Source organism: Aquarana catesbeiana, linkage group LG11 (genome assembly GCF_042186555.1).
Source record: "Aquarana catesbeiana isolate 2022-GZ linkage group LG11, ASM4218655v1, whole genome shotgun sequence".
Taxonomy (NCBI): domain Eukaryota; kingdom Metazoa; phylum Chordata; class Amphibia; order Anura; family Ranidae; genus Aquarana; species Aquarana catesbeiana.
Genome location: NC_133334.1, coordinates 70,577,898 through 70,722,076, shown reverse-complemented (window position 1 = coordinate 70,722,076; position 144,179 = coordinate 70,577,898). Strand labels below are relative to the sequence as shown.

The window sequence follows — 144,179 nt, the reverse complement described above, 5'->3', positions numbered from 1 at the left end:
AGAAGAGTTAAAAACATACATTAGATTTACCTCTTTATTACTAGGTCCTTACATGTTTAAACTCTGAGAAAGAAATTAGGTAAAGTTTTGCCAGCAAACATTTCCTAGCAGGCCTGAAATAGCTTTGCTATTTACAGACAAATTGTTCTTTTCTTCATTTTGCACTTTCTTTTCCTGATTATGTGCTATAGAATCCTTTAACTGTACAGTATGAAGTGTGAAAAGAAAGTTTGGTTCCATACAAAATGTTAGTTAGGACTGTACTTAATGTAGCTCTTTCCAGCTTCATCATCAAGGCCACCTCTGCATCCAAAAGGCTTAGAATTGAGATGCCCAATGTTTCAGCTGATTTAAAAATAAAATCCTATAATAACGCAAAACTGTAAGAAGGCAATGCCTTCCTTTAATGTGCTTTAATGTGCCATAGCAGACTTGCACATTGTGATGGGAATATCTCCTAGTTTGTTTTCCTCCTGTGCTGTCAGGTCCACCCTCCCTGACACCAGTCCACCAGCTTCTCCAATTCCTCTGTTTGAATTCCTTTTATTTATATTAGAAAAAATGTACAAATGGGTACAACACACTGAAAAACAAGACAACACTCATGAGAGAAAGAACATATAAATCTTATACACAATACAACAAAAAAACTATAACAAATATATAAAAAAGGTGTATATCCTGGGACCTTTTTCAAATAGCATAGCAATCATATTTATTCCCCAACGAGATGGAAAGAGACAACAGAAGAGGTACATCTGAATGCAGATAATCCAACCGGTCTTCTCCAGATAGATCTGGTTACCAGGCCTCTCTCTACCTAATCCTCTCCTCTCAAATCCTCACTCCCCCGCCCTCTTTCTTCTCCCCCCTCCATCATCTTCCATCCACCCCTTACTTCCTGTGTTGTAATGTGAACAAAAAACAAATGGAAAACAATCCAATTGTGATAGTTAGGGTGGAAAAGGGGAAATTACTCTGATCTTCCTCCATGTTTCTTCCCTTTCCTTCCTCCTTCCTATCTCTTTCCACATAATACACACCTACCTTTCCCCTTTTTCTCTCCCTCCTTGCCTCCCTCATAATCACCCATTCAGGCCCATATAGGGCATTCTATATTCAGTCTCCTCCAATTCTTCTATACCGGCTTCTTCTCTCTTTGGCCATTGGTCAGCCACTGATGCTGCTATGCATACACTGGTGTTACATCAAATTGGCTCCATTATCCACATCTAACAAATGCCAGGAATGGGCCTACACTGCACTGTGTATGCTCCACTGGTAGTGTACATAATAAATATAATTTGTAGCTAGTAAATAAAAGAGCTGCCAGACAAGTAAATGAGTGTTTTTGGCAGAAGAGACATGCAACGCCTGTTCTACCAAAAATTCTACCAGCTCACATTTTTTGTTACCATTCCTGTGCTAGGTACAGCCCTATTGCAGACAAATAGTCCTGGGGAAATCAAGACTTCCAGGTGTATTAGTCTCAAAGATCCCCCACAATTCTGACTGCTTTTTCCCTCTTACCTCACACCATTGTGTATTTTACTGATCATGTGATTAAAGGAATGATGTAGACTCCCACCCAGTTTAAAAGCTTGGACAAGGGTCTTCAACCCCGGAATTTCTTGTGGTGGACCAACAAAGGTTTAATGCGCATTGCAGATTATTGTGACCACAGAGGTGCTTTATCTAAATCAACCCTACAGGAGAAATATGAATTTCCAAATTCAGAACTTTTCCGCTTTACCCAGATAAGCCATTTTTTAGCGACATTGAATCGTACCTCTGATATTACCACATTCACCCCAATGGAAAACCTCTGTAAGAATTTTGATAAGCACACTGGTCATATATCACAGATATATAATATTCTGACTTCATCTACCTCAAAACTGTATTATATGCATAAATGGGAACAAGATATGGAAATGGAATTAGATATGGAAGTATGGAACAAGATAATACTGAATGCATCTAAGTCGCTTGTTAATACCTCCCTGATAGAGGCAAACTATAAAGTAATGATGCGATGGTCTATGGTCCCGGAGAGGATAGCAACTTTCATTCCAGGGGCGTCCCCCCGGTGCTTCAGAGGATGTAACGTAAATGGCACTTTTCTCCACACTTGGTGGACATGCCCCAAAGTGAGGAGATTTTGGATACGCACGTACAACCTAATATACTCCCTCACACAAGCGAACCTAGTTAAATCACCTCTGCACGCGCTGTTGGGACGCCCAGTGGAGGGGGCATCAAAGTCAATGCGCAGACTAATCACATTTATATTTGTGGCGGCCAGGATTTCAATAGCTAAGTCTTGGAAGTCTCCCACAGTTCCCTTTTACTTACTAAAAGCCAAACTATCATGGATAATGGTAAATGAACGCCTTACGGCAATATTGAAGGATAAGATGACCGGATTCAACAAAACTTGGGATCCTTGGATAAAATACCTCACCAACACGTAGGTTGCCGAATGATTGAGGCACTCCTACCATATCCCCCCTCCCTCCCCCCTCCTACTCCCTCTCTTACCTGTTCTTCTTCTTTCTGCTTCTCTTTTCTTTCTCTCTTTCCAGGTTCTCAATAACACTGTTATGTTTAATGGGTTGATGACTCGTTTTGTGTTCATCATATATAGTAGTGTAAAATGTTTATATGTCGGGTAGCACACAGGCTACAATAACACAATAAGTTAACAATTGAGTCCATTACAGTGATAAAAATCCTTACACTGGTGATGTACACGGACACTCTTGTTCCCCCGGTCTGGTTCAGGAGTTTAGCGGATAAAGGAATAAAAGTTAGAAGCCAATAAATAAATATTGTGTTGAGGGGACTGTACCCTCGCCTAGCCACAGCAAGCTCCCAGGGGGGTGGTGGGTGGGGGAATGGAGTGCCATCTGCACAAGGTATGAACTCCATGAGCCAGGCCAGGACGAGGTAACTGTAAGTTAAAATATTAACCTGAAAGCGGTTACTCTCCCCCAGGGGCGGACTGATAACTCATGGGGCCCCCAGGCAATAGGAGATTATGGAGCCCCCAGGCAATCAGAGATTATGGGGCCACACAGTATATACACACACAGTATACAATCACACAGTGTACACATACATGTACACACAGTATACACAGACAGATGTAAAAAAAACACAGATTTATACATACTGTCCCTGGTTTTACTGAGGCTGGCAACCCTGATGGGGCCCCCTAGTGGCCCAGGGCCCTCAGGCAGTGCCCTAATCGCTCAATGGTCAGTCCGCCCCTGCTCTCCCCTATAATTTTGTTCCCCCCCCTCCTTTTTTCTTCCCTTTCTCTTTTTGTTTACGATCCTTATCTCTCACCACAGTCAATGACATCTATAACAGTATGCTAAATAATGTTCCTGGTTGTTTATTTTACTTGCTGTAAACCTAAAAACTGAATAAACACTATTGTTTAGGGATGTTATTAGGGATGAGCCGAACACCCCCCTGTTCGGTTCGCACCAGAACATGCGAACAGGAAAAAAGTTCGTTGGAACATGCGAACACCGTTAAAGTCTATGGGACACGAACATGAATAAACAAAAGTGCTAATTTTAAAGGCTTATATGCAAGTTATTGTCATAAAAAGTGTTTGGGGACCTGGGTCCTGCCCCAGGGGACATGGATCAATGCAAAAAAAAGTTTTAAAAACGGCCGTTTTTTCAGGAGCAGTGATTTTAATAATGCTTAAAGTCAAACAATAAAAGTGTAATATCCCTTTAAATTTCGTAGCTGGGGGGTGTCTATAGTATGCCTGTAAAGGGGCGCATGTTTCCTGTGTTTAGAACAGTCTGACAGCAAAATGACATTTTGAAGGAAAAAACTTATTTAAAACTACCCGCGGCTATTGCATTGCCGACAATACACATAGAAGTTCATTGATAAAAACGGCATGGGAATTCCCCAAAGGGGAACCCCAAACCAAAATTTAAAAAAAAAAATGATGTGGGAGTCCTCCTAAATTCCATACCAGGCCCTTCAGGTCTGGTATGGATATTAAGGGGAACCCCGGCCAAAATTTAAAAAAAAAAATGACGTGGGGTTCCCCCTAAATTCCATACCAGACCCTTCAGGTCTGGTATGGATTCTAAGGGGAACCCCGCGCCAAAAAAAAAAAAAAAACGGCGTGGGGTCCCCCCAAAAATCCATACCAGACCCTTATCCGAGCCCGCAACCTGGCAGGCCGCAGGAAAAGAGGGGGGGACGAGAGTGCGGCCCCCCCTCCCTCCTGAACCGTACCAGGCCACATGCCCTCAACATTGGGAGGGTGCTTTGGGGTAGCCCCCCAAAACACCTTGTCCCCATGTTGATGAGGACAAGGGCCTCATCCCCACAACCCTGGCCGGTGGTTGTGGGGGTCTGCGGGCGGGGGGCTTATCGGAATCTGGAAGCCCCCTTTAACAAGGTGACCCCCAGATCCCGGCCCCCCCCCTGTGTGAAATGGTAAGGGGGTACATAAGTACCCCTACCATTTCACGAAAAAAGTGTCAAAAATGTTAAAAATGACAAGAGACAGTTTTTGACAATTCCTTTATTTAAATGCTTCTTCTTTCTTCTATCTTCCTTCATCTTCTGGTTCTTCTGGTTCTTCTGGCTCTTCTGGTTCTTCCTCCGGCGTTCTCGTCCAGCATCTCCTCCGCGGCGTCTTCTATCTTCTTCTCCTCGGGCCGCTCCGCACCCATGGCATTGGGGGGAGGCTCCCGCTCTTCTCTTCTTCTTTTCTTCTCTTCTTCTCTTCTTCATTTTCTTCTCCGGGCCGCTCCGCAATTCATGCTGGCATGGAGGGAGGCTCCCGCTGTGTGACGGCGTCTCCTCGTCTGACAGTTCTTAAATAACGGGGGCGGGGCCACCCGGTGACCCCGCCCCACTCTGACGCACGGTGACTTGACGGGACTTCCCTGTGACGTCACCGTGCGTCAGAGTGGGGCGGGGTCACCGGGTGGCCCCGCCCCCCGTTATTTAAGAACTGTCAGACGAGAAGCGCCGTCACACAGCGGGAGCCTCCCTCCATGCCAGCATGGATTGCGGAGCGGCCCGGAGAAGAAAATGAAGAAGAGAAGAAGAGAAGAAAAGAAGAAGAGAAGAGCGGGAGCCTCCCCCCCATGCCATGGGTGCGGAGCGGCCCGAGGAGAAGAAGATAGAAGACGCCGCGGAGGAGATGCTGGACGAGAACGCCGGAGGAAGAACCAGAAGAGCCAGAAGAACCAGAAGAACCAGAAGATGAAGGAAGATAGAAGAAAGAAGAAGCATTTAAATAAAGGAATTGTCAAAAACTGTCTCTTGTCATTTTTAACATTTTTGACACTTTTTTCGTGAAATGGTAGGGGTATAAGTACCCCCTTACCATTTCACACAGGGGGGGGGGCGGGATCTGGGGGTCACCTTGTTAAAGGGGGCTTCCAGATTCCGATAAGCCCCCCGCCCGCAGACCCCCACAACCACCGGCCAGGGTTGTGGGGATGAGGCCCTTGTCCTCATCAACATGGGGACAAGGTGTTTTGGGGGGCTACCCCAAAGCACCCTCCCAATGTTGAGGGCATGTGGCCTGGTACGGTTCAGGAGGGAGGAGGGGCCGCACTCTCGTCCCCCCCTCTTTTCCTGCGGCCTGCCAGGTTGCGTGCTCGGATAAGGGTCTGGTATGGATTTTTGGGGGGACCCCACGCCATTTTTTTTTTTGGCGCGGGGTTCCCCTTAAAATCCATACCAGACCTGAAGGGTCTGGTATGGAATTTAGGGGGAACCCCACGTCATTTTTTTTTTTAAATTTTGGCCGGGGTTCCCCTTAATATCCATATCAGACCTGAAGGGCCTGGTATGGAATTTAGGGGGACTCCCACGTCATTTTTTTTTTTTTAATTTTGGTTCGGGGTTCCCCTTTGGGGAATTCCCATGCCGTTTTTATCAATGAACTTCTATGTGTATTGTCGGCAATGCAATAGCCGCGGGTAGTTTTAAATGAGTTTTTTCCTTCGAAATGTCATTTTGCTGTCAGATTGTTCTAAACACGGGAAACATGCGCCCCTTTACAGGCATACTATAGACACCCCCCAGGTACGAAATTTAAAGGGATATTACACTTTTATTGATTGACTTTAAGCATTATTAAAATCACTGCTCCTGAAAAAACGGCCGTTTTTAAAACTTTTTTTTGCATTGATCCATGTCCCCTGGGGCAGGACCCAGGTCCCCAAACACTTTTTATGACAATAACTTGCATATTAGCCTTTAAAATTAGCACTTTTGATTTCTCCCATAGACTCTTAAAGGGTGTTCCGCGGCATTCGAATTTGCCGCGAACACCCCAAATTGTTCGCTGTTCGGCGAACTTGCGAACAGCCAATGTTCGAGTCGAACATGAGTTCGACTCGAACTCGAAGCTCATCCCTACTCATTATATAAGTATACAGTTTTGCTCTGTTCCTATATCTTCTCAAGATGGCGGGTACCCCCTACATCCCACACATCAGAAGAACGCGGAACTGAAGATAAAATCAAGGGCAGCCAAACCTCGTTATGAAGATTCTCCATCTTCTTTTCTATCTTAACCAATGAGATGTACCTATTAGACTAACATAGAAATGGCGTATTTTTGTGTATAAAACATTAGCACCGCCTTGAATAAATCAGAAGTGTAACAGGTAATGCTGCTGTGAGCGTGTCTCAGAGAGTCTTACTTTAATATGCATGCATATCCACACTTTCCAATTAGAGACAGCAGCAGATAACCTTTGAGCTCGATTGAAGCTCTTAATCTTATCCTTAACAGCTGGTGCCAAAACCCGGGAGCTTCAGGCTACAGTGGAAGCCACACCGCGATAATGTTTCGAGCGGCTAAACTGATAAAGATAACAGAGGGGGTCTTTGCGTAGCCCTAACAGTACAGTAAGTTTTTTATATTCTTACCACTGTACGACTTTCTTATCTTTTGGTTGACCGCTGGATTCTGTCGGTATGCTGAGACTGTCTTAGAGGCAGGAATCATTACCTCGCCTGAGGCTGTTTTAACGAACCTGCAGATGGGTTTCTGCTGACTGTATTTTTTGTTCACTGTCTGTCATTCTTTGGGCTACGAAACTTAGCAGTCTGAAAGTGCTACATGTGTGTATGTGTGTTCTCATCCCCAGATGAGCTGTCGGCCTCTGAGATGAGATGTATCCTTGTAGCAGACGGTTATAGACGTGTTACTCAAGGTTTGTCGGACCTCTGAGGGTTCTCAGCTGCTGGCTTTGCAGTCTGAGAGTGTTACAGATGTCTCACCCCCAGACGAGCTGTCAGCCTCTGGGGGTAGAGGTGTAACAGACGACTATAAATGGGGTTAAAGGGGAGTTGTCTGCCCCTTAGGTTATCTTAGCCTACTGAAATTTTGCAGTTCGAAGAGTGGCAGGTGTAATGCCCTGTCCTGAGTGTATTTGTGGTTTACTGTTTGCTATACACGAGAGGGGTTGGGGACTGGTGAAAGTCAGAAAAAGTGGTTACCCAAAGACCCGTTGCTCCCCAATACCCCTGAATTGTTTGTACTGAGATTAACCGTACATTACAGGGTTATAGCAGACAGTAGCAGCTAGGAGCGCAGCCTTATGTTCCCCCACCCAAGGAATTTGTTGATAAGGAGCAGTGAGAAAAAATATTAACCCATTAGTTGTACGTATTCTCCTCTCAAGCTGTTAGCCGAGAAACAGAGAGAGAGAGAGAAAGGAATGTTAAAATGTGATATTGTGAAGAATGTGATATTGTGAAGAGGAGAGAAGATGTTGAAATAGTTAACAAAGTTGAACGAAGTGGCAAAAGTTATGTTGCTAAAGAAACAGGGAGAAAAATCCTGTGTGATAAAGAAAATTGGATAAAGGAAGTTAAGAAAGATGGCACTGCCCTCCGCCTAACAACCACTCCCTTCTCACTGCCCAAGCACAACCCGCTGTGACAACTCAGCCCGGCGGCCATCTTAGTGCACCCAGTAAGCTTAAACACAGCCTGTACCCAGCCCTCCCTGTTTACCACACACCTGTCTTCCCCAATACGGAAGCATCACATTCCCAGGCCGGATATGTTAATGAAGAAGAAGCATCTGAGTGGGAAGACCAACAACAGGCAGCAAGGCCACCTGCTGATTTAACCCCCAATCCGGCCCTGGACTCACAGTTCCAAGAGGATCTCAAACAGATGCTGGCAACCGTAAGGAGTAGTGCCCTTTCCCAGCCCCCGCCCCAACAACAGTGTCGGTTACCAGAAGGGGCACCAGTGATGTATGTCGCTTTTACTCCATCACAAGCAGCGGCCTTAGTGACAAGTCTGCCTTACCCAGAGAAGCAGCCAATTCCCTTCTACCACAGGATAGTGCAGATACAAGAAACTTACTCAGCTGCCTGGAGAGACTTGATCAGCCTATGCCAAATCAAAGCAGGACATGTCTTTCGGCCAGTCATGCAGACGGCCTTCAATGATGCCTGCCTGACAAGTGCCACTTCTTACACCTCAGACATGGAGTTCTGTGCACAACTCCACGACTGGGCAAAGGAGAGATTGACGGATCAGACCACCTCAATCCAAGATATTACCCAAGATAAAGGGGAGTCTGTGAAGAAGTATCATGCCAGACTCATAAAGGCACACACACATGCTATCAACTGCTTTTGTTTCAGGGCTCAGAGAGGCTATCAAAAAAGGCCTGATGGTGGCCCGCCCTGAATACCATTCAATGAAAATGTCTGATTTATTGTTGGTGACCAGAGGTATAGAAAATCAAAAAGGTAAAAAAACAACGCCCCTCATGGTAACCCATGACGAAGATCCTGCCTACACTAGTCCGCCACCACTGCCCAATACCAGGGAAAGGATCACCTGTTACAACTGTGGGAAACGGGGTCACTTTAGAAAAGAATGCAGAGCCCCAAGATGTCCCAGACGAAAAACCTACCACTTTCCTCATTGACAGGGGTGCAGCCAGAAGTGTGTTGAGGGCGGTGAACCTGCCTGATAATTCTTTCCTTTCCACTATTGATGTTTCCTGCGTGGGAATGGATGGGGTGCCCCGCTCCAGTCCACTTACTGAGCCACTCCAAGTGGGGACATTTCCTGATTTGCTTGCCAGATTTGTGGTGTCCTCTACATGTCCCTTGAATTTACTAGGAGCTGATGTGTTGTCCAGACTACAGGCCTCAATCATGTACACGCCTGAAGGGGAATGAAGTTACTTACTCCCCTATCTTTAGAAGACTTATCTGCTTTGTGTTCACTGCTTCTGCGGATGACACTTCATGAAGCAATAACTTCAAGTTCAATACCACAGGAAGTACTTGACAGAATCCCTGCGTGCCTATGGTCCACAGGACCGGAAGACAACGGTCACTTAAAGGTGCCACCAGTTTCAGTCAAGCTAAAAGAGGGCGCATCATTGCCCTGGAAATCACAATACCCCCTAAAGTTAGCCCAACCTGCAGCTATTTCGAAGTATGTCAAGGCCCTCATGTCAAATGGAGCCCTGATAGCCCGTACATCTCCATGCAATACACCTCTGTTCTCTAGGAAGAAGAGAACCCCAAAAGAGAACCAGGTACCTGTGCTGTGGATGCCTTTGACTGCAAAGTACCTCACAGTGGTGAACCTTACAAATGCTTTCTTCAGTGTCCACCCTCACCCCTCCTGCTGGTACCTTTTTGCATTCATCCACGGAAAGAAACGACAACATACCTAAACAGTTGTGCCACAAGGGGCACAGAACTTTCCAAGCCAGTTTGTAAAAGCTATGGCTATCATCCTTGACACATGACAAGAGGAACACCCGGAAGTGATTCTCTTCCAATATGTTGATGATCTTCTCCTTTGTGCAGCTGACTTACCCCCTGTTGAAGTCACCTCAGAAAGCCTGTTGTGCTATCTTGCCAACCAGGGTTGCAAAGCCTCAAAGCCAAAATTGCAGTGGTGCTCAACATCTGTCATTTTCTTTGGACACTGTTTGTCCTATGGGACAAGACACCTCACTGAAGGCAGGGTGAGAGTAATCTCTGACATCCCACTGCCACAAGGCCAGAAATCCCTTTATGCCTCTCTTGGACTAATTTCCTAGTGCGGAGCATGGATTCCAGAAGCCTTCCTACTGATGCACTGCAATCAGACCCCTTCCAGATGTCTCCTGAAGAAATATCTAAGTTTTAGGCCCTCAAGTGCGCCACCTCTGGCGCTAGGGCTCCCAGACTACGACAAAACGCGCAAGCCTTTTGTATCCGAACGTTTGGGACATGCTGCAGGTGTACTCACCCAATCACACGGCATCACCCTATGCCGCATAGGATATTATTCCTGTCGGCTGGATGCGGTAGCAAGAGGCCTATTGTGTCTGCGAGCTGGCTTTGCTGCACAAACTTTGCTTGACAAAACTTTGAACTTGGTCCTCGGACACTGCCTTGTTCTGCTTGCTCCCCATGACGTTGTTGCCATATTCAACCAAGATCCAGCCGAAACACTTGTCCACTACCAGACACTTGAGACTCCTGTGTTCCCTCCTACTGGACAGCATTACTCTATTAAGTTGTCAAACACTGAACCCTACCACCCTTCTTCCACTTCTCGAGGGGGGAAAGGAGGAGGAGGAGTAGAGTATTGACTTTTCACCCCATGACTGCATCGAACTAATACGGCTGGAAACCACGCATCTCCCCCCTGTGAGTGAAATACCCCTGCAGAATTCAGACCTAACAATTTTTGTTTGCTGATGAACGTGGAAAATACCACACAGGACACGCGGTCACCACTGAAAACACAGTTCTGCAAGCTGAAGCCTTACCACCGGTGATGTCTGCACAGGAGGCAGAGCTGCAAGCACTTACTACAGCATGTAAATGGGCAGAGGGAAAAAGAGCCAACATTCATATGGACTCAAGATATGCTTTCAGCATTGCCCATGATTATGGTGTTATCTAAGACAGAGGATTCCTGATGGCTGCAGGAACACCTGTGAAAACTTGATGGATGCCTTGCTTCTCCCAACCCAAGTGACTATTCTGAGTAAAAGCACACGACAAACTGAACTCAAAGGAAGCTCGAGGCAATCTTGTAGCCAATTCAGCAGCCAAACAGACAGCTAGTGGTCCACGGGAAGTGGACAGCAGGGTGGTAGAAGAAGACCACCCCGTGCTTACCTTACAGACTTTCCCAGTGGACAGAGTTTATCTAAAAGAACTACAGGAAACAGCAAGTCCAGATAAGAAGGAAAGCTGGAAATGGAGAGGAGCAACTCTCAGAAATGGACTATTCGAATGCAACAAGAAGCCTTGTCTACCCAGGAGTATGTACCCAGCCGTGGTGCAATGGGCACATGGAGCTGCCCACTTGACAAAGACTTTTATGAACTCTCTTATCAACAAGTGTTGCACCCAGAGTTACTCCACTGACCGACAACTTCTGCAGATCATGCATTATCAGCACCAAATGTAACCCAGGACGCACAGAAAAAAAACACAGAAGAAGCACCTGGCAAAAGCCCTATACCCCATTCCAGAGGATGCAAATTGATCATTCTCAAGTGCCAAGAAGTGGCAGATTCGAATACGCTCTAGTGGAAGTGGTCATGACTGCCAGGACCACAGCTAAGAAACTACTGAGTGAGATAGTATGTAGATTTGGGTTCCCAGAGGTGATATTGAGAGATCAGGGCCCAGCCTTAACAGCAACCCTTACAAAAGAGATTTAGGCAGCACTGGGGGTTCAGTTGGCACTACACACCCCATACCACCCTCAAAGTAGCGGGAAGGTAGAAAGGATGAATGGGACACTAAAAAAACAGGATGTTAAAGATGGCCCAAGAGACTAACATGAGTTGGCCAGACAGTTTGCCCATTGCCCTGTTCAGTGTCAGACACATTCCGGGGGGAAACATGCCCTATCCCCTTATGAAAATTTGTTTGGTTCAGCTCCCAGACTTGGTTGTTACTTTCCACAACAGTTACAGTTGAAGTCTGATGTGTTGACTAATTATGTAACCACATTATCACGAGAATTAACCCAAATGCATGTCCAGGTGTTTTCTTCCATTCCAGATCCTGAATTAGATACAGGAACACACCAACTACTGTCTGGAGATCCTTGAGCCAAGATATGATGGTCCATTCCAAGTTTTGCTGACCACAGCCACCTCAGTCAATTTGGCCAGGAAGAACACCTGAATGCATGCTTACCACTGCAAGAGAGCGTGTTTTCGGGTGCTGCATATCCTTTTTCTGTTTGATCTGGGGGGGAGGGGCCCAGGAGGTGGCCATCACAAAAATGATAACAGATACCCCTGATACATACACTGACCCAGCACACAGTCAGAGGAGGAAGCGAGCAGTTCTCTCCGGAAGCTTTGACCCTCATGTATACATAGATGCCATAGGGGTTCCAAGGGGGGTCCCTGATGAATTTAAAGCCAGGGACCAGGTAAAAGCTGGTTTTGAGTCTTTGATCCCCATAACAACTGTCAACAAGAATGTAGATTGGATTAACTACATATACTATAACCAACAGAGATTCGTAAATTACACTAAAGACGCCCTCCAGGGAATTGCTGACCAGTTAGCCCCCACTTCCTATATGACATTCCAGAACCGGATGGCCTTAGACATGGTGTTAGCTGGGAAAGGAGGTGTTTTTAAAATTATAGAAAAAACGGGAACCTGTTGCACATACATTCCTGATAATACTGGCCCAAATGGTAAAGTTACTCTAGCTATAAAGAAATTAGAAGATCTGTCATTGGAGTTGAAGAAGAACTCAGGTATCACAGACCCATGGGATCAATACTTTAGCTGGATGAGTGGGTGGCAGTAGGTGCTCGCCTAGATAGGGGTAACAGTAGTAATAATCCTGGTTCTTTTAACCCTGATTGTATGCTGTATTCTACCTTTTGTAAAAAAGTCAATGAGCAAGGCAGTAGACAATAGCACACCTACATTTCTCCACCAAGAAGAAGAGGACCCCCTTATGATGGAAGATGACAAACCCTTCACTCCTCTACAGTCACTCCCTATCCATAACCTCACAATCCTATAGGGTTATAGGGATAGACAGCGCCTGACTGCACCTCTCCAGCTGTATTGAGGAGGGTAGTGAACAAGTTTCTGCCTAACTCTATATACAGCCTAAAAGAGTTGCTGAGGAGAATGGGCCAGGCGAAGTAGGACCTTTAGTATTAGGGACAGAAAAGAGAAAATAGCCATTTTAGGGGGGAAGGTGAAGGAATGTGATGTAGATAATAACAATAATCTGAAAATGTCTATTTCCTTATGTGCATACATATTTTTCTCCTTACTCATTATATAAATATACAGGTTTGCTCTGTTCCTATATCTTCTCAAGATGGCGGGTACCCCCTACATCCCACACATCAGAAGAAAGCGGAACTGAAGATAAAACCAAGGACAGCCAAACCTCGTTATGAAGATTCTCCATCTTCTTTTCTATCTTAACCAATGAGATGTACCTATTAGACTAACATAGCAATGACGTATTTTTGTGTATAAAACATTAGCACCGCCTTGAATAAATCAGAAGTGTAACAAGTAATGCTGCTGTGAGCGTGTCTCAGAGAGTCTTACTTTAATATGCATGCATATCCACACTTTCCAATTAGAGACAGCAGCAGATAACCTTTGAGCTTGATTGAAGCTCTTAATCTTATCCCTAACAGTACAGTAACAGTGACCTATCTCAAAATTTAGAACATTTAGAGTACTGAAGGTAAAATCCACAACAAAGTTTGCTAAAAAAAACTCTTTAAATGTATAATGTTTGTAGCCACCCTGCCCTAAGCAGGGGTTAATATCTAAATTTAGTCTTGCTGAGTGGTAGACAGGCCAAGCTGATTTATAGTCTGTTTTCTCATTTGGTTTTCCCCTATGCTCAGTGTTGGATATATGGAAATAACCCGGGCGTGACCACGCAAAATCCTATGCCGTCCGATCATCTATCTACTCAACCCGAGATCAGCTGGGCGGTGAGAGTTTGACATACGATAGTGACGGGAGACATTGAGTTTCTATATGCCTGTTTTGAATTTTAAGTTTGTAAGTGCGCAATTGTAAGGGGGGTATTCTTATCAACAAATACATTTTATTGGAGTACGCTATGTTCACATTTCTTTTGCTTGTCACGAGCAATACCTAGATGGAGAGACACAGTGCCTGCTGACAGAAATTGTTTAAACACAAGCCTAATTACCTTGGTCTATCTGGTAAGTTCATTACCTTAGGGGAGTTCTCACATGCGGTGTGGTGGCGGGATACAGCTGGATTTTAACCCCATATGAACTTTTGTTGATGGACTTATGACGCATGTATCAAAATCTGGATACAATTATTACAGCTGTTTGCTGTGATTGTTTAGCGCTGCTAATGTTATAGTGTTCACTGTAGCATATTTTGAGATGGAAAGAACCCGCACTCTGAAATCCATCCAAATTCTTTATTGGATAATCACCAAGTACAAAGTAACTGCTAACATGTTTCGGTGAAGAGCCTTGTTCACAGCATCTGCAATGCTGTGAACAAGGCTCATCGCCGAAACATGTTAGCAGTTACTTTGTACTAGGTGATTATCGAATAAAGAATTTGGACGGATTCCAGAGTGCGGGTTCTTTCCATGTATCCATATTCCGAGTTTGTGACGAGTGGGAGGTCGTCTGAACCTGGCACCTGGAGAGAAGGTATCAGTAACCAACATGCATATGTGGAGGTTTTCACAGTAGAGCGGTGCTACCCTGTGTGTACTATGCTCAGTGTCACTGTTGTTTATCACTGCTGCCAGTAGATGTCACTGGTGTCGCTGGTATATTTTTGTGTTCCCTCTTTTCAGGAACATGGTACCAGCCGTCAGGCTTAGATGCATTGTCTGGCTGAGCACCCACAGAAATGCATGCCCGTTCACTGCCACCAAGCGACCTATTTAGACTTGATCTCTGCACTAGTTCTTTGCTGTATGGTCTTCAGCCTTGTTCCTGTGATCCAGTTCCTGATATGCATTCTTGATCCTGTTACTGACCTCGCTTCTTCTTTGACCCTACTCTCTGATTACCCTTGTCTGTTCATGTTCGCTGTCTGCCTTCGCTACCCCAACCTGGACTACCGACCACACTTCTGCCTTTGTAAATCTGTAGCCGCTGTCCAATAATTGGTGACTTCTGCCTGTTCCTGATTCTGATTCTGCTTATGTCCTGGTATCCTTCCATTCAGCCTTGTCTGTTCATGTTCGCTGTCTGCCTTCGCTACCCCAACCTGGACTACCGACCACACTTCTGCCTAGTAATTCTGTAGCCACTGTCCAATAATTGGTGACTTCTGCCTATTCCTGATTCTGATTCTGCTTATGTCCTGGTGTCCTTCCATTCAGCTGTCACTTGACCAGGTGTGTGACCTGAATCCACCATCAACTGGATTTGGTATCTTTACGGCGCATCACCACCTGTACACATGTACGTCAGATACCAGTGCTCCCCAGTTAATGCTAACTTGTGCCTTTCTTTCGCCCCTGCAGACCCTGTCTTAACATCCAAGGATGCTTGGATGGGAACTGTGCCACCCTCGTCATCTCAGGCTCTGCATACAGGTACATGACACCTCTGGCCAACCAGTAGGAGATTTAATGCTACTGCTACATAAATATTTGGGGTAGACCTTGTGAGTTCTTTTACTCTGTGCTGCAGCCTGAGGAAGATGTGTGATGTGCAGCTATGTGCTTAGGCCTGGGGCCTAGGAGGACTTTGCATGTGCTCGGTGCAAATGTCTAGGAGCAGAAGAGGCTTGCCTGTCCTGTGTGGTCTTGCTCCTGGAGGTCCTGGGATTAGGTAGCCTAGCAGTGGACAGGAGTCTGGATGGAGGGAATAGAAGAGATGTGATGCCTCAGATGAAGTACCAGAGGTGCCACTGGAAATCCTGAGGACAAGGAACTTGTAGAGAACCTAGGAATGCATGGAGAGGATCACTAGGACTGCTGTTTGTAATAGATGCTGTTTCTTCTAAAAAAAGAAATCAGTATAGGTGTTCTGAATCCCCTACCCCTCTCTCCCATGTGTTGCTGCAAGGAATAAAACCTTTAACACATACATATAATGACTGGCACCCAATTGTAAAACATCCTCCACATTTCAGCCATGGAGTCAGCATTTGGAAAATGCTGACCCACCCTGTCTCTGGGGATACCTCACATGTCTTCAGAGGTTACTATATTTTTATTCCAAATTTTTATCTTCAAAAACCAAAAGCTTTCAAATGTGTCAAAAAATGATATTATACTTTAATTTCTCCTTTTTTCCATAGAGTGTTTCAAACATAATTTTCTGTGAACCGAAGTCTAGACATCAGAATCCGTTTTAACACTGGGTGATCCATTAAATGCCTAAAAGAGATCAATGTGGTGCTGAACAGAGATGTGTAAATGTGCTCACTTAGCAGGTCTGCGGTTAAGCTTACCCTGGGGTTTCAGCCAGTTGGCATTTTTGCAAAAGTTGGTACATTTCCCTACCAATAGGGCTAGTTTTCATCCCAAATGAATACATAATAGAGGAGTTTTACTTATGTGCAGCTTCTGAAAATGTACTATTTCATGAAGTTACATGTGCAGAGTTTGCACAGCTTTAAAATCCAGGTGAAGGATTACAGCAAATCTTTTTTTTTTGTAATGCAATTCTTTTTAAAGCAAAAAGATATAGCCAAGACTTAATTTAATGGAACCTGTTACCTTGTAAGGATTTATACATTCCAGCATATATTTTAGCGGAATAAGGCTATGCAAAGGACAATGATGACAAGTTAAGCACCTTATCTCAAGGAAAGCAGAAATAACTCTCTGGACATCTAGCAGCCAGAGGCAACAGTGCCTTAAAGTTCACCTTCGGGAACATGTTACATGTTCTATCTGTTTTTAGGGTGGAATATATAACATTTTCCCGATCCTGCAGCTGCTCCCCGATCATCACAATCCCTGTGACAGCAGGCTGGGGATCTTCTCCCCATACTTGCTGTCACTATTTGAGAAGAACTCTGTGAATCTGTGAAAGTTCATTGTCAGCTGCCTACTTGTATTTCTCAATGAACTACAATGAGGCTGTTGAGTGCTCAAGTAGTTCATCAAGTCTTCCTGTCTTTGTGAAACTGGCTGCCTGTACACTGACAGTCTGTAGGAGTCCTGCATCGCACCCCTGACATGCTGACCTCGGGTTTAATGTTTTCCAGGCTCCTACAAAAAAATAGCAAATGCATATATTCTTCATATGTCTGGGCTATGGGGTAGAGTGGCAAGAGGGAAGACTTTTCTTACAGAGAAAAATATCCAAGCCCGCATAAATTTTGCAAAACACATCTGAAGTCTCCCAAAAGCATCTGGGAAAATGTGTTATAGTCTGATGAAATAAAGGTTGAACTTTTGGCCATAATTTCAAAAGATATGATTGGTGCAAAAACAACACTGTACATCACCAAAAGAACACCATACCAGTAAAGCATTGTGGTGGCAGCATCACGCTTTGGGGATGTTTTTCTTCAGCTGAAACAGGGGAGTTAGTCAAGGTAGAGGGACTTATAAACAGTTCCAAATACCAGTCAATATTGGCAAAAAACCTTCAGGCTTCTGCTAGAAAGGTGAACATGAAAAGGAACTTCATCTTTCAGCATGACAACGACCCAAAGCATATATCCAAATCAACAAAGGAATGGCTTTACCAAAAGAAGATTAAAGTTTTGGAATGGCCCAGCCATAGCCCAGACCTGAATCCCTTTGAAAATATGTGAGGTGATCTGAAGAGGGCTGTGCACAGGAGATGCCCTCGCAATCTGACAGATTTTCAGTGTTTTTGCAAAGAAGAGTGGGCAAATATTGCCAAGTAAAGATGTGCCATGCTGATAGACTCATACCCAAAAAGACTGAGTGCTCTAATAAAAATCAAAAGGTGCTTCAACAAAGTATTAGTTTAAGGGTGTGCACACTTATGCAACCATATTATTTTTGTTTTTTATTTTTACTTCCCTCCACCTAAAAGAATTCAGTTTGTTGTTCAATTGAGTTGTACAGTTTATAGGTCACATTGAAGGTGGAAAACATTTTGATTATCTTTGTCTTGTTTTTTTACATCACAGAAACCTGACATTTTAACAAGGGTGTGTAGACTTTTTTTTATATCCACTGTAGATATAAAGGGCATCTTTTTAATGTTTTAAAGCAAAGCAGTAGTACCATGGCTGTTTAACCACTTGACAACTGGGCACTTAAACCCCCTTCCTAACCAGACCAATTTTCAGCTTTTGGTGCTCTCACATTTTGAATGACAATTACTCAGCCATGCAACACTGTATCTATATGAAATTTTTGTCCTTTTTTTCACACAAATGGAGCTTTCTTTTGGTGGTATTTAATCACCGCTGGGTTCTTTATTTTTTGCGCCGTAAAAGAAAAAAGACCGAAAAATCTGTAAAAAAATGCATTTTTCTTCATTTCTGTTATAATATTTTGCAAATTAGTAATTTTTCTTCATATATTTTGGCCAAAATTTATACCGCTACATATCTTTGGTAAAATTAACCCAAATCGGTGGATATTATTTGGTCTTTGTGAAAGTTATAGAGTCCAAAAGCTATGGTGCAAATATCTGAAAATTGATCACACCTGAAGTACTGACGGCCTATTTAATTTCTTGAGACCCTAACATTCCAGAAAAGTACAAATACCCCCCAAATGATACCTTTTTGGAAAGAAGACATTCCAAGGTATTTAGAAAGATGCATGGTGAGATTTTTGAAGCTGTCATTTTTTCCCACAATTCTTTGCAAAATCAAGGTTTTTTTTTTACTTTTTTTTTTTCCCACAAAATTGTCATATTAGCAGGTTATTTCTCACACACCACATATGCATACCACAAATTACACCCCAAAACACATTCTACTATTACTCCCGAGTATGGCGATACCACATGTGTGAGACTTTTACACAGCGTGGCCACATACAGAGGCCCAACATGCAGGGGAGCACCTTCAGGCGTTCTGTAGCTCCCAGGCCAATTCTGACATTTCTCTCCTACATGTAAAAATCATCATTTATTTGCTAGAAAATTACATAGAACCCCAAAACATTATATATGTTTTTTTAGCAAAGACCCTAGAGAATACAATGGCGGTCGTTGCAACTTTTTATCTCGCACGGTATTTGCGCAGCAATTTTTTTAACGCGTTTTTTTTGGGAAAAAAACTGTTTTGTGCTTTACAAAAACCAAAACAGTAAAGTTAGCCTAATGTTTTTGCATAATGTGAAAGATGAAGTTATACTGAGTAAATAGATACCCAACATGTCACCTTTCAAAATTGCACGCGCTTGTGGAATGGCGCCAAACTTTGCTACTCAAAAATCCCCATAGGCGACGCTTTAAAATTTTTTACTGGTTACATGTTTTGAGTTACAGAGGAGGTTTAGGGCCAAAATTATTACTCTCGCTCTACCGATCGCAGCGATACCTCACATGTGTGGTTTGAACACGGTTTTCATATGTGGGCGGGACTTACGTATGCGTTCGCTTCTGCATGCGAGCACGCAGGGACAGGGGCGCTTTAAAAATTTTTAATTTTTTTTATTGTTCATTTTACTTTATTTATTTTAGTTTGATGCTTTTTTCCAAAAAAAAAAAATTTTGACCACTTTTATTCCTATTACAAGGAATATAAACATCCTTGTAATAGGAATATGGCATGACAGGTCCTCTTTACAGTGAGATATGGGGTCAATAAGACCCCACATCTCACCTCTAGGCTGGGAAGCCTGAAATAAAAAAAAAAAAAAACGATCCTGGCTTCGATCGTAGCGGTGAGTCGGTAGAAGCGCGGGAGGGGGGGACATCCCCTCTCGCCTCCCGTAAGAACGATCAAGCAGTGGAACAGCTGCTATGATCATTCTCATGGTGTAGGGAATCGCTGGCTGAAAAAGCCGATATCTGAATGATGCCTGTAGCTGCAACCATCATTCAGATATCTCCGCACAAAGTCAAGGACGTTGTATGACGGCCAGTGGGCGGGAAGTGGTTAAAACGCATTTTTTTTTTAACACAAAGTTGTCCATTTATACAATATTTCTACCACATAACATGTACATACCAAAAATGACACCCCAAAATAGATTCCCCTGCTCCTCCTGAGTACGGCGATACCACATGTGTGAGACTTCCACAGCCTGGCCACATACAGAGGCCGAGTACAGCTGAGCATGGCTCGGTATGGCGGGGTATTGCGGGGTATTGCGGAGTATGGCGGGGTATTGCGGAGTATGGCGGGGTATTGCGGAGTATGGCGGGGTATTGCGGAGTATGGCGGGGTATTGCAGGGTATGGCAGAGTATGGCAGAGTATGGCGGAGTATGGCGGGGTATTGCGGGGTATGGCGGGGTATGGCGGGGCATGGCAGAGTATGGCGGGGGCATGGCAGAGTATGGCGGGGGCATGGCAGGGTATGGCGGGGGCATTGCAGAGTATGGCGGGGGCATTGCAGAGTATTGCGGGGGAATTGCAGAGTATTGCACAGCATTGCAGAGTATTGTGGGGGCATTGCAGAGTATGGCGGGGGCATTGCAGAGTATTGTGGGGGTATTGCAGAGTATTGTGGGGGTATTGCAGAGTATTGTGGGGGTATTGCAGAGTACTGCACAGCATTGCAGAGTATTGTGGGGGTATTGCAGAGTATTGCACAGCATTGCAGAGTATTGTGGGGGTGTTGCAGAGTATTGTGGGGGTGTTGCAGAGTATTGCACAGCATTGCAGAGTATTGTGGGGGTATTGCAGAGTATTGTGGGGGTGTTGCAGAGTATTGTGGGGGTGTTGCAGAGTATTGCACAGCATTGCAGAGTATTGTGGGGGTGTTGCAGAGTATTGCTCAGCATTGCAGTGTAGTGGGGATGGCTGAGCATGGATGGATGGATGCCTGGATGTCTCTGTGCAGCGCTGTGGGCACTACACATACAGCCCACAGCGCTGCAGACATCCATCCGTCCCCCTCCCCGCTCACTGTGTACCGATCGGTACACAGGCGGGGAGGAGAGGGGGAGGAGAGGAACCGGCGTCATCAGATGACGCCGGTCTGTTTACATGTGATCGCGCCGTCATTTGACGGCGCGATCACATGGTAAACGGCCGCGATCAGCGGCCATTTACCGGGATCCGTGATGCGCCGGGTCCTCCGGACCCGGCGGTCACGGATGTGTTCGGGTGCGCGCCCCAGGGGGCGCGCAAGAGGGGAATTCTGGGAGGACGTCATAGTACGTCCACCCAGAGTTATCCAACCGCCCTGCAGCCGTCATTCGGCTATGGGCCGGTTGGTAAGTGGTTAAAAAAAAAAAAACTTGCACTAGCACATTATGAAATACTTGCCTTGGAACAAAGCCTTCCAGTGGCATGCTGTCACCGCTGAGGGGGCTGACATCTTCCCCCAGTCTTTCTTCCGGGGTCGCGGGCTCCAGCTATGTGATTGGCATGCGCGCGGGAGCCCTCGGTTGCAGCATGAAGCTCTGAAGGTTTGGCAAGATATGCCGGACCTTCAGAGCACATGCACTGGTGATGTAACTGGCTGCATCCAGGGTAATAATCTCCTAAACGGTGCACGTTTAGGAGATATTCATTCTACCTACAGGCAAGCCTTATTATAAGCTTACTTGTAGGTAAAAATCACCAAGCAGGCTTTACTACCGCTTTAAGCTAATTTTGTCTAGCATTGTCACATGGCAAATTTAAAGGCTAATATTGACTACAATTAAATGTTACTGTTTTTAATGTGAAATCACCCATTCATCCCTAATGACCACATGTGATTCTATAGTGTTAGTTCTACCATGAGAAATAGGAAACTTCACAGATTACACAATTTTGTCTCAAGTTTTTTTCTTTCTTCTAACAATTCTGAGGATCTCGATTGGAGTGTGGGTGAAAGAACTGACACCAAACAAAATCTTCACCCATAAAATACACTCTGCATATTTTTATGGGGAACATAAAAAGACATCTGGAATTTCAAGCAGCAGCACGGTCTTCTGCCAAAAACTGTGAAAAAAAATCAAACATGGCTGAAAATGGAAATAACAATGATGAAAAGTACCACTACCTTACACAATGTAATGTCAACAGAGCCAACAGAGAAGCACTTTATGTTAAAAATGTTGAAATCCACACTTATGAATGAGCTGAAACTGCTCATTTCTTTTCCAGTCTGGTTTATTATAACTGAAGTAAAATCACCAGGGATTTCCTATTGAGATCATTCATGATTAAAAGTAAAAAAAGATTGTGAGAGGAAAACTTTGGATCATTTATGATTTTTTTTTCATGTGTCTTGTACCATATTATACACAGAAACTGACAATTGTATCTCCAGCTTTGCCTTCAGTCTTGTACAGATGTAGAGGATCCTCTCCTGTACTAAAATTACTATTAGTATGATTTCAGTGTACACTGTGAGCTTTCACAGTTCTTATTAGAAGCTACAGAAAGTCAGGTAGAGCCCACTTCATTCATTGGGTAGTCTGCATGCAAACATGAAAAAGATATACAATATTATATACGGTATCTCACAAAAGTGAGTACACCCCTAACATTTTTGTAAATATTTTATTATATCTTTTCATGTGACAACACTGAAGAAATAACACTTTGCTACGATGTAAAGTAGTGAGTGTACAGCTTGTATAACAGTGTAAATTTGCTGTCCCCTCAAAATAACTCAACACACAGCCATTAATGTCTAAAAGGCTGGCAACAAAAGCGAGTACACCCCTAAGTGAAGGTGTCCAAATTGTTCAAAATCAGCCATTTTCCCTCCCCAGTGTCATGTGACTCGTTAGTGTTACAAGGTCTCAGTTGTGAATGGGGAGCAGGTGTGTTAAATTTGGTGTTATCACTCTCACTCTCTCATACTGGTCACTGGAAGTTCAACATGGCCCCTCATGGCAAAGAACTCTTTGAGGATCTGAAAAAAAGAATTGTTGCTCTACATAAAGATGGCCTAGGCTATAAGAAGATTGTCAAGACCCTGAAACTGAGCTGCAGCACAGTGGCCAAGATCATACAGCAGTTTAACAGGACAGGTTCCACTCAGAACAGGCCTCGCCATGGTCGACCAGAGAAGTTGAATGCATGTGCTCAGCATCATATACAGAGGTTGTCTTTGAAATAGACCTATGAGTGCTGCCAGCATTGCTGCAGAGGTTGAAGGGGTGGGGGGTCAGCCTGTCAGTGCTCAGACCATACGCCGCACACTGCATCAAATTGGTCTGTATTGCTGTCATCCCAGAAGGAAGCCTCTTCTATGGCTGATGCACAAGAAAGCCTGCAAACAGTTTGCCAAAGAGAAGCAGACTAAGGACATGGATTACTGGAACCATGTCCTGTGGTCTGATGAGACCAAGATAAACGTATTTGGTTCAGATGGTGTCAAGCGTGTGTGGTGGCAACCAGGTGAGGAGTACAAAGACAAGTGTGTCTTGCCTAAAGTCAAGCATGGTGGTGGGAATGTCATGGTCTGGAGCTGCATGAGTGCTGCCGGCACTGGGGAGCTACAGTTCATTGAGGGAACCACAAATGCCAACATGTACTGTGACTTACTGAAGCAGAGCATGATTACCCTCTCGTCTGAGACTGGGCCGCAGGGCAATATTCCAACATGATAACAACCCCAAACACACCTCCAGGATGACCACTGCCTTGCTAAAGAAGCTGAGGGTAAAGGTGAGGGACTGGCCAAGCATGTCTCCAGACCTAAACCCTATTGAGCATCTGTGGGGCATCCTCAAATGGAAGGTGGAGGAATGCAAGGTCTCTAACCACTTGCCGACCGCCTCACGCCTATATACGTGAGCAGAATGGCACGGGCAGGCAAAATTACATACCTGGTACGTGATTGCCTTCCCGCGGGCGGGGGGTCCGATCGGACCCCCCCCCCCCGGTGCCAGCGGCGGTCGGCTTTTGTCTGGCAGCGATCAGAGATGAGGGGGAGGCCATCCGATCGTGGCCCCCCCTCGCGATCGCTCCCAGCCAATGAGAAACATCCTCTGCCTCTGTATAGTACACAGAGGAAGAGGATGTGATGTCATCTTTCCTCGGCTCGGCAGTTTCCGTTCCGGCGCCGAGGAGAGAAGACATGTGAGTGCACAACACATACACACACACACAGTAGAACATGCCAGGCACACTTTACACCCCCGATCCCCCCCGATCGCCCCCGATCCCCCCCCAATCACCCCTTCCCCCCCCTGTCAAACTGACACCAAGCAGTGTTTTTTTTTTTGTTTTTTTTTTTTCTGATTACTGCATGGTGTCAGTTTGTGACAGTTAGAAGTGGTAGGGCAGTTAGTGTTAGCCCCCTGTAGGTCTAGGATACCCCCCTAATCCCCTCTTATAAGGTTTTAACCCCTTGATCACCACCCGTCGCCAGTGTCACTAAGCGATCATTTTTCTGATCGCTGTATTAGTGTCGCTGGTGACGCTAGTTAGGGACGTAAATATTTAGGTTCGCCATCAGCGTTTTATAGCGACAGGGACCGCCATATACTATCTAATAAATGTTTTAACCCCTTGATTGCCCCCTAGTTAACCCTTTCACCACTGATCACCGTATAACCGTTATGGGTGACGCTGGTTAGTTCGTTTATTTTTTATAGTGTCAGGGCACCCGCCGTTTATTACCGAATAAAGGTTTAGCCCCCTGATCGCCCGGCGGTGATATGCTTCGCCCCAGGCAGCGTCAGATTAGCGCCAGTACCGCTAACACCCACGCACGCAGCATACGCCTCCCTTAGTGGTATAGTATCTGAACGGATCAATATCTGATCCGATCAGATCTATACTAGCGTCCCCAGCAGTTTAGGGTTCCCAAAAACGCAGTGTTAGCGGGATCAGCCCAGATACCTGCTAGCACCTGCGTTTTGCCCCTCCGCCCGGCCCAGCCCAGCCCACCTAAGTGCAGTATCAATCGATCACTGTCACTTACAAAACACTAAACGCATAACTGCAGCTTTCGCAGAGTCAGGCCTGATCCCTGCGATCGCTAACAGTTTTTTTGGTAGCGTTTTGATGAACTGGCAAGCACCAGCCCCAGGCAGCGTCAGATTAGCGCCAGTACCGCTAACACCCATGGCACGCACCGTACACCTCCCTTAGTGGTATAGTATCTGAACGGATCAATATCTGATCCGATCGGATCTATACTAGCGTCCCCAGCAGTTTAGGGTTCCCAAAAACGCAGTGTTAGCGGGATCAGCCCAGATACCTGCTAGCACCTGCGTTTTGCCCCTCCGCCCGGCCCAGCCCAGCCCACTCAAGTGCAGTATCGATCGATCACTGTCACTTACAAAACACTAAACGCATAAATGCAGCGTTCCCAGAGTCAGGCCTGATCCCTGCGATCGCTAACAGTTTTTTTGGTAGCGTTTTGGTGAACTGGCAAGCACCAACCCCAGGCAGCGTCAGGTTAGCGCCAGTATCGCTAACACCCACGCATGCAGCATACGCCTCCCTTAGTGGTATAGTATCTGAACGGATCAATATCTGATCTGATCAGACCTATACTAGTGTCCCCAGCAGTTTAGGGTTCCCAAAAACGCAGTGTTAGCGGGATCAGCCCAGATACCTGCTAGCACTTGCGTTTTGCCCCTCCGCCCGGCCCAGCCCACCCAAGTGCAGTATCGATCAATCACTGTCACTTACAAAACACTAAACGCATAACTGCAGCATTCGCAGAGTCAGGCCTGATCCCTGCGATCGCTAACAGATTTTTTGGTAGCGTTTTGGTGAACTGGCAAGCACCAGCGGCCTAGTACACCCCGGTCGTAGTCAAACCAGCACTGCAGTAACACTTGGTGACGTGGCGAGCTCCATAAGTGCAGTTCAAGCTGGTGAGGTGGCAAGCACAAGTAGTGTCCCGCTGCCACCAAGAAGACAAACATAGGCCCGTCGTGCCCATAGTGCCCTTCCTGCTGCATTCGCCAATCCTAATTGGGAACACACCACTTCTGCAGCGCCCATAATTCCCCCATTCACATCCCCAACCAAATGCAGTCAGCTGCATGAGAGGCATTTTCCTTATGTCCTCCCGAGTACCCCTACCCAACGAACCCCCCCAAAAAAGATGTGTCTGCAGCAAGCGCGGATATAAGCGTGACACCCGCTATTTTTGTCCCTCCTGTCCTGACAATCCTGGTCTTTGCATTGGTGAATGTTTTGAACGCTACCATTCACTAGTTGCGTATTAGCGTAGGGTACAGCATTCCACAGACTAGGCACACATTCACAGGGTCTCCCAAGATGCCATCGCATTTTGAGAGATCCGAACCTGGAACCGGTTACAGTTATAAAAGTTAGTTACAAAACAAAGTGTAAAAAAAAAAAAAAAAAAAACCACAAACAAAAATATAAAATAAAAAAAAATAGTTGTCGTTTTATTGTTCTCTCTCTCTCTATTCTCTCTCTATTGTTCTGCTCTTTTTTACTGTATTCTATTCTGCAATGTTTTATTGTTATTATGTTTTGTCATGTTTGCTTTTCAGGTATGAAATTTTTTATACTTTACCGTTTACTGTGCTTTATTGTTAACCATTTTTTGGTCTTCAGGTACGCCATTCACGACTTTGAGTGGTTATACCAGAATGATGCCTGCAGGTTTAGGTATCATCTTGGTATCATTCTTTTCAGCCAGCGGTCGGCTTTCATGTAAAAGCAATCCTAGCAGCTAATTAGCCTCTAGACTGCTTTTACAAGCAGTGGGAGGGAATGCCCCCCCCCCACCGTCTTCCGTGTTTTTCTCTGGCTCTCCTGTCTCAACAGGGAACCTGAGAATGCAGCCGGTGATTCAGCCAGCTGACCATAGAGCTGATCAGAGATCAGAGTGGCTCCAAACATCTCTATGGCCTAAGAAACCGGAAGCTACGAGCATTTTATGACTTAGATTTCGCCGGATGTAAACAGCGCCATTGGGAAATTGGGAAAGCATTTTATCACACCGATCTTGGTATGGTCAGATATGGTATGGTATGGTATGCTTTGAGGGCAGAGGAGAAATCTAGGGTCTAATAGACCCCAATTTTTTCAAAAAAGAGTACCTGTCACTACCTATTGCTATCATAGGGGATATTTACATTCCCTGAGATAACATTAAAAAAGATTTAAAAAAAAAAATGAAAGGAACAGTTTAAAAATAAGATAAAAAAGCAAAAAAATAATAAAGAAAAAAAAAAAGCACCCCTGTCCCCCCTGCTCTCGCGCTAAGGCGAACGCAAGCGTTGGTCTGGCGTCAAATGTAAACAGCAATTGCACCATGCATGTGAGGTGTCACCGCGAAGGTCAGATCGAGGGCAGTAATTTTAGCAGTAGACCTCCTCTGTAAATCTAAAGTGGTAACCTGTAAAGGCTTTTAAAGGCTTTTAAAAATGTATTTAGTTTGTCGCTACTGCACATTTGTATGCAATTTTAAAGAATGTCATGTTTGGTATCCATGTACTCCGCCTAAGATCATCTTTTTTATTTCATCAAACATTTGGGCAATATAGTGTGTTTTAGTGCATTAAAATTTAAAAAAGTGTGTTTTTTCCTCAAAGAATGCGTTTGAAAAATCGCTGCGCAAATACTGTGTGAAAAAAAAAAAATGAAACACCCACCATTTAAATCTGTAGGGCATTTGCTTTAAAAAAAATATAATGTTTGGGGATTCAAAGTAATTTTCTTGCAAAAAAAAATAATTTTTTCATGTAATCAAAAAGTATCAGAAAGGGCTTTGTCTTCAAGTGGTTAGAAGAGTGGGTGATGTGTGACATAAGCTTCTAAATGTTGTGCATAAAATGCCAGGACAGTTCAAAACCCCCCAAATGACCCCATTTTGGAAAGTAGACACCCCAAGCTATTTGCTGAGAGGCATGTCGAGTCCATGGAATATTTTATATTGTGACACAAGTTGCGGGAAAGAGACAATTTTTTATTTTTTTTTTTTGCACAAAGTTGTCACTAAATGATATATTGCTCAAACATGCCATGGGAATATGTGAAATTACACCCCAAAATACATTTTGTTGCTTCTCCTGAGTATGGGGATACCACATGTGTGGGACTTTTTGGGAGCCTAGCCGCGTACGGGACCCCGAAAACCAAGCACCGCCTTCAGGCTTTCAAGGGCGTAAATTTTTGATTTCACTCTTCACTGCCTATCACAGTTTCGGAGGCCATGGAATGCCCAGGTGGCAAAAAAAACCCCAAATGACCCCATTTTGGAAAGTAGATACCCCAAGCTATTTGCTGAGCGGTATAGTGAGTATTTTGCAGACCTCACTTTTTGCCACAAAGTTTTGAAAATTGAAAAAAGAAAAAAAAAAATGTTTTCTTGTCTTTCTTCATTTTCAAAAACAAATGAGAGCTGCAAAATACTCACCATGCCTCTCAGCAAATAGCTTGGGGTGTCTACTTTCCAAAATGGGGTCATTTGGGGGGGGGTTGTGCCACCTGGGCATTCCATGGCCTCCGAAGAGGACTCCAGTGACAACCTGTGAAGTTCTAGTGAACTCCATGCCCAAGAGGGTTAAGGCAGTGCTTGAAAAAAATGGTGGCCACACAAAATATTGACACTTTGGGCCCAATTTAGACATTTTCACTTAGGGGTGTACTCACTTTTGTTGCCAGCAGTTTAGACATTAATGGCTGTGTGTTGAGTTATTTTGAGGGGACAGCAAATTTACACCGTTATACAAGCTGTACACTCACTTCTTTACATTGTAGCAAAGTGTCATTTGTTTAGTGTTGTCACATGAAAAGATATAATAAAATATTTACAAAAATGTAAGGGGTGTACTCACTTTTGTGAGATACTGTGTATATATATATATATATATATATATATATATATATGGAAAAGCTAAACACACTCCAGTGAATTGGGGTGTGACCAAAGTATCTAACTGTTAGAAGTGTGGTTTGATAGTGACAGTCCTTAAATTGACATTAAAAGTTCCTAAGAAAAAAACAAAACAAAAATATCAGCAGCCCCAATCTCCCACTTTTCGTATCCCCCTCCAGCGATCCTGGCTCCTCCTCTTGAGCCAGTGCCCCCAATAGTAAGCTGCTTGCTCTGGGGGCACTGGTGCATGCTCACTGCTGAGCCCCACTCTATGCGTCCATAAGACACACAGAGCCCCGGCTCCTCCCCATTCCTGCTCACTCCTTATTGGCTCACTGGCTGTAATCGACAGTAGCAGGAGCCAATGGCTCCAGCTGTTATCTCAGCCAATGAGGAATGAGAGACTCGGGAGATGCTCAGCACATCACTGGCCTAAGAGGGAGCTCAGGTGAGTAATAGGGGGGGGTGGGGGGGAGGCACTGCACACAGAAGGTTTTTTATCTTCATGAATAGAATGCATGAAGGTAAAATACCTTAAGCCTTTAAAACCACTTTAAGGCTTTGATAGCAATACAAACAAAATGTGGTACCAAAATTAAAAAAGGTCTGGAATCTTTAAGTGGAAACTACAGACCAGTTTGCCTAACATTAAAACAATGGGAAGGAATAATGATGTCATTTCTATATTGTCAGTGCCACAATATGTTTTTTTTCCTGCTTGGGGTATTTATGGAATAAAAAATCACATTGGGGGAATTTACTAAAGCTGGTGTCCACTAGGGATGAGCTTCGAGTTCGAGTCGGGCCGGGATCTGGGGGTCACCTTGTTAAAGGGGGCTTCCAGATTCCGATAAGCCCCCCGCCCGCAGACCCCCACAACCACCGGCCAGGGTTGTGGGGATGAGGCCCTTGTCCTCATCAACATGGGGACAAGGTGTTTTGGGGGGCTACCCCAAAGCACCCTCCCAATGTTGAGGGCATGTGGCCTGGTACGGTTCAGGAGGGAGGGGGGGCTGCACTCTCGTCCCCCCCTCTTTTCCTGCGGCCTGCCAGGTTGCGTGCTCGGATAAGGGTCTGGTATGGATTTTTGGGGGGACCCCACGCCGTTTTTTTATTTTTTTTGGCGCGGGGTTCCCCTTAAAATCCATACCAGACCTGAAGGGTCTGGTATGGAATTTAGGGGGAACCCCACGTCATTTTTTTTTTAAATTTTGGCCGGGGTTCCCCTTAATATCCATACCAGACCTGAAGGGCCTGATATGGAATTTAAGGTGACCCCCACGTCATTTTTTTTTTTAAATTTTGGTTCGGGGTTTCCCTTTGGGGAATTCCCATGCCGTTTTTATCAATGAACTTCTATGTGTATTGTCGGCAATGCAATAGCCGCGGGTAGTTTTAAATGAGTTTTTTCCTTCAAAATGTCATTTTGCTGTCAGACTGTTCTAAACACAGGAAACATGCGCCCCTTTACAGGCATACTATGGACACCCCCCAGGTACGAAATTTAAAGGGATATTACACTTTTATTGTTTGACTTTAAGCATTATTAAAATCACTGCTCCTGAAAAAACGGCCGTTTTTAAAACTTTTTTTTGCATTGATCCATGTTCCCTGGGGCAGGACCCAGGTCCCCAAACACTTTTTATGATAATAACTTGCATATTAGCCTTTAAAATTAGCACTTTTGATTATTCATGTTCGTGTCCCATAGACTTTAATGGTGTTCGCGTGTACGAACGAACTTTTTTCCTGTTCGCATGTTCTGGTGCGAACCGAACAGGGGGGTGTTCGGCTCATCCCTAGTGTCCACAGACGCTGGTGCAGCAGGGCATCGTAACTAATCAGCTTCTAGGTTTTATTGTCACATATACCCAGTAAAGTGAACAGCCTCATTTGATACACAGAGATTTCCTTGTTTATGTGCAGTCTTCTCTTCCCTACACCCTCTCAAAAGGGTAGAAACATCTTTCTTCATCTGTCAGGAGCACAGAGGAGGGGGCAGAGAGACTTCAGCAACAGTGTGTGAGAGCTGATTGGAGGAAAGGCACACACCCCCTCCACACAGCAGAAGAACTGTGTTCTGAATAGACAAGCTGTCTGCTGAACTCCCCCCAACCAAACAAATTTATCTCATGTGTCCGGAAAACTTCTCAGAAATGACTCATGCTGATAACAGAAGAAAGAAGCATCAGAGAAAAATGACACTTAGCGCTTTGGAGAAAGATAAGTAAACACTACAGATATACTGTACGTGCTTTGCTCAGATTCCATGACTGAGGTTTACAACCACTTTAAGGCCTCGTTCACAAAATGGCGCAGAGGCATCAGCTTTTCTGCGCGCGTTCTGCAAGGGCACAACAAAAAAACAATTGTTCTCTATGTGCCTCGTTCACACCACAACACTGGTATTACGTGCAGATTTTTTCTGCACAGGAAAAAACTGACATCAGTAAGAATAGGGCACATAACTGACGTGCATAAAAACTGATGGAAACTGATGTCAAACTGATGTCGGTTTTCCCATCAGTTTCCATCAGTTTTCATGCACCTATGGTGTATATGAGCCCTAACTGAACAAGCTGAAGTCAGAAACTGATTGGTTAATATGCACAGCTGCACCAGATTCTGTGTGCACCAGTTTTAGTAAATCTCCCCCATTATGCCTACTAGGTGGCAATGATGATGTAGGAACTACATATATTAGATAAAAAATACAGTGATTTTCATTCTAAATGTGCAGATGTTTGTCACATCCTCACAACAAATGTTTTGTACATAGACCACAATATGCGAATAGCCTCTACCCCTTTAAAAACTCAGCCCCTTTGTATTGCTGCTGCTCACCTGCTATTATGTAATTAAAGCAAATATTTAGTGTTCACTGCAAATAACTTCAGATACATACATCATTTTGATGCTTTGACGTATTTGCATTGAACCCAGGGCTTTTTTATTACGCTTATTGGACATATTTTAATAGGGTGCAGAACAGATACTTGCACAAGCTTTTATTGGGTGCGAACATCAAGACTAGGAAACACCAAAGGAAAATAAATAAAAGAAAATAGCTGAAAAGTAGCACAAAATGCTATATTCAAAATGTAATGAATGAGTGTAGTTTTGTTGGCAGTTTGGCAAATGCACTGGCATGTAGTATATTACTGTAGCTACACAAAGCCACTGGTGTGCTTTCTCAGAATGAAAAATGTTATCAATTCAACGAATGTCAGTATCGCTGCAGTAACAACGAGCACAGAACAGCCAAGAGGCCGGCCATCTACTATCTTGGCAGTTTGACAATTGGATTGGAGTTACCAGATCTGCCAAAGGGCAACATGCATTTTTGGCATTGTGGAAAAAAATCAACAATTTCACAAGTGTTTTCTTGGCTATAGCAAGGCAGACTCCAGGTAAACCAAGTGGCTAACACTTAGAAATTTCCCTGTTGGTAATTTGACAAATTAACTGACAATGTGTTGCTTTAATGGCGGGGACAAATGGGCAGAGTGGCAGTGTCCTCGGTCTTTTTTGTATACATAACCCTGAATTATGGAAGCACCACTAAAAGCATATATTTTCAACTAGAGAAGTGCACAACGGAAACGTTTGTTTTGTTTGAGATTTTTTTGTTAAGTTAATAATTTTGTTTTGTCATATTCGTTATGTTAGAATGATTCCTTTTTGGAATTTGTTTTATATATCTGGATTTGTTTTGTATATTCGGATCCGGTTAGTATATTCCTAATTTTACAACCAATTAGAATTTTAAAAGACAGTTATATTTGTTATATTCTGTTCTATTCTATTCTGTTTTATTCTATTCTTGTATTTTCTATTCTTTCCTAATCTATTCTATTTTTGTTTTTTATTCTATTCTATAAAGCAGCCTATATAAGTAGGAATCATCTTCTTATTTCACTTTTATACCTTACTATATTTATTGCAATATTTTTCCATTTTCAAATTCAAATCCATTTTCGAATTCGAATAATTTGTTATTTTGTTGCATATTTCATTTCATTATAATTTATTTCGGATTTGTTGAAATTTGTTACTATTGTGATTTGGAAATTCGAATACATACGAATCACAAAAATTTTGTCCCAAATTTTGATTCAAAATTTGATTCAAAATTAAACGAATAGCATATGTCTATTTTCCTCCAACAGTTCTGTTTTGGCAGGTAAAATAGTTAATTCTGTATTAGTCTTGGTGGAGTTTTGAATTAAAAAGGCTCTCACGTTTTAGTAACGTGAGAGCCTTTTTAATTCAAAACTCCACCAAGACTAATACAGAATTAACTATTTTACCTGCCAAAACAGAACTGTTGGAGAAAAATAGATATATGCTATTCGTTTAATTTTGAATCAAAATTTGGGACAAAATTTTTGTGATTCATATGTATTCGAATTTCCAAATCACAATAGTAACAAAGGCTCTCACGTTACTAAAAAAATTCAGTAACCAGTCTCTGCCCGAATGCTAAGCAGCTCTGATTGGACAAAGCTCCAACACTTCTTGGTAGAGGTAAAGCTTGCCCACTTCCATCTACTGTTCCTATTGACCCATCATTATTAGCCTTGTTGGCGAACATGAATGGGATGGAGGGAGCACAACCAGAAAGCGCCAAAGCTTTGCCTGGTAAGAACAGTCCAGCATTCACGTAGATGGGAGTAGTTGAAAGTTACTGCAGATGTGTACAGGCACCTCTACAGTGCTGGCTGCCATTCTAGATTACTACTTTAGTAGGTTATAATATTCTCTGCAGTCCTCTGGGATGTGCCTATTAATTCCACCTTTCCAATTTTTTTGAGGTCAGTATGATGACATGAACCTAAAAATTTTCACTGACAACAAACAAGACATTAACTACCTATGCAAATATAAACCACTGTCAATAAAAAAAGTATTGGTTGTCTTTTGGTATGAATGGATAAAGAAGCAGCTGATTCTTTCCTCTGTTCATTACCTAAATCCCAAAACAGGCTTCTGTTGGTGAGTCTAAGCCTGGAGTGTTGGGTTTACACACATAACTAATTAGGCCACAGAAGTATGTAGAAGCTATTTAGAAAGATTGCCGAGTGCAGAAAGGTAAATAGAATGACATACACGGTTAGCTGTTTGCTGACCACAATATCAGTTCCAGTCTGGGACCAATATATTTTTATTTTCTTTGTGGTTAGGGTTCTAGAAATGGAAACATAGTTTAAGGTAACTTACGTTGACATTAGGTATGATCAGTCTGGAGCCATTAGGATGAAATAAAGCACACGTCCACGCAGCTGCCAAACTTTAATGCAATATTTATGTTATTTTCTAAAAGGTCATATTTAAAGTACAGCTGTCATATTTCTGAGATAGTAATCTGCAAATGAGTGTAAAGCAGGCACTAGGGATGCTAGTGTTTACCTAAGGTGTATGACAGATCATTCCACAATCCCTAGAGTATGGACCCTCATTTATGTAAATAGTATACAGCTGAAATCAGAGTGATGTCAGTGGGTGATTTAGCCATTTAGCTATTTGAGAATTGTCAGGCGACGGAGCTGGCAGACGGCGGGAGAGCACATTTTTTCTTTTCTTTTTCCCGATTCGGCGGTTGTAGCGGGCATCATGATCGACGATGGATCTACATCAGGAGACATTGTTTTTTGTTTATTAAATAATGGACTTGACAACAACTGCCTACTTTCATATTTTACATTTCACTTTTTTTTTGGTGAATGAATAGGAGTACTATGTAACCCTACTCATTCACAAGGGGGGGGGGCTGGGATCTGGGGGCCCCATGTTAAAGGAGGCTTCCAGATCCCAATAAGTCCCCACCCGCAGACCCCCACAATCACCGGCCAGGGTTGTGGGGAAGTGGCCCCTGTCCCCATCAACATGGACAAGGTGCTTTGGGGGGGCAAAGCCCCTCTGCCCCAAAGCACCCCCTTATATTAAGGCCTGGTATGGTTCAGGGGGGCATCGCTCATCTGCTCCCTTTCCTGACCTGCTGGGTGGCATACTCGGAAAAGAGTCTAGTATGGGCTTTGGGGTAGACTCCACACCATTGTTTTTTTTTTTTATGTTGTCGTGGGATTCCCTTTTAAAATTCAAACCAGACCCGAAGGGCCTGGTATGGATTAGGGGGACCCCCTGCTGACAATTGATGACTCATCGGTTGTTAAGGACGAGGCAGCCAGCTTCCCAGCCCACTTACTAACAACCAACTATTTTCAGCTTGTTATGGAGAAAAAAAACCATGTAAAAATGCATCAAAAGCACAACACTTGCATTTTTGGTGCGGGTCCAGTGTCTGTGAACCATTGACGTCTTTTACACGCAAAACGCAACCTGCTGTAGGCTGAAAATCGATGTGTGTATGACCAGCTTTAATTTCGGGATGAGGAAAATTGTATCAGGTAGATAATGTGATGCTAGTATAATTCCAGTTCTGGGCACCACATTATAAATGCCTGCCTAGATATGGATCTGGTATAAATTAAAAGAGGGACCCCATGCCCTTTTTTCAAAGGACAGCACACATAAAAGTGCTGGTTCACACATATGCGATGACAGGCATCGCATGTGATTAGCACCGCATTGCTGTGCAGATTACATGCGATGTCTGTGCGATGCAAATTTCAGCCATACAAAAATCGCATCGCATTCTCCCCAAAATAGTGCAGAACCCTTTTTTTGGTCTGCACTGGAATCGTATCACATGGATGTTCATGTGGGTTCTCGCATTGCATATGTGTGAACCGAGCCAAAGTAATAAAAAAAATCAAACCAGACCCTTATATTTGCATGTAGGCTGAATGGCCAGGACAGGGGGAACAAATATAACCAGCTTGCATGCTCAATTTGTTTGCCCCTTCACCAAACTGTGAACCGTCTTGGTTCGGATCAAACTCAAAGCTCAACACTAGCTCTAACAAATTTAACGAGCGAGAGGACCAGAGGGTACATTTTGTCTTTTTTGAAGAAGAGGGGTTAGAATCAGAGTAATAAAAATAGGTACCCAAATATGTAGCATTGTCAGTCCACTTAAAGGAAGTAGGGATTGCTAAATCCCTGGCTTCTGGATCAAAGAGAATTAGCAGAGATATTTTCCAATTAATAATGACCCCAGAAAACTAAAAATCTTTGTAAAATCACAGGAATTGAATATGCATCTCATAGCTCATCAGCAGTATTATATACAGTGTAAATGGGAAGACCCTTTGTGCTACATATTGGATCAATGTGAATAATAAAACGTGAAAACCTTGACAATCAATGATTGTAATCAACTGCAAAATCTATAGTGTTCACAATACACATAATAGTAAATAAATAAAAAGTGGTCTCTTTTTCAGTGCCTTGAAAAAGAATTCATACCCTTTGAAATTTTCCACATTTTGTCATGTTACAACCAAAAACATAAATGTATTTTATTGGGATTTTATGTGGTAGACCAACACAAAGTGGCACATAATTATGAACGGGAAGGAAAATGATAAACGGTTTTCGAAATGTTTTACAAATAAATATGTGAAAAGTGTGTTGTTCATTTGTATTTAGCCCCCCTGAGTCAATACTTGATAGAACCACCTTTTACTGCAATTACAGCTACAAGTCTTTTTGGGGATGTCTCTACCAGCTTTGCACATCTAGAGAGTGACATTTTTGCCCATTCTTATTTGCAAAATAGTTCAAGCTCTGTCAGATTGGATGGAGAGCGTCTGTGAACAGCAATTTTCAAGTCTTGCCACAGATTCTCAATTGGATTTAGGTCTGGACTTTGACTGGGCCATTCTAACACATGAACATGCTTTGATCTAAACCATTTCATTTTAGCTTTGGCTGTATGTTTAGGGTCGTTAAACCTCCGCCCCAATCTCAAGTCTTTTGCAGACTCTAATAGGTTTTCTTCTAAGATTGCCCTGTATTTGGCTCCATCCATCTTCCCATCAACTCTGACCACTTTCCCTGTCCCTACTGAAGAAAAGCATCCCCACGACATGATGCCACCACCATGTTTCACGGTGGGGATGGTGTGTTCAGGGTGATGTGCAGTGTTAGTTTTCCGCCATACATATCATTTTGCTTTTAGGCCAAAAAGTTCAAAGTTCTCATCTGACCAGAGCACCTTCTTCCACATGTTTGCTGTGTCCCCCACATGGCTTCTCGCAAACTGTAAACAGAACTTCTTATGGCTTTCTTTTAACAATGGCTTTCTTCTTGCCACTCTTCCATAAGAGCCCTTTCTCACTAACAGCATGGCCGTGTTAGCGGTAAAGAGCCGCTAATTTTAGCGCCGATTTACCGTTGTTTTAGTGGCGCTTTTCGGCCTCCAGCGGGGTGCATTTAACCCCCGCTAGCGGCTGAAGAAAGGGATAATAGCACCCATGTAGCGCCCCTGCCAAGGCGCTTTGCAGGTGCTTCAGCAGCCGTGCCCGTTCATTTAAATGGGCAGGGGTCGTGGAGGAGCAGTGTATACACCAATCCAAAGATGCTGCTTGCAGGACTTTTTTAAGGCTGCTTTCACTCTGAAGCACTTTGCAGGCGCTAAAGTGCTAAAAATAGCGCCTGCAAAGCACCCTGAAAGAGACGCTCAATTCACTCCAATGTGAAAGCCCCGAGGGCTTTCACACCGGAGTGGTGCGCTTGCAGGATGGTCAAAAAAGTCCTGCAAGCCACATCTTTGGAGCGCTGTAGGAGTGGTGTATTCACCGCTCCTAAAGAGCCCCTTCCCATTGAAAACAATGGGGCAGCGCTGCAAACCCGCCGGCAAAGCGCCAGTGCAGCGGCGCTTTGCAGACGGTTTTAACCCTTTTTGGTCGCTAGCAGGAGTTAAAGCCACTCTGCTAGCAGTAGAATAGCGCCGCTAAAATGACAATAAAGGTAAATATAGCACCGCTTTACCGCCAGCGCCCGCCTCAGTGTAAAAGCAGCCTTAACATCCTGCCAGGCACAGCGCCCCAGTGTGAAAGCATTTGGGCTTTCACATTGAGGTGGCAGGGGAGGCGTTTTCCAGGCACTTTACAGGTGTATTTTTAGCTCTTTAGTGCCTGAAAAATGCCTCAGTGTGAAAGGGGTCTGCAGCTCCTCCAGAGTTACCATGGGCCTCTTGGCTGCTTCTCTGATTAAAGCTCTCTTTGCCTGGCCTGTCAGTTTAGGTAGACGGCTATGTCTTTGTAGGTTTGCAGCTGTGCCATACTCTTTTCATTTTCGGATGATGGATTGAACAGTGCTCCGTGAGATGTTAAAAGCAATGGATATTTTTTTTATAACCTAACCCTGCTTTAAACTTCTCGGCAACTTTATTCCTGACCTGTATGGTGTGTTTCCTCGGCCTTCATGATGCTGTTTGTTCACTAAGGTTCTCTAACAAACCTCTGAAGGCTTCACAGAACAGCTGTAGTTATGCTGAGATTAAATTACACACAGGTGAACTCTATTTACTAATAGGTGACTTCTGACGACAATTGGTATCACTAGATTTTATGAGGTAGTGATGCCGCTCCAAGCATGTTGGTGTCTCTAATAACTGCCCTCCCCACTAACAACTTCAGGTGCAGGCTCTGCAATGGTGTAGAAAATTGAAGAAAACAGCTGAACGGCCACATTCTGAATAACACCTTTTATTCATGGCAAAACAGTGTAGAAGATCCATCATGGCGATGAAAGGTATAGACAGGCTAACGGGTTTCACATCAATATAGGTGTTTAATCATCAAGGGTTTAAAGTTCTGGCATTAAAAAAAGCCAACATTATGAGAGTTATTCATGCTAAATACTCCACGTACTCGAGAGGGGTAGCTATTCTGGTTACAAAAAAGTCTGCAGCACATATTATACAGGTCAAATCGGACCCTAATGGTAGATACGCTATACTGGTATGTCAAATGTTTAGTGTATACTTAACATTGGTGTTTATATATATTCCGCCCCCCTTCTCTTTCCATTAGAGGACATTTTAAAGGAAGCTATACTGATTGCACAGGGCCCATTGTTGTTGATGGGTGATTTTAATGCAGTGTCAGATGTGGCTCTAGATGGACATGGATGTGTCTCTGACTCATGCCACCCTCTTTCCTCTTGGCTGGAAAGCTATGCTCTCACTGACATGTGGCGTTGAAACAACCCTGGAGTCAGAGAGTACTCCTGTCACTCGGAGACTCATAGGACACTGTCTAGAATAAACCTGCTGCTATCCTCCATAGATGGTCTTCCGATTATATCCAGGGTCAGATATCTTCCCGGAGCCTTATCAGACCATTCCTCGATGGAGGTCATAATAGATCTGAATGCCCCCCAGGGGAGGAGACATTGGCGTATGAATACACAATGGCTACAGGAGGAATATATAACCCTGAAATGCAAAACGGTTATTGGTCATTATTGGAAAGAGAATGCCGCAGAAACCACAATCCGCAATCAATGGGAGGCCTTTAAGGCCACTATGAGGGAAGTGTTCGCTAAAGAGACAAGAGATTTCTCCAAGGCTTTAAACTCTGACATAAGACACGTAGAAATCAGTGCTACTGATGCTGAACAGAAATATATTCAGGACCCATCCCCTAACACATATCAAACATGGCAAGACCTGAGGAGACAGTATAGACTACTTCTAACTGAACGCAATACAAAAAAACAAGTACATCAAACCAGATCCATTTTTGAATTTGGCGATAAAAGTGGCCGCCTACTAGCTTTTTTGGCAAAACTTTTATAGCCTTTATATGCTCCGATCTCTGTAATACAACTTAGACACCCACAGGGAGATGTGGTGAGAGACTCTCAGGGAATTCTGAACACGCTTCTAGAGTTCTATGAGACCCTCTATCAATCCCAGACCAGACATACAGACCAGGAGCTGTCTTCCTATCTAGAGAACCTGAGTCTCCCTTCTCTGGGCTTGGAAGATAGTGCCGCTTTGGAACATTCCACAACACAAGAAGAAATATGTGGTGCCATTTCCTCCTTTAAATCTGGTAAATTGCCTGGATTAGACGGTTTTCCAGCTGAGTGGTATCAGCTACATAGGGTGAACCTGGCGCCACATTTACAAAAGGTTTTTATTGAAGCAGAGAAGGAGGGTATTTTCCCGGAATCTATGCGCGAAGCCCTGATTGTGGTAATTCCCAAACCAGGGAAAGATCCACAAGAATGTGAGTCCTATAGACCGATATCCTTGATCAACTCTGATGTCAAAATATTGGCCAAAATTTTGGCCAATAGATTGCAATTGGTAATCCTTAAATTAATTAACTCAGACCAGACAGGATTTATACCGGGCCTCTGTACCCAAATGACCCTCAGACTATATGTTAATTTACAGATTCCACATACTAATGCAGGCAGAAGAGTGATACCATCACTAGATACTAAAAAAGCATTTGACTCGGTCGAATGGGATTATCCCTTCTCCCTACTTGTTAAGCTGGGCTTTAGACACAAATTTGTTTCCTGGGTTATTATACAAAGATCCCTGAGCAAGCTTAAGAGTGTATGGGCTCATATCAAACACTTTTAAGATCAGCAGAGGGACGAGACAGGAATGTCCCCTCTCTCCTCTCCTGTTTGCTCTGGCCATAGAGCCACTTGCAGCCGAAATTAGAACTCAGTATACCATCAAAGGGCTGTTGGTTGGGGGTCTGGAGGAGCAAGTGATATTATATGCGGACGACATGCTCCTGTATCTGGGAGATCCTTACCTCCTACGAGACATTATTAAACGTTTCCTTAGGGGAGGTCCCTATGTCAGGAGGAACAGCAATGCTCAGATCGGCTAAACGTGTGCTAGGGATCTGTCTAAAACATATAACAGACGGCCCTCTACATCTCTCACCCAATGCCCCACTATGGTTCATCCCATGTTTAAAAGAATTTTTCCACCTAGAGGATGGATATAGATGGGCCAAATTTGGACTTACATACTTACACACATTATATGACAATGGCGAATTAAAATCATTCATACATCTGAAGAGTGAACTGAATATCCCAGATTCATGGGCTTTTCAGTTCACCAGACTGAAACATGCAGCTCACATTCAGTTTGGGACAGGACCAGTACCCCTTGAAAACACTAACCTAGAAACACTTCTTGCTGCACCCGATCACACTAAACTGATATCTACCTACTACAAAACACCCACAGGAAAAGAAAATTAGAGGTAGGTGGACCGTTATCGTGCCAGAACTTACAGAGGCACAATGGGAGGAAGTCTTGACCTCATATATGCCCACGGTTATCTCTGCCAGGGACAAACTGATACAACTAAGATATTTGCACCAAATGTACTATACCCCACTCCAGCTACTACGACCCCACATGTCATAAGTGTTTAGCAGCAGAAGGATCCTTTATACACATGGTGTGGGACTGCAATAGGATACGGCCCTTATGGTCGCAGGTGACCCAGTTTCTTGCGGATACGTTTGATCTCCTGAATATATGTAGCCCATTATTGGGACTCTTAGGTATTATAGAGGATGAAGTCATGAGTAACAACATGAGAACGCTCCTACGACTACTATTTTATTATGTTAGAAAGCTAATTGTCCTCAACTGGTTTAAAATGGACCATCTCACATTAGCCGCTTGGAAAGGCCTGGTCAATGCCAATGTCACACTGTATAAAATGACTTATGAAACCAGAAGCTGTGCAAAGAATTTTAATAAAGTATAGGGAAAATGGATAAAATCCAGGGAACTGTACCAAATGACATCTAAGAAAGGTTTTTCACACAAGACAGGAGAGTTGTACACAATATACAGTAAGAGGAGAATGGGAGAGCTTAGTTCTGGGGGACTGACAGCACACAGCACAAAAGGTTATGGAGGAGTTTGCCTCTGAGTTTGTTTTATATTACTTTTAATAGTTACTAGATAAAACTCTTATATATCAGAGTTACTGTCAGAGAATGGAAAAGAGCTATTTATACTGATGACTATACTGTGCTCAGTTGTTGGGAAAATAAAAACTTCTAAATGGATATATTATGCTGACATATGCACCTAAAAAAAAGTTGCACCAAAGTTGCACAACTTTGGAGTCACACACATGTAAATAGAGCCTAAGGACACTGAGGATCTGACCACAACCTGGAGTGTTAGAGAGCAGAGTTCACCAGCTGCTGGAAAGAAGGATCCGGTGTGTTCTGGTTCACCATTTCAGGTCCGATTTCAGCCCCAATTTTGGTCTGGATTCGGACCTGAAATGGACCAAAAAAGGCACATATTTTTCCAGCAAAACGCACCGGACCTGCTGCGAAGATATGTGAAACGGCTCCATAGAGAACCAGTCACATTCTCCTGCAATGCGAATTGGATGCGGAGAATAACACATCCAATTCGCATAGGTGTGAACCCAGCCTTAGATAAGAATGGAGCATTTAAGCCGTGCAGTGCAGGGGCAGCTCCACTGCAAGGGTCAAATTTTCTTTTACCTGTAGTTCCCCTTTAAAACTACATCAATCAGAAAGAAAAAACAATAATTACCTGTGTGTTTGTAAATTAGATTTTTTTTTTTTTTTTTTGAACCAGAGAAAGGTATCTGTTTTAATTCTAGGTTTTTCCAGATTTAACCATAAAACCTGATTTCCTTGAAGTGGATGTATTGGGTGCAATAATGACCACTAGATGGTGCTGATTACATTTTTTTTGTATTATAGTGCTTATTTTTCTAACCAGTAGGTGGTACAGTAATGGGATACTTCTATTTGTTTAATACAATCTAAAACATACCTCCCAACTTTTTGAGATGGGAATGAGGGACATCTATCAGCAAAAGTATGCAGGCATAGGACACATCCCTTGCCACGCCCCCTTAAAGGAGAATTGTACAAAAAAACAAGATTGGTTAAACCCAGAAATGCTTTTTTACCACTAATATTCCTTTATATTGGTTTTTGGAATTTACAAATGCAGCAATTTAGAATTCAGATGAAAGGTTAAGCGCTGGAAAACACTTTTTGATAGATAAAAAGTGCATTTAATATAAAACTATATAGATCAGATCAAAATGAGGGACAAATGAGGAGGAATGAGGAACAGAGGGACATTGCTCCAAATCAGGGACAGTCCCTCGAAATCAGGGACAGTTGGGAGCTATGTCTAAAATACCATAGTATTGTTTTACCATTTAGATATTCTTTTATCATTTAAAAAACAGAAGTATTAAGAAGTATAACACAAATATAGATTTTGGACACAAAAGCAAACCGCCAATATGAAGTCCTTAGTAGTGGAACATCTGCTGGTATGACAAGCTTGCATATGATCTCATTTCAGAACAATGCTTACAGCAAATTATTTTGCGTGCCTTGTGGAGCTTCCAGCTTTAGGAACAGTAGCAAGGTTTGATAATAGTTTAATAGTTTACATTTAGGGATGCAAAATATCCATCATTAGATTTTTATTGCATAGAAGTTTTTTTAACCTGTTCTTTAGTTTATATCACTGTAGCGCTGGTAGATTTGCAATCTACCGCATGTTAGGTAAATTTAGTAAATTGTGCGTTTGAAGGTTAAAGTTTGGTTCTGTTCCAGCTTGGCTGACGTTGTGTGTGTTTCCGTGCTGACCGGTGGGTGTCGCTGTTGCCGCTGGTCAGGGTTGGAAAGACAACGTGTTGAAGTGAATGGATGCTCCTCTGTCCCGGAGGCACGCTCGGTGGAGGTGGTCCTCCGAGTTGCATTCTGGGCGAGGGTATTTATGGGACAGGCGCCATATTTTGGGGTTCGTTTTACAGCCACCTGCTGGCCCTCCTGGCCGACAGGTATGCGTTAAGGAGCTACCTCGTGGTCCTCCGTTCGGGAGGCCCACGATACAGCGGCGCAGGGGTGGGTCCATAGGCTTGTCTGGAGCCTATCACCGCGGCTGAGGAATGGTCCTGAGCTGTCGGTCCTGTGTGACGAAGCTGGACAGCCGAGGAGATCCCAGGGGAGGACCCGTCTTGGAGAGATCATGCGGTGTGCTGGTCTATAGAGGGGCCTGGTGACTCGGTTGAAGGACGTATCCAAAAGTAACTATACAGCATAGTGTTGCCGGCCTGGCTTAAAGGTTCAAGTACTGTGACTGACTTTCACTATAGAAAAACCTATACATCCTGTGGCAGAGGATTGTATGGATTTTGTTCCCAAACAAGTCTGTGGCAGAGACTTTGATTCGTGCTGCGTGCTGGCTGCTAGACCGGTGAGAGAGGCCTATCCAGACGAGCAAGGAGTGTGTCCCACGAGGGGAGCGCATTTCAAATAGTATTTGAATTCTACCAGGACATTTTGTCAAGAGAACCCTACCAGAGAACATTTGAGTTTCTTCTGCAAGTTTCCTTTCTATCTCTTCCTGCTACTTCCTAAGTCAACCTAAAGCATATATGCTGATCCATCCTTGATCACATGACCCAACACTGAAGAAATGACACTTTGCTACAATGTAAAATAGTGAGTGTACAGCTTGTATAATACTGCAGTGGCGTTGCTAGGGGGATTTGGGGGGTGTGGTCCACACCCGGGTGACACCCGCTAGAGGGGTGATACCATCCCCAATCTCCCGAGGGTGAGGAAAGCCCTGACATTTTCTTTTTCAGCTGTCCCAGCCGGAACATCTCCAGTGCCGCAGCCGTGCTGCCCTGGTCTGTGTCCTTTTTCCTCCTCCTACTTCCCTGCTGCTGAGCCTGTCACATGTGTGTCACTATCTCCGCCCGGTCGGCGTGGCTGCAAACTGGTCTTTCCTCTCCAGCTGCTGCTCGGGATGGGTGTACTACAGTTTACCTAGCCGCCCGCCCTGCCCTGGCCCTGAGCTGGTGCTGTAATGGGCGGGAGGGTATCAGCTTGCATTGAATGGGTGACCGATGCCAGCCCAAGGTGAGGTGTGAAGGGGGGGTTGCCATGGTGTTGGCACGCCACCCAGTTACACCTGAGAGCTAGTGTGGGACTGGGAGGAGTGTATATGTCTAGCGCCCTGTGCTGGTCTGATAACGGGGGGGGGGTTGGGAGCTGGACACAGTTATATATTATATATATATATATATAGCCTGGGGGTGCTATGGGAGGGGGGGACCACTAGCACAAGTGGAGAGTGGGGTCTGCACTGAGGGGGGTCTATGCTGATGGAGGGGGGTCTGCACTGAGGGAGGTCTATGCTGATGGAGTGGGGGTCTGCACTGAGGGGGGTCTATGCTGAAGGAGGGGGTCTGCACTGGGGGGTCTATGCGGGGGTCTGCACTGAGGGGGTCTATGCTTATGGAGGGGGGTCTGCACTGAGGGGGGTCTATGCTGATGGGGGGTCTGCACTGAGGGAGGTCAATGCTGATGGGGGGTCTATGCTGATGGGGGGGTCTGCACTGAGGGGGGAGGTCTATACTGATGGAGGGGGGTCTGTATTTAATGGGGGGGTTTATACTGAAGAGACGGAGTCTGTATTTAGTGGGGGGGTCTGTACTTAATGGAGGGGGGTCTGTACTGAAGGAGGGTGGTCTGTACTGAAGGGGGACTATAGTTGGCGGAGGGGGGTTAAACCAATTTTTTTTTTACACCAACCCTAGTGACACCACTGTAACAGTGTAAATTTGCTGTCCCCTCAAAATAACTCAACACACAGCCATTAATGTCTAAACCTCTGGCAACAAAAGTGAGTACACTCCTAAGTGAAAATGTCCAAATTGGGCCCAAAGTGTCAATGTTTTGTGTGGCCGCCATTATTTTCAGGCACTGCCTTAACCCTCTTGGGCATGGAGTTCACTAGAGCTTCACAGGTTATCACTGGAGTCCTCTTCCACTCCTCCATGACGACATCATGGAGCTGGTGGATGTTAGAGACCTTGCACTCCTCCACCTTCTTTGAGGATGCCCCATAGATGCTCAATAGGGTTTAAGTCTGGAGACATGCTTGGCCAGTCCATCACCTTTACCCTCAGCTTCTTTAGTAAGGGTAAGTGGTAATCTTGGAGGTGTGTTTGGGGTTGTTATCGTGTTGGAATACTGCCCTGTGGCCCAGTCTCCGAAGGGAGGGGATCATGCTCTGCTTCAGTATGTCACAGTACATGTTGGCATTCATGGTTCCCTTAATGAACTGTAGCTCCCCAGTGCCGACAGCACTCATGTAGCCCCAGACCATGATATTCCTACCACCATGCTTGACTGTGGGCAAGATACACTTGTCTTTGTACTCCTCACCTGGATGCCACCACACACGCTTGACACCATGTGAACCAAATAAGTTTATCTTAGTCTCATCAGACCACAGGACATAGTTCATTAGTAATCCAGTAATCCATGTCCTTAGTCTGCTTATCTTCAGCATACTGTTTGTGGGCTTTCTCGTGCACCATCTTTAGAAGAGGCTTCCTTCTGGGATGACAGCCATGCAGACCAATTTGATGCAGTGCGCGGCGTATGGTCTGAGCACTGACAGGCTGACCCCCTACTCCTTCAACCTCTGCAGCAATGCTGGCAGCACTCATATGTCTATTTCCCAAAGACAACCTCTGGATATGACGCTGAGCATGTGCACTCAACTTCTTTGGTTGACCATGGCAAGGCCTGTTCTGAGTGGAGCCTGTCCTGTTAAAACACTGTATCGTCTTGGCCACCATGCTGCAGCTCAGTTTCAGGGTCTTGGCAATCTTCTTATAGCCTAGGTCATCTTTATGTAGAGCAACTGTCCCTGATTTCAAGGTACTGTCCCTGATTTGAGACAAAGTCCCTCTGTTCCTCTTTCTCCCTTATTTTTACCTCATTTTAGTCTGATCTATATAATTGAATATAAAATGCACTTTTTATCTTTCAGTTAGTGTTTTCCAGTGGTAAACCTTTAATCCAAATTCTAAATTGCTGCATTTGTAAATTACAAAAGCCAATATAAAAGAATAATAGTGGTTAATGATTAGGTATCATTCTCCTTTAAGGGGGCATGGCAGGGGTGTGTCTTATGCCTAAATATATTTGCTAATAGGTGTCCCTCGTTCTCATTTCAAAAAGTTGGGGGGTATGTATATGGGTCTCCAGGGTGATAAGTTATTGCAATATTAGTTTTCTACTGTTTCCCTCTCACACATTTATTTATATGAGAGATCATTGTAGTTTGAAAGTAAACAATATACGTTTCCTGTTTTTGTGTTATTCTCCTTTTTTATTAAGCTGTATATTCAGCCAAAACGCTATTTATAGAGTGGGGAAGGATTAGAACCCCTGCCATCTGGGGCTCCTTTAAAGAGATTTCTCCTCACTTAGGGGTGAACTTATAAAAAAAGATTTACATGGCTGTTTGTCCATGTTCTCAGGCTATATTCTCTGCAATTCCAATGTACAAATGGAGAAATACCACATTATGATCACTAGGTGGCAATGAGGAGCACAAGAAAATGTTTGTGCCTCAATGCCTGTGGGGTCACCCTAGCCAAGTCACAGCTCCCTGTGTCCATTCAGACACAGAGCCCTGACCCGGCCCCGCCCCCCGCTCCCCCCGCTCCCCTGATTGACTAGCTGACTTTGATTGACAGCAGTGGCAGCCAATGGCGCCACTGCTGTGTCTCGGCCAATCAGGAGGGGGAATCTCGGATGGCTGAGACACTCGTGGACATTGCTGGACAGACAGGTACCTCGGGTAAGTATTAGGTGGGCTAAGGGGGCTGCTGCCGACAGAAGGCTTTATATCTTAATGCATAGAATGCATTAAGATAAAAAAGCCTTCTGCCTTTACAACCCCTTTAGTTTTAGTTAGTCTGACCATGTTTAAGGCATGTAGGTGGACAGAGTTAATTTTTGCAGGCTGACATAAAATAATAAATAAATAATAATAAATACTTTAAAGTTCACTTCAGGCTGGCCCTTTTTGCAGGTATAGCTTTGTAACACATTAATAATAAATGCCTATACTGTTTAAAATCCAGTAAGGCCCTGTCTCAGCTTGCTCTGCACAGTCTTGTTCATCTTGTATTCTCTGCAGTTTGCTAGAGGCTGATCAGCTGATAGCCTAAAGATTTACTGCTGCAGATGGTGGGGAGGAAACAGGAATAACACAGACTGCACTAAGGGAATACAGATTAGGGAGGGAGAAAAGAAAAGCAGGAGAGTTGAAAGGACAAACTCTACTGTCAGGAAGACACAAAAGAGTTAAACTTACAAGAATAGTGTCTTATCTCCCTGACATTTTCTCCTTTCTCTCTTGGTGGTGCAGAGCTACAAAGTTCAGCACTGTAAATCTTCTGTCAGCCTTCCTCCCTAGCTGAGCCAAGACATACAATCAATGCTGGAAATGCACACATTTTAATTTCAGAACGTGACATACAGTTTAGTTTTTAAGACAATGGAGACTGCTCTGGGCCGCAACAAAATTGTGGCTTCCAGGAAGAAGGAACAGGAGCAATTCTGGAGGCTATGTACACACATTTTGGTAGCATAATTATTAATGTGGAATGTATGTTCTTTTGTTAAAGAACATTCATTGTTATCAAACTGTTATGGGTAAAGTTCCACTTTAACTCTCTTTAGAAGTTGATGATCCGACATTTGGGACAAAAATGGTTGTATTGTGATCAGAATGGCACTCAGAAAAATATAGGCAAATAGAACACCTAGAGCCAGATCATCCAGAAGGCAATCTAGGCAGGAGTCTAAGGTTCAGTGGATGCCCATGGGGCCCACATACAGCTTTTATGTTTCTGCAGAAAGTCAAGAGATAGCACAGTTAGTCAAAGATGTGCACCTGTCTGTCACTTTGCAAGGGAAGATGGACTTGTGGTCAATTGATGCCTGCTGGAGTCATGTCAGCACAGACAATGCAAATTGGTGAATTATTTATGCCTATTGCAATTCTTATCTGTGCTAATTTAAAGGGATTGGAGGGAAGGGTCCAAAGCTGCTGCTTACCTAGGACACCAGTCTGCCTTTATCCATCTTTGGGAGCACCTCTAATGGAGGAGCATTATAAAACATAGGGTATGAAGATAAACCAAGTGAGATGCAGGATGGATGTTTCCAGTTGATACCACACAAATATTTTATCACAATTATTAGATTTAGCTGCTCAGTATATATGTTGAAATGTTATTCTTTATGTGTATTAAATGTCACACAATTACACCTGAACATCTGAAAATGATATACAATATGATAATAAAGTGTAATGTGGCGTTGTGAAGCCTCACAATAATAAAATATAATCAAAACAGTTAAATATGACTATGCCTAGATAAAGCAATAACAGTAGTATGTAATCATTCCATAAATTCCATATATCACAATCCAATGAATAGTGAAAATAATAATATATTGAGTGAGTTCATGAATGTAAGCTGAACCAAATCCAGTCTTCAAACGTGACAAATCCCAACCACATTCTTCTATTTGAGAAGCATTCACAAGTATTCTTACAGAATTAAACAGTGCACTTCCACCTTTACGCAACCACTCCATGCTCACAGAGCTTTCACCTCATTAAGAACTAATGCAAGCCTTTTGGTAATAGGGTAAATGTGTTTCCAAGGTATTTTAGTGATCTCCACTTTCAGTAGATGGATACTAAGGGTAGTATGGTGCTGGTCCCTTTAGGACACCTACGGTCCCTTTAAACCTCTGCTGCATCTGCTTAGCAACATGTTAGAATAAAGCATAACATGCCTTCCACAGCCATGATCTCAGCACTGTCCTAATGCACACATTTTTTCTGAAGCCCAGGGACCAGGTGGTATGGAGTCTGGTCACAAGCCTTGTTCAGAGGCAGCCAGGCAGACTGGTGGAGGCTCAGGATCAGGTTCCAGGTTGGATACATGCAAAAGTCAGTAGTGTGCTGGTGGTGGGGTACCAAATGCGGAAGCAGAGACGTAGTCAGAAATCCAAGTTGAGGTCAGGTAACATAAGCAAGCAGCAGATATAACAAACAGGGGGGATCCAAGAGAGCTGTCAGATGTAGCTGGCTCAGAAACAAGGTTAGCAGACTTTCTAGAATAAGGAACACATGAACCAGAGCTGAAGATAATAGAGCACTGGAGCCAGGCAGACTTTCAGTTTAAATGGGCTGCTGGGCGCCAGAATCTATGGATGCGTGCACATTCTAGTCCTTGCTTGTCTTGGGCTCTATGCTCGTGACTCTGCATATGCACATAAAAATGAGTATCTGCTGCATCAGATCCCTGACAGGCAGTGAGGAACTCTCCTTCCTACACTACCACATCAGGAAGACCACTACCTATGTCTACTATCTCAGAAGAGGGATATTGTGCAATTGTTATCAATATCAAGCAATTTAATTTGCTAGCATAGTTCATTGGTGACAGGTTCTCTTCAACACTTATCTTTTCTGTATGTAATTGTTGTTAAGGTGTTGCAACCAGGGCCATCTGAAGTAGAGGCAGAAGAGGCACCCATCTTGTGCATTATGATGCAGGAGCACAGCTCAGGTAGGAGCCTCTACTGCCTCTCTATCGCCCGTCTGTGTCCTGCACAGCTAACTGGCAACTCAGCCCTGCAGAGTACACTGGGAGATAGCAGCTCGCCTCGTGTAACTCAGTGTGACAGTCATCCGCTATGTATCAGAAGCTCCTAATAAAAATAGCACATCGCTCAGCTGTCATACAGGTCGTATGAGTAAATAGAGAGAGCCCTGTTCTCTCTGTGTAATCTGTAGGACTGGGCTCTAGTTTGACAGCTCAGGTCCTGCTCTGAGGAGAAAAGGCTAGATGATGTTCGACATCCTCCAGCCAGAAAATAAGGCAGACTCTATCTGACATGCTGCAGCTTATAATGAGTACTGTTATGCCCCGTACACACGGTCGGATTTTCCGATGGAAAATGTGTGATAGGACCTTGTTGTCGGAAATTCCGACCGTGTGTAGGCTCCATCACACATTTTCCATCGGATTTTCTGACACACAAAGTTTGAGAGCAGGATATAAAATTTTCCCACAACAAAATCCGTTGTCGGAAATTCCTATCGTGTGTACACAAATCCGACGGACAAAGTGCCACGCATGCTCAGAATAAATAAAGAGATGAAAGCTATTGGCCACTGCCCCGTTTATAGTCCCGACGTACGTGTTTTACGTCACCGCGCTTAGAACGATCGGATTTTCCGACAACTTTGTGTGACCGTGTGTATGCAAGACAAGTATGAGCCAACATCCGTCGGAAAAAATCCTAGGATTTTGTTGTCGGAATGTCCGCACAAAGTCCGTCCGTGTGTACGGGGCATAAGAGGCTCAGAGTATGCAGTGAAATCAAAATAAACAGTTTTAGTACAGGAGAGGACCTCTACAACTATGCAAGACTGAGGGTTGAGGCAGGAGTTTAGCATCTTTCTCATGTTCCTGGTTTTTAAGCCTGCCCCAGATATTTCATAATCTTAGTCATGCTCACATTTTGACACACTGTTCGACTTTTAACTTTAATCCCAGGCAGATTACCCTTATGACATGTACTGTACAGTATGTCAAGCACAAGGCGCACAGGCCGAACCTGGCCCACCAGGCCTTGTCATGTGGCCCTCGCAGCCAGTTTTGAAGCCGGAACATGGCAGAACTCCATTCCACTGCCTCTGGCTCTCACCCTCAGCTCCTGCTCACTGCTGTCACTTGTAAACACAGAAGCCTTCTGTGTTTACAAGGGACAGCTTGGCTCTCAGCAGCTCCCAGATCCCTGCATGCACTCACAGTGGGACATGGCAGGGACAAATTTCCAGAAACTGAGAGAGAACGATCTCCCTGCAGGATGAGGCAGATAGGAGAAAGAGACATGCACAGAAGCATCTCACCCCTGAACTCTGCACTCTGTACATAACGCACTCCTAAACTCTGAACTCTGTACATAGCGCACCCCAAACACTGCACTCTGTACGTAACGCACTCCTAAACCCTGAACTATGTATATATCGCACCCCAAACTCTGCACTCTGTATATAGAGCACTTCTAAACCCTGCACCCTGTACACAGCACATGCCTGAACTCTGCGCTCTGTACATAGCGCACCCCTAAAACTTGCACTTTATGCACAGCACACCCCTGAGCTCCGCACTCTGTACATACCGTACTCTTGATCCCTGCACTCTGTACGTAGCACACCCTTAACCCTGCACTCTGAACATAGCACACCCCTAAACCCTGCAATCTGTATGCAGCACACCCCTGAACTCTAAACTCTGAACATAGCGCAACCCTGAACCCTGTACTCTGTACATAGCTCACCCAAGATACAACTGGCCCTTAGAGGGCAGCCATAATACAAATGCGGCCTGCAATGAAATTGAGTTTGACACCCCTGCCTTCAATGTTTATAAATTGCTTATACTGTTAAAACATTGATTGATGACTTTATGAGTGTGGTTCATTCTACAGGATTTGGAATATGCTATCAAATGTTACTTATCAGTAAACAATTGGGGTGTGATTTTGTGGTTGTGGTTAAAGTGGGCATGGCCAGTAGAGTCTCCCCGTTTTTTATTTAGAAAATTTGATTATAATCTTATGTACATGGACATCAAATAATAACTTTATTGTTCCTTAACAAACAATTGCCATCTCTATAGCTAGTCATTAAGAGAGTGTTGTTGACACACTGAGATTTGCATTTGGCTTTGAACCTTAAAACATGTTCTGCAAAAAAAGGAGAATATTTGCTGGCAAAAAGAATTGGAACTGAAAACCACAAAAGACAATCCTACAATGAATTTCTCTTATTGTTCCATTCAGTGCCAAAACTTAATGGAGTTCTTGTGAACAATGAGCCAAGAAAAAGCAATCTACATAACATGTGTAAATCCTAACCCATGGTGATGAGCAGAATTAAATACCAGGTCTTTCCTACAACCACAGGTCTACTTCTGTTTATGTGATTATTTCTTATGTGCTTTCCAAGTGACACAGTCATAGTTACCGTACTTTGTTGCGCTGAACTTATATATATATTTATATGCAGCACTAATTAACTAGAAGTTTCTGCATCATGAAGGTGTATATTTCAGGTGTATATTTCAATGTTGGCCATAAAGCAAATTTTTTCAACTAGCGTTCCTCCAGAGGTTGCTTGGAGTTTCTTGAGCAATGGACAATTTCTGTTTCTCAGATAAGCAACCACTGCCAAAAATGATCCTTTTGGCTATCTTTTTTTTTGGCTAGGGATTCTTCCCAATGACCATCAGTGTAAGGAGCAACCTTCCCACTGACCAATACACCAATGCACTGTGATTTGTAGATATAGTAATTATTATCATGTGTTCCCTGGGACCAGTAATGTATTTGAAGGGTTCCTTCATGTTACAAAAAAAAATGAAAAAAGTTGTCATAGAGTGTTCTGGGTTCTTTACAAATGGTGTTCTTCCCAAATTGAGAAGAAAGGTCTATTCTCCATTAAACACGTGTCCATTGTCAGATATCCTTATTAACCAAGTACTCTGGTGAAGAGATATACATGAGGGTTACCCAAGGACAAAAGTAGGTCACCAATATCTCGTATAAATTTTAAAGATAAACTGTCACTTTGCCCATTTAGGGCAAAATGGCAGTGTCTCCTGATAGCACCCCTAGCATTTTATATTAAACTATCCACACCCTATAACCACCTTCATGCTACAGACTATCACCCTGAGTAAGCTCTGGTGTCACAGTGTCAGGTAGTGCCAGAGCTTACCCAGGTGGAGGATGTCACTGCCCCTCCACATGTTGAAGCCCGATGAATGGCTGGCCATGCCTGAGCTTTATTGCATGGGGACTTAACTGACAGCTCCGCTCAATTACAGTAACAATGCACGTGGTTTGACAGAGCTGGGAGGTATACCCCGCAGGAGAGAGTGTACTATCACAAGATACTGTTACTTTGCCCTGAATGGTCAAAATGACAGTGTCTCTTTAACATGTGAATGTCATTTTAAAGGTTGTTTTCAGTTGTTTTAAATTTGAACTTTAATACTAACAATACTACCTGGTAAACCTTCCATAAGAGTACCTGTCTCTGTACTTCCCATTACAGGGTGACATCTGTCTTCTAATTGTGCTCCAGCATTGTCACCCTGTTGCATGCACCCTGGTAGGGACTACAAGCAGTCATGCTGACACATATTGCACATAAGTATAACACAACTTGCGTGATTTTTCATGGAAATTGCTAAGGAGTAAAGTGAGAAAGGAACTCTGCATATGAAGAGTACATGAAACCATATGGCTTAATAATAAAGTGCTGGAAATGGAAAAGGCATGACAATTCCAAATCTGATGTTACATCAGGCCATCAGAAACCATGAGTAGTTTACTGCAGGACTAAATAGTTGTGAGAGTCCTGCTTCTTTAGGCCGGCCATACACAGTTTGAGTCTTGAACCAGCCGAGATTTGAACCGTTAATGGGCAGGCTGAATGTACCAAGTTGATCGATCGATCAACTTGGGTACAATCAGCCTGGAGGGTTCTCTTGCGATTATCACTAGCAGCTACTATAGCCGCTAGTGATAATCACTGTCTTCTTCCAGCGGGGACTGCTTACCCATCCCCCCACCCCGCCGGGAGAAGACAATGGCCCCACAGGAGGCATTCCTGTATCAACACTGTCTGCGTTGATGGGGAAAATCAAAAAATTTCTGTCCCGCAACCAGTGGTTGCAGGAAATAAATTTGCCCCGTGTATGGCCGGCCTTTGACATCTCTCCTCCCATCTCTTCATTGTGATTGGACAATGAATGAACAGCAGTCCATTCATTAGGTCATTCCTAGGATGACAGTGTTGAGTGTCAGTACATTGCAAAACGATAAAGCCCTGATTGGGCATTGAGCATTGTAGGGGGATTATAGAAAGCTATTATCTAGATTTAGTTACAAATCCTAATTGTATTAAAAAATAAATAAATACTTTATTGAGTTTAATAGTGTTTTCCCCATTGCTTTCTTGGATTTCATCTTTAACCACAGGACGAAACATACAAAAAGAGCAATATGATTTATATTGTTTAATTAGGTATTACAGATCTGTTTCAAGGTTTGTGAAAATGTGTCCAAAGAGACATAATGTACTTAGTCAAAAGAAAGAAACCACCCAATTCTGGCACACTTGTGAAAAAAGTCTTATTTATTATACTGGCAATAGAAACAGAAGTACTTATGCCTTGTGTTTCATTGTAAAATGTTTCCCATGATACTACCTTATCCTATTTTATACTGTGCTACACCTACGGTGGTAGTTGTCAGAGTTTTTAAAGGTGAACTCCATGAACATCAAAAAACTGTGAATTTATTATGTATGTATTAAAACATCATTAAAGTAGAATTATATGCAAATCTTTATTTTTTTCATTTTGGATAGAGTAAGGGAGGGTTATAACCTCGGCCAGATTTTTTGACATTTGTGTCCCATAGGGGAGATTTACTTTCACTTTCTGTTTTATAGATAAAACATTTATTTCCTCTTCACAACTCTCTAAATTGGCCAAGTCCCCTCTTAGGGCCGCTTTTATTTCAACATCTATTTCTTCATCCAAAACATATGCCATAAGGGCAAATCAAGAAATAAAAAACAGGAAAAAAAACTACCAGTGAATATGCAAATGTGTCTACCAGCCACATAGATACCTCCTTAGAGCGCAAGCATTACCACCAAACTGAACATACAAAAGTAGGAGATGGGAGGAAAGTTCCTTAATGAAAACACATTCCCAAGATAGAGTCACCAGTACTCTATGGGCTTATAATTGGCAAATCAAAACAAAAAGGGAAAGCTACAAATTAAGAGGTGTCAAAGAAGAAGAGTCCTCTAATTATGCTCCCATTCACTCAATATAAAGTGGGGCTCTATTGCATGTAATGCATATGGAAAAATGGCAGATAGACAGAACTGCCTTAAGGACCATGTATGTAAGCCTCCGGGGTGTGGTAGAAATTAGGTAATAAATTACCAAACTGAATCTATAAAAATGTAACAAATTTTATTATACACAAAAATAATATTATTCCAATAAAAAGAAGAAAATGGTGGTAGGTGTGTCCCTAGTAGATAAGGCACCTCATCTCAGCAATAGAATACAATAAAGAGCCAAGTATAAGGGATTATTGCGGTGCCAAAAATATAACAACACAGAGTCATAAAAACAATTAAGTTTATCACACTTGATTAAAAATACAATTTATAAGAGATACAAAAAATGGAGGAGCATAAAAATATCTGTACAACTAATAATGGATGGAAGTAGTTTAGGGCGTCCCTACTAGTTTCACCAAAGCATTGGCTTCATCAGGGGACAGGGTATGACAGAAAATGGTTGTAGTTCTACAAAAAAAGAAACATATTAATCAAACAAAAAATAAATAAACAACATGGTGCATGTCAGTGGATGACTGTACAAAGGGGCTATACAGGTGCGGGCCCCCGCAATAACTAACCCTCCCCAAGATGGAAAACCATCTGGTGGACACCAAGTCAAGCAACCATCACCACAACATACCCAAGGAGCCCAGCAGGGCAGGATGGACACAATCCAACGTCAAGGAAATGGTCGCCCTTCACTGCCTATAGTATGGCTGCAGGGGGCTTGGTAAAAAAACTGGTATAAAACTGTAAGAAATACATAAATATAAGGCTATGAACAGCTCAACTTATTATATAAGGAAGGATAATACCTAAATACTTACCAAAGAAAACCCAAGTACACTATCAAATGACCGGGACGTTGGAAAGAGCAATAATGTATAATCAAACCGTATGGGACAGTTATGCTGGTGAATTCACCAACAACACTGGAACAAAAGAAACAAAGGAAGAAATAAATTAATGAGAAATAACAAAATTAATTAAAAGGAAAACTGGTGATACAAAAAAGGGAAAATAAAAAAAAATTTGTCAGCAAGCTTAGTCAAAAACCTATCTACATAAGGAAAGTTGGAAACATGCCGATCAATTTGAAATAGGCCAATAGGCCAAAAGCAAATATAAGACTGCTGCAAATTAGGACAAGGGCTGGAGTGAATAGGAGGAATATTCACACCAGCTACGGTGCATAAGCCTGTTGATTAATGTAAACAAAAGTCCCAAAAGGTGAGGGTAACATTTAGTATCCTTGTGAATATAAAAGGGTTATATAACTGTCCAAGATGGCGATGATTCCCAGAAAACAAGGATCAGGTTTACCTGTAACAGACAGGTTCGATACGGCACTGGGCAGACCAATCCAAGACACTGGAGGTGCCAACTAGCCCCAAGGGAGACCAAAGGCAAATAGATAGATAACTAAGAGATGGCTGGGGCGGAAGAAAGTAGGGAAAGGACCGGAAAAGGAAATGCCGAGCGGTGTTCCTAAAGCTAGGCAGTTCAGCCAATTGGTCGGTCACCCAGCGACAAAATGCACAGTGCTATAAATTAACCCACAATAATTTATTAGTGCAAAAAGACAATACATCTAATGCAAAAAGAAAATAAAAAGGGAGGTATAAACTTGAAGATCAAATATATATAAATATATCTGTATATATAAATTGACTAAACTAAATTGACAAAAAAAAACAAGACAGAGAGTATAGAAAACAAAATGGGAAAAAGGAAGAAAAACTAATGAATAAATAAAAAGAACGGGAACAATATAAACAAAACTGATGTCAAAAACAATGATAATGCAAAGTAGAGAAATAGCGGGGGATTGACACGTATGTTGGGTCCCAGGGAGCTAAAGGGGCCAGTAAAACAGTGATTATCCAGATGATGAAATGGGGAGACCAGATGAAAAAATGGGGGATGGCCAAACGTAAAAACTGAATCAAACCCCAAAAGGGACCAAGCTAAACTGGCCAGATGAATATAAATTTTACAAAAAGGATTTAAAGCTTATATATTCATTCAGGCCAGGATATTTTATAGCATCCAAACAATGTATCCATCTGGTTTCCAACTGTAATAGGGTGACATCAATACTGCCTCCTCGGGCATGTGCAGGAACATGTTCAAGCGCTGTAAATCGTACAACATTAGGGTCATAGTCATGTTCAGTGGCAATATGTCTATTAAGAGCAGTGGTAGCAAGTCGTTTATGAAGTGGCATAATGTGGTCCCTAATGCGCTTAATAAATGGACGTTTCGTCTTACTGACATAAAAACATCCACAAACGCAAAGGGCCAAATAAACCACTCCAATGGTATCACAAGTAACTCAATGTTTGACCGAGTGAGTATGACCATTTGGAAGAGTGACAACTCTAGAGTTGATGATGAGGGGGCAGATGTCACAGCGCCCACAAGAAAAGGTGCCAGTGTTGGCAACATTGACTGGGTTTTTCCGTGTGTGATGACTAGTAACCAGATGGTCCCTCATAGAGGGAGCCCGACGGTATGTGATCGCGGGGTAAGCCTTTACATACTTACTGATAGTGGTATCCACGGTCAACAGAGGCCAAAACCTCTTTAGAATGGCTCTAGTTTGCATATGTTGTTTAAAGAACTGGGTTAAGATACGAACTGATCAATCAGATTTGGGAGGTTGTGGGAGGTTATTATTAAAATGGTAAGTATAAAGACAGGAACCACCCACCATCACCAATAAAAAAGACAATGTTGTCTAAAAACCAAAGAAAGTGTGACGCCACACTCACAAGCACACTACTCAAACATCCCTCATTAGCCAAACACATGGGAATAGACTACAGGGGAGTGGTGTGTGCACCAACACCACGCGGAAAACCTCAGCAAGATGGTGCAGCGGGTACATGACAGTAATGGGTAAATCACATGACACAACAATGGAGTCAATGTGTGCCAGGTATACACACCACCGTGTGTGTGCAGTCGCATTGCCGCCATCTTTGCTGCTGAAAGCCTGATCTACTGGCGTTTGTCATATTAGATATATGCATGATTCTTTCTATAAGCGTGTGAGTGCAATTTTATGTAATAAAGTGACATTGGTTTTAACGGTGTCACACTATTGGAGTACTTTTATATTTTATGGCTGGCTCTGACTGCTCGGGAACTGGTCTGTAAGCGTGCCACCGCTGCTGGGTTGCTGGAGCTGTCTGGCTGCCATCCTTAAAGGTAACTCTTCTACCTGCCTGAGAAGTTGAACTGACTTTGTAAAAAGAGCGCATGCTGACCACTCTTATTAGAAGAGTCACACTCCATCTGGTAAGGGGTGCATGAGAGTGAACGGTGTCATCTGGCTTTTCTGATGATTTCTATTTTCATCACGGTTGTTGGATCCCTAAGATTAATACCTTTGGTTTTATCTGGACTTTGTTTGATTATCATTGTTTTTTTCACATAATGGACTAGTAGAGCTTTAACTATATACATTTGATCATTCGAGTGCTGCACTATTATTTATCATGTATTCTAGGGGTACCTCATCCATCTAAATCATTATCTACAAAAACATTTTGAATGTATTGGACTTTACTGGTACCAGAGAGGGACAACCACACAAAATTATAAAAATATAACAATATTTTATTATAAAGTATTTAAAGAGGATCTTTAGGATTATTAAAACCATCAAAGTGCAGTTACAGATATGGTGTAGGCCATACTAATCACCATCATGCAAATGATCCTAGAGGTCGACACGTTTCGCCTATTAGCTTCCTCAAGACCTCCTTATCTTGCTTGCAAAGAAATGGTGCATCACTTTAAAAGTATTGCTTGAGGGTGGTAGTACCATATACTGTATTTGTATTGCTATTGCATGATACTGGTGGCTCTAGCAAATAAAGGACTCCAGTGGAGTAGTAAAATGGCATACGTAGTAGAAAAATGGCATACAGACATGAATATGGGACTTGTTAGGAGAAACCACTTCATACCACAAAAAAAACAAAAACAATGCTGTAGCCTATCCCAGTGTTCTTATTCCAGATTAGGACCAGACCAAAGAAGTCCCCTTACAGCTGCCATCACTGCCACCACATTGCCTGGGGCATGTATATAACCATAGGATATTACAATCCTCTCCACTGGTTCACAACCATCAGAAAACAAATGCTAATCCACCCAGTGTGTAGTCAGTACCTGCATCCCACCATCCCCAAACTGGCTCATCCATGCCTTTATGAACCTTGTTTGTGCACATGTTGGAACAGGAAGGGACCAACCCCAAAATGTTCCCACAAGTTGGGAGCATAAAATTGTCCAAAATGTCTTGGATTGCTGATGCCTTAAGAGTTTCTTTCACTGCAACTGAGAGGCCAAGCCCAAACCCTGAAAAACAACCCCACACCATAATCTCTCCTCCACCAAATGATTTGGACCAGTGCACAAACCCAAGTCCATAAAGACATGGATGAGCAAATTTGGGGTGGAGGAACCCAATAGAACACCTTTGGGATTAATTAGAGCGGAGACTGCGAGTTAGGATCAGTGCCTGACCTCACAAATGCTTCTGGAAGAATGGTCAAACTTTCCCATAGACACACTCCTAAACCTTGTGGACAGTCTTCCCAGAAGAGTTGAAGCTGTTATAGCTGCAAAGGGTGGGCCAACTCAATATTGAACTCTACGGACTAAGACTGGGATGCCATTAAAGTTTATGTGCGTGTAAAGGCAGGTGTCCCAATACTTTTGGTAATATAGTGCATTTGTAGATGTGTAAAAAATCTACTTCTACTTCTCCTATGGAGGCTCTCATAAATTTAGAAGAGTTAGAACTGAAGAAATATTGGGGTGCTTTTTAGCAGCTCTGTAGCTTATGCATGTATTTGCAAATGTGTGCTAACTAAATCCCTGTATTAATGCAAATTGTTAGACAGGAGAATTTGGTTGGTGAGTTGAGCTGGGAATTTTCTTTGGTTTTGCTTTAGATGTATAAAAAATCTCCACCACCAGCAAAGATTATTTGACACGTGAAGCCACCACTAAATGGACAGAGTACACGCTTACCAGCTGTAGTGTGACACCCTAGTTAAAAGTAGTCATATGCGCTTACATTAGGGCACCTTGCCATTGATAGCAGAATAGCAACTCCTCCGGCTCCCCCCAGATAAACAGCACCTGCACTTCCGGGAATTTGCAATGACGTCAGCACGGAATTCTTGTATAATAGCCTCCTCTGGTCTCGATTTAGCAGCATGAACAGGACATCTTAGCAAATGCAATATACAGGGATATAAAAACACCCACACCCACACAGGTTGAACTGGATGGACTGAGGTCTTTATTCAAATTTGCCAACTATGTAACTATGTGACATGTGGCCAAGACTTTCACTCTCTCTCTACTTCCTGCTTCTGGGGTTTTTCAAAGTCACACCCCCAGAGACAGGAAGTGTCACTGGAAATGCAACTTAAGGGGGAGTAGTTGGGGGGGGTGGCTCAACCGCATGTTTTTACTGCCCCCAACGAAAAGTGTAAAAGAATCATTAGGCATTTGTGTATAGACTTTGCTTATAAGTACTGTATTTATCGGCATATAACACGCACAGGCATATAACAGGCGTATAACACGCACATTCATTTTAATAGGGAAGTTTCAGGAAAAAAACTTAAATTTTAAATAAGGAACTTTGAATCAAAATAAGGGTCAGTGCCCATCTGCAGCCTCACCATTGCCATCAATGCAGCCTGATCAATGCCCACCTGCAGCCTCACAAGTGCCATCAATAGAGCCTTAGTAGTCCACATCAATGCAGCCTCACCATTGCCATCAATGCAGCAGCCTCGCCATTGCCATCAATGCAGCAGCCTTGCCATTGCCATCTATTGACTTCCTATTACAGAGGCCGCCAAGTAAACAGGAGATTCGCTCGTCCCGCTCCCCCCCGTTGCCTCCAAGGCAGCTGAAATTGTAGTATTGGCGTATAACACGCACACGCTATTTGCACCCGATTTTCATGGTGAAAAAGTGAGTGTTATACGCCAATAAATACAGTAACTCTATTTTGTCCTCAGATGCAATACAGGAAATTTTGAAGTAATTAAAATGTGAGTTCTCCTTTTCAGAAAAAAATGAAAAGGTGAACTTACACCCTACACCCCCCAGTCCCCACTGCACTTACCTCCGTGGGTAATGAGCTGCCAGTGCTCATGGAGCTGGTGTAGTGGACCTGGGATTTGATTCCTTTCCCCCTTCTTTCTGCAGGGCTTCTGGCACAGATCAGAGTGATTCTGATGGTCAGTGTCAGCACAAAAAATAATTCCGATTCATCCTGGAAGCCCTGCAGAAAGAAGCGGGAGAAGATTGGGGATTTCAAATCTCAGCCATTGAGGTAAGTACAGCAGGAACCGGAGGGGTGGGGAGGGTGTAGGCTGTTAGTTAACCTTTCCATTTGTTCTGAAAAGATGAACTAACACTTTAAGCATTCAGTTTGTGATCTGAATGCCAGTCTCTGAACTCTAGTGGCTACCATATTTATCTTATGTTGATTTTGTTTATTTTTGTTCTTTTTCCTTGTGGATACAACCTGCCATACAAAAGTTCACAAATTTAAACTAATAACAATCTAAATCACAAGCTATGAATGGAAAACAGCTGCTGCTAGTTAGTTGAGCAAATATTTCTATTCAGTTCCCTTCAAATAAAATGGGTTACCAATTTTCAGGGTGGTCTGGTTTTGCCTTTTTATTTAGCACAGCTAAAAAAAAAAAAAAATTAAAAAACACTAATAATTTTTTTTTCTATTAATGTTTACAGGTATAGGATCTTTTGGCTGGGCAGTCGTAGCTGAAAATACTGTCTGGAAATGTTAAAATGAACACATTCTAATAAAACATGTACAGAGTGTCTTTCCCAAGTGCGCGTTACAAATAACATTTCTTTACTAGAGTACTAACAGAGAAATACAGGCTGTTAAAAATATGCTTGGAAAGGTTTTGCAGTTTGAGCTTTATTATAGGCTTTTATATTGTACTACTAATTTTCATTTATATATAGCACATTCACAGCAGTCCTTGCTTTTAGGAACTTTAAAACCTAAAGTCTCTAGCAACATACAGTGCCTTGAAAAAGTATTCATACCCCTTGACATTTTCCAAATTTTGTCAGGTTAGAACCAGAAACTTAAATGTTTTTTTTTTGGATTGTATGTGATTTACCAACACAAAGTAGCACATACTTGTGAGATGGAAGGAAAATGATAAATGGTTTTCAATTTTTTTTTACAAATAAATATGTGAAAAGTGTGGCGTGCATTTGTATTCAGCCCCCCGATTTAATACTTTGTAGAACCACCTTTCGCTGCAATTACAGCTGCAAGTCTTTTTGGGGATGTCTCTACCAGCTTTGCACATCTGGAGAGTGACAATTTTGCCCATTCTTCTTTGAAAAATATCTAAAGTTCTGTCAGATTGGATGGAGAGCGTCTGTGAACAGCAATTTTCAAGTTTTGCCACAAATTCTCAATTGGATTTAGGTCTGGACTTTGACTGGGCCATTCTAACACATGAATATGCTTTGATCTAAACCATTCCATTGTAGCTCTGGCTGCATGTTTAGGTTCGTTGTCCTGCTGGAAGATGAACTTCTGCCCCAGTCTCAAGTTTTATGCAGACTCTAACAGTTTTTTTTCTAAGATTGCCCTGTATTTGGCTCCATCCATCTTCCCATCAACTCTGCCCACCTTCCCTGTCCCTGCTGAAAAAAAGCATCCCCAACACATGATGCTGCCACCACCATATTTCACGGTGGGGATGGTGCATTCAGGGTGATGTGCAGTGTTAGTTTTCTGCCACAAGTAGCGTTTTGCTTTTAGGCCAAAAAGTTCAATTTTGGTCTCATCTGACCAGAGCACCTTCGTCCACATGTTTGTTGTGTCCCCCACATGGCTGCTCGCAAACTGCAAACGGAACTTCTTATGGCTTTCTTTCAACAATGGCTTTTTTCTTTCCAGTCTTCCATAAAGGCCAGATTTGTGGAGTGCACGAATAATAGTTGTCTTGTGGACAGATTCTCCTACCTGATCTGTGGATCTCTGCAGCTCCTCTAGAGTTACCATGGGCCTCTTGGTTGCCGTTTCTGATTAATGTTCTTCTTGCCCGGCCTGTCAGTTTAGGTGGACGGCCATGTCCTGGTGGGTTTACCGTTGTGCCATACTCTTTCCATTTTCAGATGATGGATTGAACAGTGCTCCATGAGAAGTTTAAAGCTTGGGATATTTTTTACATAACCTAACCCTGCTTTAAACTTCTCCACAACTTTATCCCTGACCTGTCTGGTGTGTTCCTTGGCATTCTTAATGCTGTTTTTTTACTAAGGTTCTCTAACAAACCTCTGAGGGCTTCACAGAACAGCTGTATTTATACTGAGATTAAATTACACACAGGTGGACTCTGTTTACTAATTAGGTGACTTCTGAAGGCAGCTGGCTGCATTCGTTTTTAGTTAGGGTTATCAGAGTAAAGGGGACTGACTAGAAATGCACTCCACACTTTTTAGATATTAATTTGTAAAAAAAAATTGAAAACCATTTATAATTTTTCTTCCACTTCACAATTATGTGCCACTTTGTGTTGGTCTATCACATAAAATCCCAATAAAATACATTTACGTTTTTGTTTGTAACATGACAAAATGTGGAGAATTTCAAGGGGTAAGAATACGTTTTGAAGGTACTGTACACATACTAGGGTCAGTTTAGACAATAACACAGTAACATATTACCAGATGCTGTAGAGAAGGACTCTCTGTGTGGAAGCAGTGGTCTCTCTGCAGAGGTCCGACATACAAGGTGAATAAATGTTGGGGGTGGATGCAACCTGAGGCAGACATTTTTACCACCCTTGGAAATTTTTAGGAAGCTTATGGCCAGGCCACACAGCATCTTTGGTTGCTCGGATGTTGATGGCAGGGTCACATAGTGCCTTTCATTGATAGGATGCTGACGGGCACCTGAACCATAAAAACCAATGATGCTATGAAATCTGGAAGCTGAACGTGCAATAAGGATGGAAGGGCTCCATGACTACAACCTGAGCCATCAACCTTCATTGGCCTTATGGGCAGCACAGCCCTACCAATATGACCCTTGCAGAGTTAGACCTATAGTTTCTCAATCAGCATAAGACAGATGTAGCACCCTCTAGTGTGCAAGGAGTGATAGTGTTTTTTTTTTTTTTTAGAGTAGGTAAATTTCAAGGCTTGGCTGCAGCCAAGCCTGGGTGTGTTTTGATCTGAGAACAGAGTGACTCAGAGTAGAGCTGGGTGACTTACAGGTAGCATCACCAGGACCTCCCACTTCTTTCCAGAATGTTCTGGTGTTTATGGAAAGAGAGGTGGAGAGGGGAGGTGGCTGCCTGGGGTGTTCTGAGGAGCCCTGACCAATCCCCAATCTGGATTGGCAGGGGGCAGGTCTCCTTAAATACCCAGGGTCAGCCCAGCTGGGGAGGAGTTGATCGGGTGAAAGATGGAGATGGAGTGTTAGGTTGTCGGGGCCTTTGAGAGAGCTCCCCAGTCTGGGGGGGTTTGACCTTGAGCCTGGGCTCAAGTGCGGACGGGATTCTCTTACAACCCACAGAGGTGTCCTGACCAGGAGGCACAGGAGGAGCAAGAGAGGACAGTGGGAAAACACTGCCGGGCAAGTCTCCAGGATTCCACAGAGGCAGCCAAGAGGGCTGGTGAGGTTACACACCTGAGAGGACTGAGATACAGCAGTCTGGGATGGGTGCAAAGCCAGTCTGGAGGATTGTGGTGGCACTAGCAGTGGAAAGGGGCAGCTGCAGCCAGGAGGGCTGGCAGTGCCTGAAGAGGTGGTACTGGGAGCAGTAGCCACAGGGAAGCTAGCACTGGAACGTTCTATATTTTTGCTACATCATAGGGGTCCATGGTCCCTGCCTGCAAAGGCCATCTGCCAGCTGGTCTGGGAAGTGCAAGCAAGTGATGTGCTGGTGGAGTGAGGAGTGATAGTTTGAGGCAAAGAAATGCAGGAGGAGAAGAGGAGATTGTATATACCGTGGTGTATATAGTTGGTCCCAATTTTGACTGTCTGGGCATCTCATAAGTTTCCTATCCCTATCCAAGTTAAATTCCCCTCAATAATATACAAAAAAAACAAGTGCAAGGACTGCTTTCATGTCTCTGGATGCTTGAAAAGTGTGTGCCTGGCTGAGCAGGGTGACAAACGGACTACTACATTCAGCAGCCTCTATGAGGGTATCGCTACACATGCTTCCTTCTAATTGGATATCTTTAGCTCTGAATCCCAGGGTGGAATACTGAACCTCTGCAGAGAGATCACTGCTTCTTTAAAGAGTAGGGTCTGTCTTTTCAGCTTGCTGGCAGAGGATAGGCTTTGTATCTGCATTCTATAAACCAACTTTATACGCGGGTTTGTTTTGCAGCACCTGGAATGTATTTAGCTAATTCAAACTGAAACTTCAGTTGGACTTTAACCTATCAATTACTTCTATGAAGCACTAGTAAAAGTAGGAAACTATCTTATAATGTACATTGCTTCCTGGTATAGGTATGCAAAAATATCCTTCACAAGGAGCAAAGTAAATGTAAAGTGAAATAACTTCAATGGCACTTCACATGCTGTCTAGAACTATCCGCCATGTACCGATGAGGCCCAGAAAATAAGATTGCCAGCACATTTCCAAATCGAAAAATGTTCTTGTATTTGTGTGTCTGGTTTGCATTTTCAAAAACCGGGTCACTGTAAAGAAGGCTAAAGGAGTGTTCTCCACAGGTGGGTGCTGTGAGTCAGCCAAAGGCCAAAGGCCAAGTGATGCTTTAAAATTCCAGTGCATTCATTCATTTCATTTACAGGCTTGCCACATACAAAATTTAATTTACCCAAAAGCCTTTTTTCTTTTGCAGAGACTCTTTTATTTCACCTAAAACAAACCAAGATTTTCCTTTATTTAGAAGAATGAGTTATTTTAACTATTAATCATTTTATTAATCTTAATAATAATTTTCTATGATAAAAAATTTAAAATAAAAATATCACTTTGGTGTAGAACATTTTTACATAAAAGTGAACAGTGATGAGTTAAACTGCCCTGGGTTTGATTTGAGCAGGGTTCGGTGACCTTCAAAGACGTTGGGAACAAAATAATGAGAGTAGAATCTGTCAAATTCAAAATGGCCAGTTTTTTGGTTTATAGGCAAGGGGGCATACAAAAAAAAGCATAGAGGTGGGAACCTGATCCAGTTGAAAATATATTTTTTAAAAATTCTATGCAGCAGAGAGAACTGATTTTTTCAAAGCACTAACCTATACAAAGTAATGAAAATTTTCAAAGAATAACGCCACTTTCGTGGGGAAAAAAATAGCAAATAAAGAAAAAAGAATATCGCGTATACACAAGTCCTATTGTAATTAAATGTTATTAAAAATTACCTTTGCTTTTCAATCTGCAGCCACTGTAATTTTCTGAAATTAGAACAGAATGTGTACAGAACACCCCCCGGAAGCATATTTTCTTGCTTGTGTGATTGGCTCATCAATTTACCCAGAAGTCTGCACCAAGATAAAAGTCAGATATCAGGCATCCCTGGCATCAAAAATGTACAGTAATTTTAGGTGAGATATTCCAAATAGGGACACATCTAAAGGCATGCAGGCTCAGCAGCTTTCCTCATTAGTGCCCTGCAGGTGCTGCAGATGATTGATTATCTGATGAGGGGAGTTACTCTTTAAATTTATGGCAAATGACAACTCCCTCTTGCTTCTATTTTGTTTAAAAAAAAAAAAATGGCACACAGACCTCAAAGGTTCCGTAAGACTCCTAAGGGTCGGCAATTAAGTTTTATTTTCCATCAATTTAAACTATGTTGTTGTTTTTTCTTCGTAAATATGACATTGGCTGTAGCAAATCCTACAGTGAGATATAAAAACAATGATGTAGAGTCCCCTTATGATCCATACCAGACCCTGGTATGGATTTTAAGAGGGTACCTCAGGCAAAAAAAAAATGTGTGGAGCATCTTTCTTTGTGGCACACCATGAAGAAGAAGAAGAGGAGCAAGGAGTGTCAATGGGGGGCCATGAAGAGCAGATAAGTATAATATGTTTCTATTTTAAAAAGACAAAAAATGACTTTACAAATGCTTTAATCCCCTTTGACAGCATTGCTCAGTTCCCACATGTAGGCGCTTACACAGGGATTCCTGTCAAAGTAGACATCTTTGTTGAAATGTGTGCTTTTGCTAATGCTCAGCAACCCGTATATGCTGAGATGAGGACAACTAGCAACTCATAGATACAAAAGTTTAAAAGAGGTAAACAATTTTTTTAAAATAAATAAATATTCCAGTACTTGTAAGACTTAGATTTGGGATTTAAAGGGAATCTGAGGGCAAAGAAATATCAACATTGTTATTGTTTATATGCCTTATAAAATACAGACTCTGGAACTGCCATCCTGCAGTTTAGATTTTTCAAACTTTATTGGAAGTATATTTGTGATTACTCTCTAGTTGGCAAAGGCAGGATCTGCAAGTCAGTTATGGCTCCTATTTGTCTGTCCGATGAAAAAAAAAAGAAAAAACTAGGAGCAAAGCTGGGCTTACATTATAAGGGTTGACATTTTTTACATTTTCTTTTCATATTGATCTGGCAAATATGAAATATTGCATTTAAATATTTTGCATTCTCCACCTAGCCAGTAAGTTAAGCTCTTAGTTCATTTTCACATGTTTTGCAGGACCTCCTTATCTACCCTATTTAAAAAACATTGTTTACAAAGGTAAAAGCTTGAGCTCCGAAAAAAGCTTCAAAAAGAGAGAGAGAGAACCTAAAGGCAGTTATCTACCTCTATGCTCTGTCTTTAGAAGACTCACAGCGCTATGTGAATTTAGTGTTTAGGTGCACCTTGTAATAAAAAAATATAGATATATACATATAATATTTATAATTCAAATGTTAAAATTGAAAGTAAAATGTATCAATTAATTTAAAATAATCAATCAATTAATACAAAATTGTCAACACTCATATCAGAACTTTTCAGGATCTCTGCTTAACTTATAGCCTCAAACTCAAGGACTTCTACAAATTCCTTAATTAAACATGTGCTATCTCGACTGCACTGGCATGATGGCACTCAAACCTAGGATTTCCTAACTCTTTCTAACAGCTCCACACCTTCCAGCAATCATATCTCTGCCTTTTACCACCTACTCCAGAAACAAAATCAAACATCCAAACTCCCAACAATAGAATTCTGGGAAATGGAACTCAACTCTTCCATCTCAGCTGAGCAATGGTATACCTTTACGGCAATTAGGAAACCCTTTATTCCATCAAAATGCACTTCCCACTGGAAATTAGTGCAAAAAAATAGTGCATAACTGATACTACATGCCTCGGCAGCTCCCAACTATTTTTCCAAATTATTCTCCCGCGTTGTTGGATCCTTGACACGTCTGGTGGCACTGTCTATGTCTCAAAAATTTGGGGGGAAAATGTATATAAGTTTTTTGCCTCTCCCACCCATATTTCCTGTGTGTTTAACACTAAACTAGCTTTACTGGGAATTGGGAATGATCAACGGACTTTATGCTTTAATACTTTCCTAACCCATGCCTTCATAGCAGCAATATTCTCTGTTGCGACATGGCAGAACAGCATAGACCCGCTCTCTCTCGTCACAGTAATTCAAGCACAGAATGTCCAAATCCTGTATGCATTTCTATTTGCTAAAGCCCATCTCACTACACCAAAATTATTTTGACTATGGCATTCATGGCTGCAATACCCTAGATGCATAACTACTGTGCTATTCTCATGAGTCCTGATGAAGCTACTTCTAGCAAAACATGTTGGCTCACAAAGATTTACATTGATATCTGTTACATCTTCAGTGGGGACGGAAAGTATTCATACCCCCTTAAATTTTTCACTCTTTGTTATATTGCAGCCATTTGCTAAAATCATTTAAATTCATTATTTGCCTCATTAATGTACACACATCACTCCATATTGACAGAAAAACACAGAATTGTTGACATTTTTGCAGATTTATTCAAAAAGAAAAACTGAAATATCACATGGTCCTAAGTATTCAGACCCTTTGCTGTGACACTCATAAATTTAACTCAGGTGCTGTCCATTTCTTCTGATCATCATTGAGATGGTTCTACACCTTCATTTCAGTCGAACTGTGTTTGATTATACTGATTGGACTTGATTAGGAAAGCCACACATCTGTCTATATAAGACCTTACAGCTCACAGTGCATGTCAGAGCAAATGAGAATCATGAGGTCAAAGGAACTGCCTGAAGAGCTCAGAGACATAATTGTGGCAAGACACAGATCTGGTCAAGGTTACAAAAAATTTCTGCTGCACTTAAGGTTCCTAAGAGCACAGTGGCCTCCATAATCCTTAAATGGGAGACATTTGGAATGACCAGAACCCTTCCTAGAGCTGGCCGTCCAGCCAAACTGAGCTATCGGGGGAGAAGAGTCTTGGTGAGAGAGGTAAAGAAGAACCCAAAGATCACTGTGGCTGAGCTCCAGAGATGCAGTCGGGAGATGGGAGAAAGTTGTAGAAAGTCAACCATCACTGCAGCCCTCCACCAGTCGGGGCTTTATGGCAGAGTGGCCCGACGGAAGCCTCTCCTCAGTGCAAGACACATGAAAGCCCGCATGGAGTTTGCTAAAAAACACCTGAAGGACTCCAAGATGGTGAGAAATAAAATTCTCTGATCTGATGAGAACAAGATAGAACTTTTTGGCCTTAATTCTAAGCGGTATGTGTGGAGAAAACCAGGCACTGCTCATCACCTGTCCAATACAGTCCCAACAGTAAAGCATGGTGGTGGCAGCATCATGCTGTGGGGGTGTTTTTCAGATGCAGGGACAGGACGACTGGTTGCAATCGAGGGAAAGATGAACGCGGCCAAGTACAGGGATATCCTGGACGAAAACCTTCTCTAGAGTGCTCAGGACCTCAGACTGGGCTGAAGGTTTACCTTCCAACAAGACAATGACCCTAAGTACACAGCTAAAATAACGAAGGAGTGGCTTCACAACAACTCCGCGAGTGTTCTGGAATGGCCCAGCCAGAGCCCTGACTTAAACCCAATTCAGCATCTCTGGAGAGACCTAAAAATGGCTGTCCACCAACATTTACCATCCAACCTGACAGAACTGGAGAGCATCTGCAAGGAGGAATGGCAGAGGATCCCCAAATCCAGGTTTGAAAAACTTGTTGCATCTATCCCAAAAAGACTCATGGCTGTATTAGATCAAAAGGGTGCTTCTAGTAAATGCTGAGCAAAGGGTCTGAATACTTAGGACAATGTGATAGTTCAGTTTTTCTTTTTTAATAAATCTGCAAAAATGTCAAAAACTCTGTGTTTTACTGTCAATATGGGGTGCTGTGTGTACATTAATGAGGAAAAAAATGAACTTAAATGATTTTAGGAAATGGCTGCAATATAACAAAGAGTGAAAAATATAAGGGGGTCTGAATACTTTCCGTCCCCACTGTATATTGTATGTAATGCTATTTACCTATTATCACATGTAGTGAGCTTGGCTTATGAGCAAACCAAAACATATTTGTTTTTAAAGTGTATGTATACACCTTTGTATGATATTTTAAATTAATTGAACAATAAAATTCTTGTCTTTATATATTTGTTGTATTCCTTGTCTGGTCAATATAGTCAGATTTTTTCTTTTTTGTTCCATTGTATACATATCATGGATAATGGCCATGGGAGTCACTTTAAGATTGCAGACTAGGAATTTTATGTCATGAATTAAATTACTTATTTGTAAACCAAAGATTTTAGTAAAAAAAAAACAACATGAAATAAAATAAACTGATGGAATGCCAGTTATATACTTGTTTGGAATAACTGCAATCACACAAAATATTTCTATAATGTATGACCTTCTATAGCCTAAAGTGTATGATTGTCTAAATATGGTAAATACAGTTTTATTATAGTAAACAAAAATTGTATTGATTTTAAACCTTTTTGAGCAGAAGGCATTTCTGCTGCTCCATGGCAGGCATGAAAACATTACTATTGAACATTCGGCCTCTTCAGAGTTGAATTCTGCCAATTATTCATGTGATTAAAGTCTGGTTTGAAGTCTTACAAAGATGAAAAAACAAACAAGCTCTTTTAAACAAAGCAGCTAGTTAATTCCTAGACATTTGTATTCGTCATCATCCAAAGCCCTGCTAATAACACAAAAGTGAAGGTAATTATTTTAGGAAAACATACCCTGCTGTATATTGTATAACTGTAACTGCAATAATCAGACATTTTACAGTAAAAATAGTATTACTTAACAACTAGGGAGGTCCTCATTAGGGATGAGCCGAACACCCCCCTGTTCGGTTCGCACCAGAACATGCGAACAGGAAAAAAGTTCGCTCGAACACGCAAACACCGTTAAAGTCTATGGGACACGAACATGAATAATCAAAAGTGCTAATTTTAAAGGCTTATATGCAAGTTATTGTCATAAAAAGTGTTTGGGGACCCGGGTCCTGCCCCAGGGGACATGGATCAATGCAAAAAAAAGTTTTAAAAACGGACGTTTTTTCAGGAGCAGTGATTTTAATAATGCTTACAGTCAAACAGTAAAAGTGTAATATCCCTTCAAATTTCGTAGCTGGGGGGTGTCTATAGTATGCCTGTAAAGGGGCGCATGTTTCCCGTGTTTAGAACAGTCTGACAGCAAAATGACATTTTGAAGGAAAAATTCCATTTAAAACTACCCGCGGCTATTGCATTGCCGACAATACACATAGAAGTTCATTGATAAAAACGGCATGGGAATTCAACACAGGGAAACCCCCGAACCAAAATAAAAAAAAAAAATGACGTGGGAGCCCCCCTAAATTCCATACCAGGCCCTTCAGGTCTGGTATGAATATTAAGGGGAACCCCGGCCAAAATTTAAAAAAAAAATGATGTGGGGTTCCCCCTAAATTCCATACCAGACATTTTAAGGGGAACCCCGCGCCAAAAAAAAAAAAACGGCGTGGGGTCCCCCCAAAAATCCATACCAGACCCTTATCCAAGCATGCAACCTGGAAGGCCGCAGGAAAAGAGGGGGGGACGAGAGTGCGGCCCCCCCCTCCTGAACCGTACCAGGATACATGCCCTCAACATTGGGAGGGTGCTTTGGGGTAGCCCCCCAAAACACCTTGTCCCCATGTTGATGAGGACAAGGGTCTCATCCCCACAACCCTGGCCGGTGGTTGTGGGGGTCTGCGGGCGGGGGGCTTATCGGAATCTGGAAGCCCCCTTTAACAAGGGGACCCCCAGATCCCGGCCCCCCTGTGTGAAATGGTAAGGGGGTACTTGCCCCTACCATTTCACTAAAAAACTGTCAAAAATGTTAAAAATGACAAGAGACAGTTTTTGACAATTCCTTTATTTAAATGCTTCTTCTTTCTTCTATCTTCCTTCATCTTCTTCTTCTTCTGGTTCTTCTGGCTCTTCTGGTTCTTCCTCCGGCGTTCTCGTCCAGCATCTCCTCCATGGCGTCTTCTATCTTCTTCTCCTTGGGCCGCTCTGCACCCATGGCATGGGGGGAGGCTCCCGCTCTTCTCTTCATCTTCTTCTTCATCCTCTTCTCTTCTTCCTTCTTCTCTTCTTCATTTTCTTCTCCGGGCCGCTCCGCACCCATGCTGGCAGGGAGGGAGGCTCCCGCTGTGTGACGGAGTCTCCTCGTCTGACGGTTCTTAAATAATGGGGGCTGGGGCCACCCGGTGACCCCGCCCCCTCTGACGCACGATGACTTGACGGGACTTCCCTGTGACGTCACGGGGAATGCCACAGGGAAGTCCCGTCATGTCCCGTGCGTCAGAGGGGGCGGGGTCACCGGGTGGCCCTGCCCCCTGTTATTTAAGAACCGTCAGACGAGGAGACTCCGTCACACAGCGGGAGCCTCCCTCCATGCCAGCATGGATGCGGAGCGGCCCGGAGAAGAAAATGAAGAAGAGAAGAAGGAAGAAGAGAAGAGGATGAAGAAGAAGATGAAAAGAAGAGCGGGAGCCTCCCCCCATGCCATGGGTGCGGAGCGGCCCGAGGAGAAGAAGATAGAAGACGCCGCGGAGGAGATGCTGGACGAGAACGCCGGAGGAAGAACCAGAAGAGCCAGAAGAACCAGAAGAAGATGAAGGAAGATAGAAGAAAGAAGAAGCATTTAAATAAAGTAATTGTCAAAAACTGTCTCTTGTCGTTTTTAACATTTTTGACAGTTTTTTAGTGAAATGGTAGGGGTAAGTACCCCCTTACCATTTCACACAGGGGGGGGCCGGGATCTGGGGGTCCCCTTGTTAAAGGGGGCTTCCAGATTCCGATAAGCCTCCCGCCCGCAGACCCCCACAACCACCGGCCAGGGTTGTGGGGATGAGGCCCTTGTCCTCATCAACATGGGGACAAGGTGTTTTGGGGGGCTACCCCAAAGCACCCTCCCAATGTTGAGGGCATGTGGCCTGGTACGGTTCAGGAGGGGGGCCGCACTCTCGTCCCCCCCTCTTTTCCTGCGGCCTGCCAGGTTGCGTGCTCGGATAAGGGTCTGGTGTGGATCTTTGGGGGAATCCCACGTCATTTTTTTTTTCAATTTTGGCCGGGGTTCCCCTTAATATCCATACCAGACCTGAAGGGCCTGGTATGGAATTTAGGGGGACTCCCACGTCATTTTTAACTTGCATATAAGCCTTTAAAATTAGCACTTTTGATTTCTCCCATAGACTTTTAAAGAGTGTTCTGCGGCATTCGAATTTGCCGCGAACACCCCAAATTGTTCGCTGTGCGGCGAACTTGCGAACAGCCAATGTTCGAGTCGAACATGAGTTTGACTCGAACTCGAAGCTCATCCCTAGTCCTCATGAGTAATTACTATAAAGCTACTAATACAACAGAATAGGTATATGGGAGCAAGTCCTCATTAGTTGCCAGTTCTTCTAAAACAAATTATACTGGACAACAAATCCTCCCAGATTCTGCAAATAAAAGAACTAGCTAATCTCAGTACACTTTGGTGGGGGTGTACGGGGGATGATTGAGTTAAAGCAACCCTTTTCTTTGCCAATGTTTACAAACCGCTGGGAAATATGAATTGTTCAAAGTAAAAACAATGTACTTTATTGGTCCATCATCGGTGAACAAAAACTTTTGCTCCAGGGTGTTCTCCTGGACCCAGTTATTCTCCCATTGGGTGCCACCATCTTGCCTCTCTTGTAGCATAGGGAAGGTGAAGCCAGGCTATCTGACAAAGCCTGCCTATCAAGGACTTCACTGACCTTCCTGTGACAGGCTTTACCATCAGTATGAAAGAAGATTGATTAGAGATACAACTTAAGTTAGCTATTGAATTTTGACAATAAGTCAAAGTTTGCATTTCAGTAGCATTGTAAAGTCTGCATTGGCAGAATGGTTAGGGCAAAGGAAGAGTAGGTCCTGAACAGACCATGAAGAAAAGAGGTCTAATGGTATAACTATAACTGAGCTTGATAGCTATTGTTTTATTACCATTTACATATCCTAACCTTCTGGAGACATACCTTAAAGGCAATTGCCAAAAAACGGACAAGAGAGCTCTAATTTCCACCTAGTTTTTTTAAATGTCTGTAATCTTCATCTTTGCTTCTCTACACAGTGAGTCACTGGTGCAGTACAAGCAGACAGTTAGTAAAGTCAGAATGTCTGGCCAACCAGACTGGTGCCAGGCTATCAATTTAAGTTTTTAGTAAAATTTTAAGTAATTTTAGAGAAGCAAGAATGATAATGCCAGCTCTGGAACTAAGCGGTTAAACACTTCCTAGATCAGGAACAGTCCCTGGCATCTTTTCAGAGTGACTATGTGATAGAGCTTTTAGAATTCGCAACGGAACACAACTATTTTTAGTTCAACCAGCGCTACTATCTCCAACAACGTGGTGTAGCCATGGGAGCAAAGTTCGCTCTAAGTCTTGCGAATCTCTTTATGGCTAAGTGGGAGGAGGATGTCGTCTATGCCCACCATACCACGCAGGCATGTACTGGCCATCAGGACAACAGGGAGTTTCCCGGTGGGCTGATGGCTCAGTGGGCCGGTTTCAGTGACAGCCTGTCAAAGTAATGGCTGCACGGTTCGCCCTCAACCTCACACATTGATGTGAGAAAGATGAGAAAAATACAGAGGAGAATAAGTGAAATAATAAAAGAGGTTAGTGAGGACTCCTTATGTTATGCTACTTATGTTTTTTTGCACAATTGCGTATAGTTTATATACTGTTTTTGTGCTTGTTTGCACAATTAAAGTGGGCCGGTCTGGATGAAGTCCAGGGCCAAATTTTTGTCCCAGTCCAGCCCTGATACCACGTCATTGGTGTTGTGGGCAAGGTATATAGACGACATCCTCCTCCTATGGAGTGGCACCTTTGAGACTTTGGGAAAATTCTTTGAGGACCTGAATTCCAACGATAGAGGGATTTCTCTTACTTATGAAGCCAGCGAAACGGGGATTCATTTTCTTGACTTGGAAATTAGGATTGTGGATGGTCAATTCAAGTTTAACACCTACTTTAAATCAACTGACCGAAACAGTTTTATCCCCAGAGATAGCTGTCATCATAGCTCCTGGCTCAATGCAGTCCCCCGTAGCCAATTTCTAAGGCTCCGCAGGAATTGTACTGACTTAGATACATTTATTAACCAAGCAGGGGTCCTGAGACAAAGATTTCTGGATAAAGGATATAACCAGGTAGATCTGGATATTGAATTTCAGAGAGTTATTAATATAGATAGAAATACCCTTCTAGCGACTAAACCTGAGAGAGAACCAGATACTACATACAAATGGGCGTTGTCAACTACATATTCAATACAACACAAACAAATCAAGAATGTCATGAAAAAACACTGGGGGGTCCTTAAACAAGATAATGTCTTGGAAAAGATATTTCCGGAACAAGCTAAAATTATCTTTAGGGGAGCACCATCCCTACAGGGACATGTAGCACCCAATATCATCAACCCTCCAGTACGCCCGTCTTTTTTCCACGATTGGACAGGGTTTTATCCCTGTAAGAAATGTGTTGTTTGTCGACATAATACGCCAATAAGAAGAAAAGTAACTGAATTTACCTCAACTGTCACAGGGAAGAGATACACTATCAAACCCTTCTGTACATGCAATTCCAGATATATAGTGTACTTGATTGTTTGCCCATGTGGCAAACAATATGTCGGCCGAACGACCAGAACCTTTACAATACGAGTGAGTGAACACATTAGCCTTATTAAAAGCAGAGACTCAAAACATAGTGTTCCTAGACACTACAAAGAGTTTCATAACAGCAGTCCTGCAGGTTCATTATTTATGATAATTGACAAGTACACTCCCCCATGGAGGGGTGGGGCCATGACCAGAGGTGTTTCTCGTCTTGAAACATTCTGGATCCATGAATTACGGTCCCTCCACCCATGGGGTATGAACGTGGATCTAGACATTAATGCCTTTATCAATGAATCTTAGGGTCTTATCAGTTGGTGGGATCTGATATTTCTACATATGAAAAGAGAGATTTCATACAGGATTTTTTATTTATTTTTTATTTCATTTTTTTCATTTTTTATTTATTTTTTCTATTTTCTAATTCTTATATTTATATCTATATACAAGCCACTATCTAATTTTTTTATAATTCTCGTATATTGTGTATATATATTTGATTGATTTAGATCACCCATTGAGAATCCGTCTTGGACCTATATATTTTTTCCTTGTCAAAAGAAGTTTATTGAGTATACAATGTTATAAAGATACATAAAGATACATAAAGTAAGTTTACAAGGATCTATAAAGTAAGCTCATTGTTTTACAGTAGGGTTTATATAGGTAAATATCATGAAATTTCAAATATTAAACATTGGGTTCACGTAAACCTAAATTAAAGATATATATCATTTCCTTAGTTACTTTTGTAGGTATTTAAAAGATTTATACCTACTATACATATTGTTAACAAGTAGAGTGTATATAGGTCAAATAAATTCTGATAATGAGCTTTAATCGTAAGGTGGAGAAAAGGAAAGAGAAAGAAGAAAAAGGGTTGAAAGGTAGAGGTATGGTCCACAAGGTTGTCCCGCTCGTCAGTTTATTATTCTTTTTAGTTCTCTTTGAAGCCTTAGAATGGGTGTCTCTGTAAGTCATTTAATCTGTTACCATGGCAACAGGACAGAGTCATTGAAATTTGACAGGAACTGTTGTTTTATCCAAGGATGCCAAAGCTTTTCAAATTTTGGAATTTGATTTTGATCGATGGCTACCATCTTAGCATGGGACATTGTATTATTCATTCTGTGAATTGTTTCTGCTAGTACCAATGTAGGACCTATATATTTTTTAGGACCATAAATTATAGGGGGCTTTTTTATATACTTCTATGTATATTCTTGGTCATGCTTCTTTCAGTCCCCAACTGTGTTACATACAGTATGGACGGCTATACATATTGTGAATTAGGGAAATATATATATATATATATATACATACCTGGAATTTTTGATCCAGTGAAATTTATGCACTTATAAATAGTATTTGATTGATCACCATTTGTCAACACGCACACAGCATAATTGCTCTATTCATATTAATTTTTAATTATTTTTCACAATTTTTATACATGTCATCACATTATAATTAGTCCTTTAATTAGGGATTTTTTATATTTCTATACCTCTCTCTTCTATGGTTGTCTTCTTTATCATATTAGAGATCGGGACATTATTTAGCTATTTTATATACACAGCAGTCTTATTTACACATAATGTAGCACCTTTTCATATAACAGCGCGTCATTTCATGTTGGGGGGCATGCCGCCAGGCCGGGCCGCCAATGATGACATCGCGCCATGTTTATTACTATACCGAGGCGTGGCACGCATACGGCCACCCAGCTTGCGCTTCACCCGGGCAGAAGATGACGATATTTACGTCATCTGAATGGACCATCTCGATCTGCACACTTCCTGTGTGCCATCCGGACGATCCCTTCCTGTTCTATATTATTTTCTACACTATTCTTCATTTCGTTTATCTATTTAAACACCAGTAATCTCTTTAAACTCCAGAACTATGTGGGAAATTAGTTTATTTAAATATAGTGCATTAACAAGGAAGTGCTGGAACGCATAACATACAATAGAAAGAGGATTGGAACACACGCGGGGCCGCCATTTTGACGACACCCGGAAGTGCATGTAAACAATGGGCACAAGCCGGATTCTCATCAAGGGGGGTCTTGGTACCTTTATAAAGGAGTATGGCAGCAGTGGTAGGGTACCCCAGATGAAGTCTGAGTAGACGAAACGCGTTGGGAGACTCCACTGCCTGCCACAATTTTATGATGAGCGCTTTTTAACACAGAGAATGTAAGTGTTTTACTTTTAAATAAATTCATTTTTACAAAACGTTATTACACTATGCGGCCCTTTCTTTATCCTTTATGGGCCACTACGAGATCAAGTTATATGTAGAAGAGCTTTGCCCAGAGTCCTAGACAGAACCTGTATTCCATATCGTTTTGCTGGGAGACCCCATTTTATTGTCTGTTGGCAATACAAGCATTACTGACTCATGGGACATATGTTTTTATGAGTCCAACGGTTCCGGTAAGCCTGCATTGCTTCTACGTGGGGGACCCAATATATTTGTATCACTATTTCAACCAGCTATCCACGTGGTGTACAACACTACCATCTCTATGGGACTTTCATTTGTTTCTGGAATCTTTTTTATATAATAGATGCCTATTAGAGTTTTTCATAATATTATTTGTGATATATACAGTTATGTGCGTTTGTTTGGTCTATACATTACTCGCAATTTAAAATCTTTGTACTTTAACTAGCGCTACACTATTTACACCTGCACTTTTTACAAATCTCCCTGTTTGTTGTGTGAGCTGCTATCTAATTGAGTAAGCGCAGTGTTTTGATTATTTTTTATTTCAGCTCTGGAACTAACACCTTTAGGCCGGGTTCACATATCTGCAGCAAAGGTTCACAGCACAGGGTTCAGTGCGTTCCTGTACACCGGTTCAGGTGCAACACCGGACTCTTTTTCAATCCAAACCGCGGCCACACCAGACATGTGTGAACTGGCTCTATTGAGAGCCGATAGTATAAGCAAATTTAGATTTGAAGTGCCACATTGTGATATCCAAGACCAAATGCAAAATTATTCCAGTGATAGATTGTTCATAAATTTAATGTGTTTTAGGTGATGTAGCTGTGCCCCTTTCATCAGGACCTAAGGAATGAAACAAAGATACAATGTAGATTGGATGACAACAATACTATAAAGCAAACATATAAAGAAACAAGAGGGTCCCACCACATCCTATTCATTTCCTCAGTGAGTACTAGTATGTTATAGGCCTTAGCATGTTTGGGAACTTTATGGTCCAATGAAAAGGTCAAGTTTTTTGCTAGCCCCCCCCATTCAAACAAAATTTGCTACAAAACAAAAACCTTTAAAAATAAAGATTTCACAAATGAAAATAAAAAATAGTCACCTGCGCGATGGGTATGATGCTCCTGAGAGGTGTAGGTGCCTCTTAGGCTAGCTGAGCACTCAATGTTCTGCTAAAATGCATCCTAGCCCATTGCAGGAATGCATTCTTGTGGGATTCCAAGTTCAAAGGAGGCAGCAGTAAAGCATGTTAACATCACCCGCACCTCCCAGAATAATCAGAAGTTATCATCCATGCCTTCTGGATGCATAGTAATGTGGTACCAAAGAGTATTTCTTAAAAAAATTGTGAAATCTCTATTTTTAAAGTTTTGTTTGCAGTTAATCTTGTTTGGACAGCGGAGTGTTTGCCAGAAAGGAGACCTTCCAGTTGCATGGTTGGCCCGTTTTAAAACCCAACTCCAGGCAAACATTAAGTTGAAATAATGCATTGTGCATCATTTACCTTACTCCTCAGTCTTGATTCCAAACAGTCACAATTTCCTCTATGAGCCAGGATCATTTTCTGCTCTGGGGACCAGGCATTTTTCCATTCTTGTTATTTTTTTCTTGAGTCATGATAGGTGCCCCCAGCCACTGCAAGTATTACCCCTCCACCAATAGGAGATGTCCACATCATGCAGACAGTGATGTGGACACCTAAAAAAAGAACCCCTGGGAAATAAATAGAAGAGAGAAGGATCATCACATGACTGTGGCTTCAGGTAAGTTAAATGGGCATTTGTATAGATTAGCCGATAGTTAAAGGAGGAGGGTTGGAGAGGGGATGCTAATATTCTGGAGTTGGGGTTTAACACTTATGCCCCGCACACACGGTCGGACATTGATCGGACATTACGACAACAAAATCCTAGGATTTTTTCCGACGGATGTTGGCTCAAACTTGTCTTGCATACACACGCGGTCACACAAAGTTGTCGGAAAATCCGATCATTCTGAACGCGGTGACGTAAAACACGTACGTCGGGACTATAAACGGGGCAGTAGCCAATAGCTTTCATCTCTTTATTTATTCTGAGCATGCGTGGCACATTGTGCGTCGGATTTGTGTACACACGATCGGAAATTCCGACAACGGATTTTGTTGTGGGAAAATTTTATAGCCTGCTCTCAAACTTTGTGTACCGGAAAATCCGTTGGAAAATGTGTGATGGAGCCTACACATGGTCGGAATTTCCGACAACAAGGTCCTATTACACATTTTCCGTCGGAAAATCTGACCGTGTGTACGGGACATAACAGTTAACGCTATGCAGAGATTGCTGGAGCATGCCCAACAGCATCTGGCAAATAATATAACAAACTGCTTAGAAACATTGACTGAGATAAACATCCAGAATGACTAAAACCTACTGCCTTCTAGACATTACACAAAAGTAAAAAAGGGAATTTAGAAACATACTAGATCTGTACATGTAAGGCAACAGACTAAAATTCTCCTCAGTCTTTCTTATCTGTGATATAATTTATACTCAATCAGTGCTGCAGCTGTGAGTTTGATATAATTTTTTTCAGCCAGTTCCCTGCTTTTCTGTGCCACTGCTGCTCACTGTGGTTCCCAGGGTTTCCTATGAGGAGCCAGGACCATAGAAAACATTGCAAAGATGGAGATCGGAAGGAGCTCAGGGAACATCCATTCCTTAATCTCCTCTGTGACTTATGAACCTGGAAGTAACAAGTTTTTAATAACTTCTGGGTTCAGAACTGTCATTCCCTGGCTGCTGTGGATGATTTATGCATACCCATGCTATCACATAAAGGGCTTGTTTGCCACTTTATAATAGCAATAAAGTTAAATTAAATGAAAAAATAAAATAAAAAAGTGTTAAATATGTTAACAATAATAAAAAAATGATAAGGGAGAAATTTGAATGTGAAGCTAGAGAGCTGGTAATAACAGCTGTGTTAGGTTATGTGGATCATTATGTGTCCAGTGGCACTGGTGACAGCATCACTAGTGGTTGTATCACCCAAATCTGAGAAAAACTGTTGAAGGGTAGTGGGCAGGGACTGTCCATCTTTATTTGCCCATTTAGCCACATTCACACCTGAGCATCTTGTTGCAAGATTCTTGAAGCGCTCAAGTTGAATTTAGACTATTCTCAACCTGTTTACACCTGAGCACTGTGTCATTGGTTGCCTGTTATGCTTGAAAACATACATGCGCTTCTTTTGGGTCAGAGTTGTGCATTTTTGGCCCCAAGTGTCTGAAAAGTGCTTGAAAAGTTAATGTTTATGTATTTTTCAGGCACTCCAATTCAAAAATCTATGGGACCAAAAACATACAATTCTGCTCCTGTACTAAAAGTCACACATAAAAACGCACAAACAAACACACAAAAAACTCTAAAATTGCCTTAATGGTTATCATTTTAAAACTTATTTTAAGACCTTCAATGAAAAAAAGCAGACATTATTATGGAAAAGCCTGCACTGCTCTACATCCAACAATGAATGTTACTGTGTTACTCCTATAAATCTGTTTGCAATTAATTTTTCCATTCTGGTTTTCCTCTCTTTGATTCTTTCAGGATTTATAAGTGTAGTCCCCGAGCTCTCATATATTTATCAGTGATTTATCAAAGCCAAGTAATAATGTTGGCTTGTAACACACTGCTTTTCAGTCTTTTCTTAGCTATTGTCTTTAAACATTTGGTATTTTCTATGTGTATGAGATGAATCATTTATATCAAAATGCAAGGTTTGCAGTTTGGTTTGGAACAGAACAGTTGGAATGGAAGGAACTTGAAGCGATGTCTGGTCTGCTTATGTCCTACAACTTGCCCAACCTCCTCTGTGCCTTCCCAACTGTTTAGCCTTGGCTGAAAATGTTGCAGGTTTGCCATCAGAATAAGGAACAATCTACAATTCAGCACATAGCCTTTGTCCCTTGTCAAAAGGGCCAATTATTTGAAGGAATGGCTAATCCAACACCCTATATATAAAAGGGTGGACTTTTAGTATAACTGCAAAAATGTATTTATTTATATTTTGGCATCGGTTCATGTATCCAAAGCCAGTTCCCAGCTTCATATGCCTTTCTATTGAAAATAATGTGTTTATTAGCCCTACAAATGGCTGGAAATTAAAATAATTGAATGACAAAATTATAGAAAAAACTGCCATGACTAGACAGTGGTGGTATAAAGTTGTGACCCTAATCAAGGAAAGGAGGAGGCCCGGCATGAGAAAAGTAAGTTTGGTCCCTAGATACCCCTTATAGAGCCATGTTATATAACATCTATTTTAAGGTGCTCAGCTTAGTCATGTTTTTATGTAAAGATTTTCTTTAAAAATTAGAAAAACTAAAAATCTTGTTTTGAATTACTGGCCCTCTAGGTACAAAGATGGCAGGGTTCCCCACGTGTCCTAGTAAAGAATAGTGGAACATCTATCCAGCATTTTATGTGGGTCAGAACCTGCAATATGCCTTGCTCTATAAGTAATATTGGTTGCACCTCTATCATGTCAGCTTGTAATATATGTTTATTCTATATTTTTAGATCCATATATTTTCCACCTGCATGCGGTTTTGTTTCAAATGAGTTTTTGACTGGGGGGCTCTCTATCTGTGTGTATGCTCTTGTGGGTTATCCGCGATGAACCATCATATACTGTATTGTGGGCTTATGTGGAGTAGGTGAGTTTAAAAATTTTACATCGTCCATGCATGTCCCTGACTTTGACCCAAGTTTTTAGTGTGTCCCCCCCGTGGATTGTCCTTCTCTGGTTCTTCTTTAATCCCTTTCCCCCCCAGTTTCCCCTTTCTCCTCCATTTCCTTTTCTCCCCCCCCCCTTTTTTTTATTCTCTCCCCCAGGCAATTTGTAATATTTTTTATATTTGTGCATACAGTATGTAAATATTTTTTTCTTAGTTGCTCAGTGTGTTCAGCCATCAATCTCCAAGCGTGGATCCTGAGGAAGCAAATGTCGCAAAATGCGTTGATTCTACACGCTTCTTATACAATGTTGTAATTTATGACAACTGTATGATGCAACCAGAATTTCATATGACATGTTTTTAGTAAAAGATGGCTCTCTTTTTTAATCGGATGAAAAAAAAAAAATGTATTTATCATTGTTGTTTTTCTACTTTTTCCCATTGTTAGGCACATGTAAAGTCACCCCAACCCTTTTCTTCTGGAGTCCCCCACTGGCACTTTCTGTTGCTCCTCTTCTGTGTCTGCACTTGCTATGGGGGCAAATGTGCAGGCTCATTTCTCATTTTGGGTTGTGTGTGTCCATAGACACAGACAGTGTGGCTCGACCCCACCCCCTCCTCACAGGATTTGATTGACAGCAACAGGAGCCAGTAGCTCCCACTGCCTCAGTAAAGCCTGTGAGATCAGGGAATATGGAGAGAACTACTACAGACAGGCACAGAGCTGGATCGAGTGAGGACTAGTAAGTATTTAAGGGGGGTGAGAGGGCGATAGTATTACTGGAACTTTTTTTACTTTAATGCAGGGGAATGCGCTATGGTGAAAATGTCTTGGCTTTGGAACTATTTTAAATAATTTTAATAATAGGATGGAAAGTCTATGATTTCAAGGCAGCTGAGGACCTCAATCCCCACCAATCAATGTTTGTCTAGGACAATGTTTGTCAACTCCAGTCCTCAAGGCGCCCCAACAGGTCATGTTTTCAGGATTTCCCTCAGAGGAAACGACTGTGGTAATTACTAAGGCAGTGAAACTAATCAAATCACCTGTGCAAAATAATGGACACCCTAAAACATGACATGTTGGGGCGCTTTGAGAACTGGAGTTGAAAAACACTGGTTTAGGAGAAATTATGAGAAAACCTACCCTGACCACTGGTCTACTGTTTACAGTTCCCTGATCCTCCTCAGCCCATTGGCACCAAGCTAAATTGTATTCAGTTTAAATTTCAGAATAGCATGTACATAAGGATGCTTTTTTATGTATTAGCTATTTTATTTTATTTTCTGTATTTTTCTTTATTATAACAGGTGTATTTTTTTTTTCTTGTTTACATTTACTTTCCATATCTCTTCTACCCATGAATATTGTCAATTTATCATACATTTTGCCTTTAGGACATTTTCTGCTGTGTTATTGTAGATCTTGCTCCAGGAAACCTCCCCAGCCCAGCAGGTTCTGTTACTCCCTGGCCCAAAACCAGCGGCAAGAATCACAGTAGTAAGAGCCAAGCTGAATCCTACTGGTTTGGAGGCTTTGAGTTATCAGACAGCTGTGGATAGGTCTGCTAATTTAAGTCATATTTCAATCCAGGGAAAATAAAAAGAAAACTGATAATAAATACTGTTGTCTTATGTGGCAGCTGCTTTTAGACAGTGCATCTTTTGTTACCCATGCATAAATTCTATAAATCACTCTAACATAGCATAGAGCCTGAGCACCTTGGAGTAGTACTTCTAAACTCCAGGCCTCATGTACCACATATGGGTAATTTAATTGTGATCACTGGCTAAGGTATTAATAAGATGTTCCTTTTGAAAAAAATCCTGAAAATATGGCCGTTTGGGATACTCGAAGACTGGAGCTGTGAAACACTTTTTGCAGATTAATTGGATAGGCAACCAAAAAAATAAAAAATAAAAACAAAGATGGCTCAAGGATTCCCAAAGACTTTTCCTCTTATATTTTGAAGACCCTATATTGGGCTAATACTGCCCTATAATCCATGTATATACTGAAGATACATATGGGGAAGCAGCATTGCTGTTTTTGCTTACCCATAAACTTGTATGGCGAGAGAGGCAGTACTGACCCAAAGCCCCATGTCCACATTCTTTTGAAATGTTCAGTTGCTAATTAGGTTCAAGTTCTGTTCTTCAAGAGCTGCAGTAGACACTGAATAAAACAAGGTAGTTAGGGATTTGGTTGTGCAATTAAATCACAGTCAAACCTCAGCGCTCACTAAGGCCTCATTCACACGAGGCGGACTCTGTTTCCACAGAGCCCGCCTCGGTCCGCCGGCTCAGCGGGAGATCTCTCCATTGATCTCTGCCGAGCCGGCGGATGACAGGTCCCTCTCTGCTCAATGAGCGGGGAGGGGCTTGTCAGGCGCCGCTGCTGCCAATGGAGGGATCGGATAAAAACGGACAGCTTGTCCGTTTTCATCAGATCTCACCCGATCCGATAGCGATGGATCTGGACATAGAGCCATCCGTCTTCTTTTAGTGGATTGGATGGGGTCAGATGTCAGCGAACATGTCTCCTCTGACATCCATCCCTCCATAGGCTAACATGGAGTGCCCGTTCAGGTCCGCCGTCAAAACTTACAGGCGGACCTGAATGGTCCGATCGTGTGAAAGGGGCCTAAGTCTCACATCCAACAATGTGACAATATTACAGGTGGTGCTGCTCTCTTTGACTCTTTGACTTTGATTCCAAAACACTATAATAAAAAGAAAAGAGGGCGCAAACGCCTAGTGCATTACCTTCAACACTAAAGTAAATTAATTGAGATGCCAAAAACATACTCACAAACAAGAGAAGAGATATAAGCCCATCAATTCACAACTCCAGCATTAGGGATACCCAATATCTGTAGTGTGAAACTGACACATTTCGGGAGACAAACCCTCCTTCCTCAGAGCTGGTCAGAACTGTTATTTGATGGTCTTAAATTTCTTTTGTTTTGGCATTTTAATAATTTGACTTTAGTGTTGAAGGTAATGCACTAGGCGTTTGCACCCTCCTTTCTTTTTTTATAGTTATTCGGTTGTGCAATGTATGACAGCAGAGAGTCACACATGATAATTTGCGTATCCATTGAAAAACCTAAGTATATTTGCAGTTGGCCAAGAAACATTAGAACCAGACTGTTACTGACTGAAAACATTGTGTCCGTGCGATGAATCCTGATTCCATCAGTACTGCCAGGATGCTTTAGTTGTAAACAAGATTCATCAGATCAAGAGTTTTTCCAGTAATTAACAATACATCTGACTTTTTAACAAAAATGATTGCAGTAAACAGACAGAAACATACATTCATCTTAGGAATTTGCGTGATACATTGAAGTATGAATCATCACCCTAAGGTGCTAGGTGAGCTTTGCAGAGTCACTGCCATGACATGTAGAAATTGTTATTTAAAAGCAAAAGTGGACCAATGAGGTACTAAGCTGGGTTTTCTTTCTTTTTATACTAAATGGCATATTTTAAATCAGTGAATATGACTTTCATCAAGCATTCACTGGTGGTAAATTAGGCTCATTTAAAACACATGCACTTGGAAGAGTCACCTGCAGGAAATGTTAGGTAAATATCAGATTCAGTTCTTTATGTGTCATTAAAGTGATACTAAAGTCTCGTTTTTTCCCTATATTAACTAACAAGCATGTTAGACTTACCTACCCTGTGCAGTGGTTTTGCACAGCACAGCCCAAATCCTCCTCTTCTCGGGTCCCTCTTCTGCTCTCCTGGCCCCTCCCTCCTGTTAAGTGCCCCCAAAGCAAACATCTTGCTATGGGGTCACCCAAGCCGAACCACAGCTATGTGTATCGATTCAGACACGGAACTGTGGTTCGACCCAGCTCCCTCTCTTTCCTCATTGGCTAACTGACTTTGACAGCAGCGGGAGGCAATGGCACCACTGCTGGGCCTTAGCCAATCAGGAGGGAGAGCCCCGAATGGCCAAGGCACTTGTGGACATCGCTGGCTCAAGAGGGGGCTCATGTAAGTATTAGGGGGACTGCGGTGGGCTGCTGCACACAGAAGGCTTTTTATCTTATAGCTGGTAACTAATTTAAACAATAGGGAGAAAAAACAATGAATTACATATCTGCGTCTTACCTCACCACTTTAACCACTTGACCTCCGAAAAATCCCCCCCCCCCTTCATGACCAGGCTATTTTTTGCTATATGGCACTGCATTATCTAACTGACAATTGCGCGGTCATGCAACACGATACCCACATTCAATTTATGTCCCTTTTTCCAACAAATAGAGCTTTCTTTTGGTGGTATTTAATCACCTCTGGGTTTTTATTTTTTCTGCTATAAACAAAAAAAGACAAACAATTTTTAATTTTTTTTTTTTTTTTGCTGTAAAACATACCAATAAAAATTTTTAAAAATCTAATTTCTTCATCAATTAAGGCCAATATGTATCCTGCTATATATTTTTGATAAAAAAAATGCTATTAAGCTTATATTGATTGGTTTGCGCAAAATTTATAGTGTCTACAAACTATGGCTGACAGTCTGACACTAATTGTCACTTTTGACACTTTGTGGGAACCGGCTAAAAATTTGCACTGTCACTGTACTAATGACACTGGCTGGAAAGGTGTTAAACATCTAGGGCGTTCAAAGGGTTAAATGTGTGCCTAGCCAGTGTTTTTATGTACTATGTGTACTGTTTTTACTACGGATGTGATGGATATTATTCCTTGCATTGCAGGTAAAGAAAATCCATCACATCCCTGCTGACAGGACAGACCTCTGCCTTGTTTACCTAGGCAGGGCTCTGTTCTGTGTCTTTCCTCACCGATCATCGGCAGACATTCATTGGCCGGAAATCATTGATCGGCTTGTCCTGTGTCTAATAAGAGGTTTACAAACACTTTAATAAGCAATCATAGGACTAGAACAACCATTCTAAATGGCAAGATCTGGAAAACTTGTCCCAACTTTAAATGCATACAGAGGTATGTGATATCTACCCTATGTTCACACCTCTCATCTCACTGAACTCTATCAGTAGAGTTAAAATGTATTTCTGGGCAAAATAAAGAAAAACCTACTTGGTTTATCTTGTTTGGGTCGACAGTGCCTTTTCTGTACAGAAATTCAAGCAAGGGCCATCAGCCCTGCTTGTTGGACTACAGAAGTCCACCTATCCTCACCCCACTCTGTCTCATTGCATACAGTATTCATACATTGATTTTTTTCCCCAGTAAAACAGCATTGCTGCCTTCACTTACAAGAACCAGCTGACATAGTTAGGTTGATTTACTAAAGTGATATTGGCTGATCACTTAGCAAAATTACTTTTGACTTTGCAAAGTAAATTTTAATTGAAGTGATTGAGGCAAAGCTTTGCTTATAGATATCATCCAACCGTGTGCAAGTAAAAATCCTGTTTTTTTTTTCAAATATAATGTTTATTTCGACACAAGAAAGGGTAAAGCCCCAGAGTCACAACATGTATAAGTGCAGAAATTGAGGATGCAGCCTCTCACCACATACATCTGCATTTACTTAATACAAAAACAGTTACATACTGCATACCTATAAATACAGTAAACATAATTGCTACCATCCTTATAATTGTCTGGGTATCCCCTTCCTCCTGCCTGTTTTCCTTTTAAGAGTAAAAATAAGAGAAATAGGTAAGAGAAAGCATAGCTAGGGGGGGATAGAGAAATGGGAAGAGAAGAGAAAGAGGGGGAGGAAAAAGGGCACACATGGAGGCGGCGAAAGCCCCGTATGTGGGGTCGACGTATCAGATTGGCTAGTCAGGTGTCTTCAGTCATCCTTGAGAAGAGTCTGTCCTTCACTTGAGAATATAAAGGTCAACCAGAGGGACCAGGTTTTGGTGTATAACTCATTTTTATGTCGGGCCGTGAGGATGAGATCCTCCGTTTTCCTGATGTCCTCAACTTTCCTAATCCACATGCCTATGGTTGGCGGTTTGATGGACTTCCACAGTAGTGGAATACATGATTTTGCTGCGTCCAATAAATGTCTGAGCAGGGATTTTTTAAATTTTTTGCTTGCCATGTCTGTCGCATGCAGTAGTTAGAAGCCCGGATCCGATGGGATGGGGCGATCTGTGAAATTTTGTATCGTTTGTTGTATAGTCTTCCAGTAGTTATCCAATAAAGGGCAACTCCAAAAGATGTGGAGAATCGTCCCCCGGTCTTTTTGGCATCTCCAACAGAGCCCCGGGGAGGACGGGTAGAATTTTTGCAGTTTTGTGGGTGTATTGTACCATCTAGTAAGTATTTTGAAATTCGTTTCCTGCATCTTTGTGCAGATTGAAGATTTAAACGTAAAGAGGATAATGTTCTGTTTTTGTCGTGATGAGAACGTACATTGTAAGTCCCTTTCCCAAGTTCCCAACGCGGGAATCTGGTGATTCTCTGGTGGTGTGATCAGCAACTGGTAGATGGCCAACAGTGCGTGAGGTAGGACTCCCTCCTCCGAGCAAAAAGCTTCAAAAGTTGTCAGGGTCTGCATAGGACCCTCAGGAGGAGGTAACGTGTTAAGATAGTGTTTAAGTTGAAGGGCTCTCCAAAAATCCAAACGAAATTGCCCCTCTGGATTCATGAGCTCCTCTGCTGTAGGGCACTGCCCATTCGCTGCAAAGTGGGAAGACTGGAAGTATCCCCTGCCATATAAAGATCTGAACACTGGATCTATGTGTCCTGGCTTGAAATCTGGTGTTCCCAGTATCGGGCGTAGTGGGGAGTTGGGAGATGTCAATTTTGCACGTGTGAAAAGGGATGCACATATTCTTGATGTTACACCTATGAGAGGATGATTCTTTACCGTGCGTGGTAGGGAGTTATGGCACCAAGGCAATCTGTTTAAGGGTATCTCACTTTGGGTCTGCTCAATTTGAAACCATAATTTAGTAGGTTGGTGTCGTATCCTGTTTTTTGATATACCTTGCATATGATTGGGTATTATTTGCAAAGTGATTTTTTACTTAGCTTTACTTCATTCATTGAGCTAAGTGATTCTATTTGCAAAGTGAATATGCTCACTCTTTTAGTAAATCAACTTCACTGAATGTAGACAAAGGACTACTGGGCGATGTAGTTCTGAGAGTGTGGTGATGATGTCACAATCATTAGTACAGCTGTTTTTTAACTGCGGGGACATGGCAAAATAACAAAATTGAATGCTGGTAGATGTTATAGCAGGGGAAAGGAAGAACTTGGGTTAAATTTGTATATTGCCTGAACAATTAAACCTTTAAGTCATAGTTATGCATGACTTTTTTTCCAGGAAATAAATATTTGTCTACTAATGAGCTGTAACATATCTACTATAGGGAGAGGAATACAGCTGGGTCTAAGGGATCTGGTGGGACCTCTGCTGCCGCACCTGCTTATATGTTAGGGAATTCAGACAGCAGCATTTTATTCCTATCCTTCTTGATGCTTGTAATTAGAGACATGCATGGAATTTCCCAGTTTACGTGAATAAAAGAATCTTCAGACGTGACACTCAAACCAGACCCAGTAGAGCACTATTATCGGCTAGAAAATGAGTCTGTTGTATCTATATTTTAGAGCATATTTGTGCTAGAACTCTTTCTCAACACTGACGTCTTTTGCATGAAAAATAATTACCCACTGCTCACAATGTGACTTAAGTAGCTTATCTCCCACTGTTTCATAGCATGTAAAGACAAAATTGCTAACACGGGTGAAGAAGCAGAAGCTGCTTTTCTTCCCCCATCTGGGCAACATATGAGACTAAGAGGACACTGGGATTAGAATTGCAGGCATAAATACAGAGAAACCTTCTTCTCAGTGGAAAATACTGCATATTTTCTTAGCCTCCTTCTATATTAGAACACAGAAGAATCTTTCAAATGCACCGAAAATATTTTTAGCACGTTAAATAAGAGAGAACCCAATAAAAACGCTGGGTTAAAACAACAGTGCATGTTTGGGGCTATTCAAAAATGAACCCACATATCACAAACCAGAGGTCACGATAGCTAAACATTGGGACATCTGGATATTTTAGCCTACTCAGTGGCTGACTTATTATATGGCTTATGAATTACTGACTTGCTTTTTTCAGGTGACATTTGCCAGTACAACTTAATTCTAAAGACTCAGTCTAAAACTACTTTCAGACATAACATTTGGATGTGCAAACATGATTGCAAAAAGACGTTCTTATTCATGAAAAGACAGATCCAGAAATGAAGAACAGTCTCCAAGAAAGCGTTAAGTGTTCAGTGCAGTAGACTTACTTGATTGGAGGTTGAGGGTTATGATGCAGGGAGAAGCCGTAGGAGTTGGATCTGATGGAGCTGGTGGGAGTTCATTCTAGAAAATTCTTGAAATAAAGTTGTCCCATTTTTTATTGTCCGACAACATAAACAGAATAATGTGAAATATTTTTTTTTCGTTCAACCCAGCGGGCTGAACGAAAAAAAAAAAAAATTGACAGCTCGGGTCAGAACCGCTTTGTTAACAATTCAATGTTAGTGCAGCGATCTCCCCTGTTCTTTTGTGTTCTGACAGGTGGACGGCCCCCACCTGAATACTTCTGTCAGCGCTGATGAAGAGCCAGTTGGTAGACCTTTTTCGGTCATGCCCCTTCAACAGAAGCCAGCTGAACAGCTGGCTTCTGTCGGATCTACTGCAATAAACACGGGCTGAATAATGTCTGGTTTCCAGTGAACCGGCCAATGCCGCCCGACATTCGGCCCGTGTGTACGGGGCTTTGGTCAAGCCAGACACCAAAGACCCATTCTCGTAACCAACATTTATTATGTTAATTATTGGTATACAGTAGTTTATTTGGTTTTTACTATTTAAAATTATTATTTGTTAATAGTTACAAAAAGGGCCATTGGAGCTATTTAAATCCAGGTTTAAATTAAATGTTATGTTTAGGTGAAATTTCCTTTTTTTTTTTTTTGTTTGTGCATTAGGAGCATTTTAGTTTGTTTAATTTTTATATTGTGTTCTTTATATGTATGCTTTTTTCCCCATTTGTGTATTTCATCATTATTTTATACTGTCACTTTTTATTTTATTTTTATTTTTTCTGTCTCTTTTCTTCTGCCCATGAAAAATAAAGTATTAATTTTTTTTTTTTTGGGGGGGGGGGGGGGCAAAAGAACAGGTTCAAGATAGTCAGTCATTTAGTCAAAGGCATTTAATGTCTATTGCACTCTTTAAACCACTAAAAATCACCTTAAAGCGGAAATAAAGTCTATAATATAATAATAATAAAATAATGTAATATAAAATAATAATATAATTTTTTTGGGTTATGCCATAATCTACTAGTATGCACAACATATAAGTACATTATGGCAGACTTTCCTGTCATATGGTGTCCTCCAGCACAGAGCTGGGACTGATCCAGTGGGCACCCAGCCTTCCTTCTGGGTCCCGTGCTTTCGGCCACTTGATATGACAGGTTGCGATGAAAGCACTCCTGCTCATGCACACATGAGTCACATCACAGCAGTATGGATCGGGGCTTATCGAGGCCGCAAATGTTCGCTAAGCTGCACATGCCTGGCTCAGTGAACATGACAGTTGACACGCAGAAGGATGCATTTATGAAAGAAGCGACCAATAGGGTCTCTTCTGTCATAAATACCCTACCTGTCAGTCATTTGATTACACATCAACTTCACTTCCACTTTGAATTCACCTTCTTAATGGGATCCAGTGCATTTTACCACAATGGTTAAATTCATCTCAAGCGTGAAATTTACTGAAATTCTCACAAATTTCCCTAAAATAAAACTCTCAATCCTGCTAATCCGTAGTCATTGCTGATGTACTACATAATGCAGTACAGGGGACACTGAAATGTGTGCTAACATTGCATATACAATTTAGAGGGGCTGTTTAAATATAGACAAGCTATTTTGTAAGTGCCAAAGCAAGTATTTTCAGTCTTTCTCCTAGAGTTAGCAGGGATCAGCATTACAAATGCTTTACATTTAATTTACTGCTTCATGTAATGTTGGGGTTTTAAACTCTCCCAGGGATTTGTTTGTACTTGTGGATTTTTTCATGAATCATCCAGGTCACTTCAAGTGTGAACAAGCCTATCTCCTTCAAGACCAGCATGTAGGTCTGTGATATATATTTCAATGGAAGAACTCAGCGCTCCACTTTTGTTGCTGAATGATATATTTTTTTGATGGCTTCCCCAAGAAGACAAATGAGGCCCCAGGCAGTTCAGCGGATCTCCTCAAATATTTTCCATTCTTCAAGATCTCTAATGTCTGCTGAATTATCAAAGCAGTTCCATTAATTTCCCCTATTTCTGCTACTGGTTTGGCACAAGAGTAGTGAAGTTTCCATTTCAAAATGAGGCCTTCGTTCAAGACTAGTTTTTGGCAACCTGATATATGTCCCGGGGAGATGACTTAACATATAAACCCACAACTACAGCAACTATGTACTTCAAGGAATAGCATAAGAATCTAATTAGGCAAGCAAGGAGACATAGGCTTAGATGGGAATATTCTTACGGGCAATGATCTCCATGGACTCAAATTGTTTGAAAACTGATCAAAGCATATATTATGCATGGTTCAAAAAAACAGAATAGAGAAACAAGTATACCATCCAGGAATAAACTTTAATGTCATTTTCAAATCTCAAAATTATGCATAAAAATATTGGAGAGTATTGTCCATGGCAGCGTAAGAATTGCAGAAAGTTCTCTGGTTTTTGTTTATTTTTTTCTTTATGGGAAGGGGAAGATTTCCCTGAAAAAACTAATGGAGAAATATCAAGTTAGGGATGCCAGCACTTCAAAACTGTACATGTAAGTTTTAAATCATGAAAAAACGTTCATGTCTAATAGGATGTACATTATACTGTATATTGAGTTGTTGATTCTATTCCTGATGACAGTAGGTATTGTGATGTATACAATCTGTATAAAGTGATACTTGGGTGAGCAATTTGTATGTGGGCCATAAGTTGCAATAAAGGCGTGGAGGGACTTTCTGAATTGTGTGAGAAAGCTTTGGCCACCCTGTGACAGCATCTGATGAGCTTCACAGGGACCATGTTAATGAACTGATTAAAAACACTCAGAAAGACATTTTTGACAGGACAGATATTTTATAAGAGTATATAGGTCATATATTTTTGCAATGCAACAACACTAAACTACCTGCTTGCATGCCACTGTGGAAGTAATTGAGAGGCCATGTCTTACCTCTCGAATAAATCCACCGTACAGTACAGAATTGGAGACCTGTGGTTGCCATATTTTTAAGAAACTGAAATAAGAGTTTAATGGACATCACTATACATCCAATAAGAAAAGCTGAGAACAGAATATGAACTTCTATTATGATGGGTTTACATGTATATATGGTTGCTGTGTAGAAAAATGACAAAATGTAACTCAAGATCATATTTATTCAATTAATTAACATATTTTCATCCAGTTATGAGTAACTTAAAGTGATTGTAAAGGCAAAAACTTCTTTTAATTAAAATAAAAGAGGTTTATACTTGCCTGCTCTGTGCAATAGTATTGCTCACAACGGTCCCTTGCCTCCTCTTCTGGGGTCTCCCGCTGGCCCTTTCTGCTCTGCTTCTTCTGTGTGTGCCACCACAACAAGCTGCTTGGCAGAAACTAGTGGGACCAAGGTACGCTCATCTACTGTCTGGAGAAGTCTGGCCTTAAGTGGTTTTCATGAAAGAATTGCGACCAAAAAGCCATACATCCGATGTGGAAACAAGGCTAAGCAACTCAACTATGCATGAAAACATTGAAACTGGGGTACAGAAAAATGGCAGCAGGTGCTCTGGACTGATGAGTCAAAATTAAATATTTGGCTGTAGCAGGACATGAGGACAGGGTGCTTTGGGGGGGGGGGGGGGGGGGCATGTGGCCTGACATGGTTCAGTAATGGGAGGGTGTGGGACCACTCATCCTCACCTTTCCTGTCCTGCCGGGCTGCACGCTTGGATAAGGGTCTGGTATAGATTTTGGAAAAGGACCCCACACAATTTAAAAAAAAAATCTTGGCATTGGGGTTCCTCTCAAAATCCATACAAGATCTGATAGGCCTAGTATGGATTGGGGGGACCCAATGCCTTTTTTTTTCAATTTTTCATTGTCAGCTATTTTTTTTTATTTTTTACATTCAGCTGTCAGCTGGGAACTCCGATGATGACTCATGGATTGTGGCTTGTTAAAGACATTATGGCCACCCGTTTCTTAATAACCATGTTGTTTACTGGTTGCCGGTTCCTCAAATTTTGCATGCCTGGACCACTACTTATTTACTGCATGAATTTTTTTTCCTTTTGTGAATTGATTTTAACTCCTGTTTTATGCAGTATTTACTGAGCATTGTTGCTTTATGTGGTAAATACCGCATAAAGCAATGGTGAATTGACATTTTCAGGATCGCATGTAGTATTTGGGAAAACACCTAAATACCACAAGTGAACTGCTTTGGTAAATGGAGCCCAATGTCCTACTATGTGTAGTGTTCTAGGTTCTGCTATGGGTAGTTGCAATGATATGTACAGTTTTACTAACACATGTCAGTTGTAAAACTGTGCTCAGGCGTTAGGATTTCTTTTTTCCTTCATTATGAAGGGGTTAAAGAAAGATCTCTTCTCAATTCAGCCGACTCTACTGTAAAGCAATTTTCTGTATACGGTATCAAAAGTGAGTACACCCCTCACATTTTTGTAAATATTTTATTATATCTTTTCATGTGACAACACTGAAGAAATGACAATATAAAGTAGTGAGTGTACAGCTTGTATAACAGTGTAAATTTGCTATCCCCTCAAAATAACTCAACACACAGCCATTAATGTCTAAACTGGTGGCAACAAAAGTGAGTACACTCCTAAGTGAAAATGTCCAAATTGGGCCCAAAGTGTTAATATTTTCTGTGGCCACCATTATTTTCCAGCACTGGGCATGGAGTTCACCAGAGCTTCACAGGTTGCCACTGGAGTCCTGTTTCACTCCTCCATGATAACATCACAGAGCTGGTGGATGTTAGAGACCTTAGTACTCCTCCACCTTCCATTTGAGGATTCCCTCACAGGTGCTCAATAGGGTTTAGGTCTGGACACATGCTTGGCCAGTCCATCACCTTTACCCTTGGCCTCTTTAGCAAGGCAGTGGTCATCTTCAAGGTCTGTTTGGGGTCGTAATCATGTTGAAATAGTGCCCTGTGGCCCAATCTCTGAAGGGAGGGGATCATACTCTGCTTCAGTATGTCACAGTACATGTTGGCATTCATGGTCCCCTCAATGAACTGTAGCTCCCCAGTGCCGGCAGCACTCATGCAGCCCAAGACCATGACACTCCCACCACCATGCTTGGCTGTAGGCGAGACACACTTGTCTTTGTACACCTCACCTGGTTGCCGCCACACATGCTTGACACCATCTGAACTAAATAAGTTTATCTTTGTCTCATCAGACCACAGGACATGGTTCCAGCAATCCATGTCCTTAGTCTGCTTGTCTTCATCAAACTGCGGGCTTTCTTGTGCATCATCTTTAGAAGAGGCTTCCTTCTGGGATGACAGCCATGCAGACCAATTTGATGCAGTGTGCGGTGTATGGTCTGAGCACTGACAGGCTGACCCCTCACACCTTCAACCTCTGCAGCAATGCTGGCAGCACTCATACGTCTTTTTCCCAAAGACAACCTCTGGGTATGACGCTGAGCACGTGCACTCAACTTATTTGGTCGACCATGGCGAGGCCTATTCTGAGTGGAACCTGTCCTGTTAAACCGCTGTATGGTCTTGGCCACTGTGCTGCAGCTCAGTTTCAGGGTCTTGGCAATCTTCTTATAGCCTAGGCTATCTTTATGTAGAGCAACAATTCTTTTTTTTCAGATCCTCAGAGAGTTCTTTGCCATGAGGTGCCATGTTGAACTTCCAGTGACCAGTATGAGAGAGTGAGAGCGATAACACCAAATTTAACACACCTGCTCCCCATTCACACCTGAGACCTTGTAACACTGAGTCACATGGAAAATGGCTAATTGTACCCAATTCAGACATTTTCACTTAGGGGTGTACTCACTTTTGTTGCCAGCAGTTTAGACGATAATGGCTGTGTGTTGAGTTATTTTGAGGGGACAGCAAATTTACACTGTTATACAAGCTGTACTACTACTACATTATAGCAAAGTGTCATTTCTTCAGTGTTGTCACATAAATAAAATATTTACAAAAATGTGAAGGGTGTTTGTGAGATATTGCATATTAGAGATATTCAGGATGAAAAAATTTGTTTTGTTTCAGATTCATTCGTTAAGTCAGTCATTTTGTTTCATGATATTCATTATGTTAAAATGATACATTTGTGGAATTTTTTTCGTATATTCTGATTTTTTTTTCAATATTTGTTGTTCCGAATCAATTAATGCTTTCGGAAGGTATTTCAAAAGATTTGGATTCAATTGTTATAGTATTTTGGATGCTCCAAACATTAAGACTTGGTTCACATAGCTGGGACTCCAAAGTTGTGTGACTTCCAGTGCAACTTTGCATTGGGATTTGCTTGCAACTTCAATGTGGCTTTCATGTGACTTTGAAGTTTGCAAGTTTGGCTTTAACCGATTATAATAATACAGAGTGTGACACATAATATTGATCTTACAAAACCCTCTGAAGTTGCAAACGATTGAAATAAAGCAATATGAATGAATTGATTGTTTTCCTTACAATTTATTTCAGATTTGTTGAAATTCGTTACTATTGTGATTTGAAGATTCATATACTTCTGAATCTCCATATAAAAGAAAATGTTGTATGAATTTTGATTTGTAACTAAACAAATATCTAGTATTTATTCTGTATTTATCTGACAGTCTTTCCTTGACTATGTACTACTATCAATCATACTAGCTTCTGATGAGATGAACTAAAGACAGAAAATATGACTTCAGGGCACTCTTGTACATATTTGGTGGCAATGTCTGATCCTTCTTAAATTTTGGAAACAAGTTTTTCATTTTATTACAGCGGTCACACATATATCCTGCTCTCTGGATCCCAAACTTGCTCTACTTGGTATTGGAACTGTGGCTACCCCGCTTTCACACTTTCTTAACTCATACCTTTATAGCGACCCACCTATCCATTGCTAGATGTTGGAAAAACTTGATCGCCCTGCCCATCTGTGAAATGGTTGCTATACTCAACGACCACTTCTTTTACGAATAGTTATTTGCTAAAGCCCACTTAGCTACATCCAGATTCCTACATAATAGGCATCCTTGGCGACTAGATCCCAGAGCTCGTCCCTTAGCCTAAGACTCTCCGCACACTTTACACTTCAAATTTCACTTTCATGGCATCACTATAACTACCTCCTTATCTGTTTACCCAGTATATCCGGATAGCAGGAAATATGGAGATTGCCTCCTGTTCTAGGTTGTTACCTTCAACTCCCAACACCTTTCTTTTCCTTTCTTACATTATTAGAAATACAAATGTCATGCTTACCAAATAAAAGCATTAAATATACAGTGAAGATACTAATCTAATGCATAGTGAAAAATAAAAAATATATATATAAAATATTGAGAATCGTGCAAAGTCAAGTGAAAAAAAAAAAAATATATATATATATAAAATAAAAAAATATATATATATTATATAAAAATATATAAATATATATAAAAAAAAAAAAATATATATATATATATATATATATATATATATATATATATAAAACATATAAAAAATTAATTAATAAGAGTTCTGAAAAATAAGTGAGTATTATTGAGATAAATAAAAGAAGGGATCCAGCGGGATGTTTTGATTCAGGGAGTTCCACCACCAAGGAAAAGACACATCCTCCTGTGACAATCACTCTATCAGTGAAAACTCTTATTGGATAGTGTGGACCTCCTATCTCTAGTGAGGTCACATACACATGCAGATATAACCCTCCGCGGGGTAGGGTGATCCACCACGTCCCAGGAACCAGCTGAGTGTCAGGAAATTCATCCAGGATATCCAAAACACGTCTGGGAGTCTCAATCAACAAGAAACTGCGGGGCACATATATAAAAAGAAGGGGCTCCAATAGTGTGATAAAGTCTAAAAAAGCTTTATTGATAAAAGCCAAAACAGGATTGATACTCGCAAACACATCAAATCGTGAGTATTGTAGAAGTAAGTTTTCTGGCAAAAAATTTCAAAAAGCACCCGCACTTCCAGGGTCACGTGGGGCGTAATGACAGCAGCGCATAGCTCCGCCCCTGGTTCACAGCTAATGCACACATTTTTTACACTTTAGCGCAGTATACCTCTAAATTGATTTTTTCTATTATAGGCTTTTCTTACTAGCACCCTCATCCCACCCCTTTTCCCACTGTTTCTTAACATATACATTTTGATGGTGCTCATGTGAGACTGGTTCTCCCACCTGGTCACTACTGACCACCTCTGTGGTCCATACTAATTCCCTTCTTCAGAATTATTACATCATTGTAACTTTGACTCTTTATTTGCAATGTTTATATTGTATGTTCTGCATTGTCACTTCAATAAAAATTTATAGTATAAAAAAAAAAAATCTGAAGATATGGCAGTTTTGTATTGCAGAAAAGTAATGCAGTTCTAAAAATCCAAGCGATAAATAATCGCCATAGCACAGGGAACTTGGTTGCAGGAATGACGTGGCCCTAACAAGGCAGATCTGTGCTGTTTAGCAGAGCTGTGTAAATCTCAGGACTGGATGGACAGAAATTATAATCCTTTGTCAGGAAAGACAGTTCCCAAATATTGCATCTGTGAACTGAGTTATTTTCATGTAGTTCAGCTTGAGAAAAAGCTTTAGTACCATTAGTTTTGATCCAAATACATAAGGGAAGAGGTTTGTCCTAGCTTGAAGTTATTTTCTGGATCCAGACTTCAGTCTCGGAGTACGGAAGAATGCATCATTAGGAAAGAGTCTGTGCTGCTTATTACAATACATAGGTTATACAAGGATAACTCATGTTAACCTAAATACATGGATTATGTCCTTTAATGAATGTTTCCATTTGTGTAAACAAATCTTTGGCCTCAATGCACTGATCATTTTCAGGCAGATTAATGCAAATAAACATGTAGATTTTCTTCTTAAATTAGAAAGCGCCTTAATGTGAGGTGGAAAGGAAACTCCAAATAGCAGTAAAACAAAACATAAATACAGCTGTTTTAGACGTGATGAAGGTCTGTTAATGAGACAAAATAAATACCCTATGGTATGGCAAAATAATACAGGAAGTGCATTTTCCCTGTAAGGGATTTATTCACCTAAAGTAGAACTCTGGCTTTGATTCCAAAATAAATAATACAGCCCTTTTCAACCTTTTTTACCCCAGAGAAACCCTTAATTTCAGGTCTCGGGAAACTCATTGGCTCCCACTGCTGTCAATCAAATTTGTGACAAAGTAGTCGGGGGCAGGGCTGAGCTGCACTGTCTGTGTTTATAGGCACAGAAAGAGTGGCTCTGGATGGAGCCTGCATGATTGCCCCCCATAGAAAGCAGCTTTTTTTGGTGGGCACTCTCTGAAGAGGAGGAGCCAGCAGTGCCAGCATGAGATCCCACAAGAGGAGGATTGGGGCTTCTCTGTGCAAACCCATTGCATAGAGCAGGTAAGTATGACATGTTTATTATTTTAATTTATAGAAAAAAATCTGAAGCTTTACAATCACTGTAATGCAGTCTGTTTTGGTGGGGTTTTTTCTTTTGTTTAACATTACTTATTAAGTATTACAAATAATGATGACAGAAAATGAACCACAGAAAATGCACATCTTGGACGCTTGCATTTTAAAAAGAGCAGCAGAAGAGAGAGGGCTCCCCATTATCCCTGCTTGTATTTACCTTAGCAATAGAACCTTTAGCACAACTCTCCATAAAACTCAACTTAATCGCTGATCACATTTTTTTTGTTACTTACCAAACCTCTAATCTCTGTAGATTAACTGCCATTACCCAACAGCATGGTACAGTTTTGGGACTTCAGTTGACGAGTCAGAAGGCCTCAACATTTACCTACTGACTTGTTTTGTACCTTGCAGCTCTCCTCTCTAAATCCATGAAAACTTACCACAGCCATTATGCTGTAAAAAATACTCCCCCATACTCCCTACCAGACTAAACATAATATTGGATTAAAAGTCCCACACTTGCAGAAATACTATCCTTCTCAGAAACCCGCTTTGAATGGCACTCGAAGCAAGTGATTGCAACCCCTATGTAAGGATAATCTGCTCTGGCTTCTCCCCAATGATAGTACAACTTTAGAAAACCTAATGACACTTCACTCACCTCAAAGTATGGGATGCCATAAAGTACTTAGAGACCTTCAATCTCCCCTTCTCCTACTGTTTTCTTTCTTTAATATTTCTCTTTCCCCTCAGGATTAGGATCCAAGCATTTTTAAACATTGGATTGCTTCCGTCATCTCCTTATGATGGATGGTGTAAAACCATTCCCATCACTATGAGGGATCAAAACTTGGAAATGTTGGGTACTTACAGATTAAACATTTTGTTACCTCCATCTGGACCCCGACCTAAGGACTAACTTTCACATCTGTTGAAAGAAAATGTAAAGATGATCCCTACTCTCCAGGTTTGATCTCCTTTCTATACAACCTACTATTCCATAAATCCCCACCATCCAGCCATAACTACATGCAGATATGACATGACAACAGACATGACAACTGGCCTAAAAACCACACAGAACCAGAAATGTAGTCCCAAATATAGAGCACCACCAAACCCTGTCCTCATAATGCAACCATCGTTGACCCAAATTACAAGGTATTGGTTGGTACTATATACCTACTGAATAAGCACATGTGGGATCAGGCTGTTAACCAAATTTTGTCAGGGGTTGCTTGGAGCCAGGCATACGATGGACCTTCTCCTATATTTCAGGAACTGTGGCAAAAGGTCTATGCAAAGCTTTGTGCAATTTTGCATCCTCTTAAGGCACGCTATAACTTAAAATCTGAAAGCCTAACAAAATTTCAAATCAATCTAAAGTTCTGATGGGCAACAAATAAACCATAGCAGAAGGGTGGCTATCTAACATTCTCACACTGACTGAATCAAATCCAGAATTCATTGGAAAATTTTTCAATGAAAAACTAGAAGCAAATTGTGCCCAAATTTAAGAATAGTTGAAAGCCATAAATAACTTGCTGCTTGCCAAGCATTTATGATCATTGTCCATTTGACTTATGAATCCCATCGATGGTCCAAACCAACAAGATCATGGTCTCTTTTTCGCAATCCCAGGGTGCCATGCTACCCCTACTGTTTAGCTAGTTCCAATCTTGCTTTCTGCTTAATTTGATTGTAAAGGCAAACATTTTTTTTGTATAAAATAAAAAAGATACTATACTTACCTGCTCTGTGAAATGATATTGCAATGGTAATGGAATTGCAATTATTGGGGAGTTTTGTACCTTATTGCAAAGAATGCATTAGGGTAAAAAAAAACCCTTTCAAACCACTTTAACACCCCCCACCCACCTTCATCCTAACCGCTGGTGGTATGACAATGCTCTCAAAAAAAATGGATCGCCTTAGGATAATGTACAGTATCTCACAAAAGCGAGTACACCCCCCCTCAAATTTTTGTAAATATTTTATTATATTTTTTCATATGTCAACACTGAAGAAATGACACTTTGCTACAATGTAAAGTACTGAGTGTACAGCTTGTATTACAGTGTAAATTTGTTGTCCCCTCAAAATAACTCACCACACTGCCATTAATGTCTAAACTGCTGGAAACAAAAGTGAGTACACCCCTAAGTGAAAATGTCCAAATTGGTCCCAATTAGCCATTTTTCCTCCCCGATGTCATGTGACTTATTAGTGTTACAAGGTCTCAGATGTGAATTGGGAGCAGGTGTGTTAAATTTAGTGTTATCGCTCTCACTCTTTCATACTGGTCATTGGAAGTTTAACATGGCACCTCATGGCAAAGAATTCTCTGAGGATCTGAAAAAAAGAATTGTTGCTCTACATAAAGCTGGCCTAAGCTATAAGAAAATTGCCAAGACCCTAAAACTGAGCCACAGCATGGTGGCCAAGACCATACAGCGGTTTAACAAGACAGGTTCCACTCAGAACAGGCCTTGCCATGGTTGACCAAAGACGTTGTGTACGTGCTCAGCGTCATATCCAGAGATTGTCTTTGGGAAATAGACGTATGAGTGCTGCCAGCATTGCTGCATAGGTTGAAGGGTTGGGGGGTCAGTCTGTCAGTGCTCCGACTATACGCAGCACACTGCATCAAATTGGTCTGCATGGCTATCATTTCAGAAGGAAGCCTCTTCTAAAGATGATGCACAAGAAAGCCTGCAAACAGTTTGCTGAAGACAAGCAAGCTAAGGACATGGATTACTGGAACCATGTCCTGTGGTCTGATGAGACCAAGATAAATGTATTTGGTTCAGATGGTGTCAAGCGTGTGTGGCGGCAACCAGGTGAGGAGTAAAAAGACAAGTGTGTCTTACCTACAGTCAAGCATGGTGGTGGGAGTGTCATGGTCTGGGGCTTCATGAATGCTGCCGACACTGGGGAGCTACAATTCATTGAGGGAACCATGAATGCCAACATGTACCGTGACATACTGAAGCAGAGCATGATCCCCTCCCTTTGGAGACTGGGCCGCAGGGCAGTATTACAACATGATAAAGGCTCAAACACACCTCCAAGAAGACCACTGCCTTGCTAAAGAAGCTGAGGGTAAAGGTGACGGACTGGCCAAGAATGTCTTCAAACCTAAACCATATTGAGCATCTGTTGGGCATCTTCAAACGGAGGGTGGAGGAGTGCAAGGTCTCTAACATCCACCAGCTCTGTGATGTTGTCATGGAGGAGTGGAAGAGGACTCCAGTGGAAACCTGCGAAGCTCTGGTGAACTCCATGCCCAAGAGGGTTAAGGCAGTGCTGGAAAATAATGGCGGCCACACAAAATATTCACACTTCGGGCCAATTTGGACATTCTTACTTAGGGCAAAAATGTGAGGGGTGCACTTACTTTTGTGAGATACTTTATGTTAACCCAAGAATGCTGCATGAAATGATCATGCATTACTGCAACTCACTTGCTCTGCATGGTTTGGTTCTGCATCATAGTTTCATTTGTCTCTATATAAGAGATTTAGTAAACATTAGCATATTTGAGAAATGCTAAAGTGTGTTTTTTGCGTGTTAAATTACACTGTATTAAGGCATATTGAATGGGCTGCCACTGGACCACAATGCACATGCTGTAAACTGGACATACAGCATTTTTTACAATGCATCGCACCACAACATATAGATGTAGGGCTCTTAAATCTGTTGTGCTGTGTGGCCTAGGTAAATTCTGACCTTTCAAAATACATTTTACTGCAATGCATCACACTGCATTTAAAGTGTTGCTTTGCATTGCTGTAACTCAAGGTAAAACATAAGTTTTACAATATCTTACCAAGGTACACTAGTTTAAGGAACCCTAAAGGTGCACTTAAAACGGTGTCAAAAAAGCTGGAGAGACTCAATTTAATTTAATCAATTTAATTTAGCACAATTACCAACTGTTTTTCTTTTTTAAGCAATTCATTTTCGAGTCGTTCAAAATGTGTTCTGTTAGAAAAAGCAATAGTGTCCCTTTCATGGAAACACATAATACCTCCATCTGCCTGACGAACATAATTCATGTTATGTCAAACTTTTTCCAACAACAGACAATAAGGTACCAGTCATCAGTCTTGTCTGTGCAGCCTGGGGATACACTTTGATGCATAAATTATAATTCTTTTTATAACACCTTCTTTGTTTTCTATTCCCACAACATTAGCATATATAGACAACTTATGAATTCTTTACATTCCTTGCTCATCATACATGTTACTGTATATAGTTTAACCACTTCAGCCCCGGAGGATTTGGCTGCTCAATGACCAGAGCACTTTTTACAATTTGGCACTGCGCTGCTTTAACTGGTAATTGCGCAGTCATGCAATGTTGTACCCAAACAAAATTTGCTTCCTTTTTTCCCCACAAATAGAGCTTTCTTTTGATGGAATTTGATTGCCTCTGCAATTTTTATTTTTTGCGATATAAATGGAAAAAGAACAAAAGTTTTGAAAAAAAATGATATTTTCTACTTTTTGTTGTAAAAAAAATTAATAAACTCAATTTTAGTCATACATTTAGGCCAAAATGTATTCAGCCACATGTCTTTGGTAAAAAAAAATATCAATAAGCATATATTTATTGGTTTGCGCAAAAGTTATAGCGCCTACAAAATAGGGTACATTTTCTGGAATTTACGCAGCTTTTAATTTATGACTACCTATCTCATTTCATGAGATGCTATAATGGCAGGGCAGTACAACCCCCCTCCCAAATGACCCCATTTTGTAAAGTAGACACCCCGAGATAATTGCTGAGAGGCATGTCGAGTCCATTGAATATTTTCTTTTTTGTCACAAGTGATTGAAAAAAGACAACAAAAAAAAAATTACACAAAGTTGTCACTAAATGATATATTGCTCACACAGGCCATGGTTAGATGTGGAATTACACCCCAAAATACATTCTCCTGCTTCTCCTAAGTACGGGGATACCACATGTGTGAGACTTTTTGGGAGCCTAGCCCGTATACAGGAACCTGAAAACCAAGCACCGCCTTCAGGATTTCCAAGGGTGTAAATTTTTGATTTCACTCCTCACTACCTATCACAGTTTTGAAGGCCATAAAATGCCAAGATAGCACAACCCCCCCCCAAAATGACCCCATTTTGGAAAGTAGGCACCCCAAACTACTTGCTGAGAGGCATGTTGAGTCCATGGAATATTTTATATTTTTCCACAAGTTGCGGGAAAATGAATTTTTTTTTTTGCACAAAGTTGTCACTTAATGATCTATAGCTCAAACATGCCATGGGCATATGTGAACTTACACCCCAAAATAGATTCTGCTGCTTCTCCTGAGTACGGAGATACCACATGTGTGAGACTTTTTGGGAGCCTAGCTGTGTACAGGACCCTGAAAACCAAGCACTGCCTTCAGGATTTCTAATGCCGTGTACACACGGGCGGAGTTTTCAATCGGACTGGGGTCGGACAATTCGACCATGTGTGGGCTTCATCGGACCTGCAGTGGACTTTTTCAGTCAAAAATCAGATGGACTTTAGATTTGGAACATGTTTCAAATCTTTCCGACGGACTCGAATCCGGTCAAAAAATCCGCTCGTCTGTATGCTAGTCCGATGGACGAAAACCGACGCTAGGGCAGCTACTGACTACTGGCTATCAACTTCCTTATTTTAGTCCGGTCGTACGTCATCATGTACGAATCCGTCGGACTTTAGTGTGATCATGTGTGTGCAAGTCCGTTCGTTCGAAAGTCCGTCGGAAGTCCGTAAAAAGTCTGTCGAAAGTCCGTCGGAAAGACCGTCGGACCTTTGATGCCGAAAAGTCTGCCCGTGTGTACACGGCATAAGGGTGTAAATTTTTTATTTCACTTCCTCACTGCCTATCACAGTTTCGGAGGCCATGAAATTACAAGATAGCACAATCCCCCCCAAAATTACCCCATTTTGGAAAGTAGACACCCCAAGCTATTTGATGAGGCATGTTGAGTCCATGGAATATTTTATAACATTAATATTTGTCACGAGTTTTGGGAAAATTACAATTTTTTTTTTTTTACACAAGGTTGTTACTTAATGATATATTGTTCAAACATGGCATGGTTATATGTGGAATTACACCCCAAAATCCATTCTACTGCTTCTCCTGAGTACGGGGATACCACATGTGTGAGACTTTTTGGGAGCCTAGCCGTATACAGGACTCTGAAATCCAATCACCACCTTCAGGCTTTCTAAGGGCATAAAATGGTGATTTCACTTCCTCACTACCTAGCACAGTTTCGAAGGCGCTGATATGTCAAGATAGCCCCACAAATGGCCCCATTTTGGAAGGAAGACACCCCAATCTATTTGCTAAGAGGCATGTTGTGTCCATGGAATATTTTATATTTTGCCACAAGTTTCGGGAATATTACATTTTTTTTTTTTACACAAAGTTGTCACTAAATGATATATTGTTCAAACATGGCATGGTTATATGTGGAACTACACCCCAAATTACATTCTGCTGCTTCTTCTGTGTACGGGGATACCACATGTGAGGCCTTTTGGGAGCCTAGCCACGTACAGGACCCCAGAAGCACCGCCTTCAGGCTTTCTAAACGCGGAAAATTGTGATTTTACTCCTCAGTACCTGTTACAGTTACGGAGGCCCTAAAATGTCCAGATAGCACAAAACCCCCCCAAATGACCCAATTTTGGAAAGTAGACACCCCAAGGTATTTTCTAAGAGGCATGTTGAGTATTTTGCAGATCTCATTTATTTTTGAAAATGAAGAAAAAAAAGAAAATGTATTTTTTTTTTCTTTTTTCAATTTTCAAAACTTTGTGACAAAAAGCGAGATCTGCAAAATACTCAACATGCCTTTACAGCAAATAGGTTGGGGTGTCTACTTTCCAAAATGGAGTCATTTTGGGGGATTTTGTGCTATCTGGGCATTATATGGCCTTCGAAGCTGTGATAGGCAGTGAGGAGTGAAATAAAAAATGTACGCCCTTAGAAAGCTTGAAGGCGGTGATTGGTTTTCGGGGTCCTGTACGCGGTTAGACTGCCAAAAAGTTCCACACATGTGTTATCCCCGTACTCAGGAGAAGCACCAGATTGTATTTTGGGGTGTAATTCCACTTATAACCATGCAATGTTTTTTTTTTTTTAATCTTCTTATTGAGTATAAAGACATACAAACAAACAAACAACTGTTAACCTGCCACAGCATTGAAACTAGACCCACGCAGGGGTCAGTGCCAGCCGGCATAGTGTTCCACTTCCATCATAAGTATCAAACAGCTGTAGCACGTCAAGAAACTTAGTGCTGCATTGGCTCTTGCTCAATTAGAGTTGCTAAAGATCATGTCTAATGCCGCATACACTTCCCGACAGAAAAAGTCAGATGGGAGCTTTCGGTCGGACATTCCGACCGTGTGTATGCCCCATCGGACTTTTTATTGTCGGCATTTCCGACGGACTCAGATATAGAACATGTTCTAAATCTCTCCGTCGGAAATGCCGACAGAGTTTAGATCGCTCGCAAGTCTGGCCGTGTGTACGCGGCATTACAGTCAAGACCCAAGGGACAATAAAAGATGACAACCAAACCAATATAAGAAATTACAGTGAAAATGACATCCAATGTATCCATATTACTTTCACCCATTGAGTGGCAATTTGTAAGTGTTCAGTCAGTCAGCGGTTGCCATGGAGGCCTCAGCTAACCATTTGGCCCACACTCTATCATATTTTTTTGGGCACCCCCTATTTTGGTAGGTTTCTTTGTAAAGTGGCAAAACATTATTGACATATGTTTTTCATAACAAAAGGGATGGCGGAGCATGTTTTTTCCAGCAGAGGGTGATCATCTTCCTGGCATAGAAGAGCAGGATTCCTATCAGGGTTCTCTCTGCTATCCTGGGAGCTAATTCTTCTACTAAGCCTAGTAGGCAAACCTACGGGGTTAGGGCTACATCTATTCTCACTACTTCTTGTATTACAGAGAGTACTTGTGACCAGTAGTTTCTAATTGCTGGGCAGGACCAGAAGACATGTATAAAATCACCTAGGTCCCGAGTACATCTCCAACACTCCGAGAACAGGGAGGTTCTCATTTTATGCGGGGTGATATATGCCTGGTGGAGAACTTTGTATTGTACGAGATGGTCTCGAAGTCAGACAAGGATTTTGAAAGGGAAATCCCAAATGTCCTCCCAGTCCTCGGAGTCTAGACCAGGAATGTCCTATGTCCATCGCTGATGGAGCAATGACAGATCCGGGGAGGAAACTCTGAAGAGATGCGCATAAAGGACCGAAATCAGTTTACTGGTGCATTCATATTGCATGACTCTCTCCAGATCGGGTTGCACTATTTGCGTGTCATTGGGTCTTATTTGGGCTTTACACGCATGGGACAATTGCATATAGTGGAATAGGTATGAGGGAGGTACATTATTGTGGGATACTAGATGATTGAAGGGGTGTATGGCAGTGTTGGTGATAAGATCAGATATCAGTTTAATATCGCATTTGGCCCATATTTTGGGGTCAGATAGTGTGTAGAAATGGAGTAAGGTGGGATTGTTCCACAGGGGGGCGTTTGGGGAGACTGCATTCAGTGGGAACTTCTCAAGTCCCAATCCTGCTCTCCAGGCCTTTAGAGTCGTGAGCATGGAGGGAGTTAAGTCATATGGAGCTTTGGGTCATCAAAAGGGTAAGTGTGATAGGGCCTCCACAGAGTGGACCACCGCAGCCTCCACACTGCCGCGGGGTTGGACGCATCCGGTACTAGCCACCAAACTGCTGTGACCAGCTGGGCTGCCAGAAAATATTTCTGACAGTCCAGAAACGCCAAACCCCCTTGCGACACCGGACGCATCAGTGTGGACAGTTTAAATCTAGGGAGGTTTAGGCCCCAGAGGAAAGAGGAGAATATTTGGTTCAGTTTCGTGAAAAATTAACAGGGTATCCATTGTGGAGAATTTCAAAAAAGGTACGTAAATTTGGGTATTATTTTCATTTTAATTCGGTTAATGCGGCCTAATAGAGATAGAGGAAGGTTCTCCCAAGCTTTCAGTTTGGCCTTGACTCCGTGAACCACCAGTTCTAGATTTAAGGGGATAAAGCTGGATGCGTCTCGAGACTCGGACCCCCACGTACTCTGCCTGGCTCCCTAGCTACAGGATCAATCCTGTGATAATGTGGAGGGATTAATCGGCCCGTCCGCCCAGGAATCCAGATATGGTGGGCAGCTGCCAGGATGGAACAGCATCAGTGCGACTCCTACACATATGAGGAGTCAGGGACTACCCCAGCATCAATCATAAAGTAGTAAGAAAATATCAAAATGAAAGGGGGGATAACCTTGGGGTGAATAGTGAGAGAACGTCTTAACCATTGTAAACATCAAAACTGATATACACAGTGGGTAATGGGACCCAGCTACAATATTTACGGGTGGTGATAACCCAGAGGCGGCTCTCTAATTAGGCGAAATAGGCGGTGGCCTCAGGCCTCGCAGTCATAGGGGCCTCGCACAGCTGGCTCGTTTACCTAATTAATTTACCTAATTAGAGAGCCGCCTCGTTCAGCAGCAGAGATCTCCGTCCTGAGTCCCCTCGCCCTGCTACAGGGAGAGATAACAGGCTGTGAGTGAGATGTGTGTGATCGGAGCTCACAGACATCTCCGGATCACAGACAGGGAGGGAGAGCCGCTCAGTGTAGAGCTCTGACAGATCTCCCCCCTCCCCCTGCTGCCCGCACAGCCAGACAGAAGAGGAGAGAAAGCTTCTGCTTCTCCTCCTCCCGCCCTCTCCTCCTGTGTTTGCCCCGCCCACTCTCCTCGGCAGTGTTCTCTGCTCTGCCTCAGAGAAGGGGATGTGTGGGCGGGAAGATTCAAGCTGGAGCCCAGGAAAAGGAAAAGGACAAGGGGAGTCTGAGCCATCCATCCATCCATCCAGTCCCTCCTGCCTCCCAGTGAGTACACTGATGTAGGGGATGCTCTTCCTTCCCTTCTTCCTCCACCCCCTTCTCTTTCTTTCCATTCTTTTTGTCTCTTTCTTTCTCTTTCTTTCATTCTTTCCCCCATCCCCCTCTCCTTCTTTCTTTCTTTCTTTCTTTCTTTCTTTCTTTCTTTCTTTCTTTCTTTCTTTCTTTCTTTCTTTCTTTCTGTCATTCTTTCTTTTTCTCTTTCCTTCCTTCTTCCTCCATCCCCCTCTCTTTCTTTCTCCTTTCTTTCTTTCCTTCCATCTCTTCTTTCTTTCTTTCTTTCTTTCTTTCTTTCTTTCTTTCTTTCTTTCTTTCTTTCTTTCTTTCTTTCTTTCTTTCTTTCTTTCTTTCTTTCTTTCCTTCTTTCCTTCCTTCTTTCTCCATCCCCCTCTCTTTCTTTTCTTTTTCTTTCCTTCTTTCTTCCTTTCTTTCCATTCTTTTTGTCTCTTTCTTTCTCTTTCTTTCCTTCCATCTGTCTTTCTTTCTTTCTTTCTCTTTCTTTCCTGTCCATCTTTCTTTTTTTCCTTCCATCTGTCTTTCTTTCCATCTTTCTGTCTTTCCATCTTTCTTTCCTTCCAACTTTCTTTCTTTCTCTTTCTTTCTTTCTTTCTTTCTTTCTTTCTTTCTTTCTTTCTTTCTTTCTTTCTTTCTTTCTTTCTTTCTTTCTTTCTTTCTTTCTTTCTTTCTCTTTCTTTCCTGTCCATCTTTCTTTCTTTCTTTTCCATCTTTCTTTCTTTTCCATCTTTCTTTCTTTCTTTCTTTCTTTCTTTCTTTCTTTCTTTCTTTCTTTCTTTCTTTCTTTCTTTTCCATCTTTCTTTCTTTCTTTCTTTCTTTCTTTCTTTCTTTCTTTCTTTCTTTCTTTCTTTCTTTCTTTCTTTCTTTCTTTCTTTCTTTCCATCTTTCTTTCTTTCTTTTTCTTTCTTTCTTTCTTTCTTTCTTTCTTTCTTTCTTTCTTTCTTTCTTTCTTTCTTTCTTTCTTTCTTTCTTTCTTTCTTTCTTTCTTTCTTTCTTTCCCATTCTTTTTGTCATTCTTTCTTTTTCTCTTTCCTTCCTTCTTCCTCCACCCCCCTCTCTTTCTTTCTCCTTTCTTTCTTTCCTTCCATCTCTTCTTTCTTTCTCTCTTTCTTTCTTTCTTTCTTTCTTTCTTTCTTTCTTTCTTTCTTTCTTTCTTTCTTTCTTTCTTTCTTTCTTTCTTTCCTTCTTTCCTTCCTTCTTTCTCCATCCCCCTCTCTTTCTTTTCTTTTTCTTTCCTTCTTTCTTCCTTTCTTTCCATTCTTTTTGTCTCTTTCTTTCTCTTTCTTTCCTTCCATCTGTCTTTCTTTCTTTCTTTCTCTTTCTTTCCTGTCCATCTTTCTTTTTTTCCTTCCATCTGTCTTTCTTTCCATCTTTCTGTCTTTCCATCTTTCTTTCCTTCCAACTTTCTTTCTTTCTCTTTCTTTCTTTCTTTCTTTCTTTCTTTCTTTCTTTCTTTCTTTCTTTCTTTCTTTCTTTCTTTCTTTCTTTCTTTCTTTCTTTCTTTCTTTCTTTCTTTCTTTCCTTTCCATCTATCTTTCTATCTTTCTTTCTTTCTTTCTTTCTTTCTTTCTTTCTTTCTTTCTTTCTTTCTTTCTTTCTTTCTTTCTTTCCTGTCCATCTTTCCATCTTTCTTTCTTTCTTTCTTTCTTTCTTTCTTTCTTTCTTTCTTTCTTTCTTTCTTTCTTTCTTTCTTTCTTTCTTTCTTTCTTTCTTTCTTTCTTTCTTTCTTTCTTTCTTTCTTTCCTGTCCATCTTTCTTTCTTTCTTTCTTTCTTTCTTTCTTTCTTTCTTTCTTTCTTTCTTTCTTTCTTTCTTTCTTTCTTTCCATCTTTCTTTCTCTTTCTTTCCTTTCCATCTTTCTTTCTCTTTCTTTCCTTCCATCTTTCTTTCCTTTCTTTTTCTTTTCTTTTTCTTTTCTTTTTCTTTTCTTTTCTTTTCTTTTCTTTTCTTCCTACCAGAATAGGTAGGATCTGTGAAAGCAGCTTCCCTGTGCAGCTCTGCTTGAGGAAAATATATCTTTATTATGCCCACTTACCTACCCCCTGTACTGTCCACTCCCCTGTACTGTACCCTCCTAATACAGTTCATAATACAGTGGGGCCTTATGTCTAAGTTTTGCCTAAGGCCTCACAAAGTCTAGAGCCGCCTCTGTGATAACCAGAGCATGATACCAGCCGGACATGAAGCAATGCCAGGATCATGACCATCTAGCCAGGTGCATGCCGCCTCAGGAGTTTCGAAGAATTTGGTGCGATCTCCATCCACCACCCGAAGCTTGCTGCGGTAAAGGAGGCTGTACTTGAGACCTTGCTCTCAGAGACATTTGCGGATCTCTGTATAGGAGCGACGTCTCTGTTGGACCTCTGGCGAATAGTCAGGGAAAAGTAGGATTTTTGCACCGTCATGGCACAGGTCTTGCTTCTGCCGTGCGGCGGCCAACACTCGATCCCTGTCTCTGTAGTTAAGCAGCCTTAGGAACCATGCCATGTTTGAACAATATATCATTTAGTGACAACGTTGTGTAAAAAATGTAATTTTCCCGAAACTTGTGGCAAAATATAAAATATTCCATGGACTCAACATGCCTCTCAGCAAATAGCTTTTTGACAGGTCCCCTTCCCCACTCTCGGGGGGCCACGACACCGTCTCTGGGAAGTTCGGCCCCCCTCCTCCTTTCCCTGCTGCCGGGCAAATTAGAAAGCGCAGCGCGCTCCACGCATGTGCAGTAGGGAGGCGACTGTGAAGCCGAAAGGCTTCACTGCTGGGTTCCCTTAGCGGCAATGGCGGCGGCTGCACCCAACAGTAAACCAGGAGATCGGCTGCTGTGCCAACATCACGGGCTCCCTGGACAGGTAAATGTCCATAAATTAAAAGTCAGCAGCTGCAGTATTTGTAGCTGCTGACTTTAATTTTTCCAGGTGTGGGTGGATCTCCGCTTTAATATAATAACGATACCTTTACTCAGTCCCGAAAAAAGCAGATATTCACAAAATGTGGCAATAGAAGAACACAACAGTGTTGGATGAAAACATATATTGTTTTAAGGCATACCTTTTATGCAGTGGTTGACAACAATGTTTATGTACAGACTTAATTTATGCATTAGTTGATTATATGGATGTATATCCTTTGGAATTTTTACTGGTTTCATGATTAAACTTTGCTATTTTATTGAGATTTGCTTGCTTCCTCAGTGCTATATATAAAAGACCTGCCACTTGAGAATTTTCTTCAGTTTTTAATAAGGGCAATCTATTCCAAACTTCTATACATTCCCTTTAAGGCTTGTAACCTTAAAAAAAATTGTGCTTAAATGTCTCGGTTGAATATGGTTTGCAGATACAGTATAGTCTGATTGGAGGGACAGACCTTTAACATACAGTATACAGTACTTTATGCTGACATATAAACTACTGGGCGCTAAGCTCAGCTGAAAGGTTTTGTAATTTTCACATACAAATCTTTGAAATCCTAGATACAAGAAAGAGGCTTTACAGTAGCTAAAATAAAAAAGCAGCTCTACTCACATGGGAAACACATCAGGTGTATTGCATGTCTAGAACTAATGTATTATACAGAGCTTTTATTAGATAAATTATATAAATACTACAACATTTTACATGGCTATGAATGGATATGATAAGAATAACCCGTAGCAAAAAAAAAATAAGCGGAGGGCTAGCATGATAAATGAACACAGGGCAATCCGGGAAGCCAGGGGTTAACAATCGCTTAGTTAATTTAACCTCTAGGCTCATTGGTCTGCCAGCCGGAGGGGGGGTGTCTGCTGCAGGATCAGTCTTTGGGTATTTACAGGGAGCCGAATATCCAGGGGGGGGAACTCGAGGAGGAGAAGCTTTCAGCAGCATTGCACCTACACCTCTGCGTTTCACCCATGGCAGACATGAGGACTCTTCAGGAGCAGCTCCTTTCCATGGCAGCATCGATGGGGACAAATTTGCTTCAAACCTTCAAACACAGGTAGCATCCATACTGGAAGCCTCTGCCTCAGCTCCAGCAGATTCCACGGGGAGACGCACTCTGCGTTCATGCCCCCCAGAGCGCTTTAGTCCTTCGCCTACCTCTCAAGCTCTGCACCATTCAGGGAGCCCAGACATGGACCCTGGCTCAGCCTCCACTGGCTAGCTCCGGTGCACACGGAGCTCTGCAGGACGGGGCGTTAGTCCTGCTTTGTCCCTAGTCCCTGCACATTGGAGAACTCGGGGGGGATACGGCCGCCTCCCAGGTGGATGCCACTGCGGGAGTGGCGGCCCAGCATGGCAGCAGTCGCCCTGTGGATTTGGACCAGTTGGACAGAGTGGCCGGAGACCCCCCCACCCCCAGATCCAGGCAGGGTCAGCGGAGCGTGGGAGCCAGCCAGCACAACCGGCCCCCTCATACCAGCGGGGGGTGAAGAGGAGCCACACAGCGATGGCCAGGCGCGTAAGTCCTGCAGGGCAGAGGCACAGGAGGGACAGCGGGCAGCCTGGGTCTTCTACGGTTGGCTTCAAGATGATTCACGGTATTTGTTGTGACTATTTACACCATGAACCGTAAATTGGACGGGCTGGCCTTCCTATTTAAATTGTGGGGCATCCAATATTTTACCAAGGATTTTTTGGTAAAACAGGCCCTGCAAGGTTACCGAAAGGGCGCTCAGAGGCTGGATGGCCGCCGTCCGATCACTTTTGATATCCTGCAATCCATGTTCATGCAGACTAGTGCGGTGTGTTCTTATGGCTTTGAGGCCCTGTTCCATGCGGCTTTCGTTTCGTCTTTTTATGGAGCCCTCAGGGTGGGTGAGTTAGTTAGTAAGTCCAAGGCTGCTCAGGGGGGCTTGTCAGCTGCAGATGTCCGCTGTGATGGCTCTTGAGTGGTCCTTTTTATCCTCTGATTTAAGATGGATCAAGCGGGCAGGGGGGCCCATTTGCGCTTGCTGAGGGTTCATGGTTCTCCCACTTGCCTAGTTTCCAGGGTGGTGGAGTATTTACAGTTTCGCCTTGTGTGGACTGGTTCTTTTCTCATTCATTTGGATGGTTCAGCCTTGTCCGCTTTCCAGTTCGTGTCAGTTCTTTGCATTTTATAACGGCCGCGGGGCTGGAGGCACACAGTTACTTTCCGCATTCATTCCGCATCGGGACGGCCACTGAGGCTGCCCAGTGGGGATTAAACAATGCAGTGGTAAAATGCATCGGCAGGTAGGAGTCGTACTGATTTAAACTATATGTACATCCTCATTTGGTTTAAGCATAACTGGGTTTCTGGGGCATCTTAGTTGTCATTCATATGCTAATATGTGTTTTTTGGTGTCAGTTTCCATGTCATGTGTTATGTTTTATGTATTTCCTTTTGGATCATGCTTGCCTCGTTTGGTTTTTGGGTCACTCCTTTGTTCATTGGGGGGCCAAGAGGGTTGATGTCAGACCGAATGGCCGTCAGCTGGGCTTCCCTAGGTCCAAGGCCAGCATCAGGTGGATAGGTGTTCCGGGATTCTTGTGGAGCAGGGTTGCCCCGGAGGTATATAGGGTTTCACGTTGGGACAGGTCCCCGGGACGTTCTGGTCTTGCACGCCGGTGGCAATGATCTGGGCGTCCGTTCCAGCCGACACCCCATTCGGGACATCAAGTTTGATGTCCTTTGACTGCCTTTCCTCACACAGTGGTGGTTTGGTCTGACATTGTAGGCCGCACGTCTTGGCGTTTTTCCAGGTCTGTGGAAAAACTGAACAGGGCCAGAGTGAAGGTTACTATAGAAGTTGGCAAGTTCATAGCGCGAAACGGCAGTTTGGTGGTTCGACATCGGCTACTAGAGTTGGATACGTGGCGGTATCTACGCAGCGGCGGTGTGCATCTGAATGTGGTGGGCACGGATCTGTGGTCTCTGGGATTACAAGACGGGGTTCAGAGGGCACTGCTTTTTTGGCGGGGTACAAAGGTGTGAGGTTTCACACTGTGCGCTGTGGCGGTTGGGGTCTTTGGAGGCATTTTAAAATAACCTGCTGTGATGATTTTATTAGGGACCCATCTAAGGTATGGAGTACCTGGTGGAATGGCAGTTATGGTGAATTAACTGGTAATTACAATGGTGGTATCTGCAGAATGCGGTTTGTCCCCGAGCCAATGTGGTGCAGCTGGGGACCGTGGAAGTAGTTATGCAGATACGAAGTGATAATTTGATACTTGGTGCCTCCAAGGATTGGCAACCTTCATTTTATGGTTATTGTAGTATTTTGGTTTCCTTTATTAAGGAATGTTTGTTCTATATTTGTTATTGTTTAATAAAGGGTCCGAAATGGCAAATTATACGCCAACATTTGTGTCATGGTTTTTTGGTAGGTTCAGTTGGGGTAAAAAGGGGTGGTGTTGAGCAGTGGTCAGTAATATAAAGGTTTAGGATTACATCTGGGGTACTTTTATCATGTGTTTGTGTGTATGTCTCTCTAGATACTCAAATACTTTGGGTGCACACCCTAAAAAATGCATTAAAGATGATGCAGCCATAAGACCATACAAACAGAACAAAATATTACAGCTCACACATACAATAATAACATTTAAATCCTGCAAGGCTATTTAAAATACCTGAACATTTTCAAAAAATATGGGGATTTGGTCACACCATATGGCTATATGGTGCTTACGCCCACTTACTGTGTCAAAATACCCCATTATCAGTGAGTCCTATGCTATTCATAGAATGAAAGAGTATTTGTTTGTCCATTGTACAGATCCTGACTAAGGATAAGCTCCGGCGTGTTCGCACACTCCACGTGGAGAGCCCGCCAGGAAGTCGGCACGGCGCTGCGCTAATCACAGGCAGTGAGACATTTTCCCGATGTGCGGCTGCAGAGATCGGGAAATGTCACTGCCTGTGATTAGCGCAGCGCCGTGCCGACTTCCTGGCGGGCTCTGCACATGGAGTGTGCGAATACGCCAGAGCTCATCCTTAATCCTGACCATATCCCTTGGGATGTAGCACCCCCCCCCCACCATTACCTCTTATTAGTGTCCACCTGTGATATAGGAGGAGTCCTTTAGTTCTCCCATATAGAGGAGTGTATTTCTCCCATGGTTCAGAGAAGCAGGATCTTTCATTCTATGAATAGCGTAGGACCCACTAATAATGGAGTACTTTGACGCAGTAAGTGGGCATAGCCATATGGTGTGACCAAATCTCCATTATTTTTGAAAATGTTCACGTGTTTTAGATACCCTAGAAGGAGTTAAACGTCATTTTTTATGTGTGCACTGTAATATTTTGTTCTGTCTCTCTAGATTGTCCCCTACAAGAACAATCCCTCCTATGGTTCAAAGCCCACTGTCCCTAATGCCCTGTACACATGACCAGTTTTGCCATCGGAATAAACTCCGAAGGTTTCTCCGACGGAACTCCGACATTCAAGCGGTCTTTCCTACACACGGTCAAACCAAAGTCCGACCAAAGTCCGACCATCAAGAACGCGGTGACGTACAACACATACGATGGGACTAGAAAAAGGAAGTTCAATAGCCAGTAGTCAATAGCTTCCGTCTCGTACTTGCTTCAGAGCATACGTCGTTTTCGGTCTGTCGGAACAGCATACAGACGAGCGGTTTTCTCAATAGTAATTGGTTCCGTCGGAAATATTTAGAACGTGTTCTATTTCTAGGTCCGTCAGAATTTTCTAAAAAAAAAGTCCGATGAGGCATACACACGATTGGAATATACGATGAAAAGCTTCCATCTGACTTTTTCTGTCGGACATTCCGCTAGTGTGTACGCGGCATAACATATACAATTTTGTCTAGGAGCTAAGAGACCTGCTGCTTTACAAATTAGCTTGCTTTCTAAACCAGACACCCAGAATGTTTTTTTTTTTTTGCATGCCTACTGCTTTTCGGGAACCCGAGAAGAGGAGAATCGGGACTGCTCTGTGCAAAACCATTGCAGAGAGCAAGTTAGTATAACATGTTTGTTATTAAAAAAAAAAGCTGGACCTTTACAAACCCTTTAAGCAAGGATGTAAATCTTGAAACGAAAGTACAAAGTTCTCACTGAAAAGAGTCCCTACGACATATAAGAAATGATCAGGTGGTTAACGCACCAGCAACTACCAAAATATGGAATATTAGGTTTTGTGGACTGACCTTTTAAGATACCTAGGATATGGTGAATGGCGTGCTGTGCCTTTTTATTTAACTGCCAGGATATGTTATTGAAGAGGGGTGGTCACACAAAGCTTTTTTATATATTCTTTTACAGGTGTTATGACTGTTAGAGACAGAAAGACCAAAATGTTTTAGGTATTCCTGCAAAAATATTGTTGATTTTAATGACATTGAATTGGGCTTTTGATATATGGGAAGAGCTTGCATGTTCTCTCATATCCTTTCAGGGCAAATTAACAGTGTCTGTGTAAAGCCATACTTCCCAACTTTTTGAGATGGGAATGAGGGACACCTATCAGCAAAAGTATGCAGGCATAGGACACACCCCCTTAAGGGAGAATTGTACAAAAAAAAACAAGATTGGTTAAACCCACAAGTGCTTTTTTTACCACTACTAATCCTTTATATTGACTTTTGAAATTTACAAATGCAGCAATTTAGAAATCAGATGAAAGGTTTAATGCTGGAAAACACATTTTGATAGATAAAACGTGCATTTTATATACATCTATATAGACCAGACCAAAATGAGGGATAAATGAAGAGGAATGAGTGACAGAGGGACATTGCTCCAAATCAGGGACAATCCCTCCAAATCAGGGACAGTTGGGAGCTATGGTAAAGCCATCCCTCAACCCACTGATACAGTTCCAGCACTTCCCCACCATTCCTTCTTCTTCTTGGCACACCAGACCTGGTTATTTCAGGTTTAAGGGCACATGTGAGCTCTTCCCATGATCTAATACTCAAACCTAACAGCCAATTACTATCCCCTTACACTGTCACATGATGGAGAGGTTACCGTCAGGCAGGGTCGTCTTATTTAATGGTTTGAGCCCTGGGCAAACATTGTGTTTGGCCCCCCCCCCCAATGCAATTTTGCTCTTCACCCCAACATCTCAAAAAACAGACACACACAGAATTATCTAAAAAAAAAACTTTGCAGACCCCCTTCGCAGCAGTCCCACGGCGTCCTCAGTTCCCTTTCATGTCACAGCACTCCATTACATTGCAGACATTTTCACATTATAGTGCCCCTTTACACATCACAGCGCCCCCATTACATTAGAGTCCCCTTCATGTCACAGTGCCCCTTTACACATCACAGCACCCCAATTACATTGTAGCCATTGTCACATCACACATCCACATGTATGTGTTTTGGCGGCCCACATTTGCGCAGGCACATGCCATGCCTGCGTTTCCTGCAGAAAAAAAGGTGCATGCAGCATTTTAAAAATACAGTGGCCTTGAAATCCATTCTGCTTTTGCACCATGCAACTTACCTGCAGTTCCTGCACACACTAGTGCACTGTGTTTTTAAAAGCATGACCTAAACATCTAAAAATGCAGCAAGTTTGCCGATGCAGGAAATGCAGATAAGTCACATGGTGCAAAAGCAGAATGGACAGAGAGTGCTGTATTTCACTGCTTGATGGGCATAGGTGTGCTCAGCCTATTACATGATGCATGCACCTTTTTTTTGCAGGAAACGCAGGCATGGCAGCCCATTCAAATGAATGGGTTGCTGTGCTTGCGCAAATGTGGGCCGCCAAAACACATACAAACACATTAAATACAGTATGCCTTGTGCTGTAAATTATGCTGTGTGCTCTGAGGCCTCACTCAGCCTGGACTGCAGGTCTGGTCAGTGTTTTTAAACTTTCTTCTATTTTACACATGGGCCATGGCATGGCATGTGACATGGCATGGGGATAGGGAGCGGGAGCCAGGGGAGGAGAAAGAAGACCTTACCTTGTCCTGGCAAGCTTACTTCCAGCCTCCGATCAATTCTCCACACACGACACACTGCTAGCCTAGTTTTACTTGACCAAGCAGGCACCAGGTAGCACTCCGTGCTGCGGTCTCACTCCTCCTCTGCTCCTCCGATCAGGATACACTGAACACTGTGCACACATAGCAAGGGGAGGGGCCAGAGCATCAGTGGAGCTCAAGGCCCCGCCCACCCACGGCCCGCTCCTCAATCGAAAAAAATGCAGCACTGGCACTGACTGTTGCACTGTGCGTGAGCCGCTGATGACAGTTACAGACTGTCTGCCTGTTTGGGGATTTTCAGGGCCGATTTGCGGGCAGTAAGTGGGCTTAACGGGCAGCTCTGCTTTGAGCCTCAAACAGTGACAGGGCCCTGGGCAGCTGCCCCGTTTGCCCTGCGGTAAAGACAGCCCTGCCACCAGGGCTTCCTCTAGACTCCAACACAGCCAACATCAGGTCATTTGGTGGTGATTGCAGAGGAGGGGGAGGTGGAGGAGGCACTGGAGAGATGGTTGTCAGTGGGTTGAGGGGAAAGGATGTTAAGCAGACAAGGTCACTTTGTACTAAATGGAACAAGGTGGCAGTGTCTCTTTAGGTAGTTAGTGTAGTTTTTGGTTTTTGTGAAATCTTTATTACTTCTCATACACAAAAAAAAACAGAAGAAATAACATTAAGGACCAATTCACTTCTAGCCCATTTACATGTTTTTGAATTGTCCCCTTGATTTTTTTATCGGAATAAAGTTGTATTTGGAACACTTAGCAGTGGAGTGGTACTTCAGTTTTCATTTTTGTTGCATTACATTACAAGCCAAAAAGACAGTGGAGGTCCTCTGTGATGTTTAACTGCTTGCCTGGGAACTAGATTATCAACATTAAGATCAATACATTAAGATAGCAAATAAGATAACCTAATGAATCCAGCACTATTTTTCCACTTTCCTCAACCAGTTTACTTTATCCAGCCAAAACAACTACAAAGCATTTGTCTGTGTGTATCCTCTATATGTAGCTAAACAGTTTTCCCTGAATATGCATTCTATTACACTCTTGATGAGATGAATGGGTCAGGACCGTTTTTAAGGCAGGGTAAAAGGGGTAGCTGCCCTGGGCCCCATCATTGTAGTGGGGCCCAAAACAGTTGCCTCATACTTGCCAACTATCCCAGTTTAAATTCCCTTATCCCTTGAAGATTTAGTCCCGTGCTGTGTCTCGATATCTCAGTGTAAACTTCTGCTGCTGCTGCTGCTGCCCAGCTTTATGTAAATAGTCGTGGACTGCGGTATTGATATGTAAATAGAGGTGGCATTCATATGTATATCATGTCCCCCTGAGGTCACATCCACCATCGCTTCTGCTGAATGCTGCCCACTAGGGAGGTAAAGGATCATGCTTGAAAGTCCTGCCTACAACTGTGGTCATTAAGCCTAACATCAGCCTGTTCTGCAAAAGTAAGCAAATTGGAGGTGGAACCCTTCTTCAAAATAACACGGTGCCACAGGCAGGCAGTGAGGAGATGATGTGCTGTAACCTTTAGCAACCAATCAGTGAGCAGTAATGCTGTGTACTAACCTCTTGCAACCAGTCAGTGAGTAGTAATAATGTGCAGTAACCTCTAGCAATCAATCAGTGAGCAGTATTGATGTACAGTAATCTCTAGCAACCAATTAACAAGCAGAAGTCATGTGCTAGAAAATAACAGTGAGCCATAATGTGTGCTGTAACCTCTAGCAGCCAGTCAGTGAGCGGTAATGATACATTGTAACCTCTGGCAACAAATCGCAATCACTGCCTGATCTGATTCAGTAAAGTGATTTTGAGTCTAGCTGCTATTTATTGTATGTCTCAAAACATGTGGAGAGCGAAATTGCGTGGAAGAAGGGGCCCAAGAAAATGTTTGCCCAGGGTCCAATCAATATTAAAGATGGCCCTGGAATGGGTACCTGCAGTTCTGTATGGTAGCAAAGTATTGTGATTCTAGAAATCATATTTCTTGCTGAGCCAATGTGGCACTTAAAATATAGTAATCAGCTCTTCTCAGTTCTTGATTGGCTCCCAGTCCTGCACCTCCCTCCCCTATTAAGTGCTGCCGTATAGGGGATTGCAAGAGGCTGATATCAGGCCAAATTGAGGTACACTAGTTTCATTTAAAGTATATCTAAACCATTACTAGTTGACATCTAAACTGCAATTTCCATTGTTTTTATAAAATATTGCTTTTATTTATCTCAGCATTTTTTGCATCTCATTGCACTCTCTTCAGCATTTATTGCACATCTTTCTTTAATTTGGCTTCCTGATATTGAAAATGGAACATCATGTATACACAATGTGTCTCTCCCAACTGGGAGAGATGTCAACCCATTACAGGGAGTATCTGAAAAAAGACCTTCATGGCAGGACCACCAGCTATTCTTTTAATGAAAGCTGTAAATATATGTTTGAAGACAGCCTATAAAATGACAATAACATGTTACAGCCAAAATTACATTTATTTGTGTCCTTTATACAGTGTAAGGTTGCTGTGTAAGGCTTCTCACTCCTCTCCTCGATGGATCCTCAGCGCTACGAGGTACTCCCAGCCGACCAGATACAAGACCCAGAACGCCAAACGTCATGCGCAGATGTTAGGTTGCCGTACAGCCGTGACGTTTGGTGTTCTGGGTCTTGTATCTGGTCGGCTGGGACTACCTCGTAGCGCTGAGGATCCATCGAGGAGAGGGGTGAGAAGCCTTACACAGCATCCCGGGTCCGCTGTGACCATTAATACACTGCCATCATCTATTGTATGGAATGTCTTTCTCATGCATTTATATATTAATTCTAATGTGAGTATAATGAGAGGAGACTTTTGTGGTTTTATCCAATAAACGTTTTTAAGCTGTATTACGCTATTGGAGACAATATTTCTTTTACATGATAACATCGCCCTACCTGATGAGAAGCTTAGCCCATTAAGGAAGTCCTTCTGTTCGGGTCCAACGTGCCCCAGTTCGTGTCACCCCTTGGGGGGCCCTACACAAAGCATATGTGCCGCGCATGAGAATGCAAGGCATAAATATTCAGTGAGTGCGGCTTCACTAGGGGGAACCACAATCACAATCGGTGTGGTGGAGGCGTACATGTATAGCGGTTGAAGATTTGTGGCACACTCACCTTTTCAGCTGCACCTTTGCTTTTTTCATCAATTGTTCACTTGCTTTGGATTTTATCACTATTTTTGAGTTTGGACTTTTTATGTAGTCACAGGTTTTAATACTTTGTAATTTGTTTTGTTTAATTATATAAAACTCAATTTTTTCTGTTTTACTTAGTCACTCAGACAGCTAATTTAATTTTCGTTGGAAGTTTGACATAATGTCGACAGTTTGATCATGTGGTTTATTCACAATTAATCAGCACTATCACTTTAGGATTTATTTAAGTTTATATATAGCGCCACTATTTCATTTATTTATTTTGGAATATTTATACAGTATCTGCCTAGATTTCATTTTCAGGGGGGCTCAGCAAGCAGTAGATCATGGCCAGGTAACTGGTAGATCGCGGTCTGGGCTTGCTGACCCACAATCTCAGAGCATCAGACTGCAATGCAGAGGGACTACTTGGAAAGTTGGAGCTGTAGTAGGGAGCAAGAGCCGCATAAGTCAATGCCTCCTCTGTAGTCCCATGCAGAGTGATACCAACTGCACTCCACCTTTTATTCCCAGCTAGCAGTCTCTAGAGTGGTGCCAGCAGCAGGAAAGAAGAGATATTCAGGTCTGTGTGAAGCAATACACTGGGCATAATAGTATCAGGCTGCTTTCACACTGTTGAGCTGTGGTTTACCCACACAGTGGATACAGTGCAGTGTACCTGCAGCTTTCCTGCTGGTTTGCTGCTCTTAGCCATAGATTTCAATTATATCCTGCAGGTTTGGTGCACTTTCTCAATGCAGGAGTATTGGTGCACTTTCAGGAAGTGCCTGATAGCCTCAGCAGCTATAGGGGCAGGGGATTGGGGCGGGATATCCATAAATCAGCAGGAGGGTTTTACCCCCCAACTTTATGTGTGAATGAGCCCTAAGGGTGCCACTGCCAAATGCAACTAAGGACTCATTCACAAATGCAGCAGGCACTTCTGCTCCTCTGAAAAGTGATCTGAGTGTGTTTGACAGGTGGTGAGGAGGCAATATAAGGCCTCCTCACCGCCCGATTTAAACCCATAATTGCTGTGCAATGCCCACGATTGTGACACTCTAGTATGGCAATTAAAGGTTTAAATCTGGTGTAAGGGAGGGAACACTGGGCAACACTGTGCCTGGTGATCTTTGACTTCTCCCTTGTTGTTCAGGTAGATCTCCACTTCTCTACCCCTGATCTTCAGTGTGATGTGTGTAAATGACATGACCACTTCAACCAGCTGCAGGTAAAGTTCCAAAACCATCATTCTTACCAACAGTTCCTGATTTACTGGGACAGTCCCTTTTTTTCTTTGTTATCCCACCACGACTATGTCCCACTTTGTGTTCTGGGATCACAGCATTAGGCATACCTCCCAACTATAGGCAGAGCTACTTCCATAAGATGGAGCAGGCAAGAGGATAAGTGGGCACCTCCATCCTCAGCGCCATCCTGAAAGTTCAGTGACAGCTCAGGCAAGTAAACAAAGAGCCGGCAGCAAAGAAAGACTTCCACTACTCGCTACCTCTGCTAGAGATTATGTAATCAATCACAGCCTGGCAGAAAAGGGAGAAAAGGTAGTCTTCCTTTGCTGCTGGCTCTTTGTTTACAAGTGACAGCAGGGATCATCTGAGCTGTCACTGCATGTGGCTGGAGAAAAGAGTTGGCAGACAAGAACGGTCAGAGAGGGGATGAATTATCTATAGGAGTACGGATAGTATCAGGCAGCCAGGTAATGAGCACCATGGCTCCCTCCCCTCTCCCCCACTGAACACCGGTGCCTTCCTCTCCCCCCACTGAGTACCAGTGCCCCCCCTTGTCTCCCTACTGAGTACCAGTGCTTAATTGTTCCCTCATTGGCCACCAGTGCCCTTTTTTTGTACCTCAATGATCACCAGTACCCCCTCTTGTTCCCCCACTGAGCACCAGTACTCTTCATGTCCCCCTATTGAGCAATAGTGCTCTCTTTGCTCCCACACAGAGCACCAGTTCCACCATCTCCCCTCACAGAGCACTAGTGCCCCCAATCCCCCCCCCCCCCCCCACACACACACACAGAGCACCAGTGCCCCCCTCTGCTCTCACTGAGCATTGGTTCCTCTTTTTGCACCCACTGAGCAAAAGTGCCCCTCTCTGCTCCCACTGAGCACCAGTGCCCCCTTCTGCTCCAAATGAACATCAGTTCCTCTTTTTGCCCCCAATGAGCACCAGTGCCCTCCTCTCCCCCCCCATTGAGCACCAGTGCCCCCCTTGCTCCCCCCTAAGCACCAGTGCTCTCTTTTCCCCCCTACTGAGCACTAGTCGCCCAGACCCCCCTCTTTCCACTTGGTACACCTACAGTTTCAGACAGAATGGTCAGTGTCAAATTATGATAAATAGGCTGTTTAGTTTTAAGATACAGGGGTTGATTAACTTAAACTTGAGAGTGAAAAATCTTATGCAGCTCTGCATAGAAATCAATCAGCTTCGGGGGGGGGTTTGTATAATCATAATTGAACAAGTTGAAGTTAGAAGCTGATCGGTTACCATGCACAGCTACACCTGATTTTACACTCTCCATTTTTAGTAAATCAACCCCACACTCTACAGTTTAATTAAAAACATAAATCATTTTAATAATGAACATTCGCTTTTGGCTGTGTTTCTGTCCCTATAATAAATTTCCTTGCATATACACCATTTTAAAAACTGTACATTAAGTTAACAATATTCTATTTGAAATAAATGCCCCGCATTGTATTACATTTTCTGCCCACAGTGGCTTTGAAGATGCACAGCACAAAAGTGGAAATCTTTTTGAAATATTGGCAACTATGCAACATCAGTGCGATACCTACAAGAGGGTTGTCACACTGCAAGGCGTAGGAGTTCCTGCTCTTGTTATTACATTGCTTTTATCCCCTAGTCCTTTTTTAGACATGTTCCTCATGTGTCAGCTAACAGCATGCCAAGGAAAAGTTTTGTTTCTATAACAAATGCCACTGCTTGAAGGTTCTTCCCTTGAATTTCAGGATCTGAACGAATATATGCTTAGATGATATTCACTTGAAGTATAAATACATGTATTTTGCTTGTACCAGCACATGACTGGAAAAGAGCTTTGAAATTCCATCTTAGTTAGGCACCAGCAATGGTGTGTGTATATTTATAGTCCCCACACGTGCTTTCCTTAGTAACTTTCTTTTTTTTTTGCTGCAGACGTAATACCTCAAAGGGGTCCAATTCCATTGGTTGATTTCATTGGTTTATTTCCTTTTTTTTTTTTTTTTTGCAGTGGAAAGGAACAAGTACTTAATGCAGATTTAATAGCTAAGCCTGGCTGAAAGGATTCTTCTGCTCCTTGGCTCCTAGAGTGACGAAATCTTGCTGTAATTTGAGAACAGATACCTCTTCTGCAGCATATCATTAGCCAAAAAAAGAAAAAAAAACTTTGCAACAGCAGCCCAGATGTTGAAATAGTATAGTAGCATGCTGAAGAAGCGAGCAATCTCTCAGTGCACAGACACGCTGTGCTACTTCTGCTGCACCCAAAGAAGGCATTGGAGTCTGCTCTCTTTACATATGAGCTCTTCCCTGTCTTCTCAGTGTCCTTCACTGATTGAATGCAGACAATTTTTTGTCTGCAAACTGAACAGAACTTGACTACGGCAACTTTGGACTCTCCATACCTAAGGCTACACAATATTTAATTCCAAAATAGCAAATTGTGGTATGTCAAGGGTGCATCTTGCTGCCCAGGAGGATATCTGTGCTTGGCTTGGGAATTAAAATTCTATAACTTGACTGTCTACTGCTGGCACTGTAGCAAGAGATTACTCTGCACAATGACAGGATTTCAGCTTCTGTGGCTTGGAATTTTCTTCAACCTGTGTTATGGTTTCTACAATGGCCCCCTGCAACCCGAGATGTCCAACGGAACTCTGCATCATTATTTTGTCCCTGATGGGGACTATGAAGAAAACGATGACCCTGAGAAGTGTCAGATGCTCTTTAGAGTGACTGATGAAAGATCATGTGCTTACGGAGAGGGGCAATCTCTTTCCTTAAAGGAAGAATTCATCGTGATCAAAAGACAGATAGAAGACGCCGAGAGAGTACTCGAAAGCATCAGTAAAAGCATATCCTATGACCTGGATGGAGAGGAAAGCTACGGAAAATATCTGGGGAGGGAGTCCTCCCAGATTAGCGAAGCCTTCTCCAACTCTGATAAGTCTTTGACGGAACTGGAATTAAAGTTTAAGCAGAGCCAAGAAAACGAGAAGAATGAGATGAAGGTGTTAAACGATGACTTTGTGGATATGATGATCCACACGAGAGCCGTGCTTAGGGAAACTTTAGATGTCTCTCTGGGACTTAGGGATAAACATGAACTCTTGTCTTTAACTATTCGAAGCCACGGTGCTAGACTAAGCAGGCTGAAAAATGACTATTTGAAAGTTTGAAACCATGAAAACTGGGGGTTTCCTGTCTTTAATTTATGCAGATTCTTAACATCTTAAAGTATTTAAAAGTAGCTATGACTCATGCTGTATGTATAGCAAATGCTCAGGAAGTACTGAGTTATTTCAAAGATATCCCTATGATCCTAGAATGACTTCCTCTATGTGAAAGTGACACAGTGCTCCTTTTTTTTTTTTGGTTGACCTGGCACTTAACCCGTTTGACTCCAGGCAGAGCTGCAGCGCAGTCCGATGCACACTTTTAGTTGGGTTGAAGCAGTCAATGAGTTCATTCATAAATTAGGAGGAAGTAAAAATGCACTATAACTCTATGCATTGTTTTTAATATTTAAATTGCTACATTCTATGTCAACATTTTGGTTGATCCTTGAACACTTAAATTTAAGTTGCTGATAGAACCAGTCGTGGGGAATGCAATATCATTTTTTTTTTTTTTTTTAGCAGGTTCGCACATTGAGTTAAATTATATTTAAAATTTTATTTTTCTACAGCCTGAGATTAGATCAGGTTCTGTACTATTATAGGTACACCTTATTCTGGTATATATTATTTATTTTATCAGGATTGTTGCATTGATGAAAATGCATATGCTGTACATAAGAAGCATTCTATTATAGATTAAATCGCTTGTTTTATAGGCATAAGAATCTTTGAATATATTTGTATTCTGTTGCACAGGACAGTATTATGTATCATATGTGTTTCCTATGTACATGATGGAACATTTTCACATTATTCTATATAAATGTTAATAAAATTGAAGCCATTCACTCTGTATTATCTCTAGTGCCAAACTATTTACTTAAATTATGCAATTTATAGGGATATTAATCAGGCCTTACCTACAACAAAGGCAACATGAGGTAGTTGGGGGAAGGGTAATGTAGAAAAAGTTATGATGAATGTCTTGATTGTTGTCATCTTAAATTGTTTTTACCTTGTATATTTGCTATTTAGATATTTCCCTGCTTATATTTATTAGAAGGAAGCAGACACGTAATGCTATTGTGCATTTGTAGTAAAAAAACAATGCCCATAAACAGTTCCATTAACATTACGGAAACTGGTTGTACTGAAGTGTTAAACACCCTGAGCAATCTAACTTGCTTAACCTATATGAGATGTGCAAAAAAAAAAGTCATAATTTTATCCAAGTTATCTAGGTGATCTTTCTGTGATATTTCTGACTTACATAGAAAGGGGTAAAGAGTCTCTAAATATGTGTAACTGGCCTTTTCTGTCCTATTGTCCTGTAGCTCCCTCTGTGATCAAATCAGGGACTTCCACTAAAGGTAAATAAACTGAAGTGTAGTCGGTGCAAGATGCTGGAGAACAAACTACAGGGATATACAATTCTGACCTAGTAGATGGACTTAATTTTTCTGCATTTGACTTATATTTATAGTATACCTTAATGCATGTCTATAGATTTTAATTCACTTATATTGTGTGGTGCAAATGACCATATTGATGATGTTTTTTTTACTGGCTGTCCATTTCTTTTGATATAGTCTGTCCTATCGCTACTGCTTCAAAAGCACTTACATTCCAGCCAAAAGCAGATCAAATGCAGCTCCATAGCTTCACCTGTGTTGGGAGTGGAAAGCGAAATAGTGCTCAAATACATGCATTGCATCTGGAGCAAATTCTACGTTTCAGTATTCCAAAATAAAGCCCATCTTTACAAGCCTTGAGCATAGTAAATTCTACTTAAGGTACATTAAGCTTTTTTTTTTGCTTTGAAAAGACAGCTATTGGGGAAAAAAATTATAATAAATCCTTTAGATGTAGTAAACGCTGATTCAATAAATTGAAGGACTGGGGAAAGATCATTCAATTTAGCAAAGATTACATTTAAATGTAAAGTTGGATGTAGTCATTGGACTTACATGCATGATCAGACCATTAAAGACTGTCAAGACTGATAAGTGTACCTTACCGAATTTTCCAAAATGCTTCAAATGCATAGACTGATGAGAAAATAAACAAGCTCTTTGTACTGTATGCAAAACTAACCTGTTCAAATAATCTTTAGTTTAAAAAAAAAAAACTAGTCCAGCAGCAAAAAACAATGCCTCTAGGGATATGTTTTATAGGGCAGGAGTAAAGAAGGCTACCATTTTTATAAAAAAAAAAAATATATATATATATATAATTTGTTATCATTAATGCTTTAGGTTTAGTAAAGTCTAATAAGCAGGGCCCTCTGATTCCTACTGCATTAAAGTGTTGCGTAACAACTGTCAGCAATATATAAATCCTGAGTAATAATAATAATAAAAATAATATTATTATTATCATTAGTTCTTGCAGTTGTGGATCTAATAGCCAGTTACACATACAGTAGCTTGTGTTGCTTTATGCCCTGTACACACGGTTGGATTTTCTGACAGAAAATGTGTGATAGGACCTTGTTGTCGGAAATTCCGACCGTGTGTAGGCTCCATCACACATTTTCCATCGGAATTTCCAACACACAAAGTTTGAGAGCTTGCTATAAAATTTTCCGACAACAAAATTCGTTGTCGGAAATTCCGATCATGTGTACACAAATCCGACGCACAAAGCGCCACGCATGCTCAGAATAAATTAAGAGATGAATGCTATTGGCTACCGCCCTGTTTTTAGTCCCGACGTTCGCGTTTTACATCACCGCGTTCAGAACGATCGGATTTTCTGACAACTTTGTGTGACCGTGTCTATGCAAGACAAGTTTGAGCCAATCATCCGGCAGAAAAAATCCATGGATTTTGTTGTCGGAATGTCCGATCAATGTCCGACCGTGTGTACGGGGCATTACTGTTTTCAAGATAGTAGTAGAATCTCTTGTGGCAATAATTATGCAAAGTGGCAAAAAGGTGCCCAGTTTTGACCAGTCGTTCTAAAGGGTTTGGGTTATGAGGACTCCTCAGTGCTGTTCTAAGTCTATGCAATTCCAATGACCAGCTTATCTTTTACTACCACTGTCAAATTGCAATTCCAGGCAGAGAAACCTATTGAAATAAATAGACAAATGGTTGTTGGTCAGTGTGCAGTACCAGTTTACACCTGGTGTGGTACTGTAAATAAAGTGGTAAACTAGGGAGGCTTGAATCAGATTAATCAGCTTTTAATTGGTCTGAGTATTTCCACATAGGTTTCTTTGACCTGCAGACAATTACACAATTTATTAATCCAGGAATGATTCAGGAATTGTATGACTTTGTATATTGAGGAAATTTGTGCACATATATTCAGGAGAATAAAAAGATTAAGAAGGAATCAATTCAGGAGGTTTTCAAACCAATTTATTCCTTGCTAATCATGACTGATGTGGCTATTAGCTAGGAGTTGATACGGGGGAGAATCTCAAGCTAGGTTAATGTTTAGTTTAAAGTTAAAAACCCCTTTATATGAATCATTTGGAGCATATCCACATGAACATTGTGTAATGTCCTCCAGCGGTATAGTCCCTATGGCCCCAGGTCTGCCAAACACTATTCCTAAATCCTGCACTCAGTAATAATAATTTATCATGGTTGGCATTACATGGATGTTTTTCCCTTAACTCACTAGTCAGTGCATCACACATTCAACTTGGAGACACGTTCATATATTTCCTTTTTTACTAGCTACTAAAAAGAGTTAGCGATCATAAAATTTAAACAAGCGTATGACTCATGTAGAAAAGGATGCAATCTCTTTGCAGTAACTACAGGAGAACTTGTAGAGTATGCATTCCCCTTGTTTTATAAGCATTGTATAATTGGAGGGCGCAACACCAGCTACAAACTTTTTCTGGCAGCCAAACTTACTACTAAAATGTAACAAAATGTAGGTGAAGGCAATGTAAACAAAAGACAGGATACAGCACCTGGTAATCTCTTGCAACGCAAATTAATATACACTAAGCAAAATTATAAATGCAACACTTTTGTGTTTGCTCCTATTTATCATGAGCTGAACTCAAAGATCCATGACCTTGTGCTATGTACACAAAAGGCCTATTACTCTCAAATATTGTTCACAAATCTGTCTAAATCTGTGTTAGTGAGCACTTCTCTTTTGCCGAGATAATCCATCCACCTCACAGGTTTGGCATATCAAGATGCTGATTAGACAGCATGATTATTGCCTTAGGCTGGCCACAATAAAAGGTCATTCTAAAACGTGCAGTTTTACTGTATTGGGGGGGGGGGGGGGGGTACGAAAACCAGTCAGTTGATCAGGTTGTTGATTGTGGCCTGTGGAATGTTGGTCCATTCCTCTTCAATGGCTGTGCGGAAGTGCTGGATATTGTCAGGAACTGGAACACGCTGTTGTATACGCCGATCCAGACAATTCCAAACATGATCAATGGGGGACATGTCTGGTTAGTATGCTGACCATGCAAGAACTGGAGTATTTTCAGCTTCCAGGATTTGTGTACAGATCCTTGCAACATGGGGCCGTGCATTATCATGTTGCAACATGAGGTGATGATCGTGGATAAATAGCACAACAATGGGCCTCAGGTATCTCTGTGCATTCAAAATGCCATCAATAAAATGCACCTGTGTTCGTTGTCTATAGCATACGCCTGCCCATACCATAACCCCACTGCCACCATGGGCCACTCCATCCACAACGTTGATATTAGCAAACCGCTCACCCACTCAACGCCATACATGCTGTCTGCCATCTGCCCTGTACAGTGAAAACCGGGATTCATCCGTGAAGAGAACACCTCTCCAAAGTGCCAGACGCCACTGAATGTTAGTATTTGCCCACTCAGGTTGGTTACAACGTCAAACTGCAGTCAGGTCGAGACCCCGATAAGGACGACCAGCATGCAGATGAGCTTCCCTGAGACGGTTTCTGACAGTTTGTGCAGAAATTCTTTGGTTATGCAAACCGATTATTGCAGCAGCTGTCTGGGTGGCTGGTCTCAGATGATCTTGGAGGTGAAGATGCTGGATGTGGAGGTCCTGGGCTGGTGTGGTTACATGTGGTCTACGATTGTGAGGACGCTTGGACGTACTGCCAAATTCTTTGAAATGCCTTTGGAGGCAGATTATGGTAGATAAATGAACATTCAATTCAAGGGCAACAGCTCTGGTGGACATTCCTGCAGTCAGCATGCCAGTTGCACGCTCCCTCAAAACTTGCAACATCAGTGGCATTGTGCTGTGTGATAAAACTGCACATTTTAGAGTGGCCTTTTATTGTGGCCAGCCTAAGGCACACCTGTGCAATAATCATGCTGTCTAATCAGCATCTTGATATGCCACACCTGTGAGGTGGATGGATTAGCTTGGCAAAGGAGAAGTGCTCACTAACACAGATTTAGACAGATTTGTGAACAATACCTGAGAGAAATAGGTCTATTGTGTATGTAGAAAAAGTCATATATCTTTGAGTTCAGCTCATGATAAATAGGGGCAAACACAAAAGTGTTGTGTTAATAATTTTGCTCAGTGTATATAAAAGCAGCTTGTTCAAGCACTGACAGGAATTAAACAAGAAGAAAAAAAAAAAAATGTTGACGGGTCACAGTCTACCTTTCTCAAAGTAACCTATTAAAAGATAAGTATTATAAACACATTTTTTGCTTACATTTTTTTTCATTGTTTAAGTAAGTCATCGGAACACTTAAGTGTTTTGTCCTGATAGTGTGCTCTAGTACCAATCCCATATATATATATAATATATATATATATATATATATATATATATATATACATATATATATATATATATATATATATATATATATATATATATATATATATATATATATATATATAGTGGGGATGGAAAGTATTCAGACCCCCTTCAATTTTTCACTCTTTGTTATATTGCAGCCATTTGTTAAAATCATTTAAGTTAATTTTTTTTCCTCTTTAATGTACACACAGCACCCCATATTTACAGAAAAACACAGAATTGTTGACATTTTTGCAGATTTATTAAAAAAGAAAAACTGAAATATCACATGGTCCTGAGTATTCAGACCCTTTGCTAAGTATTTAGTAGAAGCACACTTTTGATCTAATACAGCCATGAGTCTTTTTGGGAAAGATGCAACAAGTTTTTCACATCTGGATTTGGGGATCCTCTGCCATTCCTCCTTGCAGATCCTCTCCAGTTCTGTCAGGTTGGATGGTGAACATTGGTGGACAGCCATTTTTAGGTCTCTCCAAAGATGCTCAATTGGGTTTAAGTTAGGGCTCTGGCTGGGCCATTCAAGAACAGTCACGGAGTTATTGTGAAGCCACTCCTTCGTTATTTTAGCTGTGTGCTTGGGGTCATTGTCTTGTTGGAAGGTAAACCTTCGGCCCAGTCTGAGGTCCTGAGCGCTCTGGAGAAGGTTTTTGTCCAGGATATACCTGTACTTGGTCACATACATCTTTCCCTCAATTGCAACCAGTCCCTGTAGCTGAAAAACACCCCATGATGCTGCCACCACCATGCTTCACTGTTGGGACTGTATTGGACAGGTGATGAGCAGTGCCTGGTTTTCTCCACACATACCGCTTAGAATTAAGGCCAAAAATTTCTATCTTAGTCCCATCAGACCAGAGAATCTTATTTCTCACCATCTTGGAGTCCTTCAGGTGTTTTTTAGCAGACTCCGTGCAGGCTTTCATGTGTCTTGCACCGAGGAGAGGTTTCCGTCGGGTCACTCTGCCATAAAGCCCAGACTGGTGGAGGGCTACAGTGATGGTTGACTTTCTACAACTTTCTCCCATCTCCCAACTGCATCTCTGAAGCTCAGCCACGGTGATATTTGGGTTCTTCTTTACCTCTCTCACCAAGGCTCTTCTCCCCCGATAGCTCAGTTTGGCCGGACAGCCAGCTCTAGGAAGGGTTCTGGTCGTCCCAAACGTCTTCCATTTAAGGATTATGGAGGCCACTGTGCTCTTAGGAACCTTAAGTGCAGCAGAATTTTTTTGTAACCTTGGCCAGATCTGTGCCTTGCCACAATTCTGTCTCTGAGCTCTTCAGGCAGTTCCTTTGACCTCATGATTTACATTTGCTCTGATAAGCACTGTGAGCTATAAGGTCTTATATAGACAGGTGTGTGGCTTTCCTAATCAAGTCCAATCAGTATAATCAAACACAGCTGGACTCAATTGAAGGTATAGAACAATCTCAAGGATGATCAGAAGAAATGGACAGAACCTGAGTTAAATATACAGTCAGGTGCATAAATATTGGGACATCAACACAATTCTAATCTTTTTGGCTGTATACACCACCACAATGGATTTGAAATGAAACAAGATGTGCTTTAACTGCAGACTTTCAGCTTTAATTTGAGGGTATTTACATCCAAATCAGGCGAATGGTGTAGGAATTACAACAGTTTGTATATGTGCCTCCCACTTTTTAAGGGACCAAAAGTAATGGGACAGATTAACAATCATCCATCAAACTTTCACTTTTTAATACTTGGTTGCAAATCCTTTGCAGTCGATTACAGCCTGAAGTCTGGAACGAATAGACATCACTAGGCGTTGGGTTTCATCCCTGGTGATGCTCTGCCTGGCCTCTACTGCAACTGTCTTCAGTTCCTGCTTGTTCTTGGGGCATTTTCCCTTCAGTTTTGTCTTCAGCAAGTGAAATGCTTGCTCAATCGGATTCAGGTCAGGTGATTGACTTGGCCATTGCATAACATTCCACTTCTTTCCCTTAAAAAAGTCTTTGGTTGCTTTCACAGTATGCTTCGAGTCATTGTCCATCTGCACTGTGAAGCGCTGTCCAATGAGTTCTGAAGCATTTTGCTGAATATCAGCAGATAATATTGCCCAAAACACTTCAGAATTCATCCTGCTGCTTTTGTCGGCAGTCACATCATCAATAAATACAAGAGAACCAGTTCCACTGGCAGCCATACATGCCCACGCCATGACACTACCACCACCATGCTTTACTGATGAGGTGGTATGCTTTGGATAACGAGCAGTTCCTTTCTATCTACATACTCTTCTCTTCCCATCACTCTGGTACAAGTTGATCTTGGTCTCACCTGTCCATAGGATGTTGTTCCAGAACTGTGAAGGCTTTTTTAGATGTTGTTTGGCAAACTCTAATCTGGCCTTCCTGTTTTTGAGGCCCACCAATGGTTTACATCTTGTGGTGAACCCTCTGTATTTACTCTGGTGAAGTCTTAATAAATCTGCAAAAATGTCAACAATTCTGTGTTTTTCTGTCAATATGGGGTGCTGTGTGTACATTAATAAGGAAAAAATGAACTTAAATGATTTTAGCAAATGGCTGCAATATAACAAAGAGTGAAAAATTTAAGGCGGTATGAATACTTTCCATCCCCACTGTATATACAGTACACACACTCTATGTGAAGAAAATGCCCTGATGCAGTGGAGATATGTCATAACATGTCATAACAACAGCAATTGTCAATGTACTGATGATACTCAATCTTTCTGGATCAACAGAATGAGCTCCACTGAAACATTGAAAAAATACTGTTGCTTTGATTTATCTCAGCTGCTAGACCCATAAGTGCCTCTATAATATAAATATATATAATATATATAATATATATATATATATATATATATATATATATACACAGTATCTCACAAAAGTGATAACACCCCTCTATTATACCTTTTCATGTGAAAACACTGAAGATATTACACTTTGCTACAATGTAAATTAGTGAGTGTACAGCTTGCAGGGCTGATGCTACCACTAGGCAAATTAGGTGGCCGCCTAGAGTGCACTGCTGCCTAGGGCGCCCGGCCACTGGTTTTCCTACTCTCCGTCATGTAAGTTTTCGGTGCTGTATTATACATACCTCTGTAATAAATCTTATAACCTCTAGTGGGCGCTGCTGGGATAAAGCGTGCACATGTAAGGGGGTAGATACAAGTAAAAGGTGCAACACAGTAGTACCTCAGAGGTGACCATATAAAATCCATAAGAGTCCAACAATAGGTATATGATAGGTAATGGTTCTGCAAGTCAGGGCTGCCACTTATGTAGACCAGAAGCCAAAAATCCAGTCGAGCTGACAAAGACAAGGAGAGGGGCGCCTCTGAATAAGTAGTAAACACTTTAATAGAAAAAAGCAATATCAACTCACATGAAAGAAAGCAATGTTGCACATAAGCTGGATAACGTCCAGGAGCAGGGTCAGGATAGATGATCAGGTCACGGTGAAGGTCCACTTCTCACTATTGTAGCTGAAGTCCTGCTGGATATCTGATGTCCCAGCAGGACTTCAACTACATTAGTGAGAAGTGGATCTTCACCGTGACCTGATCATCTATCCTGACTAGTAATGAGCTTCGAGTTCGAGTCGAACCCATGTTCGACTCGAACATCGCATGTTCGACCGTTCGTCGAATTTCGAACGTTATGGGCCATTCGTGCCAAATTCGAGTGGCGCGTCACAACCCATAATTCACTGCGGCATCGCAGTGCATTGCTGGCTGATGATTGGCCAAGCATGCTTGGGGCAAAAAAGCAGAGGTGGGGGACTCGAGTCACATGACTTGACTCGAGTCAGACTCAAGTCACCTGCTTGAGGACTTGCGACTAGCTTGACAAAATTAAATAAATGACTCGACTTGACTTTGACTTGTCACTAATGACTTGCGAATTGACTTGGGCTATTTGACTTGCAATGACTTGCAATGACTTGGCACCACCAGTTCTGTGTCTTGGCCTAGGCAAAAGCCGCCCCCCCCCCCCCCCCCCCCACAAAAGAAAGCTCCCCTGAGTCCCGGCTTCGGGGTAGATCAGTATTTTGACTTAATTTGTGACTTGACCAAAATAAATGACTTGACTTGCTTGACTTCTAGCAGGGACTCGACTTGACTTGCTTGCTTTTCGCCACAGTAACTTGGGACTTGCTTGTGACTTGAAGGTTAAGACTTGAGACTTGCTTGTGACTTGCACATATGTGACTTACTCCCATCACTGCAAAAAAGTATTTAGTCAGCCACCAATTGTGCAAGTTCTCCCACTTAAAAAGATGAGAGAGGCCTGTTATTGTCATCATAGGTATACCTCAACTATTAAAGACAAAATGTGGAAACAAATCCAGACAATCACATTGTCTGATTTTTGAAAGAATTTATTTGCAAAGTATGGTGGAAAATAAGTATTTGGTCACCTACAAACAAGCAAGATTTCTGGCTCTCACAGACCTGTATCTTCTTCTTTAAGAGGCTCCTCTGTCCTCCACTCATTACCTGTATTAATGGCACCTGTTTGAACTTGTTATCAGTATAAAAGACACCTGTCCACAACCTCAGACAGTCACACTCCAAACTCCACTATAGTGAAGACCAAAGAGCTGTCGAAGGACACCAGAAACAAAATTGTAGACCTGCACCAGGCTGGGAAGACTGAATCTGCAATAGGCAAGCAGCCTGGTGTGAATAAATCAACTGGGGGAGCAATATTTAGAAAATGGAAGACATACAAGACCACTGATAATCTCCCTCGATCTGGGGCTCCACGCAAGATCTCACTCTGTGGGATCAAAATGATCACAAGAACGGTGAGCAAAAATCCCAGAACCACACGGGGGGACCTAGTGAATGACCTGCAGAGAGCTGGGACTAACGTAACAAAGGCTACCATCAGTAACACACTACGCCGCAGCGGACGCAGATCCTGCAGTGCCAGATGTGTCCCCCTGCTTAAGCCAGTACATGTCCAGGCCCATCTGAGGTTTGCTAGAGAGCATTTGGATGAACCAGAAGAGGATTGGGAGAATGTCATATGGTCAGATGAAACCAAAGTAAAACTGTTTGGTAGAAACACAACTCATCGTGTTTGGAGGAGAGAGAATGCTGAGTTGCAACCAAAGAACACCATACCTACTGTAAAGTATGGGGGTAGCAACATCATGCTTTGGGGCTGTTTCTCTCCAAAGGAAACAGGATGACTGATCTGGGAACATGAAAGAATGAATGGGGCCATGTATCGTGAGATTTTGAGTGCAAACCTCCTCCCATCAGCAAGGGCATTGAAGATGAAACGTGGCTGTGTGTCAGAGGAGGTCTCGGAATGGATCTGCTATTGGGCACTCTGGTGTGCGCCGGTTCGTGCTGGTCCGCGCTTGGTGCCAATCGCCCTATTTAGCTTGCTGGAGCCTTCTGCTCGGTGCTGTCCGATCTGCAGCTCCCAGTTCCTGAGTTACCTTTTCCTGTTTGCTTGTCTGATCTCCTTGTGACCACGGCCTGTCTTTGGACTCCTCTCTGTTATCTGCCTGCACCTGACCCCGGCTTTCCTTGACCACGAATCTGCCTGCTCCTTTGTACCACGTTGCCTGCCTGCTGCCAACCCTGCCTGTGACCCGGACTTTGAGCCTGCCTTTTCCTCTGTACCTTGCTGACCGTTTGTTGCCAACTCTGCCTGTGACCGGACCTGCCCTCTCTGCTCCTGCTCTGTACCGGCTGCCTAGGCCCCTGCCTTCTAAGGACTTCCAGACCATTCGCATCAGGATCCTGGGCCTTACCTCCTTAAGTCACCCGCCAGGCTCTCTTACCACTCTGCGCTCCTGTGCCTTCTGTTTACACTACCAGGGGCCGGGAACCAGATACGTACGGGAGGCCTTCCCCTGCTATATCTGGTTCGTCAGTCAGGTACGTGCAAGTCTGACACTGGGTCTTTCAGCATGACAATGATCCCAAACACACTGCCCTGCCAACGAAGGAGTGGCTTCGTAAGAACATTTCAAGGTCCTGGAGTGGCCTAGCCAGTCTCCAGATTTAACCCCATAGAAAACCTTTGGAGGGAATTGAAAGTCCGTGTTGCCCATCGACAGCCCCAAAACATCACTGCTCTAGAGGAGATCTGCATGGAGGGATGGGCCAACATACCAGCAACAGTGTGTGACAAGCTTGTGAAGACTTACAGAAAACGTTTGACCTCTGTCATTTTGTATGTATTCAGATAAACTTTTGATATTGACCAAATACTTATTTTCCACCATAATATGCAAATAAATTCTTTCAAAAATCAGACAATGTGATTGTCTGGATTTGTTTCCACATTTTGTCTCTCTTAGTTGAGGTATACCTATGATGACAATTACAGGCCTCTCTCATCTTTTTAAGTGGGAGAACTTGCACAATTGGTGGCTGACTAAATACTTTTTTGCCCCACTGTATATATATATATATATATATATATATATATATATATATATTTATGGTTGGAGCCCTATGTCCGATATGTACATGGATAACACTTATAGTAAAGATAAGACTTACCAATCGGAGATAGACCTGAAAGTGTGGACTTACCATATGAAATGGACCTGAAAGTGTGCCTTGGTCTAATGGCCGGTATGCCAAAATAAGGGGGCATACCCTGGTTTAAGAAATGATTATTCTGTAAGAGAAATGAATGAAATGAATAGTTTGAGAAATGCTGTGAAATGGGGATGGGAGGGTGGGTATCGCGCACAGGAAACCGACAAGCACCACAGGTGAGCGGGCTGCTTAAGTACCCCCCGGGCTCCTCCCATAAATTCAGGCCACCATACTGGCCTTCCTACTTATGGTTGGAGCCCTATGTCCGATATGTACATGGATAACACTTATAGTAAAGATAAGACTTACCAATCGGAGATAGACCTGAAAGTGTGGACTTACCATATGAAATGGACCTGAAAGTGTGCCTTGGTCTAATGGCCGGTATGCCAAAATAAGGGGGCAAAAACATTCAGGTAGGGTTATAATTTTATTGGTTTTCAGTTATTTACTGAGCCAATTTGGAGAATGCCTGTGCCATCTCTGTTTGTGGATTGGGGATATACCGGGCGAAGCAGGCTGACTTCCACCTGCCTAGTCTTTTGATGATGTGGTCTGGAACCCCGTGGCGGGACGCCGCGGAGGCGGCTCCGATGCGGAAAGAGTGTCCGGAATACTGACTAGGGTTAAGGTGAAGATTGCGGAGAAGTATCCTTATGTGTTCCACAAACTGAGAGGCGTTTAAGGGTTTAACTGGGAATGGTAGAAGGGGACTGTTGTCTGGTTGCTCAGGCAGGAGTGACAGGAGTCGGTTGAGTACGGCGACTGGACACCAGCTGTTGTTGGTTTTGTAGAGGTGAATGTTCACTCCTGGGCCCGTTTGCTGGGTTTTAGAGACCTCGAGGTGCAGGATGAAGTGGTCTTGGTATCGAAGCAAGTGTCGTCTGCATAGTACTTGGTCTGTGGGTTTGTTAGAGGTGAATTCGCCAGGCCGCAAGAACCCATAGTAAGCTAAATATATGGCTGCTTGTAAGACCGTGCTGCGGAGCAGACCGAATGGCGAAGTAGCCAGAATAGTTGACATGTCCCTAAAGATGGGCCCCGTAATGGGCAAGCGCTTAGTGCTGATGACTGGTTGTTGTTTCTGAATTCCCCTTAGAACGGCTCGTATAGCGTGAGATGAGAACAGTGAAGATTTCGTGGGGTCTTCAAGCGCCATGAAATGTTGAATGCCGGCTAGGTATAGCCGGATGGTATTGTAGGATAAGGCCAGCTGCGTGTGGCAGTGTGCAGTGAAGGCCAGTACCTGTTTGATATCTGTAGGTCCTTTACGGCAGGACGTGAGGAATTTATTGAAGGCCTTCCAAGCTGTCTGGTAGGCTTTAAGTGTGTTGTAGGAGAGGGAATGATTTATGAGTTGCGTAGCTCCGTGTAGATGTTGAACTAGTCCAGGGTCAGTTGTGACCAGACAGGGATAGGGGCCGACATTGGATCGGCATCGGGAACCTGTTTGAAAAAGGAGGGATAATTGAAACGTGACAGTGCGTCAGCTGCTGAGTTGTATCTGCCGGGAATAAATCCACAGTGTATATTGAACTGCTGCTGTAAGGACAGTTGTACCAACCTGCGCAGGAAGGACATGACTGCTAGGGACTTGGACCTGCCTCTGTTGATGATGTCTGCCGTGGCCTGGTTGTCGGTGGTGAAGACTACGGTTTGTCCTGTCCAGTGGTGGCCCCAGAGTTGTGCGGCTGCCACTATGGGATAAAGCTCAAAGATCGCAGATGTTTGGGAAAAGCCGGGTATCAATAGTATCTGTTGAGGCCAGGGTCCTGAAAACCAATGATGGCCAAAAATTGCCGCGAAACCTGTGGAGGCTGCAGCGTCCGTCACCACCTGGGGTGAATGGACCGAAACCATAGGTATAAATAGAGATATGCCATTCCAGGCGGACAAGAATTCCTCCCACATAGATAGGTCCGCTATAGCTGCGGAGTCTAAATTCAAAATCTGATCAGGGTCTTGAGTTTCTGACAGAAATCTGAGCAGGCGTGATACAAATGTGCGGCCTTGTGGGATAATTCGCATGGCGAAGTTGAGCATACCGAGGAGAGACTGCAACTGTTTTTTGGTACAGCCCTTGGTGTGTGTAAACTCGTGAAGGACTGCCCTAATGCGTGTTAATTTGTCGGGGGGGAGACTGGCTTGCATTGCGCAGGTATCCAAGCTGACCCCGAGAAAAGTGATGATGTTTGCTGGGCCATCGACTTTGTGCTCGGCGATAGGAACATTGAGGTTTCCAAAAATTACTCTAAGTTTGTCGAGATCTCCTGGGGGCTTGCTGGGCGGTTCTATCAGTAGGAAGTCATCCAGATAATGGATGACTTCATGGCATTGACCCTTATGTAATAGTATCCAAACGAGGGACTGGGCGAACGTGTCGAAGAGCCACGGGCTACTCTTCGAACCGAAGGTGAGTTTTGTAGCAAAATAATATGCTTCCTTCCATTTGATGCCATGCCAGCACCAAAGGGATGGGTGGATGGGCAGGAGCTTGAAAGCATCCGAGATGTCGGCTTTGGAGAGCCAGGCACCTGTGCCTGCTTTGATGATCGCTTGTATTGCCATGTCCACGGAGGAATATTTCAGGGAAAACTCTTCGGAGGGGATAAGGGAATTGAGACTGGGTATGTGGGAAGAATGAGGCGCAGACAGGTCGTACACCAAACGCAATTTATTTGAGAACTTGCCCTTGACAAGCCCAATAGGGCTGACTCTCCATGTGCTGAAAGGGGGGCAAGTGAAAGGGCCTATCACGTAGTCTCGATCTACCTCTGCCTGTAAGAGCTGATCTATGGCTTGTTCGTCAATGGCTGCCGAACGAAGATTGGCACATTCGTGAGTACTGTGGGGTAGTGAAATG

General features: G+C 42.4%; 1 protein-coding gene across 1 annotated transcript; it reads left to right on the top strand.

Annotated features, from left to right (window-relative positions):
* The first annotated feature begins 127,875 nt into the window (after positions 1–127,875).
* On the top strand, positions 127,876–129,831 carry FIBIN (fin bud initiation factor homolog). The gene has a single exon (XM_073604547.1). The coding sequence runs from the start codon at positions 128,421–128,423 to the stop codon at positions 129,036–129,038; it is 618 nt and encodes a 205-aa protein (XP_073460648.1). The 5' UTR covers positions 127,876–128,420; the 3' UTR covers positions 129,039–129,831.
* The last annotated feature ends 14,348 nt before the right edge of the window (positions 129,832–144,179 follow it).

What these genes read in the sequence shown, in the direction of transcription:
- FIBIN (XM_073604547.1), top strand. Translation starts at nt 128,421, where the DNA reads ATGACAGGATTTCAGCTTCTGTGGCTTGGAATTTTCTTCAACCTGTGT.